The sequence below is a fragment of the Salvelinus fontinalis genome, chromosome 4, assembly GCF_029448725.1.
Source record: "Salvelinus fontinalis isolate EN_2023a chromosome 4, ASM2944872v1, whole genome shotgun sequence".
NCBI lineage: Eukaryota > Metazoa > Chordata > Actinopteri > Salmoniformes > Salmonidae > Salvelinus > Salvelinus fontinalis.
Window position 1 is genome coordinate 61,915,202 of NC_074668.1, and position 144,179 is coordinate 62,059,380.

At 42.1% G+C, this 144,179-nt stretch overlaps 1 protein-coding gene across 1 annotated transcript; it reads left to right on the forward strand.

Moving 5' to 3' along the window:
• Window positions 1–16,523: 16,523 nt before the first annotated feature.
• On the forward strand, window positions 16,524–83,291 carry LOC129854145 (cadherin-11-like). Its single transcript, XM_055920899.1, has 12 exons — window positions 16,524–17,026; window positions 64,179–64,700; window positions 65,529–65,823; window positions 66,533–66,652; window positions 70,760–70,927; window positions 73,810–73,997; window positions 76,862–77,115; window positions 77,557–77,693; window positions 78,324–78,445; window positions 78,626–78,743; window positions 80,984–81,235; window positions 81,631–83,291. Exons 2-12 carry the CDS (start codon window positions 64,461–64,463, stop codon window positions 82,125–82,127), a joined length of 2,391 nt encoding a protein of 796 aa, XP_055776874.1. The 5' UTR covers window positions 16,524–17,026; window positions 64,179–64,460; the 3' UTR covers window positions 82,128–83,291.
• Window positions 83,292–144,179: the final 60,888 nt, after the last annotated feature.

Sequence of the window (144,179 nt, forward strand, 5' to 3'; positions counted from 1 at the left end):
CCTTCCAGATTTGGAACTCGGAATAGTAGAATACACAAGGCGCAAGTTCGAAATTTGGCTGTGCATCAGCAGTTTTCCTGTTGTTATGTCAGTCACTGACAGTCACTCAATTAGCCAATATCAGCAATTTATTTTAAATTGTTAAATTAGTCTAGCGGCCAGCTATATAAACATGTAGTGATCATGGTCGAATTACCGACTAGGGGGGGCCCATTGATTTTGTTAGTCCCTTAGATATTATATTGAAAACTGCAAATATTTCTATCCACCCTATGTCAACAAAATGTTGCTTAGGCAAGGGCCGGCTCTGACTGCATTTGTGGGTATGGGCTCCCGAGTGGCGCAGTGGTCAAAGACACTGCATCTCAGTGCAAGAGGCGTCACTGCAGTACCTGGTTTGAATCGAGGCTGCATCACACCCGGCTGTGATTGGGAGTCCCGTAGGGCGGCGCACAATTGGATCAGTGCCGGGGCAGCCTGTCATTGTAAATAAGAATTTGTTCTTAACTGACTTGCCTAGTTAAATAAAGGTTCAATTTAAAAAATAATAGATCTGAGATGATGTGGCCCCCCCAGGAATTTTGGTGGCCCCACCCCCATTAAAAGTTGCCCATCCCTGGTTTAGAATCTTAATGGACATTTTCTAATGAAAACCCATGCACACTTCAAAGCCCCAGTTACACACATCTGTTGTAGCAATAATTGCCTGTGAGCAATCAAAAATTGACATCTGAGTCTTTGACCCCTAATTATGGTGATTGAGAGATTAGGGTAGCAGGTGACCAGAAGAGATCAAGATGCTCTTTCAAAAAATGCACAACGATCAAACAACAAACTTGGCAGCAACATAAACACATCCATCTTGAGCACAGATGAAACAGCTATTCTCACGACACATGAACAGTCACACACACACACAAGTGAACAATTACACAGTTGAAGCTTTGATTCACTGTTAGAATTTCCAGTCTGTTTCACTCCACATATGCTTAGTTACACCCATGCCATTTTCCGTGGCTTTCATTTCTACCATATGTCTTAAACTGCCACCAACAAAAGCATAGCTCAGTAGCATGCTTTTTCCACTGATGCCTCCAGCTGTGGAAGTTCAGAGCACAATACAGGTGTTGCAAATATCACAAAGGAGAACTGAGAAGGAGCAATGGGATAAAACATATGACATTTCCTTCACTGTTTCACTTCAATGATGCACATAAAATAAATCATTACACACACTAACCCTAAATATAGAACATCAGTCCATTCAAACTTAGTCAGTGACTAAAGGGGTTGGTTGGGGAGACAGAGGGATATGACTAACATGTCTTGGAGACTGTTTCTCAAGTCTAATCCATGAAATGGCTATCCTTCTAAATGTGGTTACAAAAACTAAATACATTTTGTCATCAGCCAAATAGTGTTCCTCAAATTATTTTAGTACGACCCAGCGAAACAAACTTCCTGTATCTGGCTCATAGCTCCCAGGCAATGATATTCATTTATGAATTATTAAATGATTGTCCTGATTATGTGCACTGAAATACAGTGTGTTTGGCAATTGTCCACATTTTGTAATCTGTTGCAAGTTGTATTATTTTGTAGTATTGTTCCCTTATAGCTAATAGGAAGGGTTAAACAGTCTGTATATGTATTATTTTTAATTCTTGATAAGTGAGAGAAATATTTCATGCATAACAATGAACACCATACTGTATGTGACTCACCACCTGGATTCGGTCTTATGTAACAAAATTTGAAATATATTTCCAAGCAAATTGTATCTGGAATGTATTTTTTATTTTTAATGTTTGGGTCCACGAAATCCTACTACATCTGTATTAAAATATGCAGTGCAGAGTGGAGTGTGGTCCCTGTTCATGAGCTGTTTAAGCCCTTTGGGTTTGACATTTGACATTTTCTTCCCCACCTCTTCCCTATCTCACCAAAGAGAAGTGATATGAACAAATCCAGCATTGTTGTTGCATAGGCTCATGTCTCAATAGTAAAAATCACCCTAAACCATTGTCTACTGTTAATGTCTTTCACATTACAGCACAAACACCTCTTATAAATTCCTTATGCAAAAAAACATTATAGAGGTAAAGAGGAGGGAATTCTCTGAATAGCCCTGCTTAATTTGATATGAAGAGAGTTCAGATTATTCTGCAAAACTAATACAGGACTCTGAGTCATAAGGAGTGTAAATTAATTCCAGGGGACCCACAAGGATATTTTATTGTTACCTAAGAATAACTAAAGGCAGAAAATAAAGAAAAAGGAAACTATGGTCATACCCCATCATCCCCTTCAAATCCCTAAACAAGAGCCCATTTCAACACTGTAGAGAATCCATTGTGAAAAGTGTTCGAAAATTGCAGTGTAAATATTTACAAAGACCTTAATGATGCATGGGGCTTGGACACTGTCTCCAGTGAGGTGTATATTAAACAGAGCTACAGAGGTCATGAGGAATGTGTCAGATTACTTGGCCAGCTTGGATATGAATGAGAAAGAAAAAGGCTGTTTGTTGTCGGCCTGGAGTAGGATTTGTTCTTGTAACAATGTGGAGGATGTATCATGTTACAATATGTGTGGCACATTATTGTGAGTGTGATGGATGGGGTAGGGTGAGGGGCTATGAAAGGGCCTAATGTGGTCCAGTCCAGGGTCCCCAACTGGGCAGGATAATGCCTCTGCCTCTCTGTCTAAACACAGGACCAGTAATTGACAGGTATGGCTCAGGTGATGTTTGGGCTGATTGAGATAGCTTCCAGCAGAGCGAGAAAACTATTCTCCAAGATTGTAATACATTCAAAAACCATGGAATTATGGTTTCTTTGTTTTACTTAGCATATCAACGACTGAAAGCTACTTTAGTCACATTACATAACTGCTAAAGTACCACATTTTAAACAGATAGGATTTATATAACACTTTGCCAAGGGGGAACTAACCTCATCAACTATATAATGTAGTAGACTCCAGATGCTACTGTGACTATGTCCATTTTGTGTCAGGAAGCCCACCGCCACATATCAAGCATCTGTGGACATATGAATAAATATGGGAATGAATGAATGTGCCCTTGGAACCAGTTATAAAACTCTTGGTGGGAGAGGGCAGAACAGCTTTCCGTATGGCTTTGTTGTGTTTAAGCTGTACCTCCAGGTCTGGATTTCATCAACCTAAATAGGATCTGTCACTGACTAAAACAAATAATGTGTGCAGCTTTGTTTGTTCCTTGTGTAGAGATGCTTCAAAACTTTGTTTACTGAAGTGGGGAATGTTTGTCTCTTATCATGGGGTTCAGAGAGAGGTGAGAATGCAAATGATTCTGGTTTTATAATATTCTGCATGTGTTAATACACAAGAGTGTAGTATAGACCGACAGCTTACTGACATATCCAACTTTTTTACAGTATGCATATCATATGAGCCAAGTCATGATAATTCATGAAATTAAATACAGTCCTGAATGTATTTCAGTGACCATCCATCTCTGTCAATAAATGGAGGTTATGTTTGGGCTATCACACCACAGGAGATCAGATTAGCAGGCCACACATGTCAAAAGGAGGAGGAGATAGTAGATAGATGGTAGATGGACTGGAATGGGTTTCCCTCTAAAAGGTCCATCTAAGGGTCCTGCCCCCTGCCCCTGATCCAGCAGGCAGATCCCTGAAAGGATCTATCCTATGTACTGGTTATCACCAACGCAGCAGCCCCCGCCGCCCGCCTGGCCCACACCCCCTGTTTGGTCTGTGAGATTCTCATTTCTGCCCAGCAGCTTGTTTCCTTTCCATTAGCTGGCGCGGCACAGGCCCACGTTCATTCAATTACATCTGCTGTACCTGCCAATGGCTCCCCTGCTCCCCAGCAATGCACCGCCAGCCAGACCATCCATTGCCGCTACCTTATCACGCCAACTGTCCATGGCACCGCTGAGTATCCCCATTCAAATGCAGGATCTGTCACCTATAAGAATAAAGAGAAGAAAGAACAAGAGACAAAGGCACTCTTACAACCAATACTTTATTTTTATTCAAGTTTAACATTGATGCTGCCCTAGTCATTATGATCAAACATGATTCTTCTTTCAAGGAGTGTCAGTAGTTATACTCAATTAAACATCAGATTAAATCAAACCTTTTTTTGTGTGGACTTCTTTGAATACAAAAATGGAGTCTACTTTTTATTGTACAGATGCCAGTTGCATTAACTCTAATTAAAGCATTCCATGGCAGACATTCGTATATTTAGAAATGCAATGTCTTTCTTCCACTGACAATATCTAAGAAGAGCTTGTCCTGACACATCTGTCAAACACTGCATCGATTTAACAACTCAGACACTAATTAGCCTAAATTTGATCAAAAAAGGTTGACATCATCAGAGCAAGAACATCATAGACACCAACATGATCAGCACTGCTTTTAATGTTTGCATTTAATTATTCATTTAACCTGTATTTTGGACACTCCTTCACATAGAAATTGTTTTAGAGTCGAACATTTATTGGTGTTCCCGTGGAGAGGCATTGCTCTTCACGGGAGAGGTTACCGAAAGGTTACAGGATCGAATCACCGAGCTGACAAGGTAAAAATCTGTGGTTCTACCCCTGAGCAAGGCAGTTAACCCACTGTTCCCAGGGCGCCAAAGACGTGGATGTCGATAATTTCAGCACCCCGCACCTCTCCGGTTCAGAGGGGTTGGGTTAAGTGCGGAAGACACATTTCAGTTGAATGCATTCAGTTGTACAACTGACTAGGTATCCCCCTTTACCTCTGTGAATAATTGTGTAATAACATCAAAATGAACAAAGCAGTTATAACCAACAACAGTTTATTTTCTGGCCATGTGACCTGACCATGAAAAACTCAAATGACCTAAGTTACAAAATAATGTGAGAAGAAAGTGATATTGGTTGACTTTTTAATAAACCACGATCTTAGTTGCCTACTCTGCCTTTGAAATCCCTCTGTTTCTTTAGCAATTACGTCCTGGCGTGATTAGGTCAATGATGCAGTACAGTTTGTGTTTTTGCTGTCTCTAAGCACAGTGGGGTACCCTAAATTCTCCATCACACCTCTCTCTCTCTCTCTCTCTCTCTCTCTCTCTCTGTGAGGAAAATCAGTCCGTGCTCCAATGCCCACCGACTGATAAGGTGTCAGATATCTTGCTCTCTCCATATGATGGGAGCTGCTCTGTTTTTGTTTAATCTGAACTCCCACAGCATAGAAACATTTGAATCATCCTCTTTAACATGCTCTGTGGGCTGCCTGCTGATGCGTCAGATCTTGCAGCAGAAATCAATATTTTTGGATGGAGACTTTTAAATGGGACCAGACGGAACAAACACCCTCTTTAAATAATAAAAAAGGCAACACGGGGTAGCTATATTGTTCAGAAGCTATAATACATAGCTATATTCTTCAGAATTCTGATTGTAGGCCGATTTGGTTCTACATTTGATTCCTGATCTTTGGGAGTCACAAAGATGGTTAGCCTACATAAGCCATTCACTATTCTTCAAGTAACCATACTAATGTATCAATGCATACCTGAAAATAAAGGCATTTTTTTTTGTCATACAGAATACGTGTTAGTCCAAAGTTATTTGCCCCATACCTTATTTGTTGAAACTATAATTGGTTCTATATATAGAGCAATGTCTGATGTGTGTTATTTTACTTAGATCACTGGCCCAGTTCCCACCAGACTCAAAAGACTCACAACATCACAGCCAATAAAAGGAGAGAAGGAAGGTGTTGTTCTCACCCAATGACTAATTTGTGCTTTTAGAGAACTGATTAAAACCTGCCACACTTGCTGATTGCTATGCCATCCACCAGTGTCACCTCAGACATGCTATCTGTTTTTCCTTCCCTCTCCCTGCTTTAGCCTGCTAAATGCGGCTGTGTGAACAGTGAATCCATTACCCCAGCGACAGCCACATTCAATTATTAGACGGGCTAATAATCTGACGGAATTGATTGTTCACTATATTCCCAGACAAATGGCCAATGCAGGAAGGATCATGTTTGATATTCCCTGCTGTAGGACAGGAATAGGACTGTGGCTGAAAATGAGCTTTCACCGCCCAGAGTGGAGGGGCCACTGTTCTACTTGTAATCAGAGAAAATGGAAGACTGATAATCAAACACATTGTTTGATTAGGCTATGTTTATTACATTGTATGTCCAATGTAAAAAAAATACAAATCTAAGTCTTTGCTTCATATGCCAGGTAAATATATGCATGCAGAAAATATATTTGTTCCTATGAAAGCCCATTCCTGCCACCAATGGGGGCCCAGAGTTTTCCTGATTTGGTAGGCTAACCTAACCAGGTAAAACTCTGGATCCTAGGGTACGACATAGTAATAAATCAGCTGTAAAACGGTTTTATGTGGGCTATGATGGCTACGGTTCCGGATTTTCTGGAAACCTGATTTGCCGTGGCAAAAAATACAGATATTTCTTGATCAGTGATGAACGGCTTTGTCTGCTGTAGCCTACAATCTTCATGTTGTACACAAAGAACATGATCGACATATTCCACCTACTGCGTTCCATTCCTCCGTAGGTCATTAAGCATAAACTTGATTTCATGTACTTTTTTCAGGAGGCGAGTAAGGCTACATGCATCTTTTTACATGTTGTAAACAAAACACGTTCGTACAAACTCGCAGATACTGTAGTTTTTTCCCCCAACGCAAAACTCAAGTGGGGAGTTACACTAAAGTGTACAAAACGTTAGGAACACCTGCTCTTTCCATGATATAGACTGACCAGGTGAATCCAGGTGAAATGTATGATCCCTTATTGATGTCACTTGCTAAATCCACTTCAATCAGTGTAGACGAAGGGGAGGAGTCAGGTCAAAGAAGAATTATTTTTTTTTTTTACTTTTTCTTTTTTAAATACATTTTATCCCCTTTTCTCCCCAATTTTCGTGGCATCCAATCACTAGTAATTACTATCTTGTCTCATCGCTACAACTCCCGTACGGGCTCGGGAGAGACGAAGGTCGAAAGCCATGCGTCCTCCGAAGCACAACCCAACCAAGCCGCACTGCTTCATTAACACAGCGCCCCTCCAACCCGGAAGCCAGCCGCACCAATGTGTCGGAGGAAACACCGTGCACCTGGCCCCCTTGGTTAGTGCGCCCTGCGCCCGGCCCGCCACAGGAGTCGCTGGGGCGCGATGAGACAAGGATATCCCTACCTGCCAAACCCTCCCTAACCTGGACGACGCTAGTCCAATTGTGCGTCGCCCCACGGACCTCCCGGTCGCGGCCGGCTGCGACAGAGCCTGGGCGCGAACCCAGAGACTCTGGTGGCGCAGCTAGCACTGCGATACAGTGCCCTAGACCACTGCGCCACCCGGGAGGCCCCCAAAGAAGGATTTTTCAGCCTTGAGATAATGGAGACATGGATTGTGTACGTGTGTCATTCAGAGGGTGAATGGGCAAGACAAGACAAGACATATTTAAGTGCCTTTGAATGGGTATGGCAGTAGGTGACATGCGCACCGATTTGAGTGTGTCAAGAACTGCAAAGCTGCTGGGTTTTTCATGCTCAACAGTTTCCCTTGTGTATCAAGAATGGATCACCACCCAAAGGACATCCAACCAACTTCACACAACTGTGGGAAGCATTGGAGTCAACTTTGGCCAGCATCCCTGTGGAATTCCTTTGACACATTGTAAAGTCCATGCCCCAACGAATTGAGGCTGTTCTGAGGGCAAAAGGGGGTGCAACTCAATATTACCAAGGTGTTCCTAATGTTATGTACACTCAGTACACATGCAGCTATCCAGGCAGCATTTCAAACACAAGCAAGACACAGACACAAGGTCTAATTAGGGATTTAATGTTATTTTTTTCCATCATCAATGCAAACATCGGCTAAGCAGGAGGCAGACAGGCAGTCAAAGTAATAGTGTTCTTTTTCAGCAACTCTGGCTAGCAGATATATGGAAATATGAGGCAGAGACATAGGCTACATCATCATGGTTCAGAAGAGGGTGAGTAAAGAGGAAAACATAAAGGGAAGGGCAGTGTGAACAGCATCTACGTAGAAGAAATGTGTGTGTAAAATAACACATGCGCAGAACCTGATCTGGATCCATAGGTTTCCAGAGGGGCGGGGGCGAAAACTCTGTATTTGCACACAAAGCCTTTTAAAAAACTAGACAGTGATTGAACAACAGAATTAACAGGGCTGGGCTTGCTTTATGCAGGGTTGCATAGTGACATTTGCATCTGTAATTAAAAAGTTACTCACACAGTATGTCATCACTATTGTGTTGATTGATTTATTCCAGTCAATAATTTTGGATTGATTAGGTCTCAATAGCCTAGCCAACTGAAGTTTGAATATACAGTACCAGTCAAAAGTTTGGACACACCTAGTCATTCAAGGGTTTTTCTTTATTTTTACTATTTTCTACATTGTAGAATTATAGAGAAGACATCAAAACTATGAAATAACAAATTTGGAATCATGTAGTAACCAAAAAAGTGTAAATATAAAGTGTAAATAAATGAAAATATATTTTATATGTCAAATTCTTCAAAGAAGCCAACCTTTTGTCTTGATGACAGCTTTGCACACTCTTGGCATTCTCTCAACCAGCTTCACCTGGAATGCTTTTCCAACAGTCTTGAAGGAGTTCCCACATATACTGAGTACTTGTTGGCTGCTTTTCCTTCACTCTGCAGTCCAACTCATCCCAAACCATCTCAATTGGGTTGAGGTCGGGGGATTGTGGAGGCCAGGTCATCTGCTGCAGCTCTCCATCACTCTCCTTCTTGGTCAAATTACCCTTACACAGGTGGTGTGTTGGGTCATTGTCCTCTTGAAAAACAAATGATAGTCCCACTAAGCGCAAACCAGATGGGATGGCGTATTGCTGCAGAATGCTGTGGTAGCCATGCTGGTTAAGTGTGCCTTGAATTCTAAATAAATCACTGACAGTGTCACCAGCAAAACACCCCCACACCATCACACCTCCTCATCTATACTTCACGGTGGGAACCACACATGCGGAGATCATCTGTTCACTTACTCTGCGTCTCACGAAGACATGGCTGTTGGAACAAATAATCTCAAATTTGGACTCATCAGACGAAAGACAGATTTCCACCGGTCTAATGTCCATTGTTCAATGTTTTTTGGCCCAAGCAAGTCTCTTCTTCTCATTGGTTTCCTTTAGTAATGGTTTCTTTGCAGCAAGTCCTGATTCACTCAGTCTCATCTGAACAGTTGATGTTGAGATGTGTCTGTTACTTGAACTCTGTGAAGCATTTATTTGGGCTGCAATTTCTGAGACTGGTAACTCTAATGAACGTATCCTCTGTCTTCCTTTCCTGTGGCGGTCCTCATGAGAGCCAATTTCATCATAGTGCTTGATGGTTTTTGCGACTGTACTTTAAGAAACTTTCAAAGTTCTTGGCATTTTCCGGATTGACTGACCATGTCTGATGGACTGTTATTTCTCTTTGCTTATTTAAGCTGTTCTTGCCAGCAAGACAAATCGTGGCTACTTTGAAGAATCTAAAATATTTTAAAAATATATTGATTTGTTTAACACTTTGTTGGTAACCACATGATTCCATGTGGTATTTTATAGTGTTGATGTCTTCATTATTATTCTACGATGTAGAAAATATCAAAAGTGAATCAAAAGTGTTGTGACAAATGCAAGCTCCCCACATGTTTAACGGCAGCCCTGCTATGCTAATCTCAACGTGGCCAGATGGAAATCACCACATAATGCTACAAAAGAAGAAACATATCCTATATGTAGGGGTGGCAGGTAGCCTAGTGGTTAGAGGATTGGGCCGGTAACCAAAAGGTTGCTAGATTGAATCACCGAGCTGTCAAGGTAAAAATCTGTTTTTCGGCCCCTGAACAAGGCAGTTAACCTATTGTTCCTGGTCCGTCATAGTAAGTAGAATTGGTTCTTAACTGACTTGCCTAGTTAAATAAAGGTTAAATAATTTAAAAAAATGTACAGTGCATTCAGAAAGTACGCAGACTCCTTCCACATTCTGTTACGTTACAGCCTTATTCTAAAATATATTAAATTGTCTTATTTCCTCATCAATCTACACAAAATAACCCATAATGACAGAGTAAAAACACGTTTGTATACATTTTTGCAAATTTATATATAAAAAAACAACTGTAATATCATATTTACATGACCCTCTACTCAACACTTTGTTGAAGCACCTTTGGCAGTGATTACAGCCTCTTGGATATGACACTACAAGCTTGGTTCTCCTGTATTTGGGGAGTTTCTCACATTCTTCTCTGCAGATCCTCTCAAGCTCTGTCAGGTTGGATGGGGAGCGTCGCTGCACAGCTATTTTCAGGTCTCTCCAGAGATGTTAAATCGGGTTCAAGTCAGGGCTCTGGCTGGGTCACTCAAGGACATTCAGCGACATGTCCCAAAACCCTCCTGCTTTGTTTTGGCTGTGTTCTTAGGGTTGTTCTTTTGGAAGGTGAAACATCGTCCCACTGTGAGGTTCTAAGCACTCTGGAGCAGGTTTTCATCAAGGATCTCTCACTACTTTGCTCCTTTCATCTTTCCCTCAATCCAGACAAGTCTTCCAGTCCCTGTCGCTTAAAAACATCCCCACAGCATGATGCTGCCACCACCATGTTTCACCGTAGGTATGGTGCCACGTTTCATCCAGACATGATGCTTGGCATTCAGGCCAAAGAGTTCAATGTTGGTTTCATCAGACCAGAGAATCTTGTTTCTCATGGTCTGAGAGTCCTTTAGGTGCCTTTTAGCAAACTCCAAGAGGACTGTCAAGTGCCTTTTACTGAGTACTGGCTTCCATCTGGCCACTCTACCATAAATGCCTGATTGTTGGAGAGCTGCCGAGATGGTTGTCCATCTGGAAGGTTCTCCCATCTCCGCAGACTAATTCTGGAGCTCATGCGTCCTTCACAAAGACGAATCTGCCCGATTCCAGCCTTGCTGAAGCACCATCTGATCATCACCGATCCTCCACCAAATTTCACAGTGGGTGCGAGACACTGTGGCTTGTAGGCCTCTCCAGGTCTCGCACCCACTGTGAAATTTGATGAAGGATCGGTGATGATCTGGGGTTGCTTCAGCAGGGCTGGAATCGGGCAGATTTGTCTTTGTGAAGGACGCATGAATCAAGCCACGTACAAGGTTGTCCTGGAAGAAAACTTGCTTCCTTCTGCTTTGACAATGTTCCCCAACTCTGAGGATTGGTTTCTCCAGCAGGACAATGCTGGGGCAGCTCTAGCAGGGCATACATATGACAAACTGACTTGTTGGAAAGGTGGCATCCTATGACGGTGCCACGGTGAAAGTCACTGAGTATTAATATGTTTTTTTTTTCAGAGGGTGCTGCACAACCCTCACCACCTCTACTTCCCGTGGCTAAGCTAGTAGCTATTTGCAACAGCAACACTATTAAAGTCATTTTAACCACTTCCAGTCATAGGCCTATTGTGGTTGGAGATATGCATAGCTTCATTCACGTTTCGGTGTTTGTTTGATTTCCCCTTCATGTTAGTAGGCCTAGGCCTAGCCAATTAGCCTAGACCTTGGCCAACTTTCAGACAAGCATTTGGTTTTTTAAACATTGTCAGCACTTAGTTTACATGATCCACTAACTATTATACATTTTCCAGTAATTAAAAGTAATATATTACTCACTTTAGTAACGTTTATGGCATTTGTTACAATGTTTCCCGCGCGTCCGACGTTGACTTCCTGGTCCTAGTGTAACGGCATTCCTCCTCCTCTTCATCTTCGGAAGAGGAGGAGTATTGAGGGAACCAAGGCGCAGCGTAGAGAACAGACATATTTATTGAACAAAACACGACTTGATTAAACTAACAAAAACAACAAACGGTGTAGACAGACCTAGACGACGTACTTACATAAAACAAGAAAACGCACGAATAGGAACATAAGCTACACAAACCGAACAAACCGTAAACAGTCCCGCGTGGACAAACACAGACACGGAAGACAATCACCCACAACGAACACTGTGACAACGCCTACCTAAATATGACTCTTAATTAGAGGAACGCCAAACACCTGCCTCTAATTAAGAGCCATACCAGGCAACCCAAAACCAGCACAGAAACAGAAAACATAGAATGCCCACCCAACCTCACGTCCTGACCAACTAACACACATAACAAACTAACAGAAATAGGTCAGGAACGTGACATAACCCCCCCCATAAGGTGCGAACTCCGGGCGCACCAGCACAAAGTCTAGGGGAGGGTCTGGGTGGGCATCTGATCACGGTGGTGGCTCAGGCTCCGGGCGAGGTCCCCACCCCACCATAATCCATCCTAGCCTCCATCTCCCCCTAAGAATGTCCACCCTCATTTTACCCCCACAAAATCCCCTTAGTAACATCAATGACAGGGACAGCACCGGGACAGAGAGATAGATCAAGACAGAGGGATAGCACAAGACAGAGGGATAGATCAGAATAAAGAGGTAGATCAAGATAGAGAGGGAGATCATGATAGAGGGGCAACTCCGGACTGAAAGGCAGCTCCGGACAGAGAGACAGCTCTGGACTGAGGGGCAGTTCTGGGTATATAGCCGTTTCTGGCTGAAGGGCAGCTCATGGCTGACTGACGAATCTGGACGCTCATGGCAGGCTGACGGCTCTCGACGCTCATGGCAGGCTGACGGCTCTCGACGCTCATGGCTGGCTGACGGCTCTCGACGCTCATGGCTGGCTGACGGCTCTCGACGCTCATGGCTGGCTGACGGCTCTCGACGCTCATGGCTGGCTGACGGCTCTCGACGCTCATGGCTGGCTGACGGCTCTCGACGCTCATGGCTGGCTGACGGCTCTCGACGCTCATGGCTGGCTGACGGCTCTCGACGCTCATGGCAGGCTGACGGCTCTCGACACTCATGGCAGGCTGACGGCTCTGGACGCTCATGGCTCTCTGACGGCTCTGGCCGCTCATGGCTCGCTGGCGGCTCTGGCAGATCCTGTCTGGTTGGCGGCTCTGGCAGATCCTGTCTGGTTGGCGGCTCTGGCAGATCCTGTCTGGTTGGCGGCTCTGGCAGATCCTGTCTGGTTGGCGGCTCTGGCAGATCCTGTCTGGTTGGCGGCTCTGGCAGATCCTGTGTGGCGGGCGGCTCTAGCGGCTCCTGTCTGGCGGGCGGCTCTAGCGGCTCCTGTCTGGCGGACGGCTCTGTAGGCTCATGGCAGACGGGCGGCTTTGCAGGCTCATGGCAGACGGGCGGCTTTGCAGGCTCATTGCAGACGGATGGCTCAGACGGCGCTGGGGAGACGGATGGCTCAGATGGTGCTGGGGAGACGGATGGCTCAGGTGGTGCTGGGGAGACGGATGGCTCTGGCCGGATAAGGCGCACTGTAGACCTGGTGCGTGGTGCCGGAACTGGAGGCACCGGGCTAAGGACACGCACCTTCATGCTAGTGCGGGGGGCAGGGACAGGGCACACTGGACTCTCAAAGCCCACTCTATACCTGGTGCGTGGTACCGGCACTGGTGACACCGGGCTGAGGGCAAGCACATCAGGATTAGTAGGGGGAGAAGAAACAGTGTGTACAGGGCTCTGGAGACGCACAGGAGGCTTAGTGCGTGGTGCCGGAACTGGAGGCACCGAACTGGATACACGCACTACAGGGAGAGTGCGTGGAGGAGGAACAGGGCTCAGGAGACGCACTGGTAGCCTAGTGCGTAATGTAGGCACTGTAGGTACTAGGCTGGGGCGGGGAGGTGGCGCCGGAAATACCGGACCGTGGAGGCGTACTGGCTCTCTTGAGCATTGAGCCTGCCCAACCTTACCTGGTTGAATGCTCCCGGTCGCCCGACCAGTGCGGGGAGGTGGAATAACCCGCACCGGGCTATGTAGGCGAACCGGGGAAACCATGTGTAAGGCAGGTGCCATGTATGCCGGCCCGAGGAGACGCACTGGAGACCAGACGCGTTGAGCCGGCCTCATGACACCTGGCTCAATGCCCAATCTAGCCCTACCAGTGCGGGGAGGTGGAATAACCCGCACTGGGCTATGCACTCGTACAGGAGACACCGTGCGCTCTACTGCGTAACACAGCGCCTGCCCATACTCCCGCTCTCCACGGTAAGCCTGGGAAGTGGGCGCAGGTCTCCTACCTGCCCTTGGCCCACTACCTCTTAGCCACCCCCCCAAGAAATTTTTGGGTGTTACTCACAGGCTTTTTGGGCTTCCGTGCAAGACGCGTTCCCTCATAACTCCGGTTCCTCTCTCTCTTTTCCTCCACTCTCCGAGCTGCCTCCAGCTGTTCCTATGGACGGTGATTCACTTTAGCCCATGGTCCTTCTCCGTTAAATATTTGCTCCCAACTCCATAAGTCCTGTATACTTCCCCGTTGCTCCAAATTACGCTGCTTGGTTCTGGATTCTTGGTGGGTGATTCTGTAACGGCATTCCTCCTCCTCTTCATCTTCGGAAGAGGAGGAGTATTGAGGGAACCAAGGCGCAGCGTAGAGAACAGACATATTTATTGAACAAAACACGACTTGATTAAACTAACAAAAACAACAAACGGTGTAGACAGACCTAGACGTACTTACATAAAACAAGAAAACGCACGAATAGGAACATAAGCTACACAAACCGAACAAACCATAAACAGTCCCGCATGGTGTACAAACACAGACACGGAAGACAATCACCCACAACGAACACTGTGACAACGCCTACCTAAATATGACTCTTAATTAGAGGAACGCCAAACACCTGCCTCTAATTAAGAGCCATACCAGGCAACCCAAAACCAACACAGAAACAGAAAACATAGAATGCCCACCCAACCTCACGTCCTGACCAACTAACACACATAACAAACTAACAGAAATAGGTCAGGAACGTGACACCTAGGCGGAGGGGACGTTCCGGATTGGGTGCCCAATGCCCATTCATGCCCAGTTTGGAGGTACCAACGGCACAGCGGTTCAATGTCTCCCTGTTTGTTATTCTGAGAATATAAATGTATGAGCTCTTCAGTATTTCTGCTTTGAGGTATGCACAATTTGTTCTATTGTCACGCCCTGGCCTTCGTATTCTTTGTTTTCTTTATTATTTTAGTTAGGTCAGGGTGTGACATGGGGAATGTTTGTGTTCTATCGGTTTTGGGTGGTTATATGGTAAAGGGGGTGTTGGGTGTAGTGTATGGGTTTGTGTTGAGTGTATGTGTCTAGCTGTGTCTATGTTGGGTGTAGTTGTCTAGGAGAGTCTATGGTTGCCTGAATGGGTTCCCAATTAGAGACAGCTGATTTCTGTTGTCTCTGATTGGGAGCCATATTTAAGGTAGCCATAGGCTTTCGTTTGATGTGGGTAATTGTCTATGTTATACGTTTGTAGCCTGTGTGTGCACTACGTTTTATTAGCTTCACGGTCGTTTATTGTTTTGGTTAGTTTGTAAGTGTTTTGTTTTTCGTTTTGCCTTCTTCTAAAATAAAAGAAGATGGCTTATTTTCCAAATGCTGCGTTTTGGTCCGTCAATCCTCCACACGATCGTGACATCTATGCTGATTCATCTTGGAATGTCACGCCGTGGTTATGAGTGTACTAGGCCTACGATGATGTGTATCATGTCACTATTTCAAAATGGTCATTTTTTTTTTTTTTTTTTTTAATCTTATCTTGAACTCTGCATTGTTGGAAAAGGACCCAGCATTTCACTGTTAGTTTACACCTGTTGTCTACGAAGCATGTGACAAATACAATTTGATTTGATTTGATTTTAGAGCGATAACATCACCTCTCTGGAGAACTGAGTTGGTATGACCAAATCCAGGTACAAGGGTTGCCAACTGATAGCCTATTTATGGTAGTCTGTTTCAGACCATAGGGGTAGAGTTAGGAGGTGGACTGCTAAAAATGGTTTATATTTTCTGGATCCATTTGTGTATACACTATTCGACTGCTAAACACCGATCACCTGGCTTTAAATAAAATCTGAAAGACTTGTCCAGCACCTACATGCCACCCCCCTTGGCCCTGAGACACCATGTTAGCGTACTTCACCACAGCTCTCAATGTTGCTATGCAGTTACAAAGCTAATACTGAAATGGTATGCAATTACAGGTTTATTACCTAATAGCAATGTAATATTATGTGTTACCATAAGCTACAGCTATAGGTTTATGTTTTTCACTTTAAAAAATGGTATTTCCCTACAGCCTAATTAAACAGTTGCTCAACCATTGCAACATAGGCCTACAGTAGGCTGTTAAGGTCAGTAGGGGTAATAATGAAGGGAAGCTAGCCTGTAATTGGATGCAAAACTGTTTTGTCATGAAATTGAATACATTGTAACTATATCACTTTACTCATGGAAAGTTTTTATTTTCATGTGATGTACATTTATTTTGAAGATGAGTTTTGTCTCCATCTCCCTTGAGTGCTCTCGGTTCCCAGTGAGGGCTTTACTTCCCCCGCCTGTTTTGATTGGACGAAGATTTCTTAACCTAGTGTAACCGTTCGCGCTGTTCTCTTGCACTGTCTGGGTCAGGGAACGTGCGACAGATGAGAAACTGCTTCCATCTGGTATCGCAGGGAAAGGGAAAAGGGGGTGATTCTACTTAGGCGCACTCGGCAAGACATCCTGTTTGCATTGCTACCAAGATCTACGAGCTTCGTTTCGTTTCACTAGAAAGCTGGAGAGGACGTGCGCTCCTAAACGGCTGCACCGGATTGATTTTTGGGGATGCTACGGTTTTAATCCTTCACTCATTCTCATTTTCTCATGATACTATACTCGCCCTAGGCGTCTAGTTCCACTGTCTTCTCAACCGGTCCACGGTATTTCTCTTATCCAGCGGAACGCACAGGAGGAGAGGCGCTTGGACCAGGAGTGATAACGCAAGGACGGGTCGAGTTGGATGTTCATAGCCATAAAGAAGTGGTCATAGTCTGGAGCTGCTAATGGGACAAGCATTGGACTGACAACATTGAGTCTGGTTTTACTCCAAGCAAGGTAAGGGATTTAGCCCATAGTTATTGTCCCATCAATTTATTTTAGTACAGTTGTGTTGTGCAATTTCTGGAGTCATTTGAACTGGAAAATGTGATAGTCCTGCGATTGGACCGAAATTGCTTTTCCAAATGATAAAACCTACCCCTCAGAAGCGACATTTTTGATACATTTAATACGCAATCTGAGTGGACTGTGTCCATTGTATGTCCAGCACTTTAAATGTAGTAAATTAGGGCTATAGGCGACTTATTTTGGGGGGTATTTTGATTCTCATCAGGACCGTAAGCATAGCCTATATCGAATTATCTCATGTCGTAAATTTTTTTCATATATCCTCCGTTTCTAATAGGAAGCCTGGCGGTCCAATTACACCTTGACTATTCACGGCTTGTTTGACACACGGGTTGGCTATACTACATATTTGAGCCCATCGATCCATTTTCAGGTTTTAGTGACGAATAGTCTACACGGTAACTTTCTCTGCAAGTGTAGGGTATACGGGGATACATTTCGTTGAAAGTGTTTGTAGTTAAATAGCTAATTGAACTGAATGGGATGGATAGCCAAATAATATCAATATTGTATTCATTGTAATGCGGACGATAATCCACGTTCTCTCTGTCCTGCATTCATATTACGGTTTTTGTTTTTCGCAATTTATTATATTATCTTTTAAAGTCAGTTTAATTTCTTCAATCGTGTATGTTTTGTGTTTATTGCCATTTGATAGCTGTCGTTTGAATCTTTTTGTTTAGCCTACTTCTGAGTCACAGTTTTATAGTGATAACAGGTTGGCGTATCATTTACAACTGAATACAAACGGAATGGGGCAAAACATATATTTCCCCTTGTTGCGTCTCTAACCAAGGCGATATAGCCTAGTGCACATTTTTGTTGCATTGATCATGGACATCTTATTAGGCTAAACTACTCAGTAATTCATGTGAAATGTGAATTTCCGAATTCACAGGCATTCTAACATGTTTTCAATAGGTTTTATTCATAGGGACAAGGAAGCCTAAGGAAAACAGCGTGCGTAGCTGGTCCATTGCATTGCCTGTATTCACATAACCCTCAGTATTCATGTCCACAGCTCATGATTGCTGCTTGCGAGAAGAAAATAATCTCCCCCACCACCCGCTACCCCTCTATACCCCAACCGCACTGTTGCTCAGCGAAATGTCTGCTCTGCTTCCCTTCATGTGCTCTTGTGGGAACCATTCATATAATAACTTAACGTTCTCCTTATTGAACATGCTTTTACTGATATTATTGGTCTGTGTAACGCCCTAACAAGGTATTGAAATGAAATAATGCACATCAAAGGGTTTATCATTTAATTGATTGTATTTAATGGTGATTTTACCCCTCAAAATTCATTCCCAATGCTTAATTTGATGAAACAATAATTTATGAATTAAAAAGTAAAGTGTAATAATGCTTGATGGTGAAATCTTTTGAGCAGCATAACCAGCAGGGAATGACACATCAGAGAAGGCTTAGCTCCAGTCACAACTCAGAGGCATTGGTGTGTGACATGACTGCTGAAAATAGTTGAGATTTAAATATATCAAAGAATTGCATAGATTGTTTCATCGCTTACGCCATAGCCTATTTCAAATTCACTCAAACGTTTTAAAATCAGTTTTGAACAACAACAAAAAAACAACACAACATTTCAGAATCATAGTTAGCCCACCTGTTAACTGAAAGATCAGTTTAGTTTCTGACTGACTGACCAGACTTAAATAGTTGAATGACAAAACTGAATAGACCTCTATAACTACAGTTACAGGCAACAGTCTTGAAACCCCCCAGAGGAAGAAAATACATGCATTCAAGGAATCAATAGAGGGTGCTGTTGTTCTGTGGACAGCTGGCCCAGTTTGCTTACCTCGGCACTAGTCTCTGAGGGACACTCAAAAAGATGGAGCGCCACCGCCGGTGTTGCCCATGGTCCCAGGGGACGGAGAATTCAATCTAACAGAGGCTCTGGCTAATGCTGTGGCACTTTGTCAGGATTAACATCTTTCTAGTCAGTGGCTTCTGTTACCTTCGGTGTCACGTTACCACCTTGGAGTTCTGGGGAGGGGAGAAAAATGAGGCACCGGTTTCCTGCTCTGCTCCACGCTGTGCTATTCCAATTCCACATTACTGTGAGTCGATAGAGGAAGAGACTCCATCATTTTCAACAAATAAAGGCATTTGTTATTTTGACTGCCAGCTAGAGCTTTTCAAGGAGTTATTTTTCTACTTCGAGAAAAAAAAGGAAAGACGCCAGTGTGCCCTTTTTAAAATGTAGACTAAATGCACATCCGTCAGCTGAATAGAAATAAACAGCCCGCAGTTTGCTGATTATGAGCTGAAAAAATATCAGAATATTGTCATAGATTTTGGCAGTAAAGCAAGAAGTCCTTGTTTGGCCGTGTGTCCTTTAGAATGGATTCTAATCATAAGGTAGTCTACAACTGACTTGACATAACAATATTACAACTTTTAAACACACAGCACCTAGATAATTATTAGTGGATGCCACCTAGACCTTGGTCCTCCTGGGGGTGCATGGCAGCCTAATTAAGACATCACGTTATGTGAATATGTGACACTTCTTCTTAACCGTGCTTACATGTTACTGTTTGATAGTATGCTGATATGGGACATCTGTGTCTCTCCATCAGCAGCTAGTAGGGTGACAGATTGGATTGAATCATTATCTTCATGCCTTAGGACAAATGGTGGGGTACCCTAGATTAGGGTTACCACTAGGCTTCTTTTCATTCCCTGTGCGTTTCTGTTGTTTACATGTCATTCAGGTCATGTGACAGACATTAAGGTCAGGCGAGGTGGCTTTTAGGGCAGTCCCATGATGTGCCCACGCCATCTATCTCACAAGCAATGGGACATGAAAGGAAGGTATTACGGCGTTGCTGGTTGAACATTTGCCTTGGCCTTTTTTCTTTACGGATATTTACGGTGACTTTGAGGATGAATGAAGATAGTAAGAGTCAGGTAGTAGAATAACCAGCAAGTCTCATTTAATGAAGCATTTCCTGGACAAAAAATAATCTTTAATAGTGGTGTTTATATCTATGTTCATTCACTAATTACTGCATTGATAGTGGGTGGACAATTTAGAGATTTAATGAATAGTTACAGAATTATGCAGTACTAATATTGCTTGACACTGATGAAAGTAGGACCATGGCTCAGTTTATTCAAAGCTGTCCTTATTGTTGCACTCCACTTATTGCTGGGTAAATCACTATGTGGGTGCACAGAACCCTGTCACTTACCCTCAAGAGCACCATTGATAATGATTTCATGTTCAAGCAATATAAACATGAGTAATTTCTACTTATGTACATCCCTCCAGAATAAGACAATCTTAACACATGTAGGAATGTCCAAGTAAAATACATGCTTATTCTTCAGTCTGAAAACAACGGGAACACTTGGGCTGGTAGACTTGACCCTGAGTGTGTTAAGATACGACAAGACCAGAACACCATGTTCCTTCCATGCCACCTTCAGTGTACAACGTGGTAATCTGAAAGGACTCTTCGTGAAGGCCATATGAAGTATTTATTTTCTCTCTTCACCCGTAAGTGCAAGGCTATGTGTGAGTCAATGTCTATTTCAAGGGTGTCAACATGGAGGCCATAAGGTCCCCTTCTCATTGGGGTACCTTTTCATGACAGTAACTTGCGTAGAAATATGTTTTGCGTTCCTACATGGTATTTTAATGTAATGCTTCTGATTAACATACTGTAGGGGTTCTAATACTCTCTAGAGCGTGTGTATAGAAGGGTAGCTTTGAGAAGGGAATATGTCAGAACCTTATTGCTGGTGATCAACTCTGAAGCCGTGCACAAGCTGTGTGTATGATACTGTATGAGCGCGGATATGTGGACACATGCTCAAACTGTGTCCATATGCGTGTCAAAAGCACAAGCTTAACATACTGAAGGCCAACATGCCAAGTGCTGCATGAAGCTTAACTGATTATGGGGTTGATTTAGGTAGGGCCTCATTTACACGACCAGTGTTGCAGTCTGAATTATCCACTCATTGAAACAGGCCTCTCAGGAACATTCTAATGCCTTTATTAACCTTCCTGCCACTGTTTCCTGGAGGGGATATGTTGGCTGAACTGGATTCGATGTCTGGCAGCAGCATGTATAGTCTTTCTCTGATGTCAAATTCACACTTTGATCAAATGACACATTATCCCATTGCTTTTCTCTAAGCTTGGTGCTTGTCATGATGTTCTAACACATTTCCCCTCGTAACTTTTGTGTGTATACATTTTTGGATCACACGCACTTGGGAAAAGGGGGTCGAAGTCTCACAAAGTGAAACAATTCCATAACTTTTGAGAATGGCAAGTTTTGTACTGTACATTTGCTCTGAGTACATTTTGTGAACTGGAAAGCTTTTTGACATGAGAGGTTTTGGCTGAATTTCACCCTGACTTTCAAAAAACGAAAAACAGACGTTCCGATTACATTTACATTCTAGTCATTTAGAAGACTCTTTTATCCAGAGAGACTTACAGTTAGCACATTCATCTTAAGATAGCTAGGTGAGGATATGATAGATATAGTATAGGTATAGACATACAGTAGTGAGACAGTATCTATCGATAACATCCTATCGGTTGGCAGGCTAAGGCTACTGACGTATAACTCCATTGCAATCAGCTTTTGCTCCACAACATATTAGCATTCTTTTAACATTCTTTGAAGCTGCATCCATCTTCCCTCTTTCATTTAAGGACCCACTGAATGTGAATTTCTGGCAGGCTCTTTGTTGCATAAGAACGAGCGTGTTCATGGAGGTACTGTAATGGGATATACAGTGCTTTCGAAAAGTATTCAGACCCCTTGACTTTTTACACATTTTGTTACGTTACAGACTTATTCTAAAATGGATTCAATTGTTTTTCCCTCTCATGAATCTACACACAATACCTCATAATGACAAAGCAAAAACTGGTTTAAAAAAATAAAAATAAATATTCAGACCCTTTACTCAGCACTTTGTTGAAGCACCTTTGGCAGCGATTACAGCCTCGAGTCTTCTTGGGTATGACGCTACAAGCTTGGCACACCAGTATTTGGGGAGTTTCTCCCATTCTTCTCTGCAGATCCTCTCAAGCTCTATCAGGTTGGATGGGGAGCGTCGCGGCACAGCTGTTTTCAGGTCTATACAGAGATGTTCGATCAGATTCAAGTCTGTGCTCTAGCTGGGCCACTCAAGGACATTCAAAGACTTGTCCCGAAGCCACTCCTGCATTGTCTTGGCTGTGTGCTTGGTATTCAATCCAAAGCGTTAAATCTTGGTTTCATCAGACCGGAGAATCTTGTTTATCATGGTCTGAGAGTCCTTTAGGTGCCATTTAGCAAACTCCAAGCAGGCTGTCATGTGCCTTTTCCTGAGGAGTGGCTTCCGTCTGGCCACTTTACCATCAAGGCCTGATTGGTGTAGTGCTGCAGAGATTGGTGTAGTGTATTGCGGCAGAGTCCTCCCATCTCCACAGAGGACCTCTGGAGTTCTATCAGAGTGACCATCGGGTTCTTGGTCACCTCCCTGACCAAGGCTCTTCTCCCCCGATTTCTCCGTTTTGGAGGGCGGCCAGCTCTAGGAAGAGTATTGGTGGTTCCAAACTTCTTCAATTTAAGAATGATGGAGGCCACTGTGTTCTTTGGGACCTTCAATGCTGCAGGCATGTTTTGTACTTTTCCCCAGATCTGAGCCTCAACCCAATCCTATCTCAGAGCTCTACAGACAATTCCTTCAACCTCATGGCTTGGTATTTGCTCTTACATGCACTGTCAACTGTGGGACATTTACATTTAAGTCATTTAGCAGACGCTCTTATCCAGAGCGACTTACAAATTGGTGCATTCACCTTATGACATCCAGTGGAACAGCCACTTTACAATAGACAGCCACCTTATATAGACAGGTGTGTGCCTTTCCAAATCATGTCCAATCAATTGAATTTACAATAGGTGGACTCCAATCAAGTTGTAGAAACATATCAAGGATGATCAATGGAAACAGGATGTACCTGAGCTCAATTTCGAGTCTCATAGGAAAGGGTCTGAATACTTATGTAAATAAGGTAATTCTGTATTATATTTTTTTTGTGTGCAGAAAAATCTAAAAACCTGTTTTCGCTTTGTCATTATGGGGTATTGTGTGCAGATAGATTAGATTAAAAAAAAAAAAAAAGTAATACATTTTAGAATAAGGCTGTACCGTACCAAAATGTGGAAAAAGGGAGGTAGTCTGAATACTTTCCGAATGCACTGTATGTACATCTGTACCACAGCTAAAGTCCCTACAGCTATTTTTTTTGTCTTTCAAAGAACAGACAATAGACATTGACAATATTCTCTGATATTAACTCAGCAAAAAAACAATCATCCTCTCACTGTCAACTGTGTTCATTTTCAGCAAACTTAACATGTGTAAATATTTGTATGAACATAACAAGATTCAACAACTGAGACATAAACTGAACAAGTTCCACAGACATGTGACTAACAGAAATAAAATAAGGTGTCCCTGATAAAGGGGGGGGGGGGGGCTCAAAATAAAAAGTAACAGTCAGTATCTGGTGTGGCCACCAGCTGCATTAAGTACTGCAGTGCATCTCCTCCTCATGGACTGCACCAGATTTGCCAGTTCTTGCTGTGAGATGTTACCCCACTCTTCCACCAAGGCACCTGCAAGTTCCCGGAAATTTCTGGGGGGGAATGTCCCCTTCCCTCACGCATCGATCCAACAGGTCCCAGACGTGCTCAATGGAATTGAGATTCGGGCTCTTCGCTGGCCATTGCAGAACACTGACATTCTTGTCTTGCAGGAAATCACGCACAGAATGAGCAGTATGGCTGGTGGCATTGTCATGCTGGAGGGTTATGTCAGGATGAGCCTGCAGGAAGGGTACCACATGAGGGAGGAGGATGTCTTCCCTGTAACGCACAGTGTTGAGATTGCCTGCAATGACAACAAACTCAGTCCGATGATGCTGTGACACAGCGCCCCAGACCATGACGGACCCTCCACCTCCAAATCGATCCTGCTCCAGAGTACAGACCTCGGTGTAACGCTCATTCCTTCGATATCTGGTGAGGACCTGCCTTACAACAGGCCTACAAGCCCTCAGTTCAGCCTCTCTCAGCCTATTGCGGACAGGCTGAGCACTGATGTAGGGATTGTGCGTTCCTGGTGTAACTCGGGCAGTTGTTGTTGCCATCCTGTACCTGTCCCGCAGGTGTGATGTTCGGATGTACCAATCCTGTGCAGGTGTTGTTACACGTGGTCTGCCACTGCGAGGACAATCAGCTGTCCGTCCTGTCTCCCTGTAGCGCTGTTTTAGGCATCTCACAGTACGGACATTGCAATTTATTGCCCTGGCCACATGTGCAGTCCTCACGCCTCCTTGCAGCATGCCGAAGGCACGTTCACGCAGATGAACAGGGACCCTGGTCATCTTTCTTTTGGTGTTTTTCAGAGTCAGTAGAAAGGCCTCTTTAGTGTCCTAAGTTTTCATAACTGTGACCTTAATTGCCTACCATCTGTCAGCTGTTAGTGTCTTAACGACCGTTCCACAGGTGCATGTTCATTAATTGTTTATGGTTCATTGAACAAGCATGGGAAACAGTGACCCTTTACAATGAAGATTTGTGAAGTTATTTGGATTTTTAACGAATTATCTTTGAAAGACAGGGTCCTGAAAAAGTGACGTTTTTTTTTTGCTGAGTTTATTATGCTTGCATAACACCGCTAGTCCTTGAATAAAAATTCAAATATATGAATGTATGCAATAAGTCCCGTATTTTCTGTGCAAACTTGAATCCTAAATGAAAAATGTTCATGGTATAATCGAAAGAAACTGCTTTGATAAGAGCTATGGCCAAGCTGACCTTTAAAAATAAAATACAGTCCATAAGGTATTTGGCTTCAATATACTGTATGTATGGTAATATGGCTGAGTTCTCTCCCAAGCCTTAGGAGACCTTCTTAGCCCTACTTTCCTGAGAGCAGAGGTGCATATCTTTTCCATTTCAAAGACGAAAAAAGTTTATATGCTGTTTGTTGGGTATTGTCTTTGTTTGTTTTTCACGGACAACTGACAGTCACTGCATGGTGCTTTTCTTCACTGTTGCTCCAAGACATCAGCAGATGTGTCATGATTATGTCTGATAGGACTTTGCACTTGACATCTAATGCTATTGTACTGTAGGTTAAATAAGCAAGGGCACTGAGGGGAGCGATGGAAGGGGCACATAAATGAGCTTGCTGAATGAACAATGCTGCTTTTGGCCTTTTTAATAACATACTATTACACAGAGGATTATGTAGTGGAAAATATTAAATCAAATACTACTCAGATACTGGAGCTTGTGAATTCAATTAGACTTTAATTGCAGAGAGCAACAAAGCCGCTCCATGGAAGTACTGCCTTCTCATTCTTAGTGCTTGGCTTTTATACATTTTTACCTTTACATAATGTCATCACCCCATTTGCTTTGATACATATTTTCCATTCTCTTATTGGCTCAGATATTGGGGCATAGATTCTATTGGTGGCGTGACATGCATACCCCTGAGCTAAAGTTTCTCTCCAAAGGTCTTTACAAGTTCAGACCTATATTATCAACGTATGCTTAACTTGTGTGCGTGTCCAGTAGCTTTCACAAGATCAGATATGGCCCAGACCAGTCACGTCTTGTTAGTTTACCTTGCCTCATCTACACAGATTCTGCTTACGTTCTGTTCTTTACATGTCCAATGGTCAATTCGATGTTGATCTAGCTTGGACACTCACATAGGTTTCGCCTTCATTCTGCTTTTATGTCTAATATTTAAGCGTATATTGATTATTCTTTCTACTTCAAAGAGAACAGTATAGGTTACTGAAAATCATCAGATGACTGGAAAATCTCCGACAATTATGGTCTTGGTTTACTATGGAAATGCTGACAGCTAAACATATACAGAAAACACTGTTGCGTTGACCTAAGACCGAAGTATAAATACAGACCCCTAGTTGAAAACAATAATCTTAAGCATCTCGGAGGTGCATCTCGTAATCAACCTCAACACTTACTTTCCTTTTTAGCCTTGTAAGGGGTGGAGGAGGAATTGATTAGCAATGACAGGCTCCATTACACCCACTCTACATCTGCAATAACCCTAATTGTTGGTTGCCCCCACACCAACCCAGTCAACAACAGAAAGCACCTAAACAAAAAGAGCACAAGGGGAAAGTGTTTCTGTTTAAAGGAACCACTAAGATGGAATACACAGGCACTAAATGTGCAGACCATCCTCCCCCTTGCTCTAATGCTAAGATAACATCTTTATGATTTATAAATCACCTGTAGTCTGCAATCAGAGTGCTAAGTGCACCAGGTTCATTCATTATTTGCTGGCATATGGTGATGCATTTGCATAATCAGCTAATGCTTACTCAAGCTCTCTTCCTTTTATCCTTTGCTGTGCCTATTGGCAGTGTGAGATTCAGGGCAATTCAACTTCTCAGAGATGTGCACTCTTCGTTAAATAGTCTAATTATACGTCTTGGAGGATTCTGAAAGAAAGAATGAAAGCGAACTGAAAATCACAACCTGCTTGTTGTTCAAATTTTTGTTGATGTGTAGCTATTTGAAAGTTGTGTCTGTAGATATGAAAAGAGCCTGTGTTAATCACGGATGCACATTCCAACTTTGAATGTGTATCAGTTGCTTCAGCAGCCTGTGAAATTAGCTGAATTTAGAAAAGTAACAGAGAACGGCAGGTGGAAATAACAGTGTTTCACAGTGTCTGGTTCTTTTGCATCCGTTTGTATGTAACGCAAAGAGCAACCTACTTGCTGGCTTATATTTGGAAAAGTCCTCCAATACTGTCTGAAGAGACCCACTTTTTGGGCTACTCCATGGGAGGTAGCTAGGATAGATAATGTGTTATTCTAGGGAAAGAAGGGTTTTGATACTAACATTAGAAACACATTTTTTTACATAGAACAAATTCTTATTTTCATTGACAGCCTAGGAACAGTGGGTTAACTGCCTTGTTCAGGGGCAGAACGACAGATTTTTACCTTGTCAGCTTAGTGATTCGAACTTGCAACCTTTCGGTTACTAGTCCAACGCTCTAACCACTAGGCTATGCTGCCGCAATACAACATAGGAAATTGATTGGAAGCTTGATAGGTCAAGACTGTAAGAGGCAACATATTTCAATAGGCCTTTTCATTTTCACTGTCCTTATTTTCTGCATTGTGTCCGTTTATTAGGTACACCCATCGTACCGGGTCGGACCCCCCTTTGCCTCCTGAACAGGCATTCTACAAGGTTTCAGAAACGTTCCGTAGGGATGTTGGTCCATGCTGACGTGATGGCATCACACAGTTGCTGCAGCTTGGATAGCGGTACATTCATGCGGCGAACACCCCGTTCTATCTCATCCCAAAGATGCTCTACTGGGTTGAGGTCTGGGTCCTGCGCTGGCCACTCGAGTAAACTGAACTCACAGTCATGTTCCAGGCTATGTTTTTCCACTCCTCAATTGTCCAGTGTTGGTGATCCCGTGCCCACTGGAGCCGCTTCTTCTTGTTTTAAAGCTGATAGGAGTGGAACCCGGTGTGGTCGTCTGCTGCAATTGTCCATCCGTGACAAGGTCCTACGAGCTGTGCGTTCCCAGATGCCCTACTGCACACCACTGTTGAACTACTGCGCTGTTATTTGTCTGTTTGTAGCCCGCTTGCACGATTCTTTCCATTCTTCTTCGACCTCTCTCATCAACGAGCTGTTTTCGCTCACAGGACCGCCGCTTATTGAATGTTTTTTGTTTGTCGCACAATTCTCTGTAATCCCTAGACACTGTCGGTTGTTTATAAAATACTAGATCCTTGCGGGCCTGGCACCGACAATCATACCAAGCTCAAAGTCACTTAGGTCACTTGTTTTCCCCATTATAATTTTCAATTGAACAGTAACTGAATGCCTCGATGCCTGTCTGCCTGCTTTATATAGCAAGCCACGGCCACGTGACTCACTGTCTGTAGGAGTGATCAATTTTTGTGAATGGGGTGGTGTACCTAATAAACTCTCTGGTGAGTGTATATTGTGGAGGTGCTGCTTGTAATAAAGTGAAGGCCAAGAGCTGTGTCCGGCTTCTTCCCCAATCAGAGTAGGACTGTAAATGTCACACTGTCTGTAATAAAGGATTGTGAAACTTATCCCATTGTATCTCAGGCTGCCTGGCCCTCCGTAGTGTTGTCCACCTGCTACCTCACTACCTCTACCTCTCTGCAAACTTCAGTCACAAGTCTAGGGATTTCTTTATAACTGTTACTTTAAAACTTTTCTTCTGATAATAATTTTAAGTATTGAGATTATATTGTAGGTAATTGAAAGGAGTTTGGCAATCTTTCCATGGCCTTTGTTTCTTGGGAGTTTTACAGCAGGTCAGAAATGATTACTACATGGGTTAAGTGGCTGACGTGGGTGGCCCAGAGGTAGGTACCCATTAAAGGGATACTTTGGGATTTTGGCCCTCTACTTCCCCAGAGTCAGATGAGCGCCTGGATAGCATTTTTATGTCTCTGCATCCAGTATGAAGGAAGTTAGAGGTAGTTTCACGAGCCAATGCTAACTAGCATTAGCACAATGACTGGAAGTCTATGGTCTCTACTAGCATGCTTGGAGTTACCATAGACTTCCAGTCATTGCGCTAACACTTGTTAGCAACTTCCTTCAAATTGCACGCAGAAACATAAAATGGTGTCCATGAGTTCATCTTACTCTGGGGAAGTACAGTACCAGTCAAAAATTACTACTAAAACACCTACTCATTCAAGGGTTTTTCTTTATTATTACTATTTTCTACATTGTAGAAAAGCAGTGAATTCATCAAAACTATGAAATAACACATATGGAATCACGTAGTAACCAAAAAAGTGTTAAACAAATTAATTATATTTTAGATTGTAGATTCTTCAAAGAAGCCACCCTTTACCTTCATGTCTGCTTTGCACACTCTTGGCATTCTCTCAACCAGCTTCACCTGGAATGCTTTTCCAACAGTCTTGAAGGAGTTCCCACATATGCTAAGCACTTGTTGGCTGCTTCTCCTGTTTTTTCTTCACTCTTAATCTCAGGCCTCCCTTCCTCTCTGAGCTCAGCCGCAGCCCTATCAGCCTGTTCTGTCTGAGCTGAGGCTTCTTCACTTGGTATTATCCCTCGTCAGTCTGTTAGCACCCTGCCAGTCAGCCAGGCTCCCCTCTCAGCACCTTTCACCAAAAAAATACTGGATTTAATGTATCTGTGTGATGTAGGCCTGTCTTCCTTGGGGAATCCAAGATCACTTTGAGATAGGCCAAACACAAGCTACACCAGACCAGGTGTCATCTTATCAGTCACAGCTGGAGGACAGTAAGACAAAACAGAGCCCTAAGGCCTCCATGCTATAACTGGGATATATGTGGTCTTAAAAGCTTTGGCAATGTATACTAATACTGTCAATCCTACCGTTAGACAATTCCATGGAGAGTGAATAATCAGGGTCTGCTCCCAGTTGTCTCAATCCTTTGGTCACCCTCTTCCTCAGAAGGGGTCACAATGTCAACAGAAGGTTACACAAAGGGATCAGCTCTACAAGTTGAAATAAAAGGCTCTAACCAGAGGCCAATTAGGAAGAGTCTGGAGAATGTAATATTGTTTTATTGATATAAAAAAACGATGAAGTTAACCTTGGACTGGCTGCATATGATCTTTGATTTCCAAGAGTGAGCATATATTTCAGAGGAGAGGGAGTTGGTGAGACAAAGGTTTTTGAATTCATCGGGAAGTTAGCACACATGTAAGGGGAAGTGCAGTCAGCACATACTGTAGAAGCTGTTAGGGCATCATACGCCTTAACATACTGAGGTGAAACAAGGAGACCAGATGCTGCACTCATAGTCTGTTGACTCATTGAAAACCTTTATGTGGTCTTTGGCATTCACAGCTTTGTTCCAGTGATCTTCCGAGCTTCAGAATTACCCATGGAAGGAAATCTGTCTCATATTAATTATGAAACCAAAATACCCCCCGCGGATGATCATCAGTAGTTTGTTTACTTCTTGTGGAAGAGGGATGCAGGCTATGTACTGTGGTATAATGTGGTCTTTGCTTCCATCCTGGATGCATTAAAATTGTATAGGTATGCAAATTATTTTCTCCCGTTTCTCATTTTAGATTTTATTTGTCATTATAATAAGAAATGGAGTGTCATTGATTACATTTGTTTCTTTAATTTTAAAGTTCTAATTTCCTCCAGGGGAAATTGTATGGGAATCAATAGGTTGAGGGGAGAGGCTCTATTCATGTGAATCCCATTGCGATGGAACATCTGGTGGCCCACTCAAATGGTTTCTCTGCTTTTGACGTGCAGATTCTAACCACACAAACCAGTCAAACACAGTGACACACAAATGCTCAAGAAAAAACCTTACCACCACATGTTTTCAAACTGATGCATGCCACTTTTTAATCAACTTATTTTTCTGCACTCAGTCATGTGGTCATGAAGACGGTTGCATTTCTTTTTTAACCATTAAGAACTGTGAATCTGTGAATAATTTATTTAGTTCTGCTTCTAGTGTCTTTGCTAAAGGGGATTTATTTGGTCACAAAGGCATACATTTGTAAATGAGGCTGATAAACTTTTGGTGCAGAGTTTTGTCTGACACAGGAATTCTCTTGTCCACTGTTTAGGTTGTCAAGTGTTCAGGGAAGGCAGGATGTGTACCAGGGCCACAATGGCCCTTTCATACAGGCGTCTCAGATGCTGGGATATTCAGTCCTGCCTCTTTTCACAGTGCCCTAATCTCTTTATCAGCTCGCAACAATGAAGGATTGAGCCCCCCCCCTCTCTTCTCCTGAGCCAGACCCCTTGATTCAGGACACTGGAAAGGGGACTGGTCAATACTGACTACACTCTTCCCCTGGACAGCAGCACACTCAGCACTATCTGAAAGAGTTTGAAGTATGTTGTCACTTTCCATTTGACTCCATGGGTAATATGGCAGACAATGCTAAAACCAAAATAGGGAAAAAAGAGAGAAAAGAAAGAAAAAAGTTTGCATCTATTATGTGTTGTTCGCTTGGGTTGTTTCAAACTGTCAGGGTAGCTTCGCTTCAGTGCACCCATTCACCACTCTGGAATTGGCACCTATTAGACCCCACCAGCTCCTCCACTGTGTCTGCAGGGAAGCCATTTTGATTTCTGTCCCAGAGCTGTTTGTCAGCCTCCAATGAGATGGCTTTTCAGTGACTGGAAACCCCTCTGGGTCATTTCTCATTCTGTGTGTTTGGAAAGTGCATTAAAGTATTTTAGGCCCCACTGATTGGTATGAGGCCAAGTTTCAGCTAATTTCCTACCTCTGTTAACTCCCTCATATCTAGGGATTTCTTTATAACTGTTACTTTAAAACTTTTCTTCTGAGAATAATTTAAAGGTTTGAGATTATATTGTAGGTAATTGAAGCAGTTTGGCAATCTTTCCATGGCCTTTGTTTCTTGGGATGAGTTTTACAGCAGGGCAGAAATTGTTACTACATGGGTTAAGTGGCTGACATTGTGGGTGGCCCAGGGGTAGGTACCCATTAAAGGGATACTTTGGGATTTTGGCCGTCTACTTCCCCAGAGTCAGATGAACTCCTGGATGCCAGTTTTATGTCTCCGCATCCAGTATGAAGAAGTTAGAGGTAGTTTCACATGCCAATGCTAACAAGCATTAGCACAATGACTGGACATCTATGGTCTCTACTAGCATGCTAGCAGTTACCATAGACTTCCAGTCATTGCGCTAACACTAGTTAGCAACTTCCTTCAAACTGCACGCAGAAACATAAAACATAAGCAAAGTTTGGACACTCCAACCCATTCAAGGGTTTTTCTTTAATTTTCTCAATTTTCTACATTGTAGAATAATAGTGAAGACATCAAAACTATGAAATAACACATAGTAACCAACAATACATTTTAACCAATCAAAATATATAGCCACCCTTTGCCTTGATGATAGCTTTGCACACTCTTGGCATTCTCTCAACCAGCTTCACCTGGAATGCTTTTCCAACAGTCTTGAATGAGTCCCCACATATACTGAGCACTTGTTGGCCTCTTTTGCTTCACTCTGCGGTCCAACTCTTCCCAAACCATACCAATTGGGTTGAGGTTGGGTGATTCTGGAGGCCAGGTCATCTGATGCAGCACTCCGTCACTCTCGTTCTTGGTCAAATAGCCCTTACACAGCCTGTGTGTGTTGGGTCATTATCCTGTTGAAAAACAAATGATAGTCCCACTAAGCGCAAACCAGATGGGATGGCATATTGCTGCAGAATGCTGTGGTAGCCATGCTGGTTAATTTTGCCTTGAATTCTAAATAAATCACTGACAGTGTCACCAGCAAAGCACCCCCACACCATCACACGTCCTCCTCCATGCTTCACGGTGGGAACCACACATGCAGAGATCATCCGTTCACCTACTCAGCGTCTCACAAAGACACGGCTATTGGAACCAAAAATCTCAAATTTGGACTCATCAGACTAAGGACATATTTCCACCGGCCTAATATCCATTGCTCGTGTTTCTTGGCGCAAACATGTCTCTTCTTCTTATTGGTGACCTTTAGTAGTGGTTTCTTTGTAGCAGTTTGACCATAAAGGCCTGATCTCCTCTGAAAAGTTGATGTTGAAATGTGTCGGTCACTTGAACTCTGTGAAGCATTTTTTGGGGCTGCAATTTCTGAGGCTGGTAACTCTAATAAACTTTTCCTCTGCAGCAGAGGTAATTCTGGTTCTTCCTTTCCTGAGGCGGTCCTCATGAGAGCCAGTTTCATCATAGCGCTTGATGGTTTTTGAAATTTTCCGTATTGACTGACCATGTTTTAAAGTAATGATGGACTTTCGTTTCTCTTTGCTTATTTGAGCTGTTCTTGCAATAATATGGACTTGGTATTTTACCAAATAGGGCTGTCTTCTGTATACCACCACTACCTTGTCACAACACAACTGATTGGCTCAAACACATTAAGAAGGAAATAAATTCCACAAATTAACTTTTAACAAGGCACACCTGTTAGTGTGCAAAGTTAGTTAGTGTGTTATTTCATAGTTTTGTTGTCTTCACTATTATTCTACAATGTAGAAAATAGTAAAAATAAAGAAAAACCCTGGAATGAGTACGTGTGTCCAACCTTTTGACCAGTACTGTAGATAAAGGGCTTCCTTGCCAAAATCCTGAAATATCCCTTTAAGGAAATCATTTTTTTTCCCTTTATAATTGAGGCAGTTGAGCATGAGCAGCACAACCGGTGAAGGACCAGGAATGTCATGGCCTGCTCAATGGAAACGGCTGTGGACTGAAAGATGCCTGTCACTCCCGCAAGGACATTGGGGCTGTAAACTCCAGGAGGGCTGTCATTAACATGACACTCAGATGGGTGCAGTAAACGAGGACCTGATCGTAATGGAGGGCAGGAGTGGGAGATGGGAAGACATGTCTCCTGCTGTGCCTTCTACCAGAACACCAGGCCACCTTACCATACCATAACCCTGTCACCCCCGACACTCCCACCAATACACACAACAGAGCAAACAAGCCCCAGCTTCTATTTTCTGTCATGTAAAATGGTATTCTTTTCATCTGCTGCCCAAAAGGCTCGTTCCCGTTAGTACTTAGCCCTCCCTTCCCAGCAATCAAACCATTCACCTTTTATTTATTTTACATTGGGAGGAAACCTACTTTACTTTTGAAGGCCAGATGCATTATTGCAGGCCTGACAGCTGCTTCCATTTGAACTACTCTCCTTAGTTACAGCAGAGCTCTGGTTTATTCAATGGCTTCCTAGGTGATGACTATACAATACACTGTAAACTTAAGATTTCATCTTAGGCAAAGCGTGGCTCCTTTGAAGAATCTAAAATCTAAAATATATTTTGATTTGTTTAATACTTTTTTGGTTACTACATGATTCCATATGTGTTATTTCATAGTTTTTATGTCTTCACTATTATTCTACAATGTAGAAAATAGTAAAAACCAAGAAAAACCCTTGAATGAGTAAGTGTGTCCAAACTTTTGACTGGTACTGTATGTTACAGCACCTTGGTTTCACGGATGAATACTGTATGTTGAAATGGAACTAAATGATCTGTTTCTGTATTCTGTCCTTTTTAAATAGGATAGATTGGCTGTATGGGCTACGGTATAGGTCTAATGTGATAGTCTGCCTGTAACCAGCCTGGGTCGGCCTATAACTCCATTCCTATTCTATTCATAGTTTAGAGAAAATAATTTAATAGGAAACAAGCTATTATCAGACTGATTAATACTATGCATGTCTGTTAATACTATGCATGTCCCGCCCCACCTACTCAGCCAGTCAGGAGCTGCTACTGCGTTGTGGCTGTGGCATACTGCATACTTTTTACTAAAACAGTACGTGCTAAAAAGTATGCGACAATGCGTACATAGTATGCAGTTTAAGTATGTAGTACGCTAGTATGGATATTCAGACACAGCCAGTGTCTGCTGTTGTTTCGAGAGAGGTGCAGCAGCCTTGGTCTCAGCACGTCCACCTGAATAAAGCATTTCAAAAGCAATTTGCCAACGTGGCTTTGAAGAAGGAGGCGCTTGCATGCCTCACAGTTAGATTTGTGTTTGGCGGAAACGCTGACGTTTCTTGTACCCTCGTCCTTGGTGCCTTGATCTGCTCCCATCTCCTGCTCAAGGCTCGGCAGGTTGCCATAGAAATAGCTAAAGGGCGGAGTCAGACACTACTTGATAGAAAATGTAAAGGGTCACCTGTTAGGCCCATAAATATGGCAGGTGTACAGTAGCTCATACTGATGGCTGTATATTTTTTAAATCCTTGAAAAGTGTGGGTGTGAATGATCAGGGGTTATGCTGAGGTGGGCATACAGATTGACTTCCTTTTCCCGTTCACAAGCCACTAAACAGTACAGCACTTGGACTACCACTTGCACTTAATATGAGCAATTACATGCCTGACTAGAATGTGAGATCTTAGTTTTGGGGATTGAGTTGAGTCTCCTGGGTGTTTGTATGGATTGATAAGTGGCCCTGTGATACTGTGTGTGGCTACGTTAGGGACTGAAGCTGGAGCTGCACTTGGCATTAAAGACAGGCAGATGTGGCCATTTATCACCAGCCTTCGCTCTGCAAGCAAAGCAGCACCTGGGGGGCTCTGCAGGAGGGAGAAAGACTGAGGTAAAGGAAGAAAGAGAGATGGAGGAAGAGGGAGAGAGAGAGATCGAGGGTCAGACAGGAATGTGCATGTCTGCCGAAGCCATTAGAAAGTGAATCTGCTCAGCCTCGACTGAGATTTCTGAATGGATTTGCACAGATATGACATTGATACTAAACTGACCTCATTTTTTTCTCCTGCACCTTTCAATTCTGTCTGGCAGGCTATTAATAGGCGTTTTCAAAAGAGCCAATGTAAAAATGCAGCTACTTTATCTTACTCTAACTTAGCTGATACACAAGCATACATGCATCCAGGGAGACTTGCTGAGTTCAGTTGGTATCTGGGTTTTGCGAGCGCCTGCTTTGATAATGTGTCAAATAAAGTTGACCAGTGCCACTCAACGGCCATTTTCCCCAAGCGGCAGTGTTCAGAATGCAGCAAACATAGCCGGTCAGCCCCCTTAAGCCATCTTATTCTGAAATGGTGTTTCAATTACAAAGTGGAGCTGCAAGGGAAAGGAACTTGACAAAACCTATGACATTCATAGTGCAGCTCCATCATAGCGCCCAATGTCAAATCAGCCTGGATAGTTAATTTAGAAGAATTAAAATAATAATAATCGCACATGGTTTCAGGGAAACAATAACAATGACTGGCCAGTGGCAGTTCTCGAAGTCGAGGGTTTGACTTGAAAAAACTAAGATTGAGAAGAAAAAAATTATTCAATGGAAAGTTTAGTCACTGTGGGAGTATGGTTGAGGCTGGGACTTTCCAGTATTGCTATGCAGACAGGGCATAACGTGTGTGTGTGTGTGTGTGTGTGTGTGTGTGTGTGTGTGTGTGTGTGTGTGTGTGTGTGTGTGTGTGTGTGTGTGGACCTGTTTAACTATTCTTGTGGGGACCAGAAGAAAAAATGTTTAGGGTTAGGGTTAGGGTTATGGTTACGGTAAGAGTACAGGTTAGGGTTAGGGAAAATAGGATTTTGAATGGGACTGAATTGCATCCACACAAGGTTAGCTGTACAAGACTGTGTGTGTGTGTGTGTGTGTGTGTGTGTGTGTGTGTGTGTCAGAGAGAGAGAGAGGGAGAGAGAGTCAGAGACTGTGTGTGACTTAGGTCTAAGATAACTGCATAATTGATTGTCTTGACCCTTATTTTAAGGTCAGACTTTTCATTGATTCAAAGTGGTTACCAAGTGGAATTACATTGAAACAAATTGAGTGTTTTTTTTCTCTAATTAATTATTGTTAGATTAAACACGGTGAGAGCGGCTTTGTGCTGTCTGGGTGCTCTCTGGACTATCTCTTACAAACATTTAGAGTCTGTGTCTGTGCCCATAGAGATTTTATACTTCCATTCATATTTTTGTTCACACATGCCTAAGCATATAGGGCATTCATTCAGACTTTGGAAATTACGCCTTTCTTACGCACACCTTTCCAACACACTTCTCAGTAGTTGGTATTCAGACTTACCTTATGAAGGTGCGTAATGGGCTTTGCAGGCATGGTTCCCTTGCACATGCTGAATAATTGTAATTCAACCGCTGAAAACCCTCCCTCTTGCTGGCCAACAGATTTTCTCGTGGAGTTTTGATTCAATATGGTTTTCAGTACATTTATCTTAAGCCTTTCCTTTAAAGAATTGTGTACACTTTAGTTTGAATATAGCGAGAGAATGGTTTCAGAATATTAGGGATCAATGAAAGAAAGCCATCTAAATATATGTATTTTCATCTCCGTTTCAGCACCTATTGCTATATTTGAAAATACTCTGAACTTGTAGATTATTTAGGGTTGGGAAAGTATTTATGAATCATAAAAAACAGGTTTGGAGAGCCTTTACGCGCGAAAGATAGAAAACGGTGGTTTGATTCATTCGGAATATTTTGTTATTTAACCCATTGTGATGTTGGAAGATTAGTGTACGTAACATTATAATAGGGAGAAAAGTCTACAATAGTAGGATATAGCCTCATCTATTGCCTGCAGTAACCATGGAACTGTGTACTGACACAGCCAAGTATTGCGCCATGAGTCGGGTTCAAACTGTTACGCTTGGTCTGCGATTTGCTCCATAACGATTTAATTAGCCTACTTGTCTTTTTTTAATATTAACAACGGCTACTAATGATCCTCCGCAACAACCACATGGCTGTGACATTGTTTACAGAGGAAGCAAATGAAGGTAAACAAAACAATGTAATTAAATGGCATGATAATGTAGGCTATACCAACTGAAGGGAACTAACAGTAAATTGGAAGTTGAATATGTGTTGTGATTAGGCCCACTGACGGTTGATACGGATAGTGGCTAATATTTTACATGATAGAAACAGGAAACAGAGAAAGTCGGTGTTGCCTATAATTAAGACATTCGAGAGTGCCCATTCCTGCAAGTTAGGCTGTACAATTTAAATTCTGCATAATGACATTTCATAAAGTTTATATATATATATATATATATATATATATATATATAGATAGATAGATAAGCTTCAGTTTACTGCCATATGACTGGTTTCACATTTGTCTGTAGCGAATATAAAATCAAATATATCTAAAACAATTTATATTTACAAATACCTTATCCGAACAGATCACTCAATATAACTTATCAAGTTGTAAATGACATTGCATGGAGAATGGTGTTATTTCTATTGGGAAAAATGAAGTCTATGTCTTTCAACTTGGAACTGGTAGGTTCACGAGACCTTATTCATGGTTTTCTCCCGCGTAAAGGTTGTGGAATTATTAGGAAATGAAGTCAAGGTCAGGTATCTGTAAACACACCTCTGCCACACCTTAAATTGTTAGATCTCCACACGATCAAAACCAATAGCAGGTGAGAAGCACGCTATTCTCATGCTTAAGTTCATGGTCAGCATTTTTATACATGACCCTAATTGTGATGGGATGTTAATTGCTTAATTAACTTAGGAACCACACCTGTGAGGATTTCATTTGTATCCCTCATTTGCTCAAGTGCTTCCATTATTTACCTGGTAAATAATTAAGTTCAAGTATTAATGAGGGTCTACACAGCTGGCATATATTTTGTACTAGTAATAATACAAATTTGTCCCCTTACTGAAGCAATTATGACGTTTTCCAAATAGATAATGAATTGTGTTAACTTCAGAAGGTATCCAATTTAACTTATCCTATTTTGTTGCAAGAACAAGTTAATATGCAACCATTAACCATCAGAAGCTGGAGAGCAGGGCACATTGAATGGAAATTATTGAATGATGCATTATTTAAATAGTGAGGAGTCGAGCTGGCTGGCTCAAACCATTTTCATTATGGTATGAATTATTTCACATTGTAGTCTGTGCAATAATCAAGGGCCATGGTGAAAGAGTGAGAGATAGAGAGTGAGAAGGTACTGTAAAGGAAGAGGGAGGGGACAGAGAGTGAGGGAGGTCGATTCTGAAAGCGAGGAGCTTATTTCACACTGGATCTAGCTCACCGGAACTAATCAGCCATGATGGAGTTGTAGGCAGAATGCACAGAAATCCTCATAACATTAAAAATGACAGATTTAGTCATTAGTGGCAGAGCATACAGTGGGAAACCTACATCTCCTGGTCCCCTCAGTGAGTGGGCATGTGTGGGGGGAGGAGACTAGCCAGCATTGATGAATGAGCCCCAACTGGGTCCGATTATACAGCGTACAGGCTGGCACAGAGGGAGAGAGGGAGAGGGAGAGGTAGGGGGAGGGAGGGGTGGTTGGAGGAGAGAGTCCTTTAGCATCCTTGCCACTGCTGCAGCCAAGTTCGTCCACACCAATGACTCTTAACACCTGTAAATAAGCCCATGCCAAAGCTTTATTTATCAAATGATTCATGGTTATCGATTTCTCCCACCCATGTAACAGGGTTTGCGGGGAGTTTGCAGTGTGTGGGCAAATTGTGAAAGTCCAATCGGAGGGAATGAATTAGTGGCATAGAGAGCGAGCCAAGCTATGTTTAGTATTCACCAAAGTAGGCCGGAGCCTCTTTTAATTTGGCAAGCGACAGCGGGTGTATGTCAGCGCCCCCCGCCTCACCTCTGGCCAGTGTGCTGTGAAGAAATGGCTGTTTAAATGAAGAAGGCGACTCTAATGGAAGAGCATTTTTTTCCCGGAGCTGCTCCCACTCTGACTCATGTCACTTGATATTCATTGGAGGCTGTCTCGGCGCGGCTAGCTCAGGGCTTACTCTTATCAAGATAACCATTCGGTGGCCCAGCTCTTTTGACTACTCCAGGAAATAAAAAAGAGATACTATAGGTTACTTACCAATGACAACAAAAAAGCAAAGAAGAGACATTGCACTTACTTATCATTAGAAGAGGAAGATTATTGTCTTATCCTTTAGGACTGATGGTTCCAGCCTGCCATTAGATACAGGCTCGTTACAAGTGGAGAGAATGGTGGACATATTAATGAAAATCATGCTCAACATTTATATTGACTATTGAAATGGTGTAAGGCCAAGTTCAGGAATTTAGAGTATGGCAGATTACCCAAGGGCTTATCTCATTAAATGCAGTTGCTTTATCTTAAATAGGGTGAGTTCTTCAAACGTCCACCACTACACTAATTATCTATAATGTATTGCATGGCTATTCAATTCTATGCTATTTTTATACGAATTAATCTCCTCCACAGAGAGAACTGCAATATCATAAACAAACAAATACCAATGTCTAAATAGCACTTTATCATTTTCACAGCATGTACTCTACTCCTATGCAGTTTGAAGATGTATGGAGATAGATTGATGCGATCTAATATCTGCCGTTACAAATCCCATTAGTCAGCACTGGTGAGAGCCAAAATCATTTGCTTTTGGTTGTGAAGTAAAATAGTAGGGTTTATAAGCTGAAAGACGGACTTAAATGATTTGATGTTAATTTCTTTCTCCCGGGTGAATCATAGATTTTGAATCTGACACCCATGCGGCTGAGGCTAAATGTATGTTAAAAGCATATTGAATTTCCCTCAATTGCAGGTTTTCTACATAGGTAATACGATGCAGTGGCAGCATCTCCTTCAGAATGAATCCCCAGTCAAGGAGGCAAAGTGGAGAGATTTAATTTGGGCACAAGTAGGGTGAGCGTCAACAGAGGAGGTCAGCGACCTCTATCTGGATAAATAAAGGAAAGTCGTTTGGTGGCAAAAGCTCATAATCTGGCAAATACATATTCATCAGCTTATCCATAAACATCCTCCACAAGAGGTGAGCACTGCTCTGAATATCAACATACAGGGGAAAGGATTCAGACTCTGGGATTGAGCGGTTTTCTTCTCCTAACTGTCCAGGCCTACTTTATGTCCCCTCCTCCCTACTCCCCACTCCCACCTCTCTCGACTCTAAATGTATTACCTGTGCAATTTCACTCTGGCTCTCCTGCTGTCATTACACACACAGACTCACTCACCTTGGCTAGGTAATCTTCTCTCCAACCGTGGAAAAATGCGGAGTATCGTTGATAAAGAAGGGGGAAGGTCAAATAAATGGCCCCGAAACTCATTACGAGGGTGTGCTCCTATTGTATAATTCATACAAAATGCAAAAAGACAAACTGCCGAGGTGTTTTCATCTCCCTCTCCCTCCGTCTCACATATTTATTGTTTTTAAAGGACTGCAAAGAAAATATAGCTGCTGAAAAGAGTGACAGGAGAGTTGACTTGAATAATGTAACTTGTCGTTATCAACAGCTCAATGGGTGTGTCAAATAGGGGCCACACAAAGGGTAGTCTGTTATCAAAGCCTAGTGGCTCTGAAAGGAAGAGTGGGCGAACGATGCTTGTCAAAGCTGATGCTCTGATAGGCTTTTCTCTCCAATGACCTTATTTCTGTTCCCTTGCTAGGATGGCATTGATGTATTCTGTTGGGCACTGATAGTAAGCCGATCCACTCTGAATACTGGATTTCATCCAAGCTGTTTTGAGCCACCGTATTCCTTCGTCCAGCGATGCAATGCGTATTATAAAATGTACACTGTTGTTTATTTTGATTCTGTATTGGACAAACCCCTCTGGCCCTCCTCTACTCGATAGTCCTGTCAAAAGACTAGAGGAATTTGGGTTGTTGTTCTTGGTTCACTAAATCAATGTGTCATGGATAATGCTAGTCTCTTCTGTGGAGATTTACTCTGATTTCGTTCAATTACTTTTTGCACTTGCTGTGTATGGTGGCACATGTTGTTTGTGGTTACTTATTCATTCAGTTTGTTCTCCCACGTTTCATTTGAAGTGGGGGAAATCAAGCCTATACAGAGCTGTCAGTGATGGCACCATGCACACATCTCCAGGGGATTGCAGCAGGTTTGTAGTGCTGGGTTTCTTTAAGGTGGTTATTGTAATGTTACTTTGCATTTATATTGACTTTGGCAATCTGTTATTTTTCTATATATATTTTATGTCTAAATTTACATTTTGCTTGCAGAACACATTGTGTGGGCAGGTATTCTTGTAAAGCATGTGTCAAACTCATTCCACATTAGGCTGAGTGTCTGAAGGTTTTCGCTTCTCTCTTGTACTTGATGAATTAAGGTCACTAATTAGTAAGGAACTCCCCTCACCTGGTTGTCTAGGTCTTAATTAAAAATAAAAAGCAAAAACCAGCAGACACTAGGCCCTCCATGGAATGAGTTTGACATCCCTGTTGTAATGCAATAAGCTGTGAAATATCTGCTTATGTTATGTTCAGCAAGCCATCCTTAGGCTTTTCTATGAGCTTCTCTTACAATGGTTTTAACCAAAGGAACTGTGGAAAATGTGAGAAGTTGAAGGACATTTCAGAATAGCCTATGATTTATATGTGAGTAAACCAGGAATGTGTCCAGAGGTGCTCAGTGGTGATGCATGTGTGTGTGTGTTTGTGTGTGTGTGTGATGAGAATGACTAACATCTAATGTAGAGGAAGTGGGAAACGGTTATCTGGGGTAAATACTGGCCCTAGTGCGCCAGGAGGAAGATGTGTCCTTCGTACATCTCTGCCTGGCATCATTTGACAGTCATCTTAATGCAGAATAGATTAACTCAGTCTTTCTGCACGGACATTTTTTTTGGTGTGGTTGTGGTCCTGTTCAGCTATGTTGGTCGTGTGTGTGTAATTGACTTTGAAACATTGGCATCGTTGCCACCTGTCAATTCCACACAGCTGTGGCCTGCAAAATCCTCCCGAAAGCTGGTATAATTCTGTTTCTGCCTGAACGCCCTCTCATTGATTCTGCTCATGCGGCCATGCATCACAGGTAAGAGCAGAGTAGAATTATAGGTTGGGTCCAATAGCACTGCTCCTGCTCCCGCAGTATCAGAAGTCAAGGTTCTGTTGAGGTTGAATACCAAGGCCTGAAAGGAAGCTGCTGTTACAACACATAATTCTAGGGACATAGCTCTCAATTTCATTTGTGTGCCCTCTCCTATGTCCGAGCAGTCACCCATAACAGATCTGACCAAAAACAAACCTTATTTCAACAATATCTTGTTGCTTCTTATAATAATTGCTCTGTCAGACTGCTGTTTGCTGGTTATCCCTATCACACAGTAGAGGATTTGTAGAATCACAGACCAGGGTGAGTTGACCTCAGGAGGCCTCAGTGGCACAAACATATAGAGACATACACCTACTTTCACTGTGTTGTGTGAATGTTTTTCTAAAGGGGCCTATATCGCACCATCCATGACCATCTGTCGTGGCTTTGTGTTGTCAGAGTGAATCAGATACCAGAGATCCACGATGATGTGCTGTATGCAGATACAGTGCCTTCAGAAAGTATTCACACCCCTTGACTTTTTACACATTTTGTTGTGTTACAGCCTGAATTAAAAATGTATTACATTAAGACTTTATGTCATTGGCGTACACATAATACCCCATAATGTAAAAGAGGAATTATGTTTTTAGAAATTTTCACAAATGAATTAAAAAGGAAAAGCTAGTCAATGTGTATTCACCCCTTTTCTTATGGCAAGCCTGAATATGTTCCAAAAAAATGTGTAAAAATGTGCTTAACAAGTCACAATATGTTTCATGGACTCACTTTGTGTGCAATAATAGTGTTTAACATGATTTTTGAATGACTATCTCATCTCTGTACCCCACACATCAGTCGAGCAGTGAATTTCAAACAGATTCAATTACAAAAACCAGGACGGTTTTCCAAAGTGTCGCGAAGAAGAGCACCTATTGGAAGATGTGTAAAAAAAAAACAGACATTGAATAACCCTTTGAGCATGGTGAATTTATGACTGAGATGTGAAAGATAACTTCTCAATTGTTATAAAAGTTCCTCAGATGGAGGTGCTTAGCTGATAGAATTGTACTGCATTTCAATGTGGAAGCTCTATTGTGGTCTCTTAGATGAGAGTGAATGTCTATGGACATACTACGGTGCACCTTAGAGGTTTGTGTCTGGTTGATGTTGTCTGTAAGGCTGACGATGTTGTCATCAAGGGGGAAATTAAACTCTTTATGGATTTGATAGTTCTAGTGTGTCATCGTGTGGAAATAATCTGACTTTGCAGCGTTTAAAAGACAGAGCAAGAAATGATGATTGCTGTAGGGTGAAGTCAGTGTTGTGTAACTGTTCCTTGGGAAGAAAAATAGAGATATACTCAAATCCCTTCCAAATGTCCTTGCAGCTTCATGCAATTTATTTCATTGGTACAGTATTTACAAAAAGTATTCCTCCCTCACTGCTGTCTTTTACGTAAGTAGTATATGCCAGTTTTACAACATTACAGTGACATAAGTCAAGTATGTGAGCGAGAGAGGTTTTATGTGGCTAATAAAATGAATTGTAAGAATGTATAAACAAAGCTTTCTGGTGTTCAACCTGATGATGTAATGTAGACTGTTGGAGTGTGCAGTTACTGTACACTCAATCACGGGAATACTTTTATTAAACAGCTTCATTTTGTATAGTTTAGAGAGAACAGTTGATGATAACTCATTACGGAGAATCAAAACCTAGAGGATTTTCATATGTGGGCAATTCAATGGTAACAGAATGACGCTGAGACTGCTTTTTCACTTTAAAAGTATGGCAAAAAAAAAACATTGATTGCAAAGTTAAACAAAGCATACAGCTCTATGCACAATAACTTTTATTTTATTTTAATTTCCATAGAACATTTGCCAAAAATACGTTTACTCAAACAGTGCAGGTGTAAAGTTTGGCAACGGAATGACGGTATAATCTTCAGTTTTGTATGTGACTATATTTTTTCCTGAACTCGGTCATATAGCGACTCTGAATTAAGATTCAAAGATGTCTGCAGAAATAATGGGGCGTCAGCTATGATAAGACACCTTGAGTTTAAAAACAAAATCTATTTTGGTTATCGAACTACAGTAAGTGAATCCGATTAACACCCGGTAACAGAATGGGGGTAAGATAATGTCATCATGAGTCCCTGATCTGTACTATACAGAAATGAACAATTATGAATGTCATTATCTTCATGGTGATGCATCCTGAAAGGTACACAAAGGTAGAACATTTTCCTTTGCATGTTGGGGTATTATTATTCTGAGCTCCACCCCCAAAACAAGACCACAGAGAGAGGGACGGGTTGTCCAGACAGTTTTCACACTCTTGCTTTGACAGAAATAGATAGAAATCAGTTATGAGCTGAACACAACAGTATGCCACTGGAAGGGAGGACAGTAGCAGGTGACCCAACTGTGGTTTGTGACTACTATGAATTCCCATTGTAGCCAATTCTGTTGCAGTCAATCTGTTCCAGGTTTTTTGGTCAATCTGTTACAGATCTGGTAACAGAATGACACTTAATAAATCATAGACTGGGACATTTTCAGCTTCCAGAAAATGTGTACAGATCCTTGCGACACGGGGCCGTGCTGAAACATGAGGTGAATGCGGCCGATGAATGGCACTGCAATGGCCTCATGACCTCGTCACGGTGTCTCTGTGCATTCAAATTGCCATCGATAAAATGCAATTGTGTTTGTTGTCCATACCATAACCCCACCGCCACCAACGTTGACATCAGCAAACTGCTCGCCCACACAATGCCATACACGTGGTCTGCTGTTGTGTTGCTGGTTGGACATACTGCCAAATTCTCTAAAATGACGTGTATGCTAGAGAAATTAACATTCAATTCTCTGGAAACAGCTCTGGTGGACATTCCTGCAGTCAGCATGCCAATTGCATGCTCCCCCAGAACTTTAGTCATCTGTGGTATTGTGTTGTGTGACAATACTGCACATTTTAGAGTGGCCTTTTATTGTCCCCAGCTCAAGGTGCACCTGTGTAATGATCATGCTGTTTAATCAGCTTCTTGATATGCCACACCTGTCAGGTGGATAGATTATCTTGGAAAAGGAGAAATGCTCACTAACAGGGATGTAAACAAATTTGTGCAGAACATTTGAGAGAAATAAGCTTTTTGTGAATATGGAACATTTCTGGAATCTTTTATTTTAGCTCATGAAACATGGGACCAACACTTCTTACGTTTATATTTTTGTTCAGTGTATATATGCCCTAATAAAAATAAATAAATAGACTCTTAGCTTTCATTTGACACCAAATTGTATGCGCACCCATATGAACTTCACATGTTAGTGCTCATGGGGCTTTTTACATGGAAATGCTCATGTCTAAAAGAGAGTGAGTTCACTTGTACCAAAAGGCAATTGATTTGAACTTATTAAAATATACAGCTTTGTGGATTCGCTGCAGTACTGTAACACGTTTGAGGGTACATTTATTAATTTTCCAGATTTTTAATGGACATCATGACCATTTCATTGGGTTGGTTGACTGATGCTATGTGATTTTCTTGTCAGATGGAATTCATGCTACATCGATAAATAGAAAGCATGGCCGCCACAGAATAAACATGGTTTGATTATAACTGACTTGAATTATGTAGAAACTGTGCTTCATAACATCCCTTGGTGTTTTGAAATCAAAAAGCGTGTAAATTGTCTGTGACACCCACTACTCAGATAGCTGTATAGAATTATTCAAAGTCACTTTTTTCCACACTGAATAGAATCGGAGGAGACATGTTGTTGCCGCCCACCCCCTCTGTGAGCAACACTAATTTGAGAAACACGTGTTAAATATATTTTTTTAAATAATGTATGATTTTGAAATAGTTATCGAAAAGAGATGTAGTTATTAGGATTGTGTCCCTGGGTGACCTTATGTCAGAGAGTACCAGAGTCTCTAATCTTAGAAAAATCCTGCAATGTGAGAAAAAGACAGACAGCATGGCAGCTGTTTTCACTACAAGGCAGGAATGTCAACATCTCCAGCAGAAGGCCTCCCCTCTTATCTCTACCCCCTGACCCCTGGTCCTAAAGCCAGATCCATCAGCGATATAGGGACTTTTATATCAGCCTTAACTCCTTCGAATATGCAGATTATTTCTATTCTTCGCAGACACATTTAGGGTGGAGCATCGGCTCTGTGCACATCCCGCACAGGGACAAAAGAGCTTAGCGTCAGGGTTTTCAGCTGCAGATTACTGCTTCAGCCACGCTACACAATTACTTGTTGTCTTGTTGCCATGGTAGAAGACTGATTTTCTTTTAGTGTTTAGTTTGTCACTATAAATAGACAAACAGCCTCCCTCTGTCTGAATACCTGGTTCTGACTGGCGTTGCTCAATCCATCTCCTTGTTGGGGCGGATTTGCTGGGATCTTTCCTGCGCCACTGCTGTGTTTTATACCCACTAACACTATTGATTGTTACCAGGAGGTTTGAACAAATGTAGGGTAGAAAACTGACAAATCAGTACAAATGGTACAGTTAAAGTAGCAGCCAGATATTTATTTCACTGTGCAAATGAATTGAATTAGCTAAACATTGAGTGACATGATGTAACCACTTTCCCTTATTTATTTTTTCTTGAAGTGCTACAATTCATTACAAGTTTCCGTATTTCTTGGGACGTGGGGCATTGCAATACTTGCAACAATCCATCATCTAAATCCAAACCTGACAGCAAGGTCAAACGGTGAAATTATGCCTCGATACTCTGATCGACTGGGCATCAAGGTCACCTGGAAAAATTAGAATTCTGTCTGGGTGCCCAAATCAAACCCAAATGTTTGCCAGGCTCCAGTGACACAGATCAAAGCAATATTGATGCTGTCCCAGTGCAAAGGGGAAAAAAAGCTGAACTCACTTCCTGTGGGATTACCATGGTTCATAAATCCCAAAGGAATCAAACTCAGAGATACAGAAAACAAATGTAAGCCCTTGAGGATTAACAATCTAATTTCTCTGCTTGCAAGAATGAAAAGAGGATTTCCATTCCTCCTTTGATATCTGTCATATTAATAATGTATTCATTTCTGCAATTTATGGGATAAAGCATAGCCCTGTGCATCAGAGCCTAGACAGCTCCGGTCAAAGCGAGCCAGGGCTACATTTCCTTTTTGTCTCCTTTGTGCGTTACCTGAAATGGCGGATTGTGTGTAGAGGGTGAATTCCCTGTCAAGCATGTTTTTCCCCTCCTTCCTTTCCCTGCAGAAAAGAATATCACTTTATATAAAGGGAAAAGTATAAAGCCATGGCCAAGATACAGATACAGTAATGCTGCATTAAATGTCGGATTAAACCCAGAGAATACCTAGCCTAGGGCTCTGGGGCTCCGGGAGACAGACCTGATGATAACGCTATATCGCCTTCCGCCTCACAACACTTCCAAAGGTCACTGCTGTTACAGGCTGCTGAGAACTGGGATTTTATTAACCATGGCCGACTTCTTTAGAGACAGGGGTTAAGGGTGCATACAGATCATTGTCATTGTTGTGTTATCAATGTGTCCATTCATGCTTTGGGTTTTTGTAGCACGCTGTACTGTGTAAAATACGGTATATTCACTTTTCCTCCCTGTGCCGTATTCAAAAGTAGAGCATGTGTGTTGATTTAGGCCCAGCACATTGTGCTGATTCTGAGATGATGAGAGGCCCTCATCCATTATTGGTCTATGTGTTATAGTTTAAATGCCCCCTTTTCATACTTTTGCTCTGAATTGACACAATTATCTTTGAGGACCTTGATGGAGTTGAACATCTCTGTCAATATCTCATTTTAAATGAGAAGATTTCCTGCCAGTGCTCAATCTTCACAGGATCTTTAGAGACAGGTCATAACACATCATCGTTCATTTTCTCTCCAATTAGTCCCCACAATCATGTGCTATGAGAGGAGAGGGTGATGGGTAATTTCCTCAATGGTGACTCCCACAGGCTTGAGTTGGATATAATTGACTTTAGAATGTGACTCATTAACCTGCGTCTGTGGAATAGATGATATATGGGATTTTTATTCACAAATAGACATATCAGTCCCAGACGTAAAGGATATTGCTAATTAATGGTGGCTGGACTGAACCGCCAAGACCCGGTAAGATTGATAACACGTGGGATCACATTTCCTGTCTCTTATCTTCCTTCCCTTGTTTATTTCCCCTGTTGGCCACTCTGTTGTGTCTAAGAGTTATTATCCTCTTGCTTTGCTCATTTTTAATCACTTTCACTGAATCAGAAGAAGGGATTAAGCCAATCAACTGTTGTCGTCATACTAATGTTTCTTAAGGCGGATATGGTCAGTTTAGCCAGCAGTGTACGGTTGTAGTAGGACTTGAACAGTCCCATCTCTGTTTGGACAGAAAAAATTGATGCAGTAACATATCACAACATTATTTTTTTGTACAATATTATATCAATATTTGACTCCAAGTATCGATTTGTAACAAAATATAAACATACATTTTATTTTTTTTCTACTTTAGGTAGAGTTAGCTATTCGGCTGTACATGCGCCAAAACTCTTGTCTCTCTGCAGCAGATATAGTGAGCAATATGTTTGGAACATTCAATCGCAATGAAATCGCAGTATTGAATCACCATACATATGGAATTGTGAGAATTGCAATAAATATCGTATCGGCACCTGATAATATCATATTGTGAGGTCCCTGGCAATTCCCTGCCCTAATTTGTATGGGTTTTTAATGGTATAACCTCCGGTAAATACCCTACATTGTTCTTCAGAATAATGACAAAGAATTTCACCCATGTAATGGCCGCATGTACTTTTAAATGACCACCCGGTACAGCCAGAAGAGGACTGGCCACCTCTCGGAGCCTGGCTCCTCTCTAAGTTTCTTCCTAGGTTCTTGCCTTCTATGGAGTTTTTCCGAGACACTTTGCTTCGGCATCTGCATTGCTTGCTCTTTGTGGTTTTAGGCTGGGTATCTGTAAAGCACTTTCCCACTGGGCACAGACGTCAGTTCAACGTCTAGTTTTCAGTGGCCGACGTGAGTAAGACAGTTAAGATGGCATCCCTAGCCGCATCCTCAGAGCATGCGCAGACCAGCTGGCTGGAGTGTTTACGGACATATTCAATCTCTCCCTCACCCAGTCCACTCTCCCCACATGCCTCAAGATGTCCAGCAAAGATAACAACTAAAGACTATCACCCCATAGCAGTCACTTCTGTCATCATGAAGTGCTTTGAGAGACTAGTTAAGGATCATATCACCTCTACCTTACCTGACAACCCAGACCCACTTCAATTTGCTTACTGCCCCAATAGATCCACAGACAATGCAATCGCCATCGTACAGCACACTGCCCTATCCCATCTGGACAAGACGAATACATATGTAAGAATGCTGTTCATTGACCATAGCTCAGTATTCAACAACATAGCACCCTCCAAGCTCATCATTAAGCTCGAGGTCCTGGGTCTGAACCCCACCCTGTGCAACTGGGTCCTGGACTTCTTGACGGGCCCCCCCCCCCCCCCCCCCCCCCGGTGGTGAAGGTAGGAAACAACGGCTCCACTTCGCTTATCCTCAACACTGGGGCCCCAACAAGGTTGCGTGCTCAGCCCCCTCTTGTACTCCCTGTTCACCTATGACTGCATGGCCATGCACACCTCCAACTCAATCATCACGTTTGCAGATGACACAACAGTAGTAGGCCTGATTACCTACAATGACGAGACAGCCTACAGGAAGGAGGTGAGGGCCCTCGGAGTGTGGTGCCAGGAAAATAACCTCTCACCTAACATCAACAAAACAAAGGAGCTGATCGTGGACTTCAGGAAACAGAAGAGGGAGCATCCCTCTATCCACATCAACGGGACCGCAGTGGAGAAGTTGGAAAGCTTCAAGTTCCTCGTAGTACACATCACTGACAAATTGAAATGTGCCACCCACACAGACAGTGTGGTGAAGAAGGCGCAACAGCGTTTCTTCAACCTCAGGAGGCTGAAGGCTTGGCATCTAAAACCCTCACAAACTTTTACAGCAACCTTCTCGGGCTGTATCACCACCTGCTACGGCAACTGCTCCGCCCGCAAGCGCAGGTCTCGCCAGAGCGTGGTGAGGTCTGCCCAACTCATCACCTGGGGCAAACTACCTGCCCTCCAGTACACCTACAGCACCCGATGTCACAGCAAGGACCCAAAAAATCATCAAGGACAACAACCACCCGAGCCACTGCCTGTTCACCCCGCTATCATCCAGAAGGTGAGGTCAGTACAGATGCATCAAGCTGGGGCCGAGAGACTAAAAAACAGCTTCTATCTCAAGGCCATCAGACTGTTAAACAGCCATCACTAATACATTAGAGGCTGCTGCCCTATTTACATAGACTTGAAATCACTGGCCACTTTAATAATGGAACACTAGTCACTTTAATAATGTTTACATATTTTGCATTACTCATCTCATATGTATATACTGTATTCTATCAAATTCTACTGTATCTTAGTCTATGCCGCTCTGACATTGCTCGTCCAAATTTATAAATTCTTAATTCCATTTCTTACTTTAGATTTGTGTGTATTGTTGTGCAATTGTTAGATATTACTTGTTAGATATTGCTGCACTGTTGGAGCTAGAAACACAAGCATTTCGCTACACAATAACATCTGGAAAACACGTGTATGTGACAAATATATTTGATTTTTTGATTTACATTTGGTTGAGTTGTCAACTAATGTGAATTCCATGTGAAATCACCATGTCATTGGATTTAGGTAAACATTTGGGTGAGAAAAAGACTAAATGCTCTTACGCTGATGACTTTTTTCAAATCCAATCAGTTTTCCACATTGATTCAACGTCATGACATACATTTGTTTTGGTTGAAATGACGTGGAAACAACGTTGATTCCACCAGTTTGTGTCCAGTGGGTTGTGACAACTGCTGATGTAAAAAGCCAACAAGGTCAGTGTATTTTATGGGTCAACTGAAATCTGATCCGGAAACTAGCGGTATGCATTCCATTTGAAATCTCTTTCTGTGAATTGACATTGTTGTCTTCATCATCGATAAGGGGAACTTTGAAGCACTGAAGTGGTCCCTGACATTCTGTGTGCGTTCCCTTTGATTTCTCTTTGCTCATCTTGTTCACTTTGCTCTCTCTCTCTCTCTCTTCCTTTCTCTCTCTCGCTCATCACCTTGACGTCTTCTTTGTTTGTTTAACAACCATGGAGACTGTTTCAGGTCTGCTGCTCTTGTCCATGAAAGAAATCAGTTCAGTGGCTATGAAATTGTGAGTTTAGTAATGTTTGTTTTTTGTTGGCTGCTGCAAAGGCTGATTGCCAGCCAGCGGTAGCTAGATGGTTTGTGAGATTCTTTATGGATTCTACTGATACAATATATTGATACATAACCCACAGTGTAGACTATCTTCTATATCATTCTTCAACCTGGCAGATTCATTACCACTGACAAATTACTTACTTTTAGCAATGGCTAAAATGACTTATTATGCTGGCTATGACATTAAAACTATACTTTTGATATCATGGATGGTTAGTCCTTGCATCCATAGCTCTGTCAATACATTTGAGTGGTTACATTTTTCAAGCCCCAGCCCTCAGCTTTTACCCGGAAAAAAGTGGTGGAGAGTTGCTTTGTTATTGCTTCAAATGCGGATTACCTCTTTAATGGGAGATTAGCGTTTCTATCATTATATAAAATCCAAGTAGGAAAGCCGTCAATCAATTTGTTCATCAAGGGAATACATTGCACAGAAGATAATATAAATATATTTTATTTCAAATTAGTTAAGTTCAAGTATGACAGTTATGAAAAGTAAAGTCTGGTCATACAGCCTGTCTGGTGAAAAGGTGCTCTCCCACAAAAAATATTTAGGTATTTTTTTCCTTCTGTGCATACACTTTGTGTATGAGGCTTTTCTCCAAACATTTTTGGTCTCCATTTTCATTCTGGGCATTTCAGCACACAATTAACTAACAAAAACCCCAGACACTCTATTACAGTTTCTCACTTTGCTCCATCCTTCTCGTGTGTCATCCCCCAGCCATAATGGTTGGGATCTGGGGCTTTGTCTCCTGTCCCCTATCCTTAAGAATCTGAAGTATTTTATTTTCCCTTTGCCTCAAATCACTTCCAGACACCGCAGTTTCCTGTTCCCTAGATCAGGCTGGCTGGCTGGACTGGGCCATCTGAAACTCCAGCTACTCCTTCATTTCCAGGAATAGGAGAAGGCTGGGGAGTTTGGGGCTTTGGAAACCGACAGTTCCACTGTTCCACAGTTTTAGTGTAGCTGTAAAAAGACATTATGCTGGCAATTCCTCTTTTTGTGACTAAAATGCTAACATCTCGTTGCTAGACAAAAGGGAAAAGACTGGATTTTTTCAATAAACCTCACACATTTTAATTATGGTTAAATTGTCTTGTGGGTGATTGAATAGCGGAAGAGATGCAGATGTCTTCAATTATTTTTTTTCTTATTTTTTCTATATATCCAGTCATTAACATTCTTGGATACACAGCAATGAGGCATAGCAATTAGACTTGCATAATAACCGAAGACATAATTATTATGTTATGGATGTGACACGAAAAGAGAAACCCTGGTTCTTACTAATTGGAGGCAACACCATAGCATGCGTTGCCTTCTGACGTCTGCTGGTTGTCAGTAGACCCCTTTCTAAAGGCTTTGAGTACATGCCATTTGGTTTCACATTCAGTGGAGAGATTTCAGATTGGTGCTTGCATTTGCAGTCTATTTTGCTATTTCCGATTCAAATTTCTTGCTTCTTTTTTGTTTCTTTAATTTTATTCTCAGCTGTTTAGAAAGTATATTTTTGAGCTGAATAGTTATTCAGCATTTTCTTAATGATACAACTCTTTGGTTAATGGTATTGTTGTGCAATTGCAACATCAATTCAGTTTTGCTGACTGTAGTAAATGTTCATTAACAAGAAGCATACCTTCTGTGTGCACCTTGCCATTTTCGTCATTTACAAAGATAGTCTTTCCTCTGCTTTATTCATTTTAAGTTGAAGATACATTTACTAAATTACAGAGGTTGGGGATACTGGCATGAATAAGTTACCTTTCAGAATTCCTAGATAGGCCTATTATTTATGCTGTTTGTGTTCATATACATAATACAGCGCAATCATGTCCTCTGAGACTAGGATTACTAGTCTATGAACAAACTGATATGGGTACTTGTAGTTAATAATTACTCCTTAACTTTATGTAGTGGGTTAAGAGAGATCCGATACCCCCTACTCCACCAGATACACACATGAACACACATGAACACACATGAACACACATAGACAGAAGCTGATGTGAAGTGGAACAATTATGTTTGTCTCGCTGAACCTTATCCTTCCCTTTGTGGTTTGTTTGTGACTGCCCTTTGTTCAGGCTGTGTATGCACTGCACTGTCTCAGCTGTAGCTTCTTGTCCTTCTCTTACTCTCCATCTCATTTTCCTTCCAGTTTGTTGTAGTCATGAGTGACAGGTGCATCCTACCTTCACACTGCTCTATCAAACCCCTTCCCACCCACACTCATGTAGCCAGGTATACAGAAGAAGCACTGTGGTTGACTTGTGCAGGGCTTCTAACCTTCAGATATTTCAAGGTAACTTAACCTGAGTGCTGAGCCTTGTTTGCCACAGTAAAATGATACTCAGTCATACACCTTTCAACTCCAAGGGCATGCACTGCCTTCCTGAGCACACCAGAGAGGAAAGAAGCCTAGGGCTGATCTGAAATATCATCACTTTGAGTGCAGCTCCTCTGTGATACATACCTCCTCCGCCATTTCCATCTCCATCCCACAGCCAGCCGTCTCGGTAACGAGACTCCCACCATCGCTTCAAGCTCAGCTGCATCCTCTGCATCCTCTCCCTCGCTCTTTTTTCGGTTCCTTTCCCTTACTCTCACAGTGCAAATTACTGGCTGCTATCCATGGAATCAGTCGTTTACCTCGGCTCTTGACATCCCTCTGAGCAACGGCATCGGCAGCATCATGAACAGCAGCATGCAAAGGCTGTAGCAGCAGTAACAGTATCTTCTGTACATGCACTCTTCCTTCACCTGTAGCTGTGACGCCACATTGTGGATAATGGCTTTAGCACATTATTCTGACTCTGTCAGCTCAGGGGGAAAAAAGTGGGTGCATCACTCACCTGTTAGAATACTAATGAACTCTTTGGCTCTGAAGTGCATAAAGCCAGACTGGGGTATTTTGTTTGTGAAACACCTACACTGATTAGTCTGTGTAACTGAATGGCAATTAAGAGTCAGGATATGTCCTGGGAGCATAATCGTTGGTTTCTTTTCTCTATTTTGTTGCTTTTAAAAGCCACAGGAAGCAGCCCACAGGAAGCAGAAACCAAAGACCACTTTTCCTCCTTGCAGTGCGGCTTCAAAGCCTCTTTCCATGCAGTCGTATTGAGTAGAAAATCGTTTTTTTGTTGTTGTTTATCCTCTCATGTCTTCTTTTAAAGAGTTAAGTCTGTCAAGGCCATGCATGCTATGCATCTTTGTAGATATACTAGCAAGTCTTTGTTGTGAGGCATTGATTTACAGAAGCCATATCGTATACAAAAGGTGAAAACAGGACAGTATTTTCAAAGTTGATAAACTTGTCAGCAGGGTATATGTGACACAAGTAGTCGCTTAGGACCCCCAGCCGCTAGGGACTCAGTCGGTGTCTCAACTTACTGTTGCGACTTAGAATAGTAGAATTTTGAAAATTTGAAATTTGCTTGCGCTTCAGCAGTTTTTCTCTTGTTTTGTCAGTCGCTGACAGTCACTAAATTTGAATGTCAGCTAACAATTTTTAGCTTGGTAAGTTAGTCTAGCCAGCTAACTAAACTTGTAGTTATCATGTCCGAATTGAGTCTGGGCATGCAGGGCAGGTGTCCAGGGTTCCTGACTGCTAGGGGACCCCCATTGATTTTGTTAGTCACTCTCACTCAGCCATCCTTAACATGGCATGCGTTTTGGCAAAAATGTTCTCTACACTCCATGGCAAAATGGGTAGAATTGTGTGAAATGTGTTATAAGATTGCAAAATGTTTGCTCCTCCATAGCAAAATGTGTAGAATTCCAGGAAATGAATGTCTCTCTCTAAAATGAATAGGAGAATAGCGGAGAACCTTCTGATCTCAGAGTCCTCTATGGTAATAGTGTTGGAGCAATTACCTGTCAGAGTGAGAAGCAGCATGGTGAAGCTCTGAGGACTACACAAGATTACAGTCCTGATCACTTGACCCTGATCTGCTTATTTCAACACTGTAAGAATAGGTGGTGACGGTGGTGTCATTTCTCTTTTTTTTTTATCCAAACAAAGATTTATATGTGTGCAAGGGGTAAGATTCCGAGAAAGCCAGATTCCTAGGAATAGAACCACCACTCAGACAGATACAGGGGTCATGCTCCAAATACAACATTGTTAAAGGGAAACACTCAGCACCTATGGTGTAATATACAGACTGCAGTGCGCCTTGTTTTTCCATGAAAGTGGGGTATTAGAGAGAGCATGTGGTTGGCTTAGAGGGGTGGCTGATTTTCATTATGATATGGTCTGTCTAACAATCTGCCGTGATCATATGGCCACTTTGTGTTGAGTGCAAGCATGTACTTATCCGTATAACCTGTACAGTACCGTGCTTGTATCTTTAAAGGAGGCATAGCCTACTGTTTAGAGGTGCAATCTTATTCACTGTGTTTAACATTTCTTGGAACTTGAATGAAAATACATTTAGCTGTATATTTAATGGTCTTTGTTTTTGTTGTAATGTTTATTCTTTTATTCCATGTAGATTAGGTAATTATACTGAGAAATCATTCAATATCGCATTCGAGCAGTGCAAAAGTATGTCACACATGCCATTCTTAGAGCAGAAATACCTCCACTCTTTTACATCCCCTCAAGCTGCACAGTAAACCAAGCACTAAACCCTCCTCCACTGCTCCAGTAAGTGCTTCAAAGCTGGTCACGAAAAGGGAAGGCCAGGATGCAGGCAGCACATGGAGAATTAATTCCAAAGCTGCTGCATCCCTCTCAGCAACCCCATTTGTAACGCTAGACTGTAGTCTCTACCCCTCTCTTTCTCCCTTGCTTTCGCTCTCTTCTATCTCTCCACTCTCTCTCTCTCTGTATTTCTCTCTTTCCCTCCATCCCTCACTCTCACTTTTTCTTTCTTTCTTTCTTTCTTTCTTTCTTTCTTTCTTTCTTTCTTTCTTTCTTTCTTTCTTTCTTTCTTTCTTTCTTTCTCTCTCTCTCTCTCTCTCTCTCTCTACCATGTTGTTGTGTTGTTGTCGTAGGTCTCTCTTTATGTAGTGTATCTCTTGTCATGATGTGTGTTTTGTCCTATATTTGTATTTTTGATCCCAGCCCCTGTCCCCGCAGGAGGCCTTTCACTTTTTGGTAGGCCGTCATTGTAAATAAGAATGTGTTTTTAACTGACTTGCCTAGTAAAGGTTAGCATAGGCAATTCATTGTATAATGACAACACCCAATAAATACACTGATTGCCCACACCATTCACACAATCAGTACATGTGCACACTCAATAGACGTACTTTGTGCACACACACACAATAGTATGACAATACAGTCATAAACACTTGTGAGAACAGACGGTGGAGCCTCCAGGGTTCTGGAAGACAAGGGCATATATCAAATCTACACAGACATGAATCACCTTTATTGCTTTAAACCAATTCCATCTAGACCTATGTGTGACTGGACTTACAGAATTAAACCGGCACTAGAGAATAAGAGAGAATAAGAGAGAATGAGAGAGAGAGAGAGAGGGAGTGGGAGAGGGATAGAGAGAAAAAAGCCCCCTTGTTCAATTCCTAAAAGCTTCTCTTTTCTTGTACAATTTTAATGGTAGTTAAGCTGAACCCCTCTGCACAGGGATGTTCAGGTTTGAGCATACAATTCCATACTCTGTCTGCTGTTAAAATGCATTTGTTTTGCTTGCGATTAAAAAATGATAGCTCCAATAACCATTGGGGAGCGATTGCGTTTCCTACTTAAAAAAAAAGAAGAACTATAATCCAGCTATAAAAACCAAACCCCAACCCCCACATGCACTTTCAAAGGCTGAAGAAATGCTTTACTTATTGAGGACATCATTCGACAGACCCCCTTTCTACTGTGTGAAAATTATGAGACATTTGATTCTTAATATAACCCTAATGAAGCCCTGCATTGAACCAGTAAAATGTTTTTTTTTGTATGCACTGCTTAATGATATTTCCTTTGAGTACTATGCTTGCTGTTTAGAGTTCAATTATGTAAGAGCTGATATTTCCACTGAGCTGATATTTCCTTTTGGGGTTCCCCTCAATCAAATGGTGTGCCTTTTAGAGTCTATTGATGTGTTGGGACTCAATATTAAATAGCATGGAACGAACTCAATTATTCCACTTTCCCCTTTGTTCCAGTTAAAATAGTCCTATTGGTGTAGCAGTTTAACTTTAGTCCGTCCCCTCGCCCCGACCCGGGCACGAACCAGGGACCCTCTGCACACATCAACAACAGTCACCCACGAAGCATCGTTACCCATCGCTCCACAAAAGCCACGGCTCTCGCAGAGCAAGGGGAACCACTACTTCAAGGTCTCAAAGCAAGTGACGTCACCGATTGAAAGGCTATTAGCGCGCACCACCGCTACCTAGCTAGCCATTTCACATCCGTTACATTGGCAGTGCACTAAGACATGTGCTGTTACAGCACCTCAATGAGATACTGAAGACACTTGCTTAATGTCAAAAAGACTGCACTGAAAGAGAGGGAGGATTTTTCTGCCCAGTGCCTCTCTCCTGATCTTCTCTTTTCATGGCTGTGATAGTGTGAAGTTACTGGCTACTTTTAGAATAGCGGAGACTTCTAGAAAGACTAGAGGGATTGTTTTAATTGTCCCTCACTGTCAGGTCACTCCATTTCTCCTCAGACATCCCCTCTCCACCACTGTCCATGGCTGGGCTTGAACAGTAGAAATAGAGCCGGAGTCACACACTACAATTAAGAAACAAGGATAATTGTAGCTGGCAATTTAGTTTCTTCTGGAGCACAAGCTATTTTTTTCCCTTTATCCTGTAATTATTGTCTCTAAGTCTCAGTAATAATTTTGCACTTACAAGCAGCTGTGGCATTTTCTTACCCCTCATTAAGTTATTTATTCAAGAGGAACATGATACACTACTTTAGTGTTTTCCTTCATGAATCTTGTTCTGGAGGCAGCTCTGCAGAGTGGTCACTAGCTGGCACAGCCACAAAGTCATAAAATCTGATTTTAAACTTAACCTTCACCCTAACCTTAACCTTAAATTAAGACCAAAAAGGACATTTTTGTTTTCATACATTTTTACAATATAGCCAATTTTGACTTTGCAGCTGGTCAATCTTGCGGCAGTGGCTCAGTCCTGCCTCCAGGGCAAGACTCATGACAATAAACCTGCATATATTACAGTCTGCAGCTATGGCCTATCCGCCCTTTTACATTATTTACAAGATGCTATAGCGTGTTGATATACACGTGAGTATAAAAACATTAAGAACGCCTTCTCTTTCCATGACATAGACCAGGGGTCGGGAACCTTTTTGACTAAGAGAGCCATGAAAGCCAAAAATTTGGAAATTTATTTCAGTGAGAGCCATATAATATATTTTAAAAGTGAATTCAACTAAATGTCAGTATAATAAGGCTCTGAATTTATTCTTAAATAATGTTGTTATAATACTCACCATTAATGCAACTTCTGGTGCTGCATGGATTTGCTGATGTCTTTGTAGTCTGGTTGGTACTTGGTGAGGTTAAGCTTCATGCAAGCATTGAGGCTTTCATCCGTTAAACGTGATCGTAGGTTGGACTTGATGTTTTTAAGATGTGAGAATGACTGCTCACATGCATACGTAGATCCAAACATGGTCAATACAGCAATACTCACACGCTGCAGTGTGTGGTATGTGACAGGAAGCGCGTTCCAAGTTTTGAGAATCAGCTGGTCTTCGGGTTTAAGTTTTTTCATTTCTGTCCACATGTGCTTGCTCGCCAACTCCGCTTTCTGTCATGTGATTCTTTCCAAATCTTCATTCAGTGACTTGAACTTATTCACCCACATGTCTGAGGCCTTCAGGTCAGCCACTTCTGCTTCAAAATCTCTGACGGAGACAACAGGAATGTAACTCAGGTCGGCTGTGTTCAGTGAACACTCGTTTGGAAGGGTGATGAACTTAAAAAGACGAGTGTGCTCACGAAATTCTCCAAAGCGTGCTTTGAAGGACTGTAGGAGACTGGATGTGCAGCGAGCTAGCTGGTGGAGATCAAAGTTTTGAATAGGCTCACTTGCTGTGCATGCATCTTGAAATTGGCTCAGTTTTTCAAAATGTAGTAAACAACCTTTTTCAAGATCCATGATGAAAAGTTCTAGCTTGTTTTCAAAAGCAAACACAGCTTGTTGAAGGGATAACACTGTATTTCCAATGCCTTGCATTTTCACGTTGAGCTGGTTCAGATGTTCAGTCATATCTACGAGATAGTAAAACTTGAGGAGCCACTCAGTTTCGGCTAGCTCAGGATGCTCGATGCCTTTCATTTCAAGGAAAGTCCGGATTTCTTTCAGGCAAACCGCAAAACGGCTAAGCACCTTCCCTCTTGACAACCAACGCACATTGCTGTGCAAAAGCAGACCAGGATAGTTATTTCCAACTTCATCCAGCAGTGTTTTAAACTGGCGATCATTTAAGGCTCGAGCAACAATAAAGTTGATCACACGAATGACCAGCGACATCACTTCCCCAAACTGCCTGTCACACATCTGAGCACAAAGTGCCTCCTGGTGTAGAATGCAATGGAAACTTAGGATGGGTCTATTTTCATGTTCACGGAGAAGCGCCACAAATCCTTTTTCATTCCCCACCATACACGGAGCACCATCAGTACACACTGAGAGAAGTTTATCCATAGGTAGATTTTTTTCTTGAGCAAACTCCATGAAAGACTTAAATAAATCCTCACCTCTTGTGGACCCTTTTAATGGCAGAACTGCAAGACTTTCTTCGCGCAGTGTGTCACCAACAGCATATCTTGCAATCACGCTGAACTGCAACAAATGGCTCACGTCTGACTCATCCAAAGCCAGGGAAAAGAACGGCGCTGCATTTATGTCCTTCACTTGCGTTTCCTCCACTTTGTTTGCCATCACGATGGTACGATCATGAACAGTTCTTGCCGACAGAGGCATGTCTTGTATCCGTTTAATTATCTTGTCTTTGTTCGGAAGATCATCAAAAAGTTCATTGGCTACATCCAGCATGAACGTTTTAGCATACTCGCCATCTGTGAATGGTTTTCCGTTCCTCACTATTGCTAAAGATCCAGCAAAGCTAGCGGAATTTTAGTCACCTTGCCGGGTCCATACGCGGAGTTGCTGCTGGCTAGCTTGCACCCTGCTCAGTATCTCTTGGCACGCTTTCTTTCTGCTGTCTCCCGCAGGGTATTTTGATGCAAAGGTAGCATGGCGCGTGTCGAAGTGCCGCTTTACATTCAACCGTTTCATCAATGTAATTTTGTCATTGCAAATTAGACACACCGCAGAACCTGCTCTCTCCACAAAGGCAAATTCTTCGGTCCATTCGTCCTGCAATGTACGATACTCGTCATCTTTTTTTCTTTTCGCCATCTTCTTCGTCGAAGCGTTAGCTTTGAGCGAAAGACCGAGCAGACTGATTCAAAAGGAGGCGTTTACCTGTTTTACCTAGCAACGGCCAACGTAGGCCAGTATCATTTAATTAAAATAATGGACAATTGCTCCTGCAGCCCTGAACAGGACATGAGCAGTGAAAAATCGATGGATGTATTAAAACAAGGAGTTGTAGCGATGAGACAAGATAGTAATTACTAGCGATTGGATACCACGAAAATTGGGGAGAAAAGGGGATCAAATTTATTTAGAAAAAAAAAAAAAAAAGTGAGAATATTTTGTTTTATCTGCGAGCCAGATGCAATCATCAAAAGAGCCACACCTGGCTCGGGAGCCATAGGTTCCCGACCCCTGACATAGACTGACCAGGTGAATCCAGTTGAAAGATTTGATCCCTTATTGACGTCACCTGTTAAATCCACTTCAATCAGTGTAGATGAAGGGGAGGAGACAGGTTAAAGAAGGATTTTTAAGCCTTGAGACAAGTGAGACATGGATTGTGTATGTGTACCATTCAGAGGGTGAATGGGCAAGACAAAAGTTAAGTGCCAGGTGCACCGGTTTGTGTCAAGAACTGGAAGGCTGCTGGGTTTTTCACGCTCAACAGTTACTAATTTGTATCAAGAATGGTCCATCATCCAGAGGACATCCAGCTAACTTGACACAGCTGTGGGAAGCGTTGAAGTCAATATGGGCCAGCATTCCTGTGGAATGCTTTCGACACCTTGTAGAGTACATGCACCGATGAATTGAGGCTGTTCTGACTGAGGGAGGGGCAACTCAATATTAGGAAGGTGTTCCTGATGTTTGGTATACTCCGTGTATTTTTCCATATTCACAAATTCTCCGATGCCTCCCTCACCATTCCATAGTGGTGCTGCATTGAAACATTTAGCTGTCTAGCCAACCACTGGAATACTTAATACATGACTCACAGTCACTGTATTACTGTAACAGATGAGAGATTTTGCATCACTTGTGAATCACTTACCATCAATTAGTGACTTTGGACCAGACTACTTATTCAGCACATCTGTCTTAGCCAAGACGGAAGCAAATAGAGATCGATCTAGAGGTGAATCATGTATTAGAACCCTCTTGATTCGTCTTGGAGTGGGGATGCATTTTAAATGAAATGTAGGCAATGTTATAGGACCACCATTTTTTTACATTTACATTTACATTTAGGTCATTTAGCAGACACTCTTATCCAGAGCGACTTACAGGAGCAATTATGGTTAAGTGCCTTGCTCAAAGGCACATTAGCAGATTATTCACCTAGTCGGCTCTGGGATTTTGACCAGTAGCCTTTCGGCCACTGGTAGGCTACTTGCCGCCTGTATGTACCACATGGATATTGTTGCAACATTTTGTGGGTGGAAGCTCACTCTTTCAAGTACCTCTTTAGAGGACATACCAAGAGAAATACTTCAAAAATACATTAAACATATGGAGTGGGTTTCATTTCACCCAAGGTAGACCTACGAAAGGTGTGTGAGTCAAGCTTAAATCCTGTGGAATGTAATGGAATATCCAGCGTTGATTAGATTCTAGTCACGTAATTTCATCATCAAACAACTAGGAGACTTGTGTCTCAGACTTCAGAGTCGGCTGTTTGAATCTCAACTCATTTCCTTTGATTTGACACAGATTGAAAATAACTGCATCTGCATAGGAATTTCGACATGATAGCATAGAGCTGCATTAGCTGTCCATTTTTTTTATGTACCTCTGCAGAGTAGGCCTATAGGAGCCATCTGGATTTACTGGAAAGGAATGAATGCCTGTGATTCCCGAAGCATTTAAATGGGAAACACACCCCTTGAGATGATGAGGCTTCGGAGGCAATAAAACCACTCCTACACACACAGTTTGCTGACATTTTGGTGGCCAGTCAATAATGAAAGAAAACATAAAATGTATTATTTTTCCAGAGTAGCTGCCAATTTACAGCTGAGACACTGGAAAGCATGAAGCGTTATCAGGCGTTCATTATGGGGGCTGACAGTGGAGAGGTCCAACTGAGTTAGGGTGCCCATTTCCCTACTTCACTGGTGGATGCGCTTTATTTGGACTTTATTTATGAGCTCTGTCACACAAGCTGGAGATTTGTTCTATTTCTTTCTCTTCTCTCCCTCCCTCTCTTCCCTGCTGGACTGTGTGTTTAACTGGTTCCAGTGAGAGGCAGCTTTAAGCAGTGTGTTAAAGCATTACTGTTGTGGTTGGGCTCCCAGCTAGCATCATTGCTGAAGTGCTGAGGCTGAAGGTTCTTAGTGGCTCACTGAATGGGAAAATCCCCCGCAGGGCCATTTGTTCCTCTGTCCATCCATGAGCAGCCAAGTAGGAAGTGATGAAAGCCAATCATGGGACTGACAACAACATCTCATCTGGTTAATTGTCGGATGTGTAACATAACCTATTGGCATGTGATAAAGCCTGCTTTTGGTTGCAGTTATGACTGAGGAAATCAACTATTAGACTATTCTCTTTTTAGCTCCATTGTCGCTTTGTTGACCATCAGTGCATGGTCAGGGAATGAACATTAAGTGATGCATTTTATCCAAATAAGAATTTTCAAGGAAGCAATTTCACTTTTGCTCTACTCACCTAATGTAATACTACAAGGGACAAAACATAGGCAACGTTTAATTTGAGAACACCAGTGGCTTGATGTCTAATTAAATAAGAGCAAATGAGTTTACAACCTCTGTCACTTAATTAGAGCAAGATACAGAGGCACAAAATGAATTAATATGTCGAGATTTAGAGAGGAGTCAATTAAAACTTTGGTTGGAGTGTGGGCTGACGATAACTACTCTTGTACAGAACTGTTTTGTCCCCTGTGACTGACTCTGTGTATTTTCATTTCATTTCAGGGCCTACGTTGGGAGGAGAAGAAGGAGGAAGAGAGAGAAGAAGAAGAAGGGGGTTGTGATGAGTAACTGCATAAAGCAAAACCAAAGGATCCGGTGAGGTTTAGGGTCCAAGTCCCCAGGCTAGTGAGTGAGCGGAGTGAAGCCACCGTCCAGGAAGGACCTCAGAGGAAGGTTTTCCCAGGATTATCTCTGGGTTGTCCCTCTCAGGGGACACAGGCACACGTGCAGGAAGGCCCAGAGGAAGGTCGGAGTAGCGTTGGTCAGCAGGCAGCAGGCAGCAGGATGTGGGAGGGACTAGGACTGCAGGTGTTCCTGATGTGCCTGGGCGCCGTGCTGTGCAGCGCTGTGGCCGCCTCGGCACCCCTGGAGCACAGCCACCGCCACCGCCTCTCCCTACACAGGCACCGGGAGAGGACGGGCAAAGAGGGACAGGTCCTACACCGTTCCAAGAGAGGCTGGGTCTGGAACCAGTTCTTTGTCATTGAGGAGTACACAGGGCCAGACCCAGTGTTAGTGGGCAGGGTAAGGTCACTGTTTTAAATTGTTAATCATCACCTTCCCACCTCTCTTTTCTCTCCCATTCTTTCCCACTCTCTATCTGTTGACTGCTGAATCAAAGTCACAAGGGGTTTTCATTACCAGCGGAGACCTTGCAATATCCTCAATTTGTTACACAAAAGCAATCAGTGGCCCACTTGATTAAAGGTTATGAATTGGATTTCATTTTTAATATCAAAGCATCCCCCAAAGACACTGACATCTGGGAAACAGGCGATTTATGGGTCCACAGAAATGATGATTACAAATGGGGACCTAAATTTGCCTCTAATTCCAGCAGTGACAGAGATGGTACCTTGTTATTATTGGATTGGAATATCAATCATGACATCAATCAACAACAAAAACAACATGCATGCAGAACAGGCTTCTATGAAGAATATTTCATAGAATATAATGAAAGTTGGTAGATACTGCAAAATTAAAATATCATTCGTATATGCGTTTGTGGGAATATAGTTCTACGTGTTTTGAATTGCTGAAATGAACCAATCAACTAAGTGACTAACGACCTGATAAGGTGACAGACCACTAATTGTAATGTTGCTGTGTTGCACCTAATGTTTATCATCAGAGTAAATATAGATTGATTCTCTGTGTTGAAACATATTGGTTTCAAGGCAGTTTTGCATAATCACATTTACATGATTGCCTGGGCTGAATGTGCTTCTCATTATCCATGTTCCTCCTAGTGATCACACTACATGTTGGAATGTAGTATTTTTAAATGGTCTTTAACATATTTTCCCCAAGTAATTTTGCTAAAATGTTCTGCTGTCCATTTGTTTCCAGCTCCACTCAGACGTTGACGCTGGAGATGGCAATTGCAAGTACATTCTCTCAGGGGAGGGTGCAGGCACCATTTTCGTCATTGATGACAAGACAGGCAACATCCATGCCACCAAGACACTGGACAGGGAAGAGCAGGCCCAGTACACCCTAACAGCCCAGGCTGTGGACAGGGCTACCAACAAGCCTCTGGAGCCTCCGTCTGAGTTCATAGTCAAGGTCCAGGACATCAATGACAACCCACCTGAGTTCCTACATGGACCATACTATGCCAGGGTGCCTGAAATGTCCAACGTCGGTGAGTCTGGCTGGGGAATGGACCGTGAAGGATTCCCTACCCTCTGTCTAATTCTCCCTTCCTCAGACTGTTTGCCAGTGAACAGCTTGTTTCCCATGCATTATTCAAAATTACTGAAATCTGACCGGGGGAGGCAAAGTTGGAAGTGTTCCTGTTGTTGTTGTGGCTTTGCAATTTCCCTCTTCCTTGTGTGTGTGTGTGTGTGTGTGTGTGTGTGTGTGTGTGTGTGTGTGTATGGGGGGGGATCACACCTTGTAATACAACATCCTTTATGCTGGCCTGTCACAGAGTAACAATCTGTTACCCTGTGATTCCACCCACTGACAACTCAAATGGTGCTTCTGGGGATCAGAATCTGCAGTCTAAACCAGCCCAGCTTCAAATATATTCAGAAACCATTGTGATGGCAAATTCATTCCAAATACTGGTGAAACGCCTTTGTGTGAATCCCAAAACCATGAACACTTAAGGACATTATAACCATAGGAGGGATGCTGACTGCAACACCATTCCGGTTACGAAAAAGTGATTTCTAGAATGACAAAACTTCCAGCATCAGGAGCTACTATATAGCAGGAATTTCATTTGAGAAACATAGGATTGGCTTAAGCTAAATGCCATAATGATTTACAAATTGCAGGTCTACTATTATGTTGGGTGAATAAATGGTGTTGGAAATAGTAACACCTGCTGTTCTTGTGTCCTCCAGGTACATCAGTGATGCAGGTTACGGCCACAGATGCTGATGATCCCACCTACGGGAATAGTGCCAGACTAGTGTACAGCATTCTCCAGGGCCAGCCCTACTTCTCAGTGGAACCACAAACAGGTACCCAACCTCTCTGTCCCGTCTTGTTTCATATTCATCCAGATAGCATAACATTATATACAGTTGAAGTCGGAAGTTTACATACGCTTAGGTTGGAGTCATTAAAACTCGATTTTCATCCACTCCACGCATTTCTTGTTAACATTTATAGTTTTGGCAAGTCGGTTAGGACATCTACTTGTGCATGACACAAGTAATTTTTCCAACAATTGTTTACAGACAGATTATTTCACTGTATCACAATTCCAGTGGGTCAGAAGATTACATACACTAAGTTGACTGTGCCTTTAAACAGCTTGGAAAATTCCAGAAAATGAGGTCATGGCTTTAGAAGCTTCTGTTAGGCTAATTGACATAATTTGAGTCAATTGGAGGTGTAGCTGTGGATGTATTTCAAGGCCTACCTTCAAACTCAGTGCCTCTTTGCTTGACATCATGGGAAAATCAAAAGGAAATCAGCCAAGACCTCAGAAAAACAATTGTAGACCTCCACAAGTCTGGTTCATCCTTGGGAGCAATTTCCAAACTCTTGAAGGTACCACGTTAATCTGTACAAACAATAGTATGCAAGTATAAACACCATGGGACCACGCAGCCGTCATACCACTCAGGAAGGAGACGCGTTCTGTCTCCTAGAGATGAACGTACTTTGGTGCGAAAAGTGCAAATCAATCCCAGAACAACAGCAAAGGACCTTGTGAAAATGCTGGCGGGAATAAGTACAAAAGTATCTATATCCACAGTAAAACGAGTCCTATATCGAAATAACCTGAAAAGCCACTCAGCAAGGAAGAAGCCACTGCTCCAAAACCGCTATAAAAAAGCCAGACTACGGTTTGCAACTGCACATGGGGACAAAGATCGTACTTTTTGGAGAATTGTTCTCTGGTCTGATGAAACAAAAATAGAACAGTTTTGGCCATAATGACCATCGTTATGTTTGGAGGAAAAAGGGGGAGGCTTGCAAGCCGCAGAACAGCATCCCAACCTTGAAGCACGGGGTGGCAGCATCATGTTGTGGGGGTGCTTTGCTGCAGGAAGGACTGGTGCACTTCACAACATAGATGGCATCATGAGGATAGAAAATTTTGTGGATATATTGAAGCAACATCTCAAGACATCAGTCAGGAAGTTAAAGCTTGGTCGCAAATGGGTCTTCCAAATGGACAATTACCCCAAGCATACTTCCAAACTTGTAGCAAAATGGCTTAAGGACAACAACGTCAAGGTATTGGAGTGGCCATCACAAAGCCCTGACCTCAGTCTTACAGAACATTTGTGGGCAGAACTGAAAAAGCGTGTGCGATCAAGGAGACCTACAAATTTGACTCAGTTACACCAACTCTGTCAGGAGGAATGGGCCAAAATTCACCCAACTTATTGTGGGAAGCTTGTGGAAGGCTACCCGAAATGTTTGACCCAAGTTAAACAATTTAAAGGCATTGCTACCAAATACTAATTGAGTGTATGTAGACTTCTGACCCACTGGGAATGTGATGAAAGAAATAAAAGCTGAAATAAATAATTCTCTCTACTATTATTATGACATTTCACATTCTTAAAATGAAGTGGTGATCCCAACTGACCTAAGACAGGGAATTTTTACTTGGATTAAATGTCAGGAATTGTCAAAAACTGAGGTCAAATGTATTTGGCTAAGGTGTCTATATCTGCTAAGGTGTCTATATCTGTATATATATATAATCTGTATATATATATATATATATATATATATATATATATATATAAAACTTTTCTATCTATATATATATATATATATATATATATATATATAGATAGAAAAGTTTTGAGAATGACACAAATATTAATTTCAGCAAAGTTTGCTGCTTCAGTGTCTTTAGATATTTTTGTCAGATGTAACTATGGAGTACTGAAGTAATTTTACAAGCATTTCATAGGTGTCAAAGGCTTTTATTGACAAATACATGAAGTTGATGCAAAGTGTTAATATTTGCAGTGTTGACCCTTCTTTTTCAAGACCTCTGCAATCCGCCCTGGCATGCTGTCTATTAACTTCTGGGCCACATCCTGACTGATGGCAGCCCATTCTTGCATAATCAATGCTTGGAGTTTGTCAGAATTTGTGGGTTTTTGTTTGTCCACCCGCCTCTTGAGGATTGACCACAAGTTCTCAATGGGATTAAGGTCTGGGGAGTTTCCTGGCCATGGACCCAAAATATCCATGTTTTGTTCCCCGAGCCACTTAGTTATCTCTTTTGCCTTATGGCAAGGTGCTCCATCATGCTGGAAAAGGCATTGTTCGTCACCAAACTGTTCCTGGATGGTTGGGAGAAGTTGCTCTCGGAGGATGTGTTGGTACCATTCTTTATTCATAGCTGTGTTCTTAGGCAAAATTGTGAGTGAGTCCACTCCCTTGGCTGAGAAGCAACCCCACACATGAATGGTCTCAGGATGCTTTACTGTTGGCATGACACAGGACTGATGGTAGCGCTCACCTTGTCTTCTCCGGACAAGCTTTTTTCCGGATGCCCCAATCAATCGGAGAAAATGACTTTACCCCAGTCCTCAGCAGTCCAATCCTTGTACCTTTTGCAGAATATCAGTCTGTCCCTGATGTTTTTTTCTGGAGAGAAGTGGCTTCTTTGCTACCCTTCTTGACACCAGGCCATCCTCCAAAAGTCTTCGCCTCACTGTGCGTGCAGATGCACTCACACCTGCCTGCTGCCATTCCTGAGCAAGCTCTGTACTGGTGGTGCCCCGATCCCGCAGCTGAATCTACTTTAGAAGACGGTCCTGGCGCTTGCTGGACTTTCTTGGGCGCTTTGAAGCCTTCTTCACAACAATTGAACCACTCTCCTTGAAGTTCTTGATGATACAATAAATGGGTGATTTAGGTGCAATCTTACTGGCAGCAATATCCTTGCCTGTGAAGCTCTTTTTGTGCAAAGCAATGATGACGGCACATGTTTCCGTGCAGGTAACCATGGTTGACAGAGGAAGAACAATGATTCCAAGCAATGATTCCTTTTGAAGCTTCCAGTCTGTTATTCAAACTCAATCAGCATGACAGAGTGATCTCCAGCCTTGTCCTCGTCAACACTCACACCTGTGTTAACGAGAGAATCACTGACATGATGTTAGCTGGTCCTTTTGTGGCAGGGCTGAAATGCAGTGGAATTTTTTGGGGGGGATTCAGTTCATTTGCATGGCAAATAGGGACTTTGCAATTAATTGCAGTTCATCTGATCACTCTTCATAACATTCTGGAGTATATGCAAATTGCCATCATACAAACTGAGGCAGCAGACTATGTGAAAATTTATATTTGTGTAATTTTCAAAACTTTTGGCCACGACTGCATGTCTCATATCAAAACTGTCATGTATTTAAATGTATTTTATGATAATCTGTCAATTCTCAGATTTTGTAACCGTGCCAAGTAAGGAGCGTTGAGGATTAGCCCTGTCGTGCTTTGGGATTTCTCCAAGGCAAAGTCTGAGTGTACCTGTCCTTTGCCAAACAGAATTAACTCACGGCCAGATTAGGCAAGCAATATCCTGGTTGAACTCTAAATTTCCTGGGAGCCAAAGTACCCCCAGCCAAACAGGGAGATCTCAGAGTGAGGGAGAGATCGGAGAGAGAAAATCCTGCTAATAAACCAAAGCTGGATATTTCACTGGATCCTGTCCAATGCTCACATTTCTAATTTGTTTTTGGCTTATCTGCGTTTCATGCACAGGCTCATCTAAATATTACCAGAGAACAACCATCCCCATCATATTCTCCTGTGATGTGAGAAGCACCAGTTTCCTCACAGAAAAAATTTATAAATAAACTGGATTAAAAAAACAGTTCCTCACTGTTGTTCTGAGCATTGTTCTGCAGTTTCCAATGAAACAAGTCACTTCTTTTTCCCTTTTACATATCACACTAGTTCCCCAATATTAGAAAAGGAGCCTGATGAATGAGATGGCGATGGCACTTGTCACAATGTGATCTCACGTTTCAGTGTTGACCCATCATGCCCTGCTCCTCCCAGTAGGCCTTGCAGAGTAGTAGGCTGCTGAAAGGTCACAGGCAGGTCCCTCTTGAATTAAAGCCATTTTCCTCCTCTCCTGTCCCCAGGGATAATCCGGACAGCTCTGCCCAACATGGACAGGGAAGCGCGGCAGGAATATGACGTCGTCATACAAGCCAAGGACATGGGGGGACACATGGGGGGACTGTCAGGGACAACAGAAGTGAAAATCACCCTGACGGACGTCAACGACAACCCACCGAAGTTCCCTCAGAGTAAGTGAAGAGTCCTGTCTCTCTTTCTTTCACTTTTTCTGTTTTTTTTTTTTTTTTCTGTTTTCTTAAGCTGACTGAGACCGTCTCTCTTCCCGTCGTCACTGTCCCTCTCTGCTGAGGTACGTGCAGCATCATCCAAGAGGGACAGGTCTGCTTTTAGCCAGTCTAGCGCTCTCCCAGCTCCTCAAGCCTCAGCTGACATATTAGCACTGACACTTGAAAATATGGATCGCTGCTGGCCCCAGAGGCCATGCAACACACGGTTTATACAGGGTATAGATGTTAAGGGGAAATATTAAAACTTAATTATTAAACGGTTTCATTGCGCTCATAGGAGATGTGATGACAGCAAGTATCTTAAGCGCGATAAAGAGTTGTGAAATATTAACAGTGTTTGTGTCAGTATTTCTGTTCGACAGAGAGGGGGAATGGAGGGGAACTCTAAACCACGAGCTAAACACAGATTTATGTCTCATATAGTAGAAATGGCCTACATCAATTTCCCCCTACTTCTTGAAAGTAGAGCCTGAAGATTTGTCCCAGAGCGCCCACTCTTTCCCCTACTATCAGCACTGCGGCTCGGATGTTGCCCTGCTAACAGTGGCTCTTGGATGGAAAATTAGCAACGTATTTGGGGTAAACTAGTCCTGGGTGGGGTGAGAAAATTCTAAAACTAAGTCATTGGGCTGACTCAACCACGTGTAATAATGTCAACTATTTCCCAGATGAGGAAAACTGGAACGTAGTTCAATAAGTAATGACATACTTTTTGAGATGACATACACATCAGTATTGTCATATTGTTCAGCCTATGATATTAGGTTAATATTTATTTCCAGATCAGAGCCATTTTAGACTGGGAGGATTCAGTAACGTTCTCATGAAAATATCCCATAGTTTTCTATGTAGTCTGATTGAAGTAGCAGCCCTTCATATCATCAGGCCATTTTTAAAAGGCTCCTTCCCATGCCAGAGTTATTTTTAAATGCAGCTGAAGCGTTTGGCTCTGAACACTTCAATAGATGGAGCAGATAGGGCGGAGAGGGCATATGGCCCTAGTGCTCTGGCTCGGCCCCAGGTAGGTGTATGCACCCCTGTAGACACACACTCACGCATGCAAATACAAACAGAAAACACTGACTGCTCATTGGCTGTGGCCTTCAGGTGCTGGCCAGCTGACCTCCACAGTTATCTCTTGTGCTCTATTTATAGCTCTCTCTCTCTCTCTCTCTCTCTCTCTCTCTCTGCACAGTAAAATACCACAAATGTGTTTTACAGCATTAAAAGTGAATGGAAACACCAGCTAACTCCAACTGTAAATCGCCATATTGGTATTGCTGCATCATCGTTTGGAAAGTTTAGGAATTCCTGAATTTACTGAGACCATGACCTCAGCGTGCATTAATGAGCATACTTTTCTGGTGTCAAACTATATATGAAAACATGATACACATTTTGAAAGCTGAGAAACAGCCCTTTCAAATGATATGACATGTGATAGGACCAAATCAATTAAATGGTAATCAGTCAAGAAAAAACACCTGTGACAATGTGTATCTTATATGCTTTTTTCCCCCAAACAACTGCCATTGAAGATATAGAAAAAGAACTTTGAGCATATTTACTCGTTCTTATATTTTGTAAAGATTGATTATCTGAAATCAGAATAGTAATATATTTTACTGTGACTGAGTTACATCCGTTTTCGTGACTAGTAGTATTTTTCTAGAATTATATGGAATGTTCTATGACCCAACATTTTCTTACCTGGATAGTATTTTAAATACATACAGTGAGCTCCACAAGTATTGGGACAGTGAAAATGTTTTTGTTGTTTTGACTCTATTCTCCAGCACTTTGTATTTTGACTGGTCCATTGTGACAAAGCTCTTAAAAGAAAAGGAGAAAAAAAACGAGAATGGTCTCTACCTACGTGTGTATTTAACCTACTGTTTTTACCAAACAAATGTCAATCATAATAAGTGTTATGAACAAAACATTTTCTCTGTCCCAATAGTTTTGGAGCTCACTGTATATGCACCAAAACATATTACAAATGGCATTTAGTCTTACATTTGATAAGGAAAGACATACACAACATAATATTTAAAAAAAAAAAAAACATTATTGAAAGAATAAGGTTAGGGGGAATGCATTGTCTCAATCAACCCTAAAAACAAAGTGCAAGTTACATCATGCTATCATAACATTATATATATATATATATAACATTCATCTCAGTGATATAGATAGGCATCTCAGTGCTAGAGACATCACTACAGACCATGGTTCAATCCCAGGCTGTATCACAACCGGCCATGATTGGGAGTACCATAGGGCGGCGCACAATTGGTCCAGCATCGTCCGGGTTAGGGGAGGGTTTGCCCAGGGTTATTGTAAAATCAGAATTTGTTCTTAACTGAATTGCCTTGTTAAATAAAGGTTAAATAAAACATGTATATTGTCATCAAAATTTTACTGGAAATATAAAATGTTTCAAGAATAAGGCATATAATAACAATAATTGGCTTTCACAACTTCAATTTCTTCTAACATACATTCCCCAAGCATATATCCTAAAACAGGAAGAGAAGGGGATTGACCAGTGACAATCTGAGCTACTTGGTGAAGACTAGGAGCCTCTTTACTAGTACCTAGCTATGTACTGTATAGTCGGTGCATGTATCTAACTATATACAGCTGCCCCCACGGTGACAAGGATAGGCAGGGGCTCATTTAAAACAAGATTACATGAATGCAGTGGAAAGTTGGGTGAATGCTATTCTCTACCTCGGAGTGAATCAAAGCAGGCATCAGGCATCGACTACAAGTGTGAATTATATTTTTTGATTTGTAACAGTTTCTATTGTTTCTCCCCACAGGTGTATACGCCATGTCCGTTTCAGAGGACAAGGTTTCGGGTGAGGAGGTAGGCCGTCTGAAGGCTAAAGATCCAGATCTGGGGGAGAATGGACTTGTGTCATATCGTTTCATCGAGGGCGATGGGATGACTGTGTTTGAGATTACCACCGATACTGACACCCGGGAGGGTGTTATCAAACTGAGAAAGGTGAGAAGGGCCTGAAGGGGATTTACTATTCCATAACAATGATGGAGGAATGAAAGGAATGTGTGAGACAGTGTATAGAGTCATCTGCATTGAATCACCTTTTTGTTACTGCCCTTTCACTAACATTCTGAGGACTAAAATGATAGCCTCAATACTTGACATTACTTGATACACCAGTATGTGCCTGTGCGTGTTTGAATACGTAAAGGTGGCTATATGTAATTTCTGTGTGGTAGAGAGAGAAAGAGAGGGAAAAATGGAAAGAGAGCGTGTGCCTGTGTGTGAGACTGAAGCACACACTGAGCAAGAGAGAGAGAGAGAGAGAGAAAGGAGTGATTTTTCACCGTTCCACTCTGTGATTGCAATGACACCGCCTCAGTTTCTTATTACGAGCATTGACTTTCATGGTTGGTTCTCTGGGAGAGGAATCTCATCTATGCAGTCTGACTGTGGGTCGGCTGCTAGCGTGGCGCTGCAGCTCTGCTGTGCTCCAGGGCTGGGATTATGCCGACGTTTACCAACCTGGGGAGGTCAGCCCTGCACTGCACCGCGCCTGGGCTGCCTCTGGGTGATCACTGGCACCATTGCGCCTGGAGCTGCCTGCCTGCCATGGTTAGGCTTAGCCGGGCCTCCAGAGGAGAGAGAGAGAGGCCCTGCTTCCCTCCCACAGCAGCAGGAGCAGCAGCCTAGACGGAACATTGCCACCTGGTGGTGCTTTATTATTTAAAATCCCTCAACTGTCTTTCACAGCACAGGCTCCCTCACACTCAGAGATCAGCAGCAATCTCACTCACACTCCTCTCTACTCCTCTCCAAAAATAACACAACTCTGAGAGAGGGAGGCCTTTGCATGCGTGTCTGAGAAGTAATCATATTTTCTCAAGGGTTTACTCAAGCTGGGTAATTTTGTCAGTTCAGTGGAGTGTGAGTACCAGTGTGTAGTCTATGTGCTGAAAAATGGCGCTGTTCTATTAATGCCTGAGGATTATACCAGGTAAGCCACGACAGCGGCCATTGAAATGTGGAAAACGGCCATGTAAACAACTCCCTCTATGGCCGGATGAACCCAAGTGGGATCAGACATCGCTGCTCAGTGCAGATCCCCTTCATTTCCATAACAGAGAGGTGCACCAATCATAATAAGTCTTTTGAACACCGGATAATAGAAACTGTAGCTGGGGAAAGTGGAAGAATTGAATCAGGGGAAACAATGGCTTGACGCTGAGTAGAGAGGGTGGTGGTGGGTGGGTTGTAATTCTTAACAGTGTTTGACTATCACAAATACCAGGACCCAGGTCCCAAATGAGAACATTCTGCCTGCTGATTAGGCTGGGTGTGGTGTGTGTGGAGGTGTGGGGGGGGGGCGACAACAATCAGTTTGATGCAGCCCTGCTCTTCTCAATAACATAATGCCTCCACTATACACCTCTCGGGAAATCATCACCTTTTGCTCTTCAAAGCATGTTGAAAATTAAAGTCGAAATTACTGTCGGAATTGCCAGAGTTTTAATCAAGTATTCTGTTTCAACTGCGGGCTACCAGGCGCAGGCTGAATGCTAAGAGGAAGTCTGGCATTATTGTGAATATTATCTACCGCTGATTAGTTTCAGCCAGCAAATTATTAAGTGCCAAAATAAAAGAACCAAGAGAGAGAGAAAGAGAGAGAGGGGGAGAGATTGAGAGGACGGAGGAAGGGAGACTGAAAGAAAAGGAGATAGGAAGGAGAGAGAGGAAGACACTGAGAGATAGAGGGGGAGGAAAAGAGTGAGACAGAGAAGACCACTGCTTCAGGAGACAACGTCAGTGAGGAACATTCACCGACCTGTTAAAGGAAAGAACTGGGTCATGACTGTTCCCACCGTTGGCAGCTTCATTAAAGACATGCAAAAAATAGGATGAACAAAAAAACTGAGATAGGAAAACAACTTCAAATCAATCACCATACAGGCAGAGAGATAAAGTGTGTGTGTGTGTGTGTGTGTGTGTGTGTGTGTGTGTGTGTGTGTGTGTGTGTGTGTGTGTGTGTGTGTGTGTGTGTGTGTGTGTGTGTGCATCCTGGTATGCTGCCCCCTCAACTCCGGTCGGTACTTTAAAGTCTCACTTGGTAGTTTGCGGGAGTGATGGCTGCCGGGTGAGGCAGGGTAATAAGAAAACAGGTGGATGTGTGAAAGCAGTAGGAGGCAGGGTGTAGAGGGATGAGGATAGTTCACACTAAATGGCCATTAACTATATTTGAGCATAATTGATTTGGGAGTGTCTTTCCAATGTCTTGCAATTAAATGAACTGGTGGTGATTGAGGCTATGACTTAGATACGCCATTGAACTGAAATAAGGGCCATCTTACGTATAAGGACTGAGCAAAGAATGTCTTTGTGTTGTCTCGTGCTGACGTTGACCACAACCCACTGTCTTATTTTACAACAGCACCCTCTAGCTAGCATCTCAACTTCATACTGATATTTGATTTGACACTCTTAGAAAAAAGGAATCCAAATGGGTTCTTTGGCTGTCCCCAAAGAAGAACCCTTTTTGGTTCCAGTTAGAACCCTTTTTGGTTCCAGGTAGAACCCTTTTGCAGTAGAAAGGGCTCTACATGGAACCCCAAAGGGTTCTACCTGGAACCACAATTGTTCTACCTGCAACCAAAAAGGATTCTTCAAAGGGTTCTCCTATGGGGACAACTGAAGAACCCTCTAAGGTTCTAGATAGCAGTGTACAGCTACAGTAACTCATTTTTACGATGCAGTAATTGTATTATAGAAATAACTACATTGAGGCAACCTTCTCCTTATTGGCCCATGATTTTAATGATCATATAGTTTAAATGTATTATTGCTAAATCCACACTGCTCCCTCTTTCCAGCCTGTGGACTTTGAGACTAAGAAGGCATACACCCTGAGAGTAGAGGCATCCAACACACACTTGGACCCCCGTTTCATCGCCTGGGGCCCCTACAAAGACACAGCCACGGTTAAGGTTATGGTGGAGGACGCAGACGAGCCGCCTGCTTTCATGGCAACTAGCTACGGCTTCGAGGTGGAGGAGAATGCCCCTGATGGGACGGTGGTGGGCCGTGTACACGCTAAAGACACAGACGTGGCCAACAACCCTGTCAGGTAGGCTACTTGGAACACTCTCGCTCACTTTCTTTGTTACTCATTTGTGTTTGTTTTTAGCGCCGCTGTCTGATTAGCAACCCCACCCAGTCTCATAGTGTTATAATACGTCCTTTCTGTTTTAAAATGACAATTTTATGTTGATATGTAGATGATTTCAGTTTCAAAGGCCTCATCTCGTCACCATAAAATACTGCAGGGCCCTACTCAATCAGTAAACCAATTAAATATCCTATATTATTTCCTGCTCTGCGGGAACAACTATTTCAATTAATATGCCGTTTCTTTGTTCAAACTATAAACATTGTTCCATCGAATACATTCATCCAAACAATGCAAAACATGCATTCCTACAGCACAAGAAGAATTGGGCTTTTGTTTTATCTAAGGAACCAGGCCCTGGTTGAATACGTGTTTACTTATCACTACTGTTCACTGCAGGTACATGATTCCCCGCTACACGGACGTGGAACAGTTCTTCAGTGTCGGCCCGGAGGATGGCATCATCAAGACCACCAGACCGCTGGACCGGGAGACACTACCCTGGCACAACATCTCTGTCAGCGCCACTGAGATTGGTACGCCACCCTCCACCATCCACCTCGGGTTTCAAATTAGAGAGTAGCTGTGAATACCAGAGACGCCATGCCTCCCAATCCAGGAAATGTTGTGTTCCCCCCCGGGCTCTTATGTCGTCCTAGAGTCGCCACCCCTCAAGATGTTTTTAGAGACGATTACCACAAAGTGCCTTTCAAAAAGTGAAATGAGTAGCTAGAGACTACTGCAAAACATCCACATCCCCCAAATAAACATAAAACATCTTATGTACAATAAACATCTTTAAGTTGCTGTTCTCTGTGTGATTCTACTCCACATTATTATGTCTGGTTTTTAAGTATATCCGTCTCAAATATTTCCATCTCTCCTATCAGGGATAATTTGATGCATCAAAAATGTATATCTGGAACTTTAGAGATCAAGTAGTTCTGTTGTATTATGCACGCCACTCGTCTGACAGCATCATTTCCAAGCATTCAATAACCTACATAATTTCTTATACAATAAATAGGGTCATACTGTGCTGTCTTCTCATTTTGTTTGCAGTGAATTTCAGAGGGAGCTGGTTTTGTGTTTCTAACAAGCCAAATCCCATGAATGCGCACTGAATCACTAACTTGTTTGTTATTCATTTTTGTCATTCTGCACAGGGGGACATCACCAAGATACAAAAGTACGTGTCAACATCAAAGTCAAAGATGTGAATGACAACGCCCCTGAGTTTGCCACACAGAACGAAATCCTCGTGTGTGAAAATGTCTCCCCTGGCAAAGTAAGTCTAATCATTTACAATGTATATTGTACTTTTTCCCAAGTAACATTTAGAAAAGACAGATCTTTATGCATACTAGTAACCATCATGTGCAAAAATTTATTTATATTATATTGAATATGTTCAGTATTTTTGGTGGACTCTGTCTGTACTAACTCCTGTGGGTGTTGTTCAACTCAGCTCATAGAGACAGTCAGTGCAGTGGACAAGGATGAGATGGTCCACCGACAGTACTTCCACTTCAGCATCGCCCCAGAGGCTGTCAACAACCACAATTTCTCCCTGAAAGACAACAGAGGTGGGTGGCTCAAGCATTCTATTTCCATCAATGAGAAGAGCGACTTCTTTCTGGACATTTTGACTGTCTTTATAGTGGCTAGTCGGCACTCCAGTACTCCAGTCAGTGAGATAGAAAACCACTGGGTATTTTTCCTTCTTTACATCAGTTCAGGTTTCTCTCCATCCAGATGGGAAGTGATTCAGCAGATCTTTGTAGACTGAAGTTTGATTTGAAGCTAGATCCCATAGAGCTCCCCACTTATTAATTACCACGGGTGTCTCTCTGGCGTCCTAGCCTCTACATCGGTGAACTGCTGCATGTAGGAGACTGAGCCTGTTGGATCAGTTTGCAGAGTTTGCGATTGCATTAGCTATCCTTACATCACACTCTGTCTGATCAGCCAGAGGAGTGGAGAGGTGTGTGTGTGTGTGTGTGTGTGTGTGTGAGAGAGAGTGAGAGTGAGTGAGAGTGAGAGAGAGAGAGAGAGAGAGAGAGAGCGCGAGAGAGAGAGAGCCTCTCCTTCTGCCTGCCGTGTTTGGGGGCCTGGCTAGCTGGTGACTCATCCCAGCTGTCCTTAAGCTCAAAGCCCTTTCCAGTCTGCCAGTCACAGTGATGGAGGGCTGGTTAGGCGAGCTGATCAGAGAGAGTACCTGTTACATTCCATTTCAACAGATGAGGCACAGTGGTATTTATCCCCAGAGGATGCCATCTCTCATCAGAGGAGAATTACTCATCATGGGGATAGCGTTCATCAGCCTTGTTTATAAACTCCTGGATTAAAGATAATGAGAAGCAAAAGTTAATCACAGAGTTTTCACTCCATAAAAATACTTGATTAGACTTGCTTATATCCATAGAGATTGCTCAGGACCATGTGACAAAGCTATTGTAATGACTATGATGGAGACATTCAACAGCTGCTGCGAGTAGTTCAGTCAGCAATGCCATCTTTGAACAAGCAATTACATGACACTTCTCTTAATGACATGCATCCATCAATATTTTCTTCTACAAACTTAAGCCAACTTAAGCTCTTTTTTCATCCTCTGCCATTGCTTTAATACTCGTCCCGACCGCGCCGTAATCACAAGCTACTTCCAAGCATCTCTCCTTCTGTGATGGAGGAGAATGAATGAGGGGGAATGAATGTGTTAATTGCAGTTTAATGGGATATATTTTTTTAATCCCCAGATAAAGTCATATCAGACTGTTCCAAGCAGTGCTTCAGTGACTATACAGCAGCCAGCATGGCAATGGATGGCTCTCTACCCGTTTGATCTGCTTTAATGAGAGTCAAAATGAGTGCTTTTCAGCAGTGTTTTCAAAAAGCCCACAATATGAGCAGAACAGATTACAGACCCTCCGATTTGTTGGGTTTAAAGCATCCAAAGTATCCTTTGAAATGGACAGCTTTCCAATCTAAATGTATCTATGTATTTTCTCGTGTTTTTCAGAGTTTGCGGTGTCTGTCTGAGACAGCAGGGGCTATTTAGTTTTTTCTTGCGCTATCATAACTGCGGATGTGAGAACATTTGCTAAGTATAATTTTACGAAGAAAATGTTCCTCAAAAGCGGCTTCTTATGAAGTGTTTCTTTCAGCCATACTACCTTGTAGGATATTTAAGTTCTCATGGCTTTGGACTGTGTTCTACCTCAACCCTTAAAATATACTCTACCAAGGCAATGATAACCTTTCTTAGTATGATGTAGACCTATAATGAACAGCGCAGGATTCATAGAGCCCATTCACCCTTCCATTCTGTATGCACAATAGCCTTGTCACGAGAAACCTTTTCTGAAAAAGGTGTAGTGGGCTGAGGACACCGCTGTGAGAGAGGGAGGGAAAATGACTAAGCCACAAGCACCTAAATGAACTCGCTCCATCTCTGTTCTGAGAGCGACCTTGCACTGAGTCAGGGGAGTACACTTGGCATCCTTCCACCCTCACCCAGCGCCAAATAAAACCAATACAGCTACCTCCACGCAAGCTTTGATTACACTTCCAAAAGCTAATAAATGTTCACAATATTACAATAATTAAAATCTGGAAATTCACAGCTCATTGCTTTTCCCCCGCGGCCATACGTCTGCCTTCTGCCTTCTGAACTCGTTGGATAAGTAAAACTCTTCGGTTATAACTATGATCGTGTTAAGCAGTCTGTACACTACCGGAAATACCCCCCCCCCAGAGGAGATATTTAAAGGACCCTCTTTTCTCTGTACTTATTCTACTTCGGCTCCTCTCTTGTTCCCCACAGACAGCACAGCCAGCGTATATGTGACCCGGAGGGGCTTCAGCCGGATGACCCAGGATGTCTACTTCCTTCCCATCGAGATCAACGACAACGGCATCCCTCCCATGAGCAGCACCAACACGCTGACCATCCGAGTGTGCAGCTGTGACAGTAAGGACACCATCCTGTCCTGCAACGTGGAGCCTTACATCCTGCCTGCAGGCCTCAGCACCGGAGCTCTCATCGCCATACTAGCCTGTATCGTCATTCTCCTGGGTGAGCATCAGCACTAAAGAAAACAGCAACTTGCATTCAATCTGTTGTTGATCTAATATTTAACTCATGTTTGATCTTTTTTCCATCCTGACTGGTGCTTATTCTTAATGTTTTCAGAATAGTTTAATGTATTTATGGAACAGATGCTTGACAGAATATTAATAGTGTGCGTTTTGATTATTTACACAGGCTCAATTAATTATTTAGCTTGCAATTAACACTGTTTAAAAAATGTCAGACAGATTCATACCACCTGTAATACTGTATATTTTTGCACTTCTAATCCAAATGATCTGTCAAAGCCTGGCTAATTAGGCAATGTGAAATGCTAAAGGTATTTTAAGAGCTATAAGAGCTATAGCTTGTATGATTGACTAATATGTTTCTCATGGCAGCGATCGTGGTGCTGTTCGTGGCCCTGCGTCGTCAGAAGAAGGAGCCGCTCATTGTCTTTGAGGAGGAAGACATCCGTGAGAACATCATCACCTATGACGATGAAGGCGGTGGAGAGGAGGACACAGAGGCCTTCGACATTGCTACGCTACAGAACCCTGACGGTGCCAACGGCTTCCTACCCCGTAAGGACATCAAGCCTGAGCTCCAGTACCCAATGAGGCCTGGCGGGCACCCCGTGGCCAACAGTGTGGATGTGGATGATTTCATCAAGACCCGCATTAACGACGCGGACAACGACCCCACGGCCCCTCCCTATGACTCTATCCAGATCTATGGCTACGAGGGCCGGGGCTCCATCGCTGGATCCCTCAGCTCCTTGGAGTCGGTGACCACAGATTCAGACCTAGACTACGACTACCTCCAAAGCTGGGGCCCGCGCTTCAAGAAGCTGGCCGACCTTTACGGCACCAAAGACTCTGCCGATGACAACTCTTAACGTTCACCCATTTCCCTGACCACCTCCTTGCACCCTTTCTCCAACCTTCCACTGACTTTGTGTGGTGCTTGAAGTTTACTATAAGTATACCACAAGCATTTTTATTTATAGTAAACTTTGTTATTTGTATGTGTAAAGTATACTTGCAGTATACTAGATACCTGTTGGGGATGTTTGGTAAGGAAGGACAGAGGGTATTGAGGAGGTGGAGACAAAAGAGCGAGAGAGAGAGAGAGGGAGAAATATAAAACACATTTAATAAAAACACCTCTGTGGGATGTACTGGTATGTATGGAAAATGAAGACATGCTTAATGTTTGTGGTGAGAGATCAAATAACACTCGGTATTTCAATTTTTTATTCATTTTGTAGGTTACTACGGTTTGGGGTTGGAATGTGGGTCACAGAGAGACATGTAATTGTTGATACTGTGAATGAGCTCACAAAGAGGAGAATAAAAAATTGTTGCCTTATATCAATGACAAAAACGATGAGAAAACAACAGCAAACTGAGACTGGTCGCTCGTGTAGCACCTCCATCTTCCTGAGGAAGATGAATTCAACAAAAACAGAGACAGTGTTTTTTCACAAATCCAGTGAAAAATCCCCCCTTTCAGCCCAATTTCACCAATGATAAATCACAAGGAAAGACCTGTGAGCTCAAAAATCGCCTTAAGTAATGGACACTCTTGCATCACAGTGCATTTTTTGCAACTTGAAAAATATATCCTAAAGCAAGCTAAAGTACATATAACGTATGTACAGTACAATGTGCAAATATGTCTCTTGAGGATCAAACGTGCGCCTATTGGTTCTTGTAAATCTCATTTTTTATTATATATTGTTATTATGATTATTATGATTTTTTTGGTTCTCCTCATTTTTTTACATTTTTTGGGGGCGTATGTTTTTCTCCCTTGTTGAGAAAATAGCAACCTGTCCTGTCGTAGTGAATGACGCCTAATTTCTACGTCGAATTTATGGTACCTATTTGTACAATTTTAAAAGTTCTTATTTTAGTACACATGCAGATATCAGTATTTCAACATGTAAGAAAATGTTACAGCATCACCCTTATATTTTATGAACATTGTACTGTTGCTTTATTATGTGCTTCTATCTAGGAAGCGAAAAACTTTGAAATAAATGCTTTTTATAAAATGATTGATGGTGTTAATAAATCTGTACGAGCAAAAGAGCAATCTGTTCTTTCCCTAGAGGTGATCTATGTTATGATATTGAACGGTGTCTACTGGGTGATACTGGGAGGACTTAGAGCAATAAAGGAGGTCAATATACAGTCGCAAACGGTGCCACGGATGAACCAGTGACACCTTGATTATGCACACACACGCGCACACACTACACACACACTGCCCACACACACTGCACATTCATGTATGGAGCTCTTCACTGGTATGGACCCATATGGACCCAGGATGTCAGTGTTCCCATTGACCATTTCCTGAGATGAACGTATCTCTCCCAGGGATGCTCCAGAGTGAACTTATTCAACCTCGCCAAGGGATGCTTCCCAGCTAAAGGCCAATGTGCACTTTAACACTAGATAAGCCAGGCCTGGAGGGACTCCACTTTGAGCCATTTTGACAGCAACATTCTAACTGTCTAATAAGTACATTTCATATACAGTGCATTCAGAAACTATTCACACCTCTTGACTTTTCCAAAGTGTAATTTATTTATTTTTATGTTTAGAAATTAATTACAAACGAAAAGCTGAAATGTCTTGAGTCAATAAGTATTAACCCCTTTGTTATGGCAAGCCTAAATAAGTTTAGGGGTAAAACATGTCTTAACAAATCACATGAGTTGCATGGACTCTGTGTACAGTACAATAGTGTTTAAAATGTTTTTTTGAATGACTACTGTACCTCATCACTGTACCCCACACATATAATTATATGTAAGTTCCCTCAGTCGAGCAGTGAATTTCTAACACAGATTCAACCACAAAGACCAAGGAGGTTTTCCAATGCCTTGCAAAGAAGGGCATCTATCTATATTTTATGTCCTGAAAACAAAGTGTTATGTTTGGGGCAAATCCAAGACAACACATCACTGAGTACCACTCTTCAAATTTTCAAGCATGGTGGTGGCTGCGTCATGTCATGGGTATGCTTGTCAATGGCAAGGATGAGGGAGTTTTTTTATGATAAGAATAAATGGAATAGAGCTAAGCACAGGCAAAATCCTAGAGGAAAACCTGGTTCAGTCTTCTTTCCAACAGACACTGGGAGACAAATGTACCTTTCATTAGGACAATAACCTAAAACCAATGCTAAATATACACTGGAGTTGCATACCAAGACGACATTGAATGTTTCTGAGTGCCTAGTTACCGTGTTTACTTAAATTGTCTGGAAAATCTATGGCAAGACTTGAAAATGGCTGTCTAGAAATGATCAACAACCAACTTGACAGAGCTTGAAGAATTTTTAAAATAATAATGCAAATATTGTACAATCCAGGTGTGCAAAACTCTTAGAGACTTACCAAGAAACAGTTAGATCTCTAATCCCTGCCAAAGGTGTTTCTAACATGTATTAACTCAGGGGGTTGAATAATTATTAAATCAAAATATATTAGTGTTATATTTTTTGTAATTGTTTTACAAGAGTTACATTTTTCTTCCACTTTGAAATTACAGAGTATTTTGCGTAGATTTCTGACAAAAAAAGGACAATTGAATAAATCTTTATCCCACTTTGTAACACACCAAATGTGGAAAAAGTCAAGGGGTGTGAATACTTTCTGAAAGCACTGTAGAACAATGTCCTGGTGTAGAGAGGTGGCAGGAGGCAGTCGCAGGTTCAGAACTACTGAATTTATTTAAGCAGCATAGAACAAAGCGGGACGAAACCCAAACGCTGTTGTGCTCAAAATATATCTTCATAAACAAAAAGGCACAGGGCGAACCCAAAGTACAAAATATAAAGTACTCAGGGAATAGTAGGAGAGATTCCTCTCAGGAAAACAGGTAACATTTACAATGACCGACAGAGACAAATGGCAGAGTGAGTATAAATACAGTGACAGAGTGGGGATTGGAACCAGGTGTGTGTAATGATGACGAGACAAGTCAGTGATGAGTGAAGGGCGTTTGCCAGCAGTAGGTTCGGAAGCAGTTAGAAGGCCAGCGACGCTGAACGCCTGAGCTGAACAGGAGGGGAAGCGAAAGCTAAGGCTGGTGTGACAAACACAAATAATCTTTTGGTTGTGTTTATGAAGGTCTTGGGTAACATTAGAACACACAATTTTTTTCTTCAACGAACACAAAAGTATTTGTGTTCGTATAAACTAATGTAAGTCAAAAGTAAGTCATTAGTTTACATTACTATGTGTGGAGTTCAAGGAACAGCAGTTATTCTTGGAAATATATTTTGCTTTGATTAGTGCTTTTTGAGCTCGGTTCAGTTTCGGTTAGATTAATAAATAAAATATTCTGGTTTGTGATTTCGGTTAGAATAATTATTTTTTAACATTTAAAATCATTATGAAATAATGACATACAAATTATTTTAGAGATTTTTATTGAAAATTCCAAAGCCAAAAATAGTGAACATTCAATTTCCAAAACATTTAAAATATCCACTATCTGTGAAATAATAAAGATTTTCAGTGGTGTATGTTATATTTTTTATTTTATTACTTATTATTTTTCATTCCTTTAGTCATCCTATTTAGCTAGGCTAGCCAAGCTTAAGCATTCAGTAGAGTTGTCTGAAAAAATCATTTGACTAGTTCTTCAAAGTAGATAAGACATACTTTCACAAACTTTCACTATCCCTCTCGTAGTTGTGTACATTCCTCTCATGTCGTCAATGCGGTCTCTGTGTATCTAACCTAACGTATCAGGTGTAAAAGTGTTTTCTTTATTTTAATAATTTTCTACATTGTAGAATAATAGTGAAGACATCAAACTATGAGATAACACATATGGAATCGTATAGCAACCAAAAACTGTTAAATAAATCAAAATATGTTATATATTTAAGATTCTTCAAAGTAGCACCATTTCCCTTGTTGACAACTTTGTACACTCTTGGCATTCTCTCAACCAGCTTCATGAGGTAGTCACCTGGAATGCATTTCAATTAACAGGTGTGCCTTGTTAAAAGTTAATTTGTGGAATTTCTTCCCCTCTTAATGCATTTGAGCCAGTCAGTTGTGTTGTGACAAGGTAGGGGTGGTATACAGAAGATAGCCCTATTTGGTAAAAGACCAAGCCCATATTTTGTCAAGAACAGCTCAAATAAGCAAAAAGAAATTAAAGTTAATCATTAATTTAAGACATGAAGGTCAGTCAATACGGAACATTTCAATAACTTTTAAAGTTTCTTCAAGTGTAGTCACAAAAACCATCAGGCGCTATGATGAAACTGGCTCTCATGAGGACCGCCACAGGAAAGGAAGACCCAGAGTTACCTCTGCTGCAGAGGATAACTTCATTAGAGTTAACGGCACCTCAGATTGCAGCCCAAATAAATGCTTCATAGAGTTCGAGTAAAAGACACATCTCAACATCAATTGCTCAGAGGAGACTGCGTGAATCAGGTCGAATTGCTACAAAGAAACCCCTACCAAAGGACACCATAAGAAGAAGAGACTTGCTTGGGCCAAGAAACACAAGCTATGGGCATTAAACTGGTGGAAATCTGTCCTTTGGTCTGATGAGTCCAAATGTGAGATTTTTGGTTCCAACCGCTTGTTGTCTTAGTGAGACGCAGAGTAGGTGAACGGATGATCTTCGCATGTGTCGTTCCCCCCATAAAGCATGGAGGAGGAGGTGTGATGGTGTGGGGGTGCTTTGCTGGTAATACTGGCAGTGATGTATTTAGAATTCAAGGTGCACTTAACCAGCATGGCTTCGTAGCATTCTGCAGCAATACGCCATCCCATCTGTTTTGTGCTTAGTGGGACTATCATTTGTTTTTAAACAGGACAATGACCTAAAACACCTCCAGGCTGTGTAAGGGCTATTTGACTAAGAAGGAGAGTGATAGAGTGCTGCATCAGATGATCTGGCCTCCCTACCTCAACCCAATTGAGATGGTTTGGGATGAGTTGGACTGCAGAGTGAAGGAAAAGCAGCCAATAAGTGCTCAGCATATATGGGAACTCCTTCAAGACTGTTAGAAAAGCATTCCTCATGAAGCTGGTTGAGAGAATGCCAAGAGTGTGCCAAGCTATCATCAAGGCAAAGGGTGGCTACTTCACAGTTTTTTGGTTACTACATGGTTCCATATGTGTTATTGCATAGTTTTGTTGTCTCACCATTATTCTACAATGTAGAAAATAGTAAAAATAAAGACAAACCCTTGAATGAGTAGGTGTGTCCAAACTTTTGACTAGTATTGTATGTGTGTTAAATAGACTTACTCAGGAAAGGAGAGGGGGCATAACTTTAAAAATGGCAGATATTTCCATTTTAAATGCATTGGCAGGCAAAATGACTGCCTCTGCGTATTTAGTGTTAAAAAACTATGGCAAAGAGAGAGGGAATAAAATGTAACTTCCCTCCACCTGAATGAGGCTTACTACCAATTTCCCCTGGGAGGTAACTGGAGGTAAACAGAAGGATACTCAACCTCCTTCCCCTACTTGAGTCTCAAACTCCTACCCTTTCCCTACCTGAGTCTGGAGGGAGGCTGGGAATCAGCCTCTGGTGGAGGGGCAACACACTGAGAAACATTCAGTTAATCTCACATGGACCATGCTAAAGTGAGTGAGAAAAGCACTGTGTGAGCCTTTTGACCTCTGAATTACTGTAGTTATACACTCTAAGGTGTGTACTTCAATATCATGGTTGTTTGGGATAAATAGATATACAGTATTTCCCCAGTGTTATCATTGCCATTGGGCTATGCATTAAAATCTTAAAGCTACAATATGTAACTTTTTGGGCAACCTGATCAAATTCACATAGACATGTGTTATTGATCTGTCATGCTCGTTGACGCCAGGTCTAAGAAGCTGTAGACATGTTCTATGTGCATTATTTCTATGCTTCCCGTTCTAAAATGTTGTTTTTGAGTGTTTTATTTTCGGTTTTGTACACCAGCTTCAAACAGCTTAAAATACTATATTTTTGGTTATGGAAAATATATTTCACAGCGGTTTAGATGGTACAATGATTCTCTACACAATGACTGCTTGTTTTGTCACATAAACTGAAATTAGGCAAACTATTGGCAGAACAATTTCTGCATATTGCACATTTAAGTGTGCAAGATTACCTTTGACCCATTTTCATTTTACAGCAAAAACAAGGCCAGCATTTCAAGCTGTATCCAGAATGAAGACAGCAGCAGAGTAGATTTAATCAGGGTGATATTGCTTTCGTCATGTTTGCTTTAAACCTTAACCACAGTCATCTTGTCAGAGAGGATGATAACATGAGAGTAATCTGAAATGTACAAGCGGCATGAGGCAGCATCCCTGGTTTACCGATCGGCAATATCTTCAATGAAATTACAATTTGTGTACTTCTGACCCTCGGATGAATGTCAATCACTTTCTTGTGTTTATTATCCCTATAATGCGTTAGCCTTACACGAAAATGACTGATTAACCCTTGCTTTTTAAAATGCAGATGCCAGTGTATCCTCAGTATTTCAGGATGTCAACCCTGTTTAAATCTGAAGAGTAACGTCCCATATCTGTTCAAGCTGCAATGCTGTTGGACCTGAGAAATAACACGTTTAGAAGAAAGACTACAGGTCAGCATGCTGTACCAAGATTACATTACATTACAGGTAGATACAGCTACTGTTAAGCATAATATGTATATGTCTGGATAAATATACATATCACCATGGGGCCCGTAAACTTCATGTGATGTATGAGAGAGAGGTGTATGGATCAGGTGTCAGAGTGTATGGATGTGGCAGGGCAGAGTAGGCAGCTGGTCTTACTCACCTGTCACAGGTCTGTGGGTGGCCCTGCCAACGGTCTGCCCCCTCTCCCATCTCTCTAAGCTGAGGAGAGTCCCTAGCTGAACTCTCTTTCCATTAACCAAGCCACTGAGGTGATTATCCTGCACACCCAAGCCCCTGGAAGGCCTCTCTAATTCCTCTCTCAGGGATTGGGCTGCTGCTTTGACCTCCCTCTCTCCTCCACGCGCCAGAGAGGGAGGAGATGATGCACTCCAGCAGGCTGCAGGGTTATCTCTGGGATCCACAAAAAAGTGTCAGATTCTTCCTCTGGAACCATGAATCAATAGTTCCTTTCTGACACTGGTACTGTAGACATTAAGTGTTGGTCGCAAACACCATCTGAGGCCGGAGGAATAGGAGGGAAAGGGAGTTTGGAAAGTATCCAATTATCTAGTTATCTATTTTTGTGGCCACACTTGTTTTGTGGGGTGTGCGTGCATGCCTCTGTGTGTGTGAATTCTCAATTGAAAGCAGTGGAGGTGAATGTGAAAACACCTCTCTTTGTCAAGTACAGTATGTAGTTGTATGTTTAGAACATCCAAATGTGTGTCAAGAACCACTGAGTTTGTGGAATTAGGTACAACTTCTAACTCTGTACTGCAGGAGTCAGGGGACAGCGCTCTGTGCAGTCCCACAATTTACCTTTTATATCCGGTCAGATGTGGGAGATTGTAGACAAGAGGGTGAGGGACTCCTTGTTTTATCATTACAGACTACGAATGCAACCTGTTTGTCTCATCTTTACAGTTGTCCCTGGCTGCAGATCAGAGTAATAAATTATGCACAACCAACATGACAGCAACATGAAATCTGACCAAGGCAAATGACTCAGTCTGTGTGTAATTGCTCACAGATAATTATGCATTGTACCGTAGATGAGTAACCTTAGACTTGGAACATAACACTGACTGTCAGCTGATTGTTTTATTGTCTCTCTTTATTCATTTCTTCTCTGTGTTGATTTGGTGTTCCATGCCATTACATGGTGCCATGATCATGTGTTTTTTGTGTGAAACAGGAGTGCTTGAGTAAATCCCTCTGTACCTTCAGCTTCAATTGTTTTCAACATTATACCTTGCAGTTAGAGGGGGGGGGGGGGGTACTGACTAGTGCAGCAAATTACTTTAACTTTAAGCAACCACAACAGACTATAGAATGGAAGCTTGCAAATATTTGATAAAAGTGTATAAATATGACATTTCATGTTAGCTATATACCCCCCCCCCCCCCCCCCCCTTGCTTGTTAGCTAGGTTATGTCGCTAGCTAGCTGCCAACATTGCAAATAGACAAACTAAGTACATTTGCATATACATACAGTACTTTACATTTTTTAAATGTTGTCTTTATTAAGGTCTGTTGGATAAATGCAATTAGCTAGGGCAGATATTATGGTTAAAACAATGTTTTCTGAATGACATAGGCCATGACATAGGGAGATTCTCAATTGGATTTGCTCGACTCCTCGTGTCCTCTCCTCCTTTTGAAAAAGGTCAAAGGTAATTGAGGAGAGGAGGCAAAGTAGAGGAAATGTGGAAACCAATGCTCTTGTATGATATGTCTCTCCTTCTACACGTCAGGCACATTTACAAAATATATCTGTAAAGTGGTTCAAAAATAAATGTAGCTGGTTGTGCCAGAGGTTTTATAGATAAAATGTAAGTAGAATATTGTTTTTAAACATGTGCATGGTTTTCTCTCTATCATACATATGGCGATCATTTATCAGTTGCTGGGTCACGTAGGAGACCACGATGGAGGAGTCGAGGAGAGGAATTCATTAATTCTTCTAACCTGATATGTTAATTGCACCTGTACATAGCCCATCTATAATTTAGCCCAAACAACTACCTCTTTACCTACTGTATTTATTTATTTTGCTCCTTTGCACCCCATTATTTCTATCTCTACTTTGCACCTTCTTCCACTGCAAACCAACCATTCCAGTGTTATTTTTTTTTACTTGCTATATTGTATTTACTTCGCCACCATGGCCTTTTTATATTTTTATTTATTTATTTATATATATATTTTGTTTGCCTTCACCTCCCTTATCTCACCTCACTTGCTCATATTGTATATAGACTTATTTTCACTGTATTATTGACTGTATGTTTGTTTTACTCCATGTGTAACTATGTGTTGTTGTATGTGTCGAACTGCTTTGCTTTATCTTGGCCAGGTCGCAATTGTAAATGAGAACGTGTTCTCAATTTGCCTACCTGGTTAAATAAAGGTTAAATAAATAAATAAATAAAAATTATCCTAACCTGATACATTAATTATCCTAACCTTCTGCTTTAGTTCTCCTAACATGCCACCTCTACCTGTAGCTGTACTCCATCTAGACAAAACCGGAGAGGACAGACTTTTCCCCAATTGAGAATCTCTCGACAGACCAACCCCACGGACAATCGGCAAAGTAAGTTAAAATATAATTTTATTCAACATTTGTTTCAGACAAGGGACGTTTAGGTTAAGGTGTGTTGCTACAGTATGCTTTACAGTCAATGGAAAGCATCGCCACAGCGGGTCTAAGGCCTACTGTGCTGTTGTTAGCTTCCAGCTATGCTATCCCTCTTTTGCATGTGACATGTCATATGTTTGCCGTTGCCGCGTCTGGGATAACAGTTGTTGACAACTGTAGCATTTGACTAAGCCTAACCCTAGCCCTTTTCTTAACCTTAACCTCATTCTCCTAATCTGCTACTTTAATTCTCCTAATCTGCTGCGTTAATTCTCCTAACCTGTGGCATTAATTACCCTAACTTGCGGCGTTAGTTCTCCCAACCTGCTACATAAAGTCACTTCTGTCCGTAGCTGGGTTATGCTTAGCTTAAATGTTCCAGCTGTCTACAAACCATCAGTATCACCAAACCGGTCATGGGAAGGCTAATTGCTTATTTTTATTTTTACCAGAAATTGCATCCTCCAACAAAATTTGTTAATTAATGTCCCTTCTTATGCCACTTGTTAAACAATTGTCACGTCTTGATACGTCAATGAACTCAATTAATATATTTTTGAAAATAATTATCTAATTACCACAAATTAAGCTTCTAAGCATGCAGATTGACTTAAAAATATGTCCGCGGCCAACACTTTTCTGGTCTAAAACAGTTGACGTGCAGGTATCGGTCTTCACCTCAAAATGTAGAACTTTGTTGTGTACTGTAAAAGTTACTGCATGAAAATGTGGGAGGAAAAATAAATAAATAAAAGCTGGACATGCCTGGTGATTTATTGGACGTCAGAGGAAACTAGCAATAGTTTAGCTTCCATAATTCACACCAGGATCCTAACAAAGCTTCAGGGTCATATTGCTTTTCTGGTCCATGTCCCTCACCCAAATAGGAAATGGGAATAAATACATATTTTGCTTCAACAGTTTGTCTCCCTTTCCAATTTCATACCAAACACCTGGGACTCTTGAAAGAGCAGGAAGTGTTCATGCCGGCATTGCTGCCTTAATCCTACTGACGACTTTAAAAATAAATAAAGTGCAAACTATTCTAATTACATTTCAGTCATTTAGCAGACACTCTTATCCAGAGTGACTTACACGACCAATTAGGCTTAAGTGCACGTCAATACATTTTTCACATAGTCAGCTCAGGGATTTGAACCAGCAACCTTTAAGTTACTGGCCCAACGCTCTTATCCACTATGCTACCTGCCTCCCTAATCTAATTAAATATTCATAATAAACTCAGAATAATTCAGAATCAATCATGTGTTAACTTTTGTGCTATTGAAGTTACCTGCCTAGCTTAGCATTTAAGGTAAAATGAGATCAAAATATGCACTGCATGTGTTTATTGATTACCTCCACTTGTTTCCATCACAGTTATTGATTACTGCCGCGTGGGCCTTTAGAATACAGGGATATTGATATTACTAAAAAAGAACACTTGAGTTGGCATCAGAAAGTTGTAAAAGTAGCTCTTGATATTGTTATTTTGTCAAGTTTGTTGTGTAATGTGTTGGAGAGTTTGTGTCTGACAAATATTTACAGTAGTTTCTGCTCAGTTCCATGTGAGCATGCACATTCGGAACTAGCAGGTGAAGCTACTATATGTGGCAGCAACTGGCAAGGGAGCATGTAAGTAGGCCAGCCTAATACCTAGTATGTAAGATTAGTAAAAAAAAAAAACCTTCAGAATTATTTTAGTACCTACACAGGAGAGCCTGTAGGAAAACAATTAGGATTCTTTTGCCACTTTGATTAACATTTTACTTCTTTTTTTTTTGTCTCTCAGGCTTAACTCACTAGAGGTATAGCTAATTAAAACATATATCTTTTCAACTCCTAATAAGTAGGTTCACTGTGCATGCTGATGTAGTGGAGCTTGTTCCATATATCTGATTTCACTAGATTTGGCTGTGTTAGCTAATAAGGTACTGTTGTAAGTTTATGATGCAGGTATACACAGTAACATGTTTTGGCTTTAACTCTAGAGTTTCATTAGATACTCCATCTCATTAAAAAATAAATATGATAACTTTGTGATTATGTAATTCCTCACAGTAGACTCTACATACTTTAACTTTTTGATTAACAGTGCCTTACAGTAGACTCTACCTGGCAGTAGAAAAGTAATGCCATTACAGCAATACAAAAAACATACTTTAACGTAATAGAGAATTACGTATGTAAGTCTGCTCTGAAACGTGAGGTAATTTAAATTGTACCATGGCATTGTTGAATATACTTGTTTCTGATTAGCTTGAAGGGCATTCTAGAGCGTGTATTATTTCCCTATAACGAGCTGCTTTTGAAAGAAAAAGTTAAATTGAAAACATTATCGGCACTGTTGAATTAGATTTCCATAATGGCAAGCTAGGTCTGATGGATTGGTTAGCTAAATTAACAGGTCTGTTTGTTTGGTTACCATGGCAACTACTGTAGCTATCTAGTAAACTTGCTAGCTAGCTACTTCAATGGATGTTGAACACATTTTTACAGGCTAATTAATGAACACATTTCTAGTGGAAAATGTGTTAAATTATAGCTATGGTATAAAAGGGATAATCAACTCGGAACTGTATGTCACGACTTCCGCCGAAGTCAGTCCCTCTCCTTGTTCGAGCGGTGTTCGGTGGTCGACGTCACCGACCTTCTAGCCATCACTGATCCATTTTTCATTTTCCATTGGGTTTGTCTTGTCTTCCATCACACCTGGTTCCAATCCCATCAATTACATGTTGTGTATTTAACCCTCTGTTTCCCCTCATGTCCTTGTCGGTGATTGTTTGTTGTATGTATTGGTGCAAGTTATGTTCTGGTGTGCAACGGGTTTTGCACCCTCTAATTTTGTATGTTTTGGTTTCCGGAGCTTTTTGTATATTTATTAAACTGCTCCTTTTATACCAAGTTCACTCTCCTGCGCCTGACTTCCCTGCCACCAGCACGCACCCATTACACTATATATATGCGTTCTCTGGAACATAATGCAGTGCGTGGAATACACCTTCCACATTGCTAATTATTTTCCATAGAACGCATAGCTCCTCATTATTATACAAAGGGGGGAGGGGGTCTAATGCTGATTGGTTAAAAGCGCATTCCAGCCGGTGTCTATTCCACAAGTTACCACCGGCTAAATCTATGACCTTAAAATGCCTATTTACTCTGTTCCATCTGAGTGCACAATCTACTGTCTCATCCAGCCCAGGCAGTCAACTTGTAAACTTGATCTCCACTATAAAAAGCATCTGGACATTATCTCACATTTCTTTTAGACTAACATTTAGTTTTCAAGAGCGAGGATTTGTATAAATCTTGCTGTCTGTCTCTGACATTTGCAACAATGTTCCAATATTCACATTTGATCTCCTGTTGTTCCATAGTAATGAACGTGTCGGGAGTTGTGACGACACACACAGGCAGCTTTTTTCAGCCAGTTGAAATCATGAATCAGCTGGCATAATTTTTATGGATATATACAAAAAAAGGTCAATTGAAAAAGGTCAAACTAAACAAAGGGCAGCTAGTTTGCAGTCTCTTCAGCTTCTGTTTGAAGTGATTGTGTTACTATACTCTAGCTTTGTTGTTGGCTAGCTCCTCTGAACAACATTATCCTGACGAGTGAGCACATTTTCTATGAGAGGCAAAATTGCACCTCATTAGCTCATTGTTATGGATGATTCCAAATAAATGTCACTAGAAAACAGCTTAAACAAATGCAAATGCAGCTACTTTATTCTGGCTGCAATGTTTGACATGACTGTAAATTAGCCGTAGTTGGCTAGCTAGCAAGCAAGGAAAAATAATGTTGCCAGCCAGTATGGCAATGGAACATTTATAACGACTGACTGGGTCGCGTCCATAGATACAGAACAAAAAGACTGAACGACTGAGTCCCGTCTCTGGCAACCGAACCGAAAGAACGAACGACCAGCCGGCTAGGGTAGCAACCATAGATTTGTGTCGGGACTATATCTTGTTGAAGGATGAAATAGTATGAATTCATGATTTTATTTTATTTTTTTATGACATATGGAAATCATTATTTGAATTTGTTGGTAACCCGTTGTATTAAAGTGATAATGCCCTCAAAGCCGGTGTTTGGAGGATATGTTGGCACGGTTTAACAACACCTGTGCGAATATGTCCTCCAATCACCGACTTTGAGGGCATTATCACTTAAATGCTGAATGTATGATAATCTCGATTTAACCAGTATGCTAAAGGGCATTTCATGTAGTTATGGTGCATTGCACAACATTTATCAAATAATGGTAGTCTGTCGAATAAGGCCATTAATTAAAATCTATTCAGATTTTATTGGTCACATTCACATGCTTAGCAGATGTTATTGGGTGTATGCATATAATTATTAAAAGACTTGTGTAAAAATACAATTTATTTATGTGAACATTTAAATGTCTCAGGCTGCCTGAATTTCTTCTTTGAAAATGTGCCGGATTATCTTCGAATAGTATTCATTAACCTATGTAATGTACATATATTTAACCTAAAGGTAAGATATCTTATTTTAAACCACTAGATATCATCATTTGCATACTACTGCTGTGAACTTGTGTCTCTAAAGTGGAGGCCAATAGTCCCAATTGTAACCTAATTTCTATATGGCCGTTTAAAATTACCACACATAATTAGGTTAATTAAAACAAGAGTTCTATTATTTCCTTCAACTTTAAGACAGATACAGCATTCTGCTTTTCAATTATATCAAAGGCACAACCTTTGTGGTTCAAGGACAGCCAATATGATACATTATCTGTACCTGTCTATGTGTGTGAAACTAAAATAACCCAACCTTAGCTTTAGCTGTGGATGTCTGACACCTGTATCTTTATCCTGTCCTGTTCCAGTGCTGTCTTTTCTTCATGAACAATGCAGTCCTTTTTCAAATATATCAAAATGGTATCCTTACCCCTCTCATGCTCACACTCTATCGTTGGTGCATGATCATCCAGGTAGGCAACAAACTAAACGTTTGGACAAAGCCATCATGGTGGTCATCTTTGACTCTTACACTTTTCTAGAAAAGAATTGACTAGAACTGTCTGTGAGAGACCACTACAGCCTACAGGTTACCATGAGGATGTGTTGACAATGGAGAGAGGGGAAATCAGACCCCACTGTCAGAGCGCTACTGTTTACTCAAGTGCTCAAGCACACAACGCATTCAGGAAGTGCTCTTATCGAAAATGACATCTAATCACACCCTGAGGTAGTGATGGTGGTGGTGCAGAGAGTATAGGCGGCTGGAGCAGTGCTCTCGACTCAGTTGACAGGATCGGATCGCTCACTGTCATCCAATAAAAATGGTCTGAAATCCTCTCCTAATCCATTAAAGAAGTAGTGGTGCATCACATAGTAGTTCAAGCGTAAGACTAATCACGTCAAGTAAAACGTAATCACGTCTGTTAAAGGGACTCTCTCCAAACCTTATAGAGTAGGTAGCCTATTGTCAACTCAAATGGTTGCTTGGGATTGTTGTGAATCAGTGCTCAAAAGTAGAGTGGGTAGATGCAGATCAAGACAAATGTATGCAGATCATAAACAAATATTGAACTATACTTCAGTTAAGCCTATCTCTCCAGTATGTTTCAGGTACTTCGTTTTTTATATATATATATATATATTTTTTTTGTTGATTGAATATCCGAAACCTACAATATACTTGCAATGAAGCCGCTCAACATCTACACCACAGCAGTCATCCAACAGACTCCCATTTAGAGCGACACACAGAAGCATCCAGGGTCAATGCCCTGCTCAAGGTCATGCTGACAGATCTCCCTCCAAGATCCCCTCCAGTTCCCCAATAGCTGTCCCTCAACCATTCAAGACCCCTCCCACAGTCCACCCAAGAATAAAAATAATAATAAATAAAATGCAATTAATTCCATTCCCCACCCCCAAGAACCCCCCCTAATGCACCAACAACCGAGAAAATGAACCAAAAGAGAAAAAAGAAAATGACAGAAAACAACAATGCAAAAAAACAAAAACAAAAAAACAAAGGACATCAAGGACAACTAAAATCATAACAGCAATGCCAACTGTATATGTTTGTGTGCATGTCTGGCACTATTACATGTATGTGTGTTCTGGTATGCGTTTATTTTAATGAGAGTGTGTGTATATGCATGTGTAGAAACAGCTGCACGGCATCAGCCTCAGGCAAAAGGGCATTAGTTGTAAAAACACTGCCCCTCCGTGACATTCAAACACACTTTTTATTATGTTTAATTTTGACTTTATTTTTGACTTTTGTCTTTGATCATCATTCTATCTCCCGCACAGCAACTCCACTCCCACTTGTCTCCAATTCCACATTCAGGCACTTTGTTGCCTTTTCTATTTCTTAACCAGACCCTTAGCTTTCTGTATGTAGCCTATGCACTCTGCAGAATGTGGCATGACAACAGAGTACCAGTAAAGTGGTTGAAGAGGAGGTATGGGTGTTGGGGGTCCCAGGCTGCACCTTTCAATCCCACAGCAGAAAACCGTAGCTGTTTCTAATTCCACTACAGTGCATGAGTAGGTTTTCTATCAAGAAGAAACAAGAATCATATCTGGAAAATTCCCGTCCACTTGTAAAATTAGGAAAAATCAATTGAAGGTTTGATTCTGAAACAAATCAATTCATACCATTATTTTTCTGAGGATAAATATTGTTGCTATGTGTAGGAGTATACAATAGCTGTTAATTAAAATACATCACTTTTATGAGATGTTTTCTGTAACCAGGACGAGAGGGAATGATTTACAGAGTGTATTGTATAATGTAGATGAATTATTTCGCTTTATGAAATTATAGTGTGTATAACCTGATGGAGATATGAAGCAACACATCTAGCATAGACGATCCAGGTGGGAATTATGATCCAGAATAGGAGCCCATGCCCTGGTCAAAGCTATCCCACAGGTGATACACTAGCTCATTGTGGGGTATCGTGGTGAAGTAAGCCACCATCTGTGTGGACTGTAGTAAGGAACCCTTTCCCATTGGCACCAGGTTGTCACAGCTCTGGCTAGGGTGCAACTCATCAGAGGCCTGGCACCCAGTTTGGGTACAGATGAAGGCTCCTCTACAGATGTGGGCCCAATCAATAACTGGATTATTACAAAATCCACCTAACTGTGACCTGAATATAAATTAACACAACTACTTCAACCATTGCTCTTATAAATATAACTAAACACCTCACCAACACTAGATATACACTAGCATATACTGTACTGTAACAAATCACAACTTATTTATCTATACTGACAAAACACCAGACACACATATGCATATCAGGATTGGTCATGTTCACAACTGTGCTGTGTGCTCCTTGATGACTGATGTTGCTATGCAACGCCACCTAGACCATGTTGATCAAGGAAATCCACAGGCATGAAAAGACATGTTAGTGATCTCAACCATTCAGTTCCTCCGAGAATATCCTCTGTATAAACAGCCCCTTGTTAGCATATGTGAATTTTGCTCAATTTCTGGTTAATCAGATTTATTCCCTCTCTAAAGCTGAGATAAGAGACTAGAACTTATCATTTGGTATTTGCCAGTGGCCATCTTGGTAATACAGCTTGAAACCTGGAGCAGCTGTGTATCTATAGGCCTAGAGGAGGCAATATATATTATCTCTAGGATTTGGAGATCCAGGAACCCTGTATACCAGGTTTTGTTCACATCTATTTAATCATGCTAAGCCCACCTTTGTAGATAACAACAAAGATAAAGGTAGAAGAGGGACTTATGTGGGGAAGGACTTCAGAGTGGGGCCACACAACAGTGATTCATTGTGGAGAGTCAAAGCTCCCTTTCACTGATAGAAAATCCTCTATCTTCACTACAGGCAGTTAGTGGTAATCACCAGGGTTTTCACTCTCCTCATGATGAGTTACATCTGCATTCAGGTTCCACCCCTCTACCTTAATGCAATATCTCAGACAAATGGACTGAAGTCATTTATTATATGGTCATGCTCCACAAGTTTAATTAGAACGTTACAACCAACTCAGTCTCATCATAGAATTATGATGTGTTATTCAAACTAATGAGATAGTCTACCATCTACTCAAACATAATATGCAAATATTGTTTTTGGTGAAGTCGAATAGAAGCCTTTTACCATGTCAAGTTTGTGTAGTTTTCAGAATTATTGCCTATATTCAGTCGTGTAATGTTATTGTCTTGCCTTGAAGAAAAAGGTGGAACATTGAAGCCATTTGCCATCCTCTGGAACATATGTGATTACTGGGTCATCACCTTAACATGAAAAATAAAGTTGAGAATGTAAACATTATATTTTCGAGGACGGGTGAAATAATGGATGTTGAAATCAAAAACCAAACAATTGAAAGCAAAATGTATAGAATTGTAAACAAAAGTAAGACATCAAAAGCAAAACCCCAAAACTTGTAAGCCCATAATTTTAAAGCGAGAGCACAATTCTATGACAAATTATTAAAAAATATATATATTTCAAAACAATCTTTCCCAGCAATCAATCCTATTGTATACATTTTGCCTACGCTCTTGCCTGAATGTACTACCTTTTGGTTACGCTACTTGTATTTTTGCTTTCAATGTCTGTTTCTTTGCTTTCACTGCCAGTCTTCTCGATTGTGAGTTTTGGCGGAGATTGGAGGGAGGTGTAGACAATGAGTCTCCATTGGCCCGCTAGTTTTGGAGTGACGGTTCGTCTTAACCTAATCAATGAACATGATAGACTTTTTTTCTATTGCCTACTTAAGTAAACGGTCTGACGTCACCACTATGCGCCAAATCTTCCCCCCTGTGCCCGCATGTTCTGAACATGTCGGACCAGTTACCAACACCTGTGCTGAACATTGTGCAACAGGTAATTCATATGGTTACCTAAGTAGTTAGAAGGGTCAGAGCCAGTGACACATCAAATCATTGATTGGGTTAAGACGAACCGTCACTCTAAAACTAGTAGACCAATGGAGACTCATTGTCTACTCAACCGTCACTCCAAAACTAGTAGACCAATGGAGACTCATTGTCTACTCCTCCCTCTAAACCCCACCCTTCACGGAAAAATAATTCCAAAACTCCCAATCGAAAAGACTAGCGGTGAAACCAAAGAAACACACATCGAAAAAAAACAATATGAGTAGCGTAACCAAAAGGTAGTAAATGCAGGCATAGGCAAAATGTATTGCTGGGAAAGTTAACCAAAAACTATTTTTGTCTACGTTTTCGAGTATATATTTTTTTATCATTTGTCATAGAGTTTTGCTCTCGCTTTAAAATGATTTGCTTACAAGTTTTTGGGTTTTGCTTTTGATGTCTTATTTTTGTTTACAATTATATACATTTTGCTTTCAATTGTTTGGTTTTTGATTTCAACATCCATTATTTCACCCGTCCTCGAAAATATAATGTTTACATTCTCAACTTTATTTTTCATGTTCACAATTAATTTTATTTTGAATTCAATACATATGGCGTGAAATTGACACCATACTTTTTTTGTTAGATGAACTCGTCTGTGACTGAAGCGGTATCAGTTCGATAGGCAAAAGCAGAACGGAAGCATCTGTACTATTTGCATTTAATTAAATTGCAATCCCAAAATGATAAATATATTGTATGGACCATATACAACAAAAATTGCTATTAAGTTTTTAACCTCTTGAGTTTATAATTGTAGATTGAACAGTAAGAGGAGTTCAGAGGTATTCTAACATAAACAAGGCTGGGTCAACCACTTTGTCAGATAAAAGCACTTGAGGGGTTGAAAAATCAAAATCTTCCTTTGAATACCAGTGAGAATTAATGGACAGAGTGCATTCACAAAGTCCTTGCTGCACCATGGAATGCAAGGACACGGTGTTCCCTAAGTGAATGGGTTATGCTTGTACAATTCACTTTGTTGTTTTTTCTCCACCCACGACAGGCATTTGCAACTAAACACATTCACCTTCAATTGAAAAAGGGCCATAGTTTGCACTCAACACATGACTTCTCCTTACTCAACAAATTACTCAACTCCTTACTCAACAAATTACTCAACTCCTTACTCAACAAATCTCTTACTACTTCCTCTAGCTTGCTGTTCATAGTTGATTCTCTGCCCGTTTTGTACTAATATTTGTGCCTTGCCAATTACCGGTGCCAAAATAGATTTCTGAGCACCCTATTTCATACATGGTTTAATAACAATGATTAATGTCCAGGGTAGATAATCAATCTCTTCCAAATTTCATCAGTTTCTATGTTGTAAAAAAAATGCATTAAAGGTTAATGCTGCCCTTATCTGGTTTAATTCATTACACGGCTGACTCAAGGTAATTTACTGAACAACAAAACAGGGCATGGAGCCAATTTTGTCGCAAATTAAACAGTTTACGAACTGTGCTTTAATGTCCATAACACGATGCTTCACTCATATTTTGCTATTCAAAGTCACGCTGACAAGCATTCTTCATAAATTATGGTTTTCTGGCCATGCATTTATGTTAATTACAGTTCCAATTAGAATGTGAAATGCTACAGATTTTGGTGCATTTTGGTGAAAAATACATTACGAGGACGTGACAGTATCCAACTAATATTGTTGAGACTTCCACCGAAGTCGTTTCCTCTCCTTGTTCGGGCGGTGTTCGGCGGTCGGCGTCACCGGTCTTCTAGCCATCGTCGATCCACTTTTCATTTTCCATTTGTTTTGTCTTGTTTTCCTACACACCTGGTTTCCATTTCCCTCATTAAGTGTTGTGTATTTAACACTCTGTTTCCCTCATGTCCTTTATGGAATTGTTTGTTTGTAAGTGCTTGTGCACTATGTTACCGGTGCGCGTCGGGTTTTGTACCCATGTAGGTTATTTTGTTTATTGCCGTTAGTTTTGAAATTAAACTGCTCCGGCTATTACCTATTTCTGCTCTCCTGCGTCTGACTTCACTGCCACCAATTCCGTAACCCTTACAGAATTCCACACCACCCATATGGAGTCAGCAGGAACAGGTGCCCCTGGTATAGGGGTCGAGGAGCGCTTCCTGGAGCAAGAGGCGATGATCCACCATCTCGGCACCGCCATGGACCGCGTTGTCCAAACCATGGACCGCTGGGAGAGACAGGGAGTTCCTCCAGCACAACAGGGGCCTCGACCACTCACTCACTCTGCACCCGGTTCCAGTGGGATTCGCCTCATTCACCCCGGGGAGTACGATGGGACAGCTGCCCGCTGCCAGGGTTTCCTGCTGCAGTTGGAGTTATACCTGGCAACCGTCCACCCGGCTCCTTCCTTCCGTGAGAGGGTGTCCGCCCTCGTCTTCTGTCTCTCGGGGAAAGCCCTGGAGTGTGCCAACGCCGTGTGGGTGGAAGGAGATGCGGTGCTGGACCACTTTGAGGAGTTCACCCGTCGTTTCCGGGCAGTCTTCGACCATCCGCCCGAGGGCAGAGCGGTGGGTGAACGTCTTTTCCACCTACGGCAGGGGACGAGGAGCGCACAGGAGTTCGCTTTGGACTTTCGGACCCTGGCCTTCGGAGCGGAATGGAACGACAGGGCCCTGATCGACCACTATCGCTGCAGTTTGAGCAAGGACGTCCGTCGAGAGTTGGCCTGCAGGGACACCACCCTCGCCTTCGACCAGCTGGTGGACCTGTCCATTCGGCTGGATAACCTGCTGGCTACCCGCGGACATCCAGATCGGGGTCTGTTGGTTCCATCCCCCAGCACCACCGCTCCGATGCCCATGGAGTTGGGAGGTGCTGCGCTCAGGGAGACCGGAGGAGGTTCCATCTTGTGCACCATCTGTGGCCGCAGAGGTCTCGATGCCGGGTTGATTCCTCTGGGGGTCGAGGCAGCAGGCAGGGCACTCTGGCATCACCCCAGGTGAGAAGGCACCATTCTCACCCAGAGCCCTCTGTTGCACACATGTTTTTGTTTGTTACTTTTCCTGAGTTTTCCCCGCAATCCCAGCATAAGGCGCTCATCGATTCAGGCGAGGCTGGGAATTTTATTGCCAGATCATTTGCCCATAGTTTAGGGATCCCCATCGTTCCTGTGGCTATGCCCTTCCCAGGTCATGCCTTAGATAGTCGACCATTAGGGCCAGGGTTGATTAGGGAGGCCACCGCTCCTCTGGGCATGGTGACGCAGGGGGGTCACACAGAGAGAATCAGTCTCTTTCTCATTGACTCTCCTGCGTTTCCCAGGGTGCTAGGCCTACCCTGGTTAGCTTGTCATGACCCCACTGTTTCATGGCAACGGAGGGCTCTCACGGGGTGGTGTTGAGGGGTTTCCGTAGGTGCTACTACGGTGGAAAGTCCAGACCAGGTCTCCACCGTGCACATTCCCCCCGAATATGCCGATTTTGCTCTCGCCTTCTCCAAAAATAATTACCACCCCATCGACGGGGGGATTGTGCGATAAATTTCCTGGTAGGTGCTGCACTTCCCAGGAGTCACGTGTATCCTCTGTCACAGGTGGAGATGGTGGCTATGGAAACATATGTCTCCGAATACCTGCGTCAGAAGTACATTTGGTCCTCCACTTCCCCCTCCTCCTCGAGTTTCTTTTTCGTGAAGAAGAAGGAGGGAGGTCTGCACCCGTGTATTGACTATCGAGGCCTCAATCAGATAACTGTGAGGTACAGTTACCCACTACATCTTATCACCACGGCGATTGAGACAATGCACGGGGCGCGCTTCTTCACCAAATTTGATCTCAGGAGTGCTTACAACCTGGTGCGTATCTGGGAGGGAAACGAGTGGAAGATGGCGTTCAGTACGACCTCAGGGCATTATGAGTACCTCGGGTTGATGAATGCTCCATCAGTCTTCCAAGCCTTTGTAGACACCATTTTTAGGGACCTGCACGGGCAGGGTGTAGTGGTGTACTCCGCTACACACGCCGAGTATGTGCCCCTGGTGCGCAAGGTGCTTGGTCGACAGTTGGCGCATGACCTGTACGCCAAGGCTGAGAAATGTCTGTTCTTCCAACAGTCCGTCTCCTTCCTAGGGTACAGCATTTCCACCTCAGAGGTGGAGATGGAAAGTGACCGCATCTCAGCCGGGCGTAATTGGCCGACTCCCACCACGGTAAAGGATGTGCAGTGGTTTCTAGGGTTTGCCAAATACTACCGGAGGTTTACCCGGGGTTTTGGTCAGGTAGCGGCTCCCATTACCTCACTGCTGAAGGGGGGACAGGTACGTTTGCAGTGGTCGGATGAGGCGGACAAGGCCTTTGGTCACCTGAGGGCTCTGTTTACCTCGGCTCCCGTGCTGGCCCATTCGGATCCCTCTTTTGCATTCATAGTGGAGGTGGACGCGTCCGAGGCTGCGATAGGAGCCGTGCTCTCTCAGTGCTCGGCTACGCAACCGAAGCAACGCCCCTTTGCCTTCTTCTCGAGGAAGCTCAGCACGGCGGAGTGAAACTATGACGTGGGGGACCGGGAGCTGTTGGTTGTCGTCAAGGCTTTGAAGGCGTGGAGACATTGGCTTGAGGGGGCTAAACACCCTTTTCTCATCTGGACTGACCACCGCAATCTGGAGTACATTCGGATGGCGAGGAGACTGAACCCTCGCCAGGCAAGGTGGGCCATGTTTTCCAACCGTTTTGTTTTCACCCTTTCTTACAGACCAGGTTCCCAGAACGCGAAGGCAGACACACTGTCCCGGCTGTATGACAGAGAGGAGCGGCCCATGGATCCCACCCCCATACTCCCGGCCTCCTGCCTGGTGGCTCCGGTAGTGTGGAAGCTGGACGCGGATTTTGAGCAGGCGTTGCGTGTAGATCCCGCTCCCATCCAGTGTCCCGCTGGGCGTCTGTACATTCCATATGCTGTCCTTGACTGGCTGATCTATTGGGCCCACACGTCACCCTCCTCTGGTCATCCATGCATCGGTCGGACTGTGCGCTGTGTGAGTGGGAAGTACTGGTGGCCCACTTTGGCTAAGGACGTGAGGGTTTATGTTTCCTCCTGCTCGGTGTGCGCCCAGTGTAAGGCTCCTAGGCACCTGCCCAGAGGTAAGCTACACCCCTTACCCGTTCCACAGCGGCCATGGTCACACCTGTCGATCAATTTCCTGACCGATCTCCCCCATCACAGGGAAACACCACGATCCTGGTCGTTGTAGATCATTTCTCGAAGTCCTGCTGTCTCCTCCCGCTGCCCGGCCTCCCTACGGCCCTACAGACTGCGGAGGCCTTGTTTACACACGTCTTCCGACACTACGGGGTGCCTGAGGACATAGTGTCTGATCGGGGTCCCCAGTTCACTTCAAGGATCTGGAGGGCGTTCATGGAACGTCTGGGGTCTCGATCAGCCTTACCTCGAGTTTTCACCTCAAGAGTAACAGGCAGGTGGAGAGAGTAAACCAGGATGTGGGTATGTTTCTGAGGTCTTATTGCCAGGACCGACCAGGGGAGTGGGCAGTGTTCGTGCCCTGGGCAGAGATGGCCCAGAACTCACTCCTCCACTCCTCCACTAACCTCTCCCCCTCCCAGTGCGTACTGGGATATCAGCCGGTTCTGGCTCCTTGGCATCAGAGTCAGACTGAGGCTCCTGCGGTGGACGACTGGTTCCGGCACGCGGAGGATACATTGGATGTCGCCCATGTTCACCTTCAGCGCGCTGTGCTACCCCAGAAAGCCGGCGCAGACCGTCACCGCAGTGAGGCCCCGGTGTTCGCACCAGGGGACCGGGTCTGGCTCTCGGCGCAAAACCTGCCCTTCCACCTGCCCTGCCGGAAGCTGGGTTCGTGGTTTGTGGGGCCATTTAAAGTCCTGAGGAGACTGAGTGAGATGAGTTACAGTTTACAACTTCCCCCCGATTACCGTATTAACCCCTCGTTCCATGTGTCTCTCCTCAGGCCGGTGGTGGCTGGCCCTCTCCAGGAGTCTGAGTTGCGGGAGGTTCCTCCGCCCCCTCTGAACATCGAGGGGGCCCTGGCGTACTCCGTTCAATCCATCCTGGATTCGAGACGTCGGGCGAGGGGCCTTCAGTACCTCGGGGACTGGGAGGTGTATGGTCCGGAGGAGAGATGCTGGGTTCCAGTGGAGGATGTGTTGGACCCTTCAATGCTGCGGGAGTTCCACCGTCTCCGTCCGGATCGCCCTGCATCTCGCTCTCCGGGTCGTCCCCGAAGTCGTTTCCTCTCCTTGTTCGTGCGGTGTTCTGCGGTCGGCGTCACCGGTCTTCTAGCCATCGTCGATCCACTTTTCATTTTCCATTTGTTTTGTCTTGTTTTCCTACACACCTTGTTTCCATTTCCCTCATTAAGTGTTGTGTATTTAACCCTCTGTTCCCCCCCATGTCCTTGTGTGGAATTGTTTGTTTGTAAGTGCTAGTGCACTATGTTACTGGTGGGCGTCGGGTTTTGTACCCGTGTAGGTTATTTTGTTTATTGCCGGTGGTTTTGAAATTAAACTGCTCCAGCTATTACCTATTTCTGCTCTCCTGCGTCTGACTTCAATGCCACCAGTTCCGCAACCCTTACAAATATGATAACCTCAGGAATAACCTTTTGTTCTCAACCAGCACCAACTAAACTGTCCATTGGAGAATTGTGATACATTTTCTATCAATATCCCAATGTACTCGTGTAGCCATCGTGGTAATCCACTATATGCAAAGCCCTAGTGATTATTCCGCCACAGTCCTTCCATTATTATTCTTGTCTAGTCTGCACTGAAATTAAGCTGCTGTCTCTACAATGAGCTTAGGTGGAATTACATTTGCAAACAAAAACGAGATGCTGTATTTGAAATGATTTACTATGGGCAGCCATAAAAAAACATTTTATTTGAAAATTCTGTGCTTAGATGTTCTCACAAAAGAATGCATTGGGGTTCTAATCAAAATGTGGTGACGTGTGGGTCACATTCCACATTCATAGCTAGGGTGACTATTCTCTTGGAGAGCTATTGGGTGTTTACACTTTTGTTGCAACCATACTCCAATTCGCCTTATGGTACTAATCAGCTGAATCAGGACAAATTTACAGTATCAGAAAACAGATTTAATTTCTGTCCTTTTAATACTCTTTCACCATTGCAGAATTCAATTGAAACTATGGAGATTATCTTTGACTTTGGGACTAGCAAAGGAACAATGAAGTCTGCTGGTGATTAGCGCTAGCAATGCATTTAAAACCATTAGTTGAACTAAATCCAGCCATCATAAATAGCATGCAGAATTAAGATACAGCATAATTGATTTCAGGCTACCTAATCTGACCCAGGTGCTAATGACTTAAACAAAGCCATTGTATGACATGATGAAATTAGTATTTTTTTGTAATAAGATATTTTCAACACTGAGCAGTTCCATACATTCCATTGTCCGACAGGCTTTCCTCACCTCCGACATGTCAAAGAAAAAGTTGTTATCCCTTTCTCCAGGGGGGCCAGGGTTCAGCCATCTTGCAGTGTAAGACAGCAATGGAGGTTCTACACATTTGTTGAAATTGAAAAGCAGCCGTGCTATTGTTGTGCTATTGCTATGCTATTGCTGTGCTATTGCTGTGTGTGCTATTGTGTTTCCAATCTGGGTTTATAATCTAGCAGCGTCTGGTGATCAAACCACCTCAATGGAACTTTGAAGGGACTTGGTACGTAGGCATTGACCGATCCAAAATCTTTTGAAGCAAAAAGAAAAGCTTTAGCTTTACAATGCCAGTTTCAAACAAAGTGCCCACCAGCCCATTGAGCTAATCTGTGTTTATTGATGTGACAGGGGGAGTATTGTGACACACCCTTCTTTCACCACCACCCATCTTCTGAATATGAACAGCGTTTCCCATTAGAGGGGTCTGCGACCTAATTTATTCACTAATGCTGCTAGATGTCCTTTTCTTCTCAGGGTTAAAATAATTTGTACACAGAGGCATTGGCTAGCAAGGTTATTTCATCCCCCATTGTATTGGAACTCAGCCATCTATTCCTAATTAGTTGGGTCTTTGTATATCCCTTTGAAATGCTAGTCAGATGGCAAATCCCTACATAATAAGAAATTGTAGACAAAAAAGGAGAGATTTAGGAATAAGAGCAGGTTTATGATGGTTTTCACGCCCAACTAATCAGCAATGTTTCGGAGAGATCGTGACGGAGTAAATGCTTGGGCAGCTGGGGGACTCCGTTCTGCCATTGTTGAACATTTGTTTTTGTATCCCGGACAAACGGTTCTTCAAATGACTAACTTTAATTATAAACTACACCCAAGTCCATCTGTGAAATGGTTTCCAATCTGATTAGACTAAGGAACTATCATTGGTGGTAAAGCATCATGGTTCCATTTTCCTCATCTAAATGCAGAGCTCTCTGCAAAATGTAACTCATAAATGTGCCACTACTGTATGCTATTTTAGTCCTGCATATTACTGATTCATAAACCATCTTTAAACCACTGATTAGGCTAAACAGTTTGTAAAACATTGAAATATATTTGTACCCTTTACAAACCCTTTTGCAGGGGCAGTATTGAGTAGCTTGGATGAAAGGTGCCCAAAGTAAATGGCCTGCTCCTCAGTCCAAGTTACTAATATATGCATATTATTAGTAGTATTGGATAGAAAACACTCTGAAGTTTCTAAAACTGTTTGAATTATGTCTGTGAGTATAACAGAAATCATATGGCAGGCAAAAACCTGAGAAAAAATCCAAACAGGAAGTGGAAATTCTGAGGCTGGTCGAGTTTCAACCAAGATCCCATTGAAATCGAAGGAAAAGGAGACAGGAATGAGTCACCACTGCCATGAGGTGAACATTCTTTCACCATGCGCCTTCACATAAGAGGCGGCTCCGTTCCATAAGAGGCAGCTCCATTGACTTCAATTACATTGAAGTCAATGTAATTCTCCGGTTGGAACGTTATTCAAGATTTATATTAACAACATTCTAAAGATTGATTCCATACATCATTTGACATATTTCTACTGACTGTTACGGACCTTTTGGACATTTTGTCACGTTTTAGTGAATGCGCTTTGTGACTTTGGAATTGTTTACCAAACACGCTAACCAAAGTAGCTAATTGGACATAAATAACGGACATTATCGAACAAATCAAGCATTTATTGTGGACCTGGGATTCCTGGGAGTGCATTCTGATGAAGATCATCAAAGGTAGGGGAATATTTATCATGTAATTTCTGGTTTCTGTTGACTCCAACATGGCGGCTAATTTGACTCTTGTTCTGAGCTACGTCTCAGATTATTGCATGGTTTGCTTTTCCGTAAAGTTTTTTTGAAATCTGACACAGCGGTTGCATTAAGGAGAGGTATATCTATAATTCCATGTGTATAACTTGTATTATCATCTACATGTTACATCATTGGATGTTTTTGGAACTAGTGAATGTAAACTCAGATTTCTTTATATAAATATGAACTTTATCAAACAAAACATGCATGTATTGTGTAACATGAAGTCCTATGAGTGTCATCTGATGAAGATCATCAAAGGTTAGTGATTCATTTTATCTCTATTTGTGCTTTTTGTGACTGCTATCTCTCGCTGGAAAAATGGCTGTGCTTATTGTGGTTTGGTGTGACCTAACATAATCGTTTGTAGTGCTTTCGCTGAAAAGCATATTTGAAATCGGACACTTTGGTGGGATTAACAACAAGATTACCTTTAAAATGGTATAAGAAACATGTTTGTCTGAGGAATTTTAATTATGAGATTTCTGTTGTTTTGAATTTGGCGCCCTGCACTTTCACTGGCTGTTGTCATATCATTCTGTTACCGGGATTGCAGCCATAAGAAGTTAATAGGTAAACCCTTTTGCTGGCGAGCCTTTATTTGCTTATTTTCAGGTCGTATAGTGTGGATTATTTTGATACATTAAGGATCAAACATATACATGTTTAAAGTGAAAAGGGATAATTGACACATTTTTCTGGTGAAAGCTTTAAAACTTCTTCAACTCATAGTCTCTGTTGTAGCATTAAGATGGACTGATGACTTTGTGAAAAAATTGTCAGATTTATGGACACTTGCAAACTGAAGAAGGGGACCTCAATCACAGTGAAAAGGTGTTGAGAGCCAGACGGAAGAGTAAGAATGTTTCTGGATGACATTCACCAAGAGTATAAGTGGATGATGGCCCACCTCGTCTATTGAGTTATGAACCTTTAGACAGCAAAAAAAAAAAATGTAAGAACATGTTTTATTGTTCAGTTTTGGTTCAGCTTTGGTTCAGCTTTGGTACACAGGACATATTGATACAGATGGATATTGTAGTTGAACATCCCCTTCAAAAATAGAACATTTGAAGAGTTTCCAATACAAGCTTGTGTTTATTTTGCTGTTGACCTTCTGGTGTATTTGGAAGCGAGGTCGTCACTGGAGAGCTGAGAATAGTGGATCTAAAGAGCACTTATTCATATCTGCTACATTTTGCATTCAGTTCAAGAGTGGTTTAGAAGCAATTTTTCATGGCAGTCAAATCTGAATAATAACTGTCCCTGGTGAAAACATGTAATTACCACAACCTTGTGGACCAACAAAAGGGTAAACTACTTATCCTAAACCTTTCAATGGAACATTATATGACTTTGAAACTTCCTCAGTTCAATACAATTGAATGATTTGAAATTATTTAATGAGAGTTAGTGTCACTGTTTTCTTCCATTGCTGAAGGAGAGGACCAAAATACAGCGCGGCTAGTGTTCAACAAAATTTAATAAAGAATATGTGAACACTACAAACAACAAAACAATAAATGTGAAAACCGAGACAGACCTATCTGGTGCAGAACACAAACACAGAGACAGGAAACAATCACCCACAAAATCCCAACACAAAACAAGCCTCCTATATATGATTCTCAATCAGGGACAACAATTGACAGCTGCCTCTGATTGAGAACCATATTAGGCTGGACACAGAAACAGACAAACTAGACACACAACATAGAATTCCCACCCAGCTTTAGTGACCAACACTAAAACAAGCAAACACACATAAGAACTATGGTCAGGAAGTGACAGTGAGATATTAGACTTGCTCAACATATTGGCTTTGTACTTCGAACGTCAAGCTCTAAAGCGGGGGAAAGAGAATTTGAAAAAGGAAATATTAAATACAACCTTTCACCACAGCTCATACTAATACTGAAGCCATTTTATGGAATCTTCTTGACTGTATAATGACTTGGGTGTTTTTAAATGGAATAGCTCATCCTTTTCAAATTACAACTTGTTATTCCTCTTCATTGTCAGTGTGAAGAGGTTTGTTTCACTTTTTAGCAGATCCTAGAATGTCATGTGATATGTGCTGCTCCGCAGCCATTATTTACAGTAAGGTTGCTGTCGGAGACGTGTTTGATTTCAAAAACAGCACTGTAGAGGATAATGGAGAAGTGAGATTCATTTAACTTCAAAGCCCCCCATAATAATTGATGTGTGTTTGATGCAAATGTACGCCTTTGATTTTAGTAATTACTGCATCCAAGACAGCAAAGGGAGAAAAAAACACAATTGATCTTCAAATTAAGAAAAAGTGGCTTTTAAGATTCATAAATGTCTAGAAAGGTTCTGTTCTATTCTCATAGCTGTGACACATGAGCATACCATTCTGAGCTGCAATTATTATGTTTCTATATCTTATCTCATAGCTTCGAAAACGCTAAACAAGTTAGAACAAGTTAGACAAATCTATATATCAGCCCCCACTCATTCAGACTGACCACTGGGAAATGACATCCTGTCTAGAGGAATACTGGTTGATCCGTATGGTAACACCCAGGTTATTACATACTAACTAAACATTGTGAAGTCCCCACGGATCAGATCACACCTGAATAAGGCATACCAGTGACGTGTGGCCTGTGCAGATCCCTTTTGCTGAATTGGAACATACCCTAACTCTGGAGTTCCAGTGTGTTTTGGCCAGCATGTACATGTAACTAACAAAATAAAGGAAACACCAACATAGTGTCTTAATAGGGCCACCAGCACAGCTTCAATGCGCCTTGCATAGATTCTACAAGTGTCTGGAACTCTATTGGAGGGATGCAACACCATTCTTCCATGAGACTTTCCATCATTTGGTGTTTTGTTGATGGTGGTGTAAAACGCTGTCTCAGACGCCGCTCCAGAATCTCCCATGCGTGTTCAATTGGGATGAGAACTGATGATTGAGAGACACATGCACACACGCACACACGCATGCTAATGCACACACGCATGCTAACGCACACACACACCCCCACAAACACACACACACACACACACACACACACACACACACCCTTTAAACCACCTATGCTCCGTTGAGACCCTTCAAAGTCACTGAGATCTCTTTTTCTAGCCATGGTAGCCAAAATAATGGGAAACTTGGCATTTCTGTACATGACAATAAGCATGATGAGATGTTAATTGCTAAATTAACTCAGGAACCACACCTGTGTGGAAACACCTGCTTTCAATATACTTTGTATCCCTCATTTACGCAAGTGTTTCCTTTATTTTGGCAGATATCTGTAAATTGTGTTCCAAAGCAGCAGTTGTGTCAACTAAGATGCCATGGAGATCGGTTAAATATGTCCCTACTGCGGTAGCCTATATTTTGCAGTATATGTTGCAACCCTTGGTTTCCTCAGGCCTCAAATCCTTTGAATCATACTGAGCAATCTATGGGTTGCTAAAAGTTTGCAGGTGTACTATGTAGAAAGTATGTGTTGCAGTCTGTGAGTACAAGAAGACATACATTGATGAGTTAATCACTTTGCACTTCTATTTCCATCTTTCTCCATCCCAACCCTCTCATTCCTCAGTGAAACGCTAATAGCAGATTTTCAAGACCACGTTGTAAATTGTGAATATAGGACTGCACTGTCTTTTTTTTCTTTTCTTTTTATTTTAGAGTGAAGGTTTGAAGTTCTTTAAGAACCTTTGAATGAAAGCTTTTGAAAATGGACAGCCCTTCATACCGATGACACCAAAAGACCACTGCCATTCATATGAGATTTATATTTCAGACGTACAGTACATAAGGTAATAGAAGAGATGGACTTGCAGAAGGCACAATGATTGAAATTCATAGAGCGTTCAACATCCAACTATGTCTACAATTCCAAAGTTATTGCTTGGAGGGAAAGCCCTTTAATGCTAGCTGTTACTCACACACCAAGGCACCTGTAACACTTTCAGAGCTCAAGAGATTTGGCTCATACTAAATATTTCAAATAAATTTTCCTATAGCTACTTTTCCTCTTCAGAGTGAATCTGTATGCTCTTAGTGGTTAAAATACTAATTATGCCAGCAACAACAACCATAGTACATGGAAAAACATTGATATGCAACTGAAAGGTTGACCGAGTAACATACAGATGTATGTCTATATTGGGCTTTACAATAATTTACAAAAAGACTTAGAAATCTATTTCAAATTACAAAAAATAAAATGACAGTAAGGATCTTCCAAACCTGAACTAAATAATTACGAGGTTGCACACAGAACAGACCTTGGGTCAGGATTGTCACACCCTGGCCTCTGTTATATTGATTTTCTTTATTAGTTTAGTTAGGTCAGGGTGTGACATGGGATGTTGGTGTGTTTTGTCTAGTTTAGGGTGTGTTTATTGTTTAGGGGGGTTTGTATAGTGCATGGGGTTGTGTTAAGTAGAGAGGTTTAGGAAAATCTATGGTTGCCTGGTTTGGTTCTCAATCAGAGACAGCTGTTTATTGTTGTCTCTGATTGGGAGCCATATTTAAGGCAGCCATAGGCTTTAGGTGATTGTGGGTAATTGTCTATGTCATTGTGTAGTGGTCAGTGTCAGCATCATTTGTTTATATAGCTTCAAGGTCGTCAGTTTGTTGTTTTGTTTCGTTCGTTGTTCGTCTCTCTAATAAAAGAGAATGTTTTTTTCACACGCTGCGTTTTGGTCAAGACGATCGTGACAAGGATCTTAATTTGATAACTTTCTTGTTACTGAGAATGTTCCTGCCCAGCAGAAAATGCAAACTTGTGTATTCAAAGTTTAAAAAGGCTTCTAAAGTTTGTAATTTCCATTTAAAATGTCAGACTTGATTTGCCCTAACGAAAAATATGTCCATTAATTATAATCCACATAATAATTCACATTTCCTGTTGCTGCTAAAGTATTTTCCTGCTGAAGCAAACTGGCTCAAATTAAGATCCTACATCTGTAGGCTACATGGCACTTTGAGATCTTAATGTAACACCATTGATGAATGATATACTTATTTCTCACGTCAGAAAATAAATGAAGGTGGAAATATTTCACTCTCGTATTACATGTTCACAATTCAAATATGCATGAGAAAGATTATGGCTTTTTCGATTGCTCATTGACCCCCATTACCTTTGCACACCAGTAATACAATTCTGGTAGAAAAAGTAATGGATCTTGGGATCGATCAATCTTTTTGATCGATCCCAAGAAAGGGTCATTCTAGTGACATTTAACCATATAACGTATAACAAGGCAAAGCAAAAAGGCTCATGTTTCTAACACACTTGATGTTGATGATCCACTTACTTTGAATTGCTACATTAAATTAATTGCTATATTATTATACCCACATTATATTACAAACATGGATACATTCGCTTCAATTTGTGCATGTTGGTTGTTTGGGTCTGTAAAAATGGCATACAACCTGGTAGATGTGGTCCTTCATCTTCTAAGCCCTCAAAGCCCATTTGAGTAAAGGCTGGGGCCTGACAACCCAGTGCTCTCCTGTAACCTTGGTTTCTCATCTCAACAGCACAGAGCCTCACAGCAATGCTGGTGATTTTTAATGACTCCTGATACTTTTGAACACACATGCAATGTAGAGGGATACAGTAAGATCAAAAGGCCAGGATTTACCTGTTTTTCTTGTCCTCTCTTTGGTGTCAGATGAACATATCAGTAGATAGCACAATGAGGTCAAAGAGCCTCTTCCGGCTCATTTACTGAGCTTTTGTGTGACATTGCATTTAAATGGCAGCAGGGGCAGTCAAGTAGCTTGGATGAAAGGTGCACAGAGGTGCCCAGAGGAAACGGCCTGCTCCTCAGTCATAGTTGCTAATATTTGCATATTATTATTAGCATTGGATAGGAAACACTCTGAAGTTTCTAAAATTGTTTGAATTATGGCTGTGAGTATAACAGAACTCATATGGCAGGCAAAAATCTGAGAAGTTCCACTTCCTGTTTAGATTTTTTCTGAGGGTGCTAGACTTTCAACCAAGCTCTCATTGAGGTTACAGCGAGATATTGATGAGTTTTCACATCCTACGGCTTCCACTAGATGTCAACAGTCAATAGAACTTTGTCTGATGACTCTAATGTGAAGGGGGCCGAAGGAGACAGGAATTACTGCCATGAGGTGACCACGCATTGAACACGCGCGTTCACGTGAAGGGCATCTCCGTTACATCTCTCAACTGAAGTCAATCTAATTCTCCGGTTGGAACATTATTCAAGATGTATGTTAACAACATTCTAAAGATTGTTTCAGTACATCGTTTGACATGTTTCTACTGACTGTTATGGAACTTTAGGACATTTCGTCACGTTATAGTGGACGCGTTTTGTGACTTTGGAATTGTTTACCAAACGCGCTATCCAAAGTAGCTAATTGGACATAAATAACGGACATTATCGAACAAATCAAGCATTTATTGTGGACCTGGGATTCCTAGGACTGCATTCTGATGAAGTTCATCAAAGGTAAGGAAACATTTATCATGTATTTTCTGGTTTCTGTTGACCCCAACATGGCGGCTAATTTGGCTATTGTTCTGAGCTCCGTCTCAGATTACAGCGGTTGCATTAAAGAGAGGTATATCTATAATTCCATGTGTATAACTTGTATTATCATCTACATTTATGAGGAGTATTTCTGTTGAAACGATGCAAAATCACTTGTTTTTGGAACTAGTGAATGTAACGCGCATATGTAAACTCAGATTTTTGGATATAAATATGAACTTTATCAAAAAAAACATGCATGTATTGTGTAACATGAAGTCCTATGAGTGTCATCTGATGAAGGTAATCAAATGTTAGTGATTCATTTTATCTCTATTTCTGCTTTTTCTGACGCTGGAAAAATGTCTGTGCTTGTTGTGGTTTGGTGGTGACCTAACATAATCGTTTGTAGTGCTTTCGCTGAAAAGCATATTTGAAATCGGACACTTTGGTGGGATTAACAACAAGATTACCTTTAAAATTATATAAGACACATGTATGTTTGAGGAATTTTAATTATGACGTTTCTGTTGTTTGAATTTGGCGCCCTGCACTTTCACTGGCTGTCGTCATATCGATCCCGGTAGCGGGATTGCAGCCATAAGAAGTTTTAAGTGGGGGAAAAAACAACCTATACGCATATAATGATACAGACTGAGTCCTTTTAATTCCTGTACATTTATTATGCCAGGTGGACCACAATGTTAGTTGTTTGTGCAATGATGTTACAGTAACAAATTACATATATTCATATGTAATTATACATACAAGCAATATGAATACACAATACTATCCATGCACAAAACTACAGTACAAAGTCAATCATTGGCCTCCTCTGTCAGTCCCTGTCCAGAGGAATATTAAAGGGTAACTCCACCACTTTTAACTTTTGGGTTGTTGTTATAAAGAAATGAGTGATGTCCTACACAGTTTTGGTGTAATTTTATGATTTCATGTCTATTGACTGTTTAGTGATGTGCAAAACTGGAAATTGCTTCTCTGTGACGTTTTCAAGTAGGATACCTGAGAGGACTAATAAAATAAATTATGGACATTTTCAGCTATCTATATAACTTGTCTGTCGTTTTCTGGTCATATTGGAACTCCCTGCTATACTGTATGTTGCTCTGGTTGTCTTCATCTGATAATATCTTTAAATATTTAAATAAATAAAAAACCTATTTAATGATATTTATAGTCAGCTAATGCCAATATGTTTGTTGTTGTTCAAGGCTCAAACTCCCATGATTCCATTCAGCAAAACCACTCCCATGGGGCCAGGGTTCTGGTCTGGAAGCAGGCTTTCGACTACAGTCTTCTTTCGGTACTGCAGCTTAACCGACAACCGGCCCAGAAAGACAACTCCCATAGACCCACAGAGAAGTCCGATTTAGAAATTCCTAATATTATTCACATAATCGTTGCTGAGGCTGATTAAAAAAAAATAAAAAATGTTATATTCATCCACTGTCTGCCATGATTTTGAATGACGTGACGTCGTCTCTTATCGCGCTGCTCCTTGTGCACATTGAGTGCTAGTATGCATGCAAAATTGGGTCAAGTAAACCGCATGCAACCCGGATATAGACGGTCTATGAATCGGAGTACGCGAAGGTGATCAGATTACGTTGAAAACAGTGGTCGGACATCATGGATGCAGTCTCTAGTTCTTTTATATAAAACTTCATACTTTTATTAGTTCCAATAGGCCTACAGTGTTGTTGGATGGTTATTTGGACAGTCGCTATGGCTGTATTTAGTTGTTATTTTTAAAAACACTTTACTTCAGATGCAGCAGGGTTCGCTACTTAGCTAGCATTGCTAATGTTAGCACCAAAGATACAACAGGCTTCAATCATGAGAGACTAGGATTCCACAGTGATTTATCTGTAAATGTCATAATAAATGTGGTGTTCTAACATGCCTACATGTTGTTTGGACTGTTGTTTAAGACAGTCGCAAAGATACAATTCAGTTGTTATTGTTGCAATCACTATTATTTTGGATGTAGCAGTCGGACTAGCTAGCATGCTAGCTAACCATTATCAGACAAAGTAACTTATGGTTAGAATTCGTTAGCATCTCATTTCTTAACTTTTTTTGGCGTAATGCAGTTGACTGGTAACAGTGACATGAACACACATATAATATATACATGTATATACATATATACACATACATATATATATATATACATACATTTATACATACATATATATACATATACATACACATATATATATATATACTGCTCAAAAAAATAAAGGGAACACTTAAACAACACAATGTAACTCCAAGTCAATCACACTTCTGTGAAATCAAACTGTCCACTTAGGAAGCAACACTGATTGACAATAAATTTCACATGCTGTTGTGCAAATGGAATAGACAAAAGGTGGAAATTATAGGCAATTAGCAAGACACCCCCAAGAAAGGAGTGGTTCTGCAGGTGGTGAACACAGACCACTTCTCAGTTCCTATGCTTCCTGGCTGATGTTTTGGTCACTTTTGAATGCTGGCGGTGCTCTCACTCTAGTGGTAGCATGAGACGGAGTCTACAACCCACACAAGTGGCTCAGGTAGTGCAGCTCATCGAGGATGGCACATCCGACCGCCGAATGCTGACACGTGCACATTTGTGGCCTGCTGGAGGTCATTTTGCAGGGCGCTGGCAGTGCACCTCCTTGCACAAAGGCGGAGGTAGCGGTCCTGCTGCTGGGTTGTTGCCCTCCTACAGCCTCCTCCACGTCTCTTGATGTACTGGCCTGTCTCCTGGTAGCGTCTCCATGCTCTGGACACTACGCTGACAGACACAGCAAACCTTTTTGCCACAGCTCGCATTGATGTGCCATCCTGGATGAACTGCACTACCTGAGCCACTTGTGTGGGTTGTAGACTCCGTCTCATGCTACCACTAGAGTGAGAGCACCGCCAGCATTCAAAATTGACCAAAACATCAGCCAGGAAGCATAGGAACTGAGAAGTGGTCTGTGTTCACCACCTGCAGAATCACTCCTTTTTTGGGGGTGTCTTTCTAATTGCCTATAATTTCCACCTTTTGTCTATTCCATTTGCACAACAGCATGTGAAATTTATTGTCAATCAGTGTTGCTTCCTAAGTGGACAGTTTGATTTCACAGAAGTGTGATTGACTTGGAGTTACATTGTGTTGTTTAAGTGTTCCCTTTATTTTTTTGAGCAGTGTATATATGTGTGATTGCAACTCTAAGGTAATGTGAAATAAACTCAAAATTTATGACATAAACTTTGTCTTTGCTTGCTGGCCAGCTAAGCTAACTGCAGGCTAACTAGGAGGAGCATTGCATCATGGGAGACGAAATGCATCCTGGGAATTGTAGAACACTATAGGCCAGTGGTCTCCAATTCTGTTCTACCCTCCGTAGGTTTTCACTCCAACCCTAGCTGTAACTAACCTGATTCAGCTTATCAACTAGCTAATTATTAAAATCAGGCGCGCTTGATTTGGGTTGGAGTGAAAACCTACTGGACGGTAGCTCTCCAGGAACAGGGTTGAGAGAGCCCTGCTGTAGACGACCTTAAAAAACAAGGATTTGTGTAATATGACTAACAAAAAAGCTAAACATCAAAATGTGGTGGAATTGTCCTTTTAAGAATGACTCCTCTTCTCCAGGACCTTTCCCTGGGATGGGTGCCTGCTTTATTAAACAGGCATTTTTAACAAGCACGAACTCTGGAGCTGTCTGGCTCTGATTACTCCCCAAACTGGCCAGGGACCTCATTAGTGGAGCCCTCCCTATAATTGATAAATTTACACAGGAAAGCCGGAGAGCCCCGAGAACTCTGAACCCCATTAGCTTTTAGCTCCGAAGGGGATCTCCCCTCTACTCTCCATTTTGTTTTGCTACCAATAGAAGCACTGTCATTATACTCAATCCTCTATGAATACAACAAACTGATTATTTTGAAGATGCTAATCATAATTTTACACTTGCGTGTGTATAGTGGTTGTGATATTGGGTTTAACTAAGAGTTGAGATGACCCAGTAATAGGCTGTATAGGATACATTTTAGAGAGGCAGATCCAATGGTACAGTTGCACCTTTCATTGGTATTCATTGTGGTAGTGTGTCCACACAACACCTGCCTTCTGGTTAGTCAGGGACACCCCAGTATTTCCTGTGGTGTAATTACTAGGACCCAATCCCTATAATGTATTTTTTACATGTGACATTTAGAACTATAGTGCCAAGTGAATGGCAGCTAAATTTGCAAGAATTTAGTGGAGAAAATAACTTTATCAAAAGTCAAAGTGTCGTTTACGGAGCATGTGAACATGAGCAGGCTTAAAGGAACATTTTATATGAATAAATACAGTATCAAGAAGTATGAATCCTTTTTGTAACACAAACTGGCAATTAGCTCCTCAAAAAGCAAATATCTGAGCTTGAGGAATAGCAGGGTAACACTCCAGTCAGAAAAGCACTAGTGTTATTACTCAAAGTTTTAAATCCTCTCACTGTTTGGATCAGAACTGTATGTGTTAAAGCAGAAAGTCAAAAACTGAAGTAAACATTACCGGATAATCTCTGACCATAAGAGGCTTTTCAAAAACACATGCTCATTTCAGGATAATCCTACTTGCTGGTAGTTATTTTCCTGAAAAACAAAATGCCACTCAGGAGTTCTTTATCCTCCAACCCATTGACTCAAGTGAATAGTGAGTACTGTAAATGATTGTAAAAGCATCAATCCTTCTTACCAGCACTATGCTCTCTTATCCCCTTCTTACAAAACAATAAACCACATTTATTGATGAACATGTGGAACTCTTTGTCTGACAAATACAAATACTGCATCTCCTCTCCTCTGGCAGGTTTTTCTAAGGATATTTCCAGTAAAGCATGCAATGATCTAGTGACAAAGGGAGATGGCAGGGGTAAGGAAAACCCTAGGTAACATACTTGAGTTGTGTCCCGTTCAGTTTGACCAATGGTTTAAGTTAACATCCAGCGTCTCTCATAAAGGTGTCGATAATATTTGACTGTATGTTTCCCTTGATCATGATGAAAGGAAGGAACCCTATGAAGCTACAGATGAGCAGAGTGAAGCTACACCCCAGAGAATGTCAGCCCCAATCACCATCGAACATCAAGAACCCTCTCTTCCTCAACAACCAGAATAATAAATCATCCACTTGAGACTAACAGAGGTTATGTCAAGGGTAGAAGACTTATATGTCACACAATATTGGGTAAAATGGGGGGTGGGGATAGACACAAGGGGCTCCATTTTAAATGGGATATGTACAGCCTGTGCTGTCATACACTTGGGCCTGTGACCAATGTCAGACCCCACTTTTGGCAAGATTGCTTGAGTTCAAAGGTTACCTTCTAAGGGATCAGTCCACTAGGTTGGCCAGTCTGAACCATAACCACTGTCCTGTCATGTGTAATTAAGTTAAAGCAATGTGATGAGTCTCCTTGGGGGCTATGGGTATGACCCCATTATGGAGAAGTGAGAGCATGACCCTGAGTCTGCATGATCTGGAGAGGAATTTAACCACCTGTCCCTGTCATGGTAAAGATGGATTACTGATGCTTGAGGTAGGGCCTTCAACATTTACATTCAAAACACAATTTTGTCTGATTTCGAGATTTCGAGTTATGTTGATTAGTGATTAGATCAAAAAGCCAATCTAGGCATTACACACACTTACACAGTAAGCAGTACACACACAAACAAATCCACAACCAAACAACAGAGGGAATACAAGAAGGGATGAATCAGAATTATGTATATCCCTGGCTTAACTTATATCCATATCATGTATTAACTATTTGCGTCAGTATACATGACTGCCCTGTACACTGAGGCAAATCCTTGTAGGTGAAATGAGTTCCAGAATATTGCACACCGCTAGTTGAGGCTGCTAAATTGATACTGCGTTCAGCCATATGGTGCAGAGAGAAACTCAGCTGCTGTCCCTCATACCAGAGAGGGTATAACAGTTATAGATATCACACTTTCCCTGGCAAAAAAAAAAATATGATTGGAATGGACTCAGTGCACTCACAAGGATGAGGTCCTTCATTCAAACATCTGCCGTTTTTCTGGGAATTTGTATTTGTCTGTCATTTTCATGTGGCAATCAGATGATTTAAATGTTTGAATCAAATATGAACATGTCTCTTTGAAATTCTCAGAAAGCATGTGACACGCCACCACCCCCCACCCTGCCATTGTGATCCCTGAGTAATAGGCAGAGATAATAGGGTCTCAATTATTCATATTCCCTTTATGTTCTTTAAAGAATTGTCAGAGAAGTGTTATATGTCTTAATCTAATTAGTAGGTGAATCAGAGTGGGAGTAGGAAAACCAAATGAGATGAGAGAGATGAGACAAAAATAGGTTATGCCTTGGAGCATTGTAACTACTCCTCTGATTGTTTTCGCTGTTTTCCAGCCAATAGAAGTTGACATACAGTACATATATACATACATGAAAGAGTAGGTTTTAGAAGGAGTAGGCATATATGATACATTGACTATTTAAAGTCTTCTTGTGAATTGGATTAATCATCTGTGAAAATAGTCTCGTATTTCGAACATTTGCATTTTTATCCAAATATTGATTTGGTGTCACTTCTCTTCAACAACCTTTCAGATACTGTCTTTGTCCTCTGACGAATAAGGGTGTCAAGGTAGGCCTGAAACAGTGCTGGCAGATGGGAGTATGCGGTTCACAGATGGAGGTGAGTGAACACATTTTCACCATGCTAGGGGACTATAAGACATGTTGCCTTGTGAGCCCTCTAGACATCAGCTTGGTTATTGCGTATTCCATTCACTCATAAATAAAAAAGTCCTGTTGTCAACCGAAGTCTGTGAAAACACATGCCATGGCATCTCATACACACAGACATAATATACACATCTAGACAAGTGTATGAGTCTAGGTTATTTTAGGTTATTTTATGAGTTGAATGGGAAATGTCAGTATGTTTCATTATAGAAAATTATGATAGGAGAGACTGTTTGACACATGGGTTGGTTGTCACAGTGCATATAACTTGGGAAACTTTGGGAATTGTTTTGTGTACTCTGCGTTAGAGACCATCGAGTGTTGTCCTGTCAGTGTCAAACTTTGAGACATTTTTCATTGTATCACGTTTGAACGGGATACTTAGAGATGAGTCGTTCAAATAAGATCATTCTAAGAGTCTGTTATTTGTTGCCTTAGACCATTCCTCCGTATAGAATCTTTCTAGATCCTTGATATCCTTCATCCGTGCTTATGGACTGCCCTCTTCAATTCAAACCACAGGTTTTCAATGGGGTTCAAGTCCAGAGACTGAGATGGCCAATTAACCATTTCTTTCTTGAATTTGATGTGTGCTTGGGATGATTGTCTTGCTGGAAGATCCATTTGTGGCCAAGTTTCAGTCTCCTGGCAACCAGGATTTTGTCTAAAACGGAATAAAAATAGCTCATAACAAAGATGTATGTTTGGTTTATTGGATCTCCATGAGCTTTTTTCGTGAAGCAGCAGCTATTCTTTCTGGGGTCCACACAAAAAATGACAAGTAACACACTGATAGACAAGAAAAGTTACACAAATGTAAAATACAACGATGTATAAACAATACAACTAAATAATAATGTGTGTGTAGATTGTGTTAGTGATATAGTGTGTCTGCGTGTGCCATTTCTGTAATCGTATAACCCCACGACGTCGGGAGTCCAGTAGGGATCTGACAGCGTATGCCAGGCTCCCCTCGATGTCCAGGGGAGGGTGGAGGGGTGTCGTGGGGGACAGCATCAGCTAGGGGACCAGGAACCCCCCGGCCTGAAAAAGGAGACATGAAGAGGGTCTGCCCGCTCCTTCCGACAATGGAAGGCGTGCTGGAGTCTCACGTGCACATTGTTCCACACATTCATGCTCCGGAACCACTCATCTATTGCAGGAGCTGCAGTCTGGCCCGGGGTCCACGGCCGGCTGGAAACCCAAAACACACTGGCAGGGGGTCAACCCAGTGGAGGAGTGACGTAGACAGTTCTGGGCGTACCCTGTCCATGGGAGGAAATGTGCCCAATCACCCTGCCGGTCCTGACAGTGACTCATCGGGAACCTCCGCAGCCCCTGATTCATCCTCTCCACTTGCCCGTTAGAGATGAGGCCGATACCCGGATGGGAGGCTAACTGTGACCCCGAGCTTCTCCAAGAAGGCCCACTATACTCGGGATGTGAATTGGGGGCCATGGTTCGAAACGATGTCCTCCGGAAGGCCTTAATTCTGGAAGACCTGAGTGCCTCAGCAAGAGTCCAGACCAGGAAGAGAGATTAAACATGATTTGGAGAATCTATCCACTACCACCGGAATGGTGGTGAAACAATCAGAAGGGGGAAGATCAGTAACAGTCAAGGGATAGATGGGACCAAGGTCGCTGAGGCACAGGAAGCGGCAGGCACTTCCCTGCTGGAGCATTCCGGGGGCATTTGGTTTGAGCACACACGGAACAGGAGTTGACTTACTGCGTAACATCCTGCACCAAGGTGGGCTACCAGTATTTCTCAATATGGAATGGATGGTGCAAGAAATACCTGGATGTTCAGCAACGACAGCTGTGTGTGTCCAGGTCAGCAGCCGATCCCTTATCCCTGTGGGAACGTGGACGCGCGCGGGAGGACAATTCCAGGGTGCGGGATCACTCTCTAGAGCCTGGCGGATGTCCACATCTACGTCCCAAACCACTGGACCCGGGACAGGGCATCGGCCTTGATGTTCTTGGAACCTGGTCGATAGGTCAGCGTGAAGTCAAACCTGGTGAAGAGGGCCCACCTGGCTTGGCGCAGATTCAGTCTCCTTGCTATCCGTATGTACTCAAGGGTCCGATGGTTGGTGAGAATGACGAATGGTTCCTTGGCACCCTCCAGCCAGTGTCTCCACTCTAATGCCAACGTCATGTCCAAGAGCTCCCGATAGCCCGACATTCCTCTGCGGGGGACATTTTCTTGGAGAAGAAAACACAAGTATACAATTTTAGTGTGTCCCCCTGTTTTTTGGACAAAACTGCCCCCCCCCCCCCCACACCCACTTCCGATGCATCTACCTCAACCACAAAAGGTAGTGGGATCTGGGTGTTTCAGCAAGGGGGCGGAGGTGAAACGCCACTTGAGGAGACGAAAGGCCTCGTCGGCTGCTGGAGACCTAATCCACCTACGAGGCCCACCCTTGAGGAGGGAGGTGACCGGAATCCACAAAAGCTGTAGACACAGGGCATGAGGGACAGTCAGCCAGAGTGATGGGTACTAAAAAGAGTAACAGGAAGAGCAGTAGATGGACAAGGAATGAGTATTCCAGGGGATGTAACATCACGTGACCGTCCCTCTACTCTGGTGGACCCCAGATTCTGAAGTAAAGGACACTGCTGGCGCTTGTGCCCTCCCTGGCCTCAGTACAGACAGAGCCCCAGCTGTATCCGTGTGCATCGTTCCGAGTGAGAAGGCGTGTGTCCTATCTCCATGGGTTCAGGCTCTGATCCCGAACACTCGCCGAAGGAGGGAGATAAGTGATGGAGATGCCGACGCTCCTGGAAGAGGCTATCCAGATGGATGGCCATCGCAATGAGTGCGTCCAGGGTGAGGTTGTCAGCTCAGCAGGCCAGTTACGTCTGGACCTCCTCGCGCAGACCTCTTCTAAATAACGTGCAGAGCGCCGGCTCATTCCATCCACTGGAAGCTGCTACTGTCCAGAAGATAAGCGCATACTCAGCAGCCGTCTGATTCCCCTGCTGGAGCTGAAGCAGATGCTCACCTCTCTCTCTGCCCACCGCAGGATGATCGAAAATACATTTAAACAGAGCCATGAACCCCTCATAAGACTCTATGTCCTACTCCTCTCTCCCAGACGGCCGTAGTCCATTCCAATGCCCGCCCAGTCAGCAGAGAAATAACCGTGGCAACCTTAGACCTCTTGGTGGTGGGAGCTCCCATCTGATGTGAGAAATAGAGGGAGCACTAAAGGAGGAAGCTACGGCATTTGTAAGGTGTCCCGTCATTTCTCCGGGAGGGATAGACAGGCATCGCTGACCTAGCGGGTAGCTGAATGGGCTGGTGTGCTGACTCGTTAGGGAAACTGGCTCTAGAATATCGTCGGCTGTTGAGATGTTGTTGACTGCGGAGAAGATCTTCCATGGCCGTCCCCAGTTGAGCCAGGTAATCATGGTGTTGATGAAGGTCACCTTGGTTATTGATCGTCTGGGAGATGTCCGGTTGTCCTGCTGCTTCCATATTTTGAGTTGGTATTCTATATTGATGGTGCGTTGAAGCAGGAGCAATGTTTCAATAAAACAACAAGACCACGCCACTAACATAAGGCAGTACGCTGACAAATAAGAACAATACCAACTTGTGAGTGAACATGGGAGAGTGACATATAAAGGGGAGGAAATTATGAAGATAATGGAGTCCAGGTGTGAATCATAATGATTCACAGGTGTCTGTAATGATGATTGCCAGGTGTGCGTAATGATGAATCTCAGGACTGGTGGTTTTTACTCTGGCGACGTTGTACGCCGGAAGGGAGGAGAAGGAGCAGGCGAGACAATTTCACAGTCCCTGAGAAGTTGTTTTGTCAATTTGTTACAGTTAATTTTGCTGTTCGCTTGAGTAATTGGAGATGGAAGGGAGTTCCATGCGATCATGGCTCTGTATAATACTGTGCGTTGCTGTACATTGGTTATGCACTTGGGGACTGTGAAGAGACCCCTCGTGGCATGTCTTGTGGGGTATGTATGGGTGTCTGTACTGTATGTTATATGATTATGCATACAATCTGACATTTTATCACAGTAATATTTGTCATAAAAACTACTATAGAAGAGAAGCTGTTCATCTCTCGTCACCCTACAACCAGGAATGACTGGCATGCATGTTGTTGATGTTAGTTCTGTATGTGCAGTTAAGGGCAAGGCGTGCTGCTCTGTTTTGAGCCAGCTGCAGATTTACTGTCTTCCTTTGCTGCACTTGACCATAATACCGGACAATAATCAAGATGGGACAAGACCAGAGCCTGAACAACTAGTACAGTAGATTTGTGTCAAAAACGCAGAACATATTTTTATGACAGACCTACCCCTACCCATCTTCACAACAACTTTGGCAATATGACTTGGCAATGGTAATTGACTATTCAATGTTGTACCTAGCTTCGTCAACTGGCTCACTGGTCACACCCTTAATGCGTAACTCCAATTGAGATTTATGTCTTAGAGAATGTTTTGAATCAATTACAATGCTTTTAGTTTTAGATGTATTTAAGACAAGTTTATTATTAATCACACATTCTGAGACTGACTGTAACCCCGTGTTTAGAATTTCAGTGACCTCACTTGCTTTGGGTGCTGATATGTAGGGTGGAATCATCTGTTTAGTTACAAAATGTCTCAATTTACAGTGTGTCAACCAATCAGCTGGCTGAGAAGCCTGACTTGTTTGCCACCTCTTCTGCATAATTTCTAAGAGCAAAACACTTTTTCAATTAATCATCAATCCAGGGGGCTGTAACAGATCTCTCAGTTAATTTCTTGACAGGTGCATGCTGGTCAACAATTGGCATTAATAACTTTGCTAATCTGGAATCACTTCCTCAAACACACCAGACCAACATAACTGTTTTACATCTTCAACAAATTCCGTTAGGCCTGCCCTTTGGCACTTTGGCTTCTCATGTTATTGCCACAACATCCAATAGGAACTGATATTGCTTTGGAGCAAAGCTCTGCAGCCTTAGTGAAGATATGATCAATACAAGTGGATGTCACAAATCCATCACTATTGGTATGCACTTTAGTTGGTTGAGTGATAACCTGGATCATATTATAGACATTAGTCATATTTAGAAGCTTCCTCTTGAGAGGACAGCTAGTTGCTAATCAGTCAATGTTCAAGTCAAGCAGAAAATAAACCTCTCTATTAAAGGGATACTTCGGTATTTTGGCAATAGATTACTACTTCCTCAGAGTCATGTGAACTCATGGATACTATTTGTATGTCTCTACATCCAGTATGAAGGAAGTTCGTTTTGTAAGCCTATGCTAACTAGCGTTAGCGCAATGACTGGCTGTCTATGGTATCTACTATAATTTTGCTAGTTGGCATAGACGGCATTGCGCTAACGCTAGTTAGCAATTGTGTTAATACTAGTTAGCAACTTCCTTAAGACTGCAAGTTCATCAGACTTTGCCAGCATTCTCGGAATCTTTCTGCATAGCCCTGTCTCGCTCTGGTTTTAATTGAGTCATTTCTGATTATTTCTGAGGGGGAACAAAGCTCCCTTATCTGTTACTTGAAAAAAAGTTAGTTAATGGAAAATGTTTTTTTTTTATTTCCCAAACTTTTTATTGTCCTGTACCCCTTCAAACGTTAAACCTCCATCTGCGTACCCCCTCTAGCACCAGGGTCAGCGCACACTCTCAAATGTTGTTTTTGCCACACACACACTATACAATACATTTATTAAACATAAGAATAAGTGTGAGTTTTTTTTAACAACCCGGCTTGTGGGAAGTGACAAAGAGCTCTTATAGGACCAGGGCACAAATAATAACATAATATTAATAAATAATTTTGCTCTTTATTTAGACATCTTACATATAAAATATTATTTGTTCATCAAAAATTGTGAATAACTCACCACAGGTTAACCTGTCTAGGATCAGCGTGGCGCTAGCGGCACCCCCCCCCCCCCCCCACTGAAAAACCAGTGCCGCGAAATTCAAAAAAAATTTTTTTTTTAAATATTTAACTTTCACACATTAAAGTCCAATACAGCTAATGAAAGACACAGATCTTGTGAATCCAGTCAACATTTCCGATTTTTAAAATGTTTTACAGGGAAGACACAATATGTAAAGATGTACATCTATTACCTAAAAACACATTAGCATAATCCACCATCTTTTATTTGTCCACCAACACCAGTAGCCATCACCAATTCGGCTAAACTAAGATATTTATAGCCCCTAACCAACAAAAAAACTCATTAGATGACAGTCTGATAACATATTTATGGTATGGGATAGGTTTTGTTAGAAAAAAGTGCATATTTCAGGTAGATGGCATAGTTTACAATTGCACCCACCATCACAAATGGACTAGAATAATTACAATGAGCAACGTGTTTACCTAACTACTAATAATCAAACATTTCGTAAAAATACACAGCATACACGAATCGAAAGACACAGATCCTGTGAATACAGACAATATTTCAGATTTTCTAAGTGTCTTACAGCGAAAACACAATAAATCGTTATATTAGCTTAGCACATAGCAATTAGCAGCCCAGCATTGATTCTAGCCAAAGTGAGCGATAAAAGTCAACATCGCCAAAAGATATTAATTTTTTCACTAACCTTCTCAGAATTCTTCCGATGACACTCCTGTAACATCACATTACAACATGCATATACAGTTTGATCGAAAATGTTTATATTTAGCCACCAAAATCATGGTTAGACAATGTGAAATGTAGACAGGCTGGTCAGAAAATGTCCTTGCGCCACTTAGACAGTGATCTACTCTTATACATAAATACTCATAAACGTGACTAAAAAATATAGGGTGGACAGGGATTGATAGACAATTTAATTCTTAATACAATTGCGTTATTACATTTTTTAATTTATCCTTACTTTTCAATACAGTTTGCGCCAAGCGAAGCTACGTCAAAAAACATGGCGTCCTAAGCCACTAAAATGTTTCGACAGAAACACGATTTATCATAATAAAAATGTCCTACCTTGAGCTGTTCTTCCATCAGTATCTTGGGCAAAGGATCCTTTCTTGGGAGAAATCGTCTTTTGGTGGAAAGCTGTCCTCTTGCCATGTGGAAATGTCAACTGCGTTCGGGATGAACTGAAAAGCGTGCCCAACTTTTCACATCGTTGCAAAAATAAATGTCCCAAAATCGCACTAAACGGATATAAATTGCTATAAAACGCTTTAAATTAACTACCTTATGATGTTTTTAACTCCTATAACGAGTGAAAAGATGACCGGAGAAATATAACAGGCTAAACTAACGCTTGGAACAGGTGCGCGCCGGGGTCCTCTAGGCTCATGACGCAGCTCCCAAAGAATGACTAGCTTCAGGGTTTTTTGATTTGTAGGGCCTGTGAACGCGCAATCGACCCCGTTGGAATCGTCATCACGTAAAGGCATCCAGGGGAAGACGTAAGAAGTGTCCGTATAGTCATAGCAACGACAGTGCCCTTTTAAATGACTTCAGAAGAGTGGCCAACATTTCTCAAATCTGACTCCATGTCAGGGAAATTGCTGTAGAATGGGCTCTGTTCCACTTAGAGACAAAATTTCAACTCCTATAGAAACTATAGACTATTTTCTATCCAATAATAATAATAATATGCATATTGTACGATCAAGGATTTTGTGGGAAGCCGTTTAAAAAATTAGCCACATTAGCATAAATAGTCTAAACAGCGCCCCCATCCCCAACAGGTTAATGAGAAGGGTTTGCTTGAATGGATGCACATAACTCTGCAATCTTGTGTTGCATTGGAGAGAGTCTCAGTCTTAAACCATTTTCCACACTGTCTGTGCCTGTATTTAGTTTTCATGCTAGTGAGGGCCAAGAATCCACTCTCACATAGGTATGTGGTTTCAAAGGGCATCAGTGTCTTAACAGCGTGATTTGCCAAGGCAAGAAACTATGAGCGCAGCCCAATCCAGAAATCTGACAGTGGCTTCTGATTAAATTCAATTTTCACAGAACCGCTTGTTGCAATTTCAATGAGGCTCTCTTGTTCAGAAATCAGTAAGTGGACTGGAGGCAGGGCATGAAAGGGATAACGAATCCAGTTGTTTGTGTCGTTCGGGAAAGTAATTTCGCACTCAGCTCACTCCGGTGCTTCGCTATATCACATTTGACATTTTTCATAGGCTTGAGTTCATTTGCACACAAAACATCATACAATGATGGAAATACCTGTGTGTTGTCTTTGTTAATGCAGAAAGAAAAGAGCTCCAACTTATCCTAATCCAGCAGAGGGAGCAGCCCCCTATCCACTTCGATGGGACAGTAGTGGAGAAGGTGGAAAGTTTCGGCGTACACATCACGGACAAACTGAAATGGTTCACCCATACAGACAGCGTGGTGAAGAAGGAGCAAGAAGGCTTGTCATCGAAAACACTCTCAAACCTTTACAGATGCACAATCGAGTGCATCCTGTCGGGCTGTATCACCGCCTGGTAAGGCAACTGCTCCGCCCACAACCGTAAGGCTCTCTAGAGGGTAGTGAGGTCTGCACAACGCATCACCGGGGGCAAACTACCTGCCCTCCAGGACGCCTACACCACCCGATGTCACAGGAAGGCCAAAAAGATCATCAAGGACAACAATCACCCGAGCCACTACCTGTTCACCCCGCTATCATCCAGAAGGCGAGGTCAGTACAGTTGCATCAAAGCTGGGACCGAGAGACTGAAAAACAGCTTCTATCTCAAGGCCATCAGACTGTTAAACAACACTAACATTGAGTGGCTGCTGCCAACATACTGACTCAAATCTATAGCCACTTCAATAATAAAAAAATGTAATAAAGGTATCACTAGCCACTTTAAACAATGCCACTTTATATAATGTCACATACCCTACATTACTCATCTCGTATGTATATACTGTACTCTATACCATCTACTGCATCTTGCCTATGCTGTTTGACCATCGCTCATCCATATATTTTTATGTACATATTCTTATTATTATTCCTTATTCCTTTACACTTGTGTGTCTCTAAGGTAGTTGTTCTGAAATTGTTTGATTGCTTGTTAGATATTACTGCACGGTTGGAACTAGAAGCACAAGCATGTTGCTACACTCGCATTAGCATCTGCTAACCATGTGTATGTGACCAATAAAATTTGATTTGATCCTAGATTCAGATCATTCTGGCGCTAAAAAACATCACCCAGATAGGCCAGTCGTGTGAGAAACTCGTCATCATGCAAGCGGTCAGACAAGTGAAAATTATGGTCAGCAAAGAAAATACCTTCATGCTCGTCTCTCAATTAAGAAAAACGTGTCAATACTTTGCCCCTTGATAACCAGCACTTTTCTGTATGTTGTAAAATCATTACATGGTCGCTGCCCATATCATTACATAATGCAGATACTACACGAGAGTTCAGGGGCCTTGCTTTAACAAAGTTAACCATTTTCACGGTAGTGTTCAAAACTCTTTTCAAGCTGTCAGGCATTCCCTTGGCAGCAAGATCCTCTTGGTGGATGCTGCAGTGTACCCAAGTGGCGTCGGGAGCAACTGTTTGCACGCTATGTCGCCCTGTCATGCCTTTTGCGCCATCAATACAGATACCAACACATCTTGACCACAAATTAATTTGATGTCACAAAGCTGTCCAGTACTTTAAAAATATTGTCACGATCGTGTGGAGGATTGACGGACCAAAACGCAGCAGTAGGAAAGTAAGCCATATTCCTTTTAATGAATATGAAGGCAAAACGAAACAAAAACACTTACACACTAAACAAAACAAGAAAACGATCGTGAAGCTAATAACGAAGTGCACACACAGGCTACAAACGTATAACATAGACAATTACCCACATCACATGAAAGCCTATGGCTACCCTAAATATGGCTCCCAATCAGAGACAACAGAAATCAGCTGTCTCTAATTGGGAACTCATTCAGGCAACCATAGACTCTCCTAGACAACTAAACCAACATAGACAACGCTAGACACATGCACTCAACACAAACCCATACACTACACCCAACACCCCCTTTACCATATAATCACCCAAAACCAACAAAACACAAACATTCCCCATGTCACACCCTGACCTAACTAAAATAATAAAGAAAAACAAAGAATACTAAGGCCAGGGCGTGACAAATATCCTCTCATTTTGTCCTGGTTTCCAGTGGTTTGCAGAAGAGGATGTCTTCCTTAATCGATCCCCCCATAAACGTAACGGACATATACCAGGAGATGTGCCAGGCCCGCCCATGTCTGTTGACTCATCCAACTGTAACGAACATAATTTACTGGCTTGTATGTGAAGCAGTAATTGTTTGAAAACATCTCCTGCAATGTCATTGATGCATTGTGAAACAGTGTTGTTTGATGAAGGCATTGTCTGTATAGTTTTTTGTTGCCTTTTCCCCCAGCATTTTCCCAGCCATATCCGCAGCAGCAGGAAGAATTAAGTCCTCCACAATAGTACCTGTCCTAGCCACTCGGTAGCTCACCATATAAGACGCGTCTAGCCCCTTCTTATTAATGGTATCTGTTGATTTTATACATGACTTACTACTCGAAAGTCGTCTTTATTCTCGCTCAAAAAACTCCTGTGGCTTATTTTCAAATTGTCATGTTTCATTTCTAAATGTCTGCGCAAGAGTGAAGGTTTCCCGTGAGAGAGTAACAGTTAATGTGATTGGATGTTAATTATTTGACTAGGCTACCTGTATTTGACATTGTGTTGTTATTTCGCTGAACACTAGATGGTTTAATTTTATTTTTGGCAGTGAAACGAGGCTACTCAGGCAAGAAAAAAAACTCACCCAAATGTATAGCACTGTTGGAAAATATAAATGTACTGTTTGAAAATGTGAAGATTATTATTATTTGGCGTACCCCCGACGGTATTGCGCGTACCCCCGCGTACCCCTTAGCACTTGGTGGCCTATAGTAGCATCCCAAAAGAAAAGGCTTTAGATGAGGCAGGTGAACTTCAACAACATTTGACACAAGATCCTCTCTAAGCTCACATGAATATAGCTGTGAATATATACAGCACCACCGCCTCCCTAGGAATTCCTATCTTTTCTGTATAGGTTATATCCTTGTAGTTCTATTGCTGTATCATCAAAGGAATTACCTAAGTGAGTTCTTGGGGTTATTTTCTGCTTATGAATCCTTATTGTGACGCCAAATCCACCAGTGCTGTGCGTGGCCATGAGCTCTATTTTCATGTCATCTGACCATGGCACCGGTTCCAATCCAAGTGCCAATGCCGTTTAGCAAAGTCCAGGAGTTTACATTTCCTGAATATCCACCCGACTGACGTGCTCAAAGGAAACTGCCTGTTACTCAGGCCCAGACACCAGGATATGCATATAATTGGTAGCATTGGATAGAAAACACTTTGAAGTTTATAGAAATATTAAAATAATGTATAAGACTATAACACAATTGATATGGCAGGCAAAAATCCAAAGAAAAAACAACCAGATTTTTATTTTTAGCTCCGAGGCTCTTATAATGGAAAGCTATGGGTTCTATGTAATTCCAGCTCCCAGATTGCAATTCCTATGGCTTCCACTAGATATCAACAGTATTTGTTCATTGTTTCAGGCTTGTTTCTTTTTAAAAAAAACAAGAATTTTGAGTTTTTGTGCAAAGAGTCCCAGTTCAAAATCAGTCTGTCGGTGCCTGCTATTTTTACCTTTCTATTGAACATACTTATTTCCGTATGAAATATTATAGTTTATTTACATTTTAGGATACCTGAGGATTACATAGAAACATAGTTTGACTTGTTTGAACAAAGTTTAGGGGTAGCTTTTTTGGAATCCTTTGTCCACACGTTGAACAAGTGGATTACTGAAATAGATGGCGCTGTGGTTGAAGAGGGCAGTCCATAAGCTCAGACAAAGGATATCAAGGATCTGGAAAAAATCTGTATGGAGGAATCATCTAAGATCCCTCCCAATGTGATCTCCAATCTCCTAAAACATTTTAGGAAAAGGCTCAGTGCCATTATCGCAAGATGAGGTATTGAAAACAGAGGTGCCAATCATTTTGACATCTATCTTTTTGAGAAAAAAAGATTACTTGTTAAACAAAATCTCTTTCTCTGAGAAATGTTAATAGTAGAATCTTTTTTTTTTTTGAGCATATAATATAGCTTAGTATTCGTATTTATTTTCTACAGTATTATTTGCTCATCTTTATCAAGGGTGCCAATAATTTTGGACTTGAAGCGACATTGTTTCTGCGTCATTTCAATCCCAAAAATTATATAGGTTGACGTTGAATCAACGTGGAAAACTGACTGGATTTGCATAAAGTCATCAACGTAAGAGAATTACGTGTTTTTATCACCCAACTCTTAAACTAAATCCAATGATGTTAACGTTTTTGCTTGATTCCACGTTGAAGTCCGGTTAGTTGACAACTCAAACAAATGTAAATCAAAACTACACTTTTGAATGACGTCTGTGCCCAGTGGGGTGGTACCTCTCCTCATGTTGCAGTCCTCAGTGTCTCCTTTCTCTGGAAGTTTGACAATCATGTAACCAGTCTGTGAGCATCTTCTCTATTCTTCAGATCGCTTTGAAGAGTGGATAGCAAGTTGGTCAGGATGGCAGTGTTTGCTGTGAGCAGTTCTTCAGCAATGTTGTCAGGTTTGATATTGACATGTTTTTGGTACCTTTTTATGGCTGTCTTGATTTCTGAAGAGCTTGGCAAGAGCCTAGGTGAGTTTCTTGCGGGCTTCTTTGTAAAAGGTGCTGTATTTCTAAAATGTCTAAACCTGTCGTAGAAGTTAGTCTGAGTTTCTCCACTGTCTTGTTCTTGGCAGGTTTTGATGGTTGTAAGTGTTATCAACCGGTACCTTCCGTAGCATGGGTGGAATTATTACCCCAAGAGGTTCTGTGTGGGAGACAGGGAGTTTTTACTCCAGCCAAATTTCCAGCCAAACAAGCCACATTTTCCTGATAATCGAATCCTAATCTTCATTCATCTCTTCTCATTCTTAAATACTAATAATTCGCAAAACCATTGGCCAATGTGTTGTGAAATGGTCTCAAAGTATCCCATTATGTAGATTTAAGAGTTGTTTTGATTGCCTATTCATCAATGTTGGGAACAAATGTTTTTATTTTCTTAAGCTGTCTGAAATCTGCACTCATTGGAATTAACCAGTGTCAGCACAGGTATCTCCATCATTGTCCATTAGGGCCACATTGTGAAAAGGGCATATCTTGGTCCCTTTAAGTCAGGCCTTCCCCTGATTGCCAGGCCTCTCATTCCAGCGGGGTGCAGAACCTTTCCTCCCTGATTAATGAAGTGGCAGCTCAAGTTTGTTTAATTGATAGCTCATACACTATTTCCTTCTCCTTTTCAAAAGTGCAATTATACTCATACAAAGCAATCCATCATTTAAATGAAGTTGACTGCAGAGGTAAATTAAATGTGCCAATTTAAATTAAGACTTCGCAATCTTTGGAAATAGGATCAGGCTGTTGCAAGGCGCAAGAACATGGTTGATTTGAAAACGCTCTTTCCTATATTATACGACTGAAATCGTATAACATTAACGGTAACCATGGTATGTACTCACCTGTCCTTATAATTTGGTTTTAACAGTCTGACTGATTTGGTGACAATGTGTCAACGATGCACCCATTGCTAGCCCAAGCAACAAATATCTGGGGTTGATTTTAAAATGCTCTTGCAGTCAATTTGATTCCACTAATTGATATTCATAGCTATGTGAAAGGAGGAGGAGAGATAATGCTGGCAGGCAGGTAATAGAGTGAACCTTCTCATCGTTCTTGTGTCTCTACAACATGTTGTAATTATCTGACAATCACAAGGGAAATGGCTTAAGCTACCTCCCCACCCAGCAGAGAGTACATTTTGTGACAGCCTCAAATAAGAGACTGTCAGCTTCTCAGACTTGAGACTCAGAGTCAGACTGTGCGTTATCTTGATACTGTACATTTGTGGAATAATTGGATATAGTCAGGTCCATAATTATTGGCACCCTTGATCAAGATGAGCAAAAAAGACTGTAAAATAAATAAATAGAACAAATACTGAGCCATATTGTATGCAAACAAATCTGAAAATATGACATTTTAGTTATACAATTGCTCAGAGAAAGATATTTTAAGTAATGTCACTTCTGTTTTCAGTACTCTAGCTCCCTCCCCTTGCGAGGATAACGCACTGGTCAGATTACGTGAAAATAGAGCTCTTTGGCCACGCACACCAGTGGTGGGTCTGGCGTCAAAAAACGGAAGCATATGCAGAAAAGTACTCCATAAAGGATCTACGGTAAAATATGGTGGTGGGTCTTATCTTATAGGGTTATTTTGCTTCCACTGGTCAATTCAAATTGTATTTGTCACGTGCCAAATTCAACAGTGAAATGCTTACTTACAAGACCTTAACCAAAAATGCATTTTTAAGAAAAATAATTGTTAGGTCAAAATAGAGAAGTTACAAATAATTAAAGAGCAGCAATAAAATAACAGTAGTGAGGCAATATACAGGGGGTACCGGTACAGAGTCAATGTGCGGGGGCACAGGTTAGTCAAGGTAATATGTACATATAGATAGAGTTAAAGTGACTATGCATAGATAATAAGTATAGAATAGCAGCAGTGTAAAAGAGGGGGTGGGGACAATGCAAATAGTCTGGGTAGCCATTTGATTAGCTGTTCAGGAGTCATATCGCTTGGGGGTAGAAGCTTTTAAGAAGCCTTTGGACCTAGACTTGACGCTCCGGTACCGCTTGCCGTGTGGTAGCAAAGAGAACGGTCTATGACTAGGGTGGCTGGAGTCATTGACACTTTTTAGGGCCTTCCTCTGACACCGCCTGGTATAGAGGTCCTGGAGGGCAGCAAGCTTGGCCCCAGTGATGTACTGGGCCGTATGCACTACCCTCTGTAGTGCCCTGTGGTCAGAGGCTGAGCAGTTGCCATACCAGGCAGTGACGCAACCAGTCAGGATACTCTCGAGGGTGCAGCTGTAGAACGTTTTGAGGATCTGAGGACCCGTGCCAAATCTTTTCAGTCTACTTTGTCGTGCCCTCTTCACGACTGTCTTGGTGTGTTTGGACCATGATTGTTTGTTGGTGATGTGGACACCAAGGAACATGAAGCTCTCAACCTGCTACACTACAACCCCGTCGATGAGAATGGGGGTGTGCTCGGTACTCCTTTTCCTGTAGTACACAATCATCTCCTTTGTCTTGATCACGTTTAGGGAGAGATTGTTATCCTGGCACCACACGGCCAGGTCTCTGACCTCCTCCTTAGGCTGTCTCATCGTTGTCAGTGATCAGGCCTACCACTGTTGTGTCGTCGGCAAACTTGATGATGATGTTGGAGTCGTGCCTGGCCATGCAGTCATGGGTGAACAGGGAGTACAGCAAGGGACTGAGCACGCACCTCTGAGGGCCCCCGTGTTGAGGATCAGCGTGGCAGATGTGTAGCTACCTACCCTTATCACCTGGGGGCGGCCCATCAGGAAGTCCAGGATCCAGTTGCAGAGGAAGGTGTTTAGTTCCTGGGTCATTTGATTAGTGATGAGCTTTGAGGACACTATGGTGTTGAACGCTGAGCTGTAGTCAATGAATTGCATTCTCACAAAGGTGTTCCTTTTGTCCAGGTGGGAAGGGAAGTGTGGAGTGCAATTGAGATTGCATCATCTGTGGATCTGTTTGGGTGTTATGCAAATTGGAGTGGGTCTAGTGTTTCTGGGATAATGGTGTTGATGTGAGCCATGACCAGCCTTTCAAAGCACTTCATGGCTACAGACATGAGTGCTATGGGTTGGTAGTCATTTAGGCAGGTTACCTTAGTGTTCTTGGGCACAGGGACTATGGTGATCTGCTTGAAACATGTTATTACAGACTCCGTCAGGGACAGGGTGAATATATCAGTGAAGACACTTGCCAGTTGGTCAGCGCATGCTCGGAGTACACGTCCTGATAATCCGTCTGGCCCTGTGGCCTTCTGAATGTTGACCTGTTTAAAGGTTTTACTCACATCGGCTACGGAGAGCGTGATCACACAGTCGTCCGGAAGCGCTGATGCTCTCATGCATGCTTCAGTGTTTCTTACCTCGACGTGAGCGTAGAAGTAATTTAGCTTGTCACTGGGCAGCTCGTGGCTGTGCTTCCCTTTGTAGTCTGTAATAGTTTGCAAGCCCTGCCACATCCGACGAGCATTGAAGCTAGTGTAGTACGATTTTTTTTTTTGTCCTGTATTGATGCTTTGCCTGTTTGATGGTTCGTCTGAGGGCATAGCGGGATTCTTATAAACGTCCAGGTTAGAGCCCCGCTCCTGGTTGGGGTATGTACGTCGGTCACTGTGGGGACAACGTCATCGATGCACTTGTTGATGAAGCCAGTGACTGATGTGGTGTACCAGTGTGTGCTAGGAAAACAGTCCTGTAGCTTAGCATCTGCATCATCTGACCACTTCTTTATTGACCGAGTTACTGGTGCTTCTTGCTTTAGTTTTTGCTTGGTAGCAGGAATCAGGAGGATAGAATTATGGTCACACTTGCCAAATGGAGGGCGAGGGAGAGCTTTTTATGCTTCTCGAGTTCTATTTTTTTATAAAAAAATGGACATTTAACATGTTGGTAGAAATTACGTTTAACAGATTTAAGTTTCTCTGCATTAAAAAGTCCCTGGCCACGAGGAGCGCTGCCTCTGGATGACCATTTTCCTGTTTGCTTAAGGCCTAATACAGCTCATTGAGTGGGGACTTAGTGTCAGCATTAGTTTGTGATGGTAAATAGATAGCTACAAAAAATATAGATGACAACTTTCTTGGTAAATAGTGTGATCTACAGCTTATCGTGAGATATTCTAACTCAGGCGCGCAAAACCTTGAGAATTCCTTAATATTAGATTTTCTGCACCAGCTGTTGTTTACAAATATACACAGACTGCACCCCTTGTCTTACCGGAGGCAGCTGTTTTATCTTGCCAATGCAGCGTAAACCCCGCCAGCTGTATTTTATCCATGTCATCGTTCAGCCACGACTCGGTGAAACATAAGATATTACAGTTTTTAATGTCCCGTTTGTAGGATATTCGTGATCGTAGCTTGTCTATTTTGATATCCAATGATTGTATATTGGCTAATAGGACTGATGGTAGAGGAAGATTACCCACTCGCCGTCGGATCCTTACAAGGCAGCCCGACCTACCCGACATCTGTCTCTTTCTCATGCGAATGACGGGGATGTTGGCCTTGTCGGGTGTCTGAAGTAAATCCTTCGCGTCCAACTCTTTAAAGAAAAAATCTTCGTCCAGTACGAGGTGAGTAATCACTGTCCTGATATCCACAAGCTCTTTTCAGTCACAAGAGGCAGTGGCAGAAACATCACCTACAAAATAGGTTACAAATAACTTGAAAAAACACACACAATAGCACAATTGGTTAAAAGGCAGCCATCTCCTCCGGCGCCATTCAGTTACTGAGCATTTGTTAAGGTCAACGGCATTGTGAACTTCACCAAGTAACGAGACATTTTAGCCAAAAACCTAGTTGCCTCTGATCTTCCAGCAAGACAACCACAAGCACACATCAAAACATTGTTAATTGACCACAAAATCTACATTTTGCAATGGCCATCTCAATCTCTGGACTTGAACCCCATTGAAAACAAGTGGTTTGAATTGAAGGGAGCAATTCATAAGCGTAGACAAGGGATTTCAAGGCTCCCAAAATATTATGTATGGAGGAATGGTCTGAGATCCAAACCAATGTGTTCTCCAATTTCATAAAACATTTTAGAAAAAGGCTCAGGTTGTTATCCTCGCAAGGGTAGCAGTACTGAAAACGGGCGGCAATAATTTTGACAATTTTTTAGTATTTTTATTTTGTATTGCTTGTTAAACCAAATCTGTCTCTGAGCAATTGTATTAGTATAAATTAGACAATTTTACATGTTTTCATTGCATGGAATATAGCTCGGTATTTGTATTTATTTTATACAGTAATTTTTTCTCAGCTTTATCAAGGATGCCAATAATTATGGACCTGACTGTATGTACATTTGTGCACACAATAGATTAGCAGAGTATAAAAGACATACTGATGGTTTTGATTCAAAGCAATAAACGTTAACTATGTTTATCCACCCACAGTGGTAGCCTAGGAATCAAATATTGTGCCAGTGACCAAAAGGTTGCTGGTTCGCATGCCTGAGACGGCAAAGTGGAAAAAATCTGCAGTTCTTCCCTTGAGCAAGGTAGAGATCAACAACTGTTCCTTGGGTGCCATTGATGTCCGTTAAGGCAGCCACCCGAACCACTCTGATTCAGACGTGTTGGGTTAAATGCGGAAGACACACTTTGGTTTCATGTGTTCAGTTGTGCAAATGACTAGGTATCTAATTTCCCTGCGAATCAAGTTTTAGTTCTAAGTATTTAGTACAACTCAGAACTGAAGCCTGTCATTACATACCAAACATGTTTTTATCCATAATATATAACAAATCAATTTGCAAGTATGATGATTGCTGTGCCTGCAGGGAAGTTTTGTCTTCTTCAAATTATTCTGTCAGACTACACCTCTTGAGCATTCTGTGCATATTGAATTAGTTCCTATTAAACAAAGGCACGTATGGTTGACAAAGGTGTATTGTGTCTTTCATGTGCAAAGCATTGCATAGCAGTTTTTATTTAAAAAAAAATGTTTTCAATAAAACAAGATACCTAGACAGACAAGGCACATGTGTATGTTACGCTACCCAATATAAACTTAGAACCTGAATGGTTGAACAGGTTCAATCCCAGTTATAGACATGTAATTGATGTGGACCTTATTAGGGTATGCAGATTATGAGACAATCAAAGAGGACACATAACAATCAAATTTATTTATAAAGCCCTTCTTACATCAGCTGATGTCACAAAGTGCTGTACAGAACCCCAGCCTAAAACCCCAAACAGCAAGCAACGCAGGTGTAGAAGCACAAAACTCTCTAGAAAGGCCAGAACCTAGGAGGAAACCTAGAGAGGAACCAGGCTATGAGGGGTGGCCAGTCCTCTTCTGGCTGTGCCGGGTGGAGATTACAACAGAACATGGCCAAGATGTTCAGAGATGACCAGCAGGGTCAAATAATAATAATTACAGTGGTTGGCGAGGGTGCAACAGGTCAGCACCTCTGGAGTAAATGTCAGTTAGCTTTTCATAGCTGATCATTCAGAGTATCTCTACCACTCCTGCTGTCTCTAGAGAGTTGAAAACAGCAGGTCTGGGACAGGTAGCACGTCCAGTGAACAAGTCAGGGTTCTATAGCCGCAGGCAGAACAGTTGAAACTGGAGCAGCAGCACGACCAGGTGGACTGGGGACAGCAAGGAGTCATCAGGCCAGGTAGTCCTGAAGCATGGTCCTAGGGCTCAGGTCATCCGAGAGAGAGATGGGAAGAAAGAGAGAAAATTAGAGGGAGCATACTTAAATTCACACAGGACACCAGATAAGACAGGGGAAATACTCCAGATATAACAGACTGACCCTAGCCCCCCGACACAAACTACTGCAGCATAAATACTGGAGGCTGAGACAGGAGTGGTCGGGAGACAATGTGGCCCCGTCCGACGATACCCCCGGACATATAACCCCACCCACTTTGCCAAAGCACTGTCCACGCACCACTAGAGGGATACCTTCAACCACCAACTTACCATCCTGAGAAAAGGCCGAGTATAGCCCACAAAGATCTCCGGCACGGCACAACCCAAGGGGGGTCGCCAACCTGGACAGGATGATCACGTCAGTGACTCAACCTACTCAAGTCACGCACACCTCCTAGGGATGGCATGGAAGAGCACCAGTAAGCAGCCCCTGTAATAGGGTTAGAGGCAGAGAATCCCAGTGGAGAGAGGGAAACCGGCCAGGCAGAGACAGTAAGGGCGGTTCGTTGCTCCAGTGCCTTTCCGTTCACCTTCACACTCCTGGACCAGACTACACTCAGTCATAGGACCTATTGAAGAGATGAGTCTTCAAGAAAGACTTAAAGGTTGAGACCGAGTCTGCGCCTCTCACATGGATAGGCAGACCATACCACAAAAATTGAGCCCTATAGGAGAAAGCCATCCCTCCAGCTGTTTGCTTAGACATTCTAGGGACAGTATGGAGGCCTGCGTCTTGTGACCATAGCGTACGTGTAGGTATGTACGGCAGGACCAAATCGGAAAGATAGGTAGGCGTAAGCCCATGTAATGCTTTGTAGGTTAGCAGTAAAACCTTGAAATCAGCTCTTGCCTTAACAGGAAGCCAGAGGCTAGCACTGGAGTAATATGATCAAATTGTTTGGTTCTAGTCAAGATTATAGCAGCCGTGTTTAGCACTAACTGAAGTTTATTTAGTGCTTTATCTGGGTAGCCGGAAAGTAGAGCATTGTAGTAGTCTAACCTAGAAGTGACAAAATACATTTTTCTGCATCATTTTTGGATAGAATGTTTCAGAATTTTGCAATGCTACGTGATGGAAAAAAGCTGTCCTTGAAACAGTCTTGATATGTTTGTCAAAAGAAATATCAGGGTCCAGAGTAACGCCGAGGTCCTTCAGTTTTATTTGAGACGACTGTACAATCGTCAAAATTAATTGTCAGATTCAACAGAATATCTCTTTGTTTCTTGGGACCTAGAACAAGCATCTCTGTTTTGTCCGAGTTTAAAAGTAGACAATATGCCCCCATCCACTTCCTTATGTCTGAAACACAGGCTTCCAGGCAGGGCAATTTTGGGGCTTCACCATGTTTCATCGAAATGTACAGCGGTGTGTCATCCGCATAGCAGTGAAAGTTAACATCCTGTTTCCAAATGACATAACCAAGAGGTAAAATATATAGTTAAAACAATTGTGGTCCTAAAACGGAGCCTTGAGGAACACCGGAATTTACAGTTGATTTGTCAAAGGACAAACCATCCACAGAGGCAAACTGATACCTTTCTGACAGACAAGATCTAAACCAGGCCAGAACTAGTCCGTGTAGCCCAATTTGGGTTTCCAATCTCTCCAAAAGAATTTGGAGAGATTTGATACAAAATAAGGGTTAAAGTTCGCAAGCCCCTCAATATATAATTGGCTACTTATCCATATAACTGTAAATAATGACACAATTCTGTCTTTGGGACGCGGTTAG

What these genes read in the sequence shown, in the direction of transcription:
- LOC129854145 (XM_055920899.1), top strand. Translation starts at nt 64,461, where the DNA reads ATGTGGGAGGGACTAGGACTGCAGGTGTTCCTGATGTGCCTGGGCGCC. An exon ending in GTGGCCAACAACCCTGTCAG is followed by an intron (nt 77,116 to 77,556) that starts GTAGGCTACTTG and finishes TGTTCACTGCAG; the next exon opens with GTACATGATTCCCCGCTACA. An exon ending in CTGTATCGTCATTCTCCTGG is followed by an intron (nt 81,236 to 81,630) that starts GTGAGCATCAGC and finishes TTCTCATGGCAG; the next exon opens with CGATCGTGGTGCTGTTCGTG.